This window comes from Megalobrama amblycephala, linkage group LG9 (genome assembly GCF_018812025.1).
Source record: "Megalobrama amblycephala isolate DHTTF-2021 linkage group LG9, ASM1881202v1, whole genome shotgun sequence".
In the NCBI taxonomy this organism is placed as follows: Eukaryota; Metazoa; Chordata; class Actinopteri; order Cypriniformes; family Xenocyprididae; genus Megalobrama; species Megalobrama amblycephala.
The window spans coordinates 28507508-28651686 of NC_063052.1; the positions used below are offsets into that span (position 1 = coordinate 28507508).

At 36.5% G+C, this 144179-nt stretch overlaps 5 protein-coding genes across 15 annotated transcripts; all 5 read left to right on the forward strand.

Annotated features, from left to right (window-relative positions):
- Window positions 1-9450: 9450 nt before the first annotated feature.
- LOC125275516 (nuclear GTPase SLIP-GC-like) lies at window positions 9451-28419 on the forward strand. Of its 2 annotated transcripts, XM_048202517.1 has the most exons (23): window positions 9451-9680; window positions 10897-12648; window positions 12992-13200; window positions 13698-13752; window positions 13914-14002; window positions 14192-14233; window positions 14319-14375; window positions 18869-18977; window positions 19060-19291; window positions 19379-19558; window positions 21573-21767; window positions 22107-22285; window positions 22900-22939; window positions 24621-24704; window positions 24803-24893; window positions 24980-25116; window positions 25223-25396; window positions 25491-25654; window positions 25958-26087; window positions 27495-27603; window positions 27684-27817; window positions 27939-28023; window positions 28170-28419. In XM_048202517.1, exons 2-23 carry the CDS (start codon window positions 10928-10930, stop codon window positions 28223-28225), a joined length of 4272 nt encoding a protein of 1423 aa, XP_048058474.1. In that variant the 5' UTR covers window positions 9451-9680; window positions 10897-10927; the 3' UTR covers window positions 28226-28419. The 2 variants fall into 2 exon arrangements, with proteins under 2 accessions (XP_048058474.1, XP_048058475.1); XM_048202518.1 differs by lacking the exon at window positions 10897-12648 and having other exon boundaries at window positions 9459-9680.
- Window positions 28420-44749: 16330 nt separating this feature from the next.
- LOC125275517 lies at window positions 44750-55087 on the forward strand. Its single transcript, XM_048202519.1, has 8 exons — window positions 44750-44893; window positions 51795-52003; window positions 52093-52147; window positions 52318-52436; window positions 52525-52751; window positions 53299-53458; window positions 53625-53732; window positions 54072-55087. The coding sequence occupies exons 2-8, from the start codon at window positions 51802-51804 to the stop codon at window positions 54167-54169; spliced, it is 969 nt and encodes a 322-aa protein (XP_048058476.1). The 5' UTR covers window positions 44750-44893; window positions 51795-51801; the 3' UTR covers window positions 54170-55087.
- A 10600-nt stretch (window positions 55088-65687) lies between these two features.
- On the forward strand, window positions 65688-80439 carry LOC125275518. Of its 3 annotated transcripts, none has more exons than XM_048202521.1 (8): window positions 65688-65844; window positions 75067-75275; window positions 75362-75416; window positions 75531-75649; window positions 75726-75952; window positions 76519-76678; window positions 76836-76943; window positions 78402-80439. In XM_048202521.1, exons 2-8 carry the CDS (start codon window positions 75074-75076, stop codon window positions 78491-78493), a joined length of 963 nt encoding a protein of 320 aa, XP_048058478.1. In that variant the 5' UTR covers window positions 65688-65844; window positions 75067-75073; the 3' UTR covers window positions 78494-80439. The 3 variants fall into 3 exon arrangements, with proteins under 3 accessions (XP_048058478.1, XP_048058479.1, XP_048058477.1); XM_048202520.1 differs by lacking the exon at window positions 65688-65844 and adding an exon at window positions 71468-71717; XM_048202522.1 differs by lacking the exons at window positions 65688-65844; window positions 75531-75649 and adding an exon at window positions 71465-71717 and having other exon boundaries at window positions 75703-75952.
- A 6535-nt stretch (window positions 80440-86974) lies between these two features.
- LOC125275519 lies at window positions 86975-93223 on the forward strand. Its single transcript, XM_048202523.1, has 9 exons — window positions 86975-87674; window positions 88966-90766; window positions 91021-91229; window positions 91318-91372; window positions 91469-91587; window positions 91669-91895; window positions 92268-92427; window positions 92556-92666; window positions 92836-93223. The coding sequence occupies exons 2-8, from the start codon at window positions 88989-88991 to the stop codon at window positions 92654-92656; spliced, it is 2649 nt and encodes an 882-aa protein (XP_048058480.1). The 5' UTR covers window positions 86975-87674; window positions 88966-88988; the 3' UTR covers window positions 92657-92666; window positions 92836-93223.
- A 4408-nt stretch (window positions 93224-97631) lies between these two features.
- Window positions 97632-102454, forward strand: LOC125275520. Of its 8 annotated transcripts, none has more exons than XM_048202532.1 (4): window positions 97632-98499; window positions 98562-99034; window positions 99137-99227; window positions 102395-102454. In XM_048202532.1, exons 1-3 carry the CDS (start codon window positions 98314-98316, stop codon window positions 99222-99224), a joined length of 747 nt encoding a protein of 248 aa, XP_048058489.1. In that variant the 5' UTR covers window positions 97632-98313; the 3' UTR covers window positions 99225-99227; window positions 102395-102454. The 8 variants fall into 8 exon arrangements, with proteins under 8 accessions (XP_048058489.1, XP_048058490.1, XP_048058488.1 ...); XM_048202533.1 differs by having other exon boundaries at window positions 102407-102431; XM_048202531.1 differs by having other exon boundaries at window positions 97633-98499; window positions 102387-102448.
- Window positions 102455-144179: the final 41725 nt, after the last annotated feature.

The window sequence follows — 144179 nt, forward strand, 5'->3', positions numbered from 1 at the left end:
ATGTGTGTTTAGTACCTTTATGGATCTTGAGAGAGGAAATGTCATTGCTCCCTATGCAGGCCTCACGGAGCCATCGGATTTCAAATAAAATATCTTAATTTGTGTTCCGAAGATTAACGAAGGACTTACGGGTGTGGAACGACATGAGGGTAAGTAATAAATGACAGAATTTTCATTTTTGGGTGAACTAACCCTTTAAATTCTAGATTTTACCCTACACAATGTGAGCTGTACTCTATTGCTGCCACAGGTTAGCAACTGTTTCTATAGTAGTAGGCTTGGTTATGGTCTCCTTCAGAGCATGGTGATTATTTTGTACTCCCCTTGCATTAAGAGTAAAGGTGTCGACTGAGTACATGGCCTGCTAGAATGCATAGCTTAGGTTGAGTTTGCTTTGGGAACCTCACTATTCAGTTTGGTTCTTTTTAGCTCCCTTAGAGTTTAAACACTGCCACAAGATTTGTTTTGCATTGTCAGGGGTTGAAGGTTTTCATGAGATAAGCCTCCTTCTAAGCACTGTAGGTTGTTGTGTCACAAGATCTTGTTGGTGGATGTTTTTGGTCAGAGTTTGCTCACTTAGAACATAGACACTGCCACAGGTTTATGTGGTAGGCCGGTTTTGGGCCTCCTTCAGAGCATGGTAACATATTTCTTTGTACTCCCCTACTTCAGGGTTTAGTGTGTTGTTACTGAGTACATTGCCTGTTGGAATGTGTAGATTTAAGCTCAGGTTGAGTTAAGATAGGTAACCTCACTTTATTGTTTGGTTCTCAGATTAGGCTCCCTTAGAGCTTAGACAGATGCCACTAGCTGACGCCACGTGTCTTTCTGGAGTAGCAGGCCCCGGTTTGGGTCTCCTCTAAGAACATGATGGCGCAGGTTTGTTGTGGTTGTTGTTATGATGACACTGCCACTGGCTGACACCCATGTCTCCTGGAATAGTAGGCCCAGTTTGGGCCTCTTTCGGAGCATGTTGGTGGAGTTTTTTGTACTCCTCTTGCCTTAAGAGTGTTAAATGCTTTACTGAGTATATTGTCTGTTGAAATGTGTTGATTGGAATTAAGCTCAGGCTGAGCTAATAGTTAACCTCACTGAATAGTTTGGTTCTATATGTGGCTCCCTGAGAGCTTAGTAATTGCCACTAGGATCCGGCGCCACAGGTCTTTCTAAGTTGTAGGCCCTGTTTGGGCCTCCTTCAGAGCATGATGGTGTAGTTTTGGACTCATCTTGCTTTAAGAGTAAAAGGTGTGTTTACTGATTACATGACCTGGTGGTTTGATGGCTCATGTTGAGTTAAACTAGTTAACTTCACTTGAGAAGTTTGGTTATTCTACTTGGCTCCCTTAGAGCTTAGAACACTGCCATGAGCTGATGGCATGTGTCTGGAAGTCGTAGGCCTTTTTTTTGGGCCTCCTGCAGGGCGTGTTGTCATATGCTGTACTCCTCTTGCTTTAAAGAGTAAAAAGTGTTTTTACTGAGCGCACTGCTCATCGGATTGTGTTAGGTAGACTGTTATGTGGGCACTCTCAGTCTAATCTGCTGGATTTGCTTATCAGCAAGCAAGCTGTTCAGGTGTGTGGCCTTCACAGGCTTCCCCCTCCCATATCTAGGTGTTCTCTAAGCAGATTGAGTGCATGTTGGCCTTTAGCAAGGCTGCTGAGATGTATTTCTACACATGTAGAATTTGTGTCATGTGGCAGGCCCCCTCCTGGGCCTCCATGATTTTGCGCCTGCAGTATGGTTTATCTGTTAGGTCGAGCTCTGCACTCCCTTCATTTGAGGGTTGTCCTGCATAATACTAAGTTCCCTAAGATGGTCAGTGGTTGAAGGTCTCTCTGAGGCCTCCCTATTGAGGATCAGCCCCAGGCTGTTAAATGTACTCCCCTTGTTGGATTCCTTTGGAGTGCACAGCCTCCTCGGTGCAAATAATCATGCACTGAGTAGATCCTAGGACTGAGCAGAGTGTTACTCCCCTCATTAGTAAGGGTAAAAAGTGCTAAGCTGAGTCCTGCTCTCCGGGATGCCCATCTCTACACTCTGGTCTGAGTTAGTTACCTCTCTTGCAGCCACTCTTACTGGATATCTTCTCGGAAGAAATGTGATTGGAGACTCTGTGATCAGACAGGTTGTTGGCCAAGGCTAGGTTTCCCTCGGGCCCCCTGGCCACATTCCCTTAAAGGTACCCTCTTTTCTTTAAAAAGAAGTTTGGTTCCAGAGGCCTTTGAGCGGCCTTGGTAGGCCTTCTGAGGAAGGCCTCTTTTACCCCCTTTCCACCAGCACGAACCGGGTGCTAGTTCAGAGCTAGTGCTAGTGCCAGTTCAGAGTTGGTTCAACTGACGAGCCTTCTAAGAACCGGTTTGCCTTTCCACGGGCTAGAGAGCCACCACAGAGCCAGGCCTTACGTCACTGTATGCGTCTCATATTTCACAGCAAAGCTAGCGCCGCAGCGCCAAACACAAACACACCAGGCTCGTTTGAGATGGATCGGCTTCTCGCATAACGATCGGCGCATGACATCAAAGCTCCGCGAGAATGATCCGAAAGCACAAGGAGTCGTATGCTCTACAAACGCTCCCGCGGATACAACACACCTGCCGAATCGGTCCGCGCTGCTCCGATGCATCTCGAACAAGCCTTCTATCAACAATTGCGGATGTTTCACTACTGTTGATGCTCATGGCTTTGCGACCCTACATCGGCATACAAACACGGCTCGCCGTAATTTGTATATAGACAGAGATTACAAGTGAGCTGCTATTAGCTCGATTAGCTGCTATTTCAAAAATGGCAGTCACAAGTTTCTTGTTGGTCACGGTAACCCTGCCCCTAGCCCCTGATGCAAGCGGTTCTTACTTCTAGCCCAGCAACGTTTTGGTGCTACTTACGAACCACTTTTCCTGGTTCGGAGCTGGTGCTTTGTGTGTCGAAAGACAAAGAACTGATTTGAAACTAGGCTCTGGCTCCGAACCAGCACTCAAACTGCCTTGGTGGAAAAGGGGTATTTGAGGCTTATAGCTTGGGCTGTTGACTCTAGGGAGTGCTGACACTGACAGCTATGTATGAGTGGTTCTGGCAATTAAGTTGAAGCTGCTAGTTCTGACGTTTGTCTAGCCATTTGTGGCATGCCATTAAAAAAACAAATTTTGAAGTCATTTATCCCTTTTTTTAACCGTGAACCAAAAAAACGAAAAATAAAGCCAAAATCTTGTTTTTTTTTGTTTTTTTGAAAAAAAGGCAGTTTTCTCGTTTCTGCTTATTTCATTTCAAATAGGCTAGAAAATGAAATGATCAGAAGATAGACGGACTGGGTCGGCTATATACAAACAAAAATGGATCATATTTAAATGCAAAAAATAACAAATTTTGCATTCTGGCATTTATGTGCTGTTGACTTTCGCCCTTATTCACATTCTTGCACATGGGGATTCAAAAGAGAACACATTTTCTGTTGCAATATTTTGACTATAGAAAGTTAAACATTCAGTGAACAGTGTGACCAGATTGCTCATGGTGGAATATAGGTTCTTTTCACAACATATTGCGCATAATAACTTTTTTAAAAGATCCTCGTTATGCACGCGTCTGACTTGATCTGCTGCATCTGCTCAGTGCTCTCTAAAAACCCGCCTTCACTAACTGCAAGTTTATTTGAAAACGAATTGTGATTGGATTAGGGCTGCAACTAACGATTATTTTGATAATCAATTAGTTGGCTTTTTTTTTTTTTTTTCGATTAAGCGATTAATCACATAAAAAAAAATCCTAATTTTATTTATTTTTATTTTATTGACAACAAAACACAGAATCACATCCTGCCCAATGTACTTCAAACAAATGTGCCAGTTAAATGCTATGAAAACATTCAGTGCTTAATTTATTAGACTACCTGTCATAATTAAGAGAGAATGCAAATATTTTAGGATTCTATCAAAAACTTGTTTAAAGCTAAAAAATGGTATTGCCATTTATTAGGAAAATACCAAGCGGAAACAACTAAATAGTTTCTAAATAATATTCACACATAATATTCGAGAAAAAAAACAACTTAGTCTCTTGTTCTTATTGATTGTAATTGGTCATCTGAAAAAAAAAAAAAAAAAACAACTATGAAGTTACTTTTTCCTGCCTTTCTTGTAAAACAGTAAAATCAAAAATTCATGGATAACAATAAATATATTGTAGCTTTAGAAATACTGCTGTAACTAAAGAATTTACACATACTGGTGGATTAACCATTACAGAAACAGGAAAATGAGTTTAGCTGCATTATGGTATTAATCTGATCTCATGATGAGGATTTAATACAAGGGTGTCCAAACTCAGTCCTGGGAGCCCACTGTCCTGCAGAGTTTAGCTCCAACTTGCCTCAACACCTGCCTGGTAGCATGCCTAGTTAGACCTTCATTGTTTTATTGGCCAATTCAGATTATTGGCCAGTACATCGGTGCATCCCTATCCACAACATAACCTATTCTGGAGCTGGCAAAAAATTAGCTAAAAGCTGAGACTGTGGTGCCAAAAACCAACTAAACCAGCTTGTAGGGACAGACTTTCTTTGTGTGGAGGAAATATCCTTAGACTCTCCCTGAGTGTAGCAGCTGTGGGTTGTTTGTACTTCTCCACTCCTCTCCAGGGCCAATTGCTGATGAGTATTGACAGCAGGTGGCATACATGAACCTATTGATGGATACGAGGAGTGGCAACACAGAGTGGAGCATAAGGAAACAAAGAATAGGGGCCCGTTCTTCGTACGTCGCTTATTACATCCGAGATCAAATGACACATCCAAGATGATATCATCGTGCTAATCATGATCCGGCTAATTGGGTTCTTCGAACACACTGTTGTGTATGATTAGTATCGCTGGATTGAGTTATCTGAGATAATTGCGCGTTCATGTGTTGGCTTAAAAGGGGATATGTATCGATAGTAGAAACATTGATCAGCAATGCAGCGATTGGCTGAAGAAAAGACACCTGACGAAAAACTTGACGAATTTCTAGACATTTATAAGGAAACAGCCAAGCGAATAAATGACAGAAGAACGACATAAATGTTAGATAAATGAAATGTGCACTATTTTTTTTTTTTTTACATGATTACCCAATTATTTCCCAGCAAGCAATTTTATGTCTATTAGACGTCTAATAGCCGTCAAAACATAGCCCGGCCGTCTAGGCTAAAACCAGGCAAAATTTGGGCTGTCAGTGAAAATCTAATAGACGTCTAACCATAACCCAAAAATAGACTAGTCATCAATTAGACGACTATTAGACGACTACATATATATGTCTAATAGACGGTGAATATGGATCTAGGCTAAAATAAGGCTGAATTTGGGCTGTCAGTGAAAATCTAATAGACATCTAACCATAACCCAAGAGTAGACTAGTCATCAATTAGACGACTATTAGACAGCTACATATTTATGTTTAAAAGACGGTTAATACGGGTCTAGGCTAAAATAAGGCAAAATTGGGGCTGTCAGTGAAATCTAATAGACGTCTATCTATAACCTGAAAATAGACTAGTCATCAATTACACTACTAATGAATGATTACATCTATACATGCAATAGACAACTAAATAATGGCTAAATGATTCTTTTCACTTAAATATAACAGGTTCTCATTAATGACAATCCGTCCAAACAAATTAAATATAAAAGGTTTTATTTAGAAAAAGAACTCAAGATAATGCACAATGATAAAAAAAAATTAATTTTACAAATACAATACAAATAAACATTAAAAGAAAATTACAACGTGTAACAATAAAAATATATAACATTGACAAAAAAAAAGTTAAATAAAAAATGTTAACAATATTTTTTTGGTTTATAAAACAACCTGATTAATTTTCAGTTCCATAAATTCCATGTTTTATGAAAAGCACTCTGAATTACCTTGAACATTGTTGTTGAAATGTGCTATACAAAATAAACTTGCCTTGCCAAATCAAAAACTCATATTTTTATTTCATAATGATCAAAAGATTAAAAGATATACAAGGCTTCCATAACAAATAATAGTAGGGTGCACAGGTTTCATGTTTACCCCTAGTATTTAGATAATTACAGAGTTTTAGGGCACAAGGAAACAATACAGTACATGTGCGTTTATGTTAATCTAACCACGTTTTACTCTGAGTCTGCACTGTTACCCGCTAAAATGTCACGGTTCCTACACATAATGTACATAAATAATAAACACATGTCAAAATGAAAAACACAGATACTTACAAGACCAAAAGCAGGAAAGAAGAGAATGCTTTAACATTTGCTGTTGCTTGCTCTCCGTCTCCAACAGTTGTAAAATGCGGAAATGTTTATCGCGAGATCTGGCAACAGTGATCGAGAGTCAGCGTTCAAGTCTCGCGTTGCCAGTGGTCATGTCTCAGTAGAGCCACAGTTGCCATCTAGCGGTTGAGAATTGTAAATTTTTATTTAACTTAAAATTAAATACAGTCATATATGTGTGTGGTATATAATTATAATTAATATATGGCTTGGCTATACCCTGATATATATATATATATATATATATATATATATATATATATATATATATATATATATATATATATATATGATATCGTAGAATGTAGGATTGTGTGACAGCAAAAATATGCTGTTTCAAATATATACTTGCATATAAATGTATATTATACTTGCATATAAATGTATAAATGCAAGTATATCAAGAATCCCACAAGCTTTGTGGTCGAAAATGACTTAACACTATTTTGGTTACACTCATTGCTGGTCTGAATCAGGGCTATAGCCAAGCCGTAAAAACTAGACTATAAATTGCCTCGATTTCGCCGGGTGGACTAAAAGCAGACTACACATAGCCTATCCAATTCAGAGCTAAATCGTGACTACATATAGACCATGTCATGAAATGCCACTTAAATCTTGTAGAAATCATTGACATTGCGAACATGATGAGATATCAACCATCTCAAGCACTTCCTGTCCAAAAACTACAATAAATCAGGATTGACTATAGGTGGGCTACAAATAGCCGGTCTGACTATGAGCTAAATCGTGGCTACGCACAGCCTACACAATATAACATGTCATAGATGTGAAACCAAACACCTTGTAATCACTGTTGACTTCACTTACATGATGCAATAACATACAACTCGCAAGTTATTTTGGCAAAAACGACATGTAACCAAATGAAAGATTATTTTGGCTAAAAGTGGGTTACACATAGCCGGACTATATCGGGTCTATAGTTAACCGAGACGGTGAAATGACGGCTATTGCTTGCTGGGTTAGGCTATATTCACAATTTCTATTATTTGTACATTCAATTTTTTATTTCAATGTTGTAATTAGCAACTAATTTACCTTTGAAGCATATTTGACAGCATTAATTAAAGTTTCTTAAGGGTCAAGATCAAGTTATCTGCATCTCCTGCGCTTCATCAAGCCACTCCCATAATATATGTCGCGGTTCAAATGCACAAATGCATGTATGGCGTAGACATCTGTACATCATGTGTGTAAAACTCCCAAAAAAAAAAAAAATATTACGTAATCATTCCCTCACGAATGAATCTCTCACAGAGTAAAACTGTCGGTGTCTATATTATGACACTACACGGCATTATAGTGTTATTTGCAAATTTATTTTTAAATCATTATTATTGTCCCTGGTTTACATTAGGGTACTCCTGTGGGAAAGTAGCAGAGGCTGGGACAGACTTTAAACATCACCTCCGCTTAAAAATATGCAATCTAATCCTGTTTACATGAAATAAGCCTGCTCCCGAGCAGGTTTGAGCTTACTGACCTGTTGCTATGACAGCAAGTCTAGGAGGAGCTTCGAAGAACCAAACGATCCAAGATCATGCCAAATCGTCAACAATCAAATCCAGCTAACTGAGTTAGCGACGTACGAAGAACGGCCCCAGGTTAGAACAAAGAAAAACAATCACCAACACATTCCACAACAGTCACAAATGTTAAAAAATATTAAATATATGTACTGGATGTAACCTTTTCCAAACGTTAAATGCTTTTAGAAAAAAACAAAAAAAAACAAAACAAAAACAAACTCAGCCAGTTTAAAGATCTTTTTTTTCTTTCGATTTTATATTTAATAATGAAACAGGACAAAAAAGAATAACTTTGTGTTTTATTTTAATACAGTCTATAGTTTTAAGACTACTTGTAGGCAGCCCGGAGGCATGGCAAAAAACATGCAGTCAAAGAATATACACTAACAAGAAGCGACAGTCAATAGAACGTTCCATTGAAACACCGGCGCCCAGCAGCAGTCCTGCGTTTCCACTCCATTTAGTTTAATGAATATACAATTTTCCAAATAACAAAACAAATCGATAATAGGCCTATAGCTCATATTTTTCTTTTGAAAAAGTCGTATTCATTTGAATGAAATATTTTTCCCTCATTTGAGTGGGAACATTTTTGGGGAGTTCTTGCTTGTGTCTCAGTACATTTCATCTCACTTCATTTACCTAACAGACCTGAATCCTTCATCGTCAATGAAGCCTGGTCTTTAGATTTAGATTTTCATCTGGCCTGCAGGGCAAATAGAACATTGTGTCCCTTTGTTTTCACTTCCTTTTTACTTTAATTATTCCTGAAATCTGTATTGCATTTTGGTGGACTTAAGCTGAGTCTAATCTAAATAAAGATACAATAATAATACATTTAGTACAATACTGTATGTAGTCAAATAAAACTTCAGAATCATTTTTTATTTTTATTTTTATTTTTTATCTTTTCTTTGCTTAGCACACAGTGGCTGCGTTCAGCCCTGACAAAACGTTGCAAAACGGTTTTTAAACGGAAACGGTGGTGCGTTGAACACCCTGTTCTGATGACGCAAGTGTTGACACTATGGCAGCTGAGAAGGCCATTCTATGTGTTCTTTTTGAAGAATTTTCGGAGCCTGATGAAGTCGTGTTTAATACTACAAAATACACTCGATGTTACAGTCACTGCCCTTGCCGTCCAGAATAAAAGAGAACATCCCAATCGAGTGAAAGGATTTTTGGAAACTTCTAATTATTGTGCTACAACATTTGCCTTGCATTTCAGCATGAAAAGACAAACATTTCAGGTGAAGGATAATCCACTTCTTACCTCCGAGACTGTGTTGATCTATATTATTTTTATTGTGAGTATTAGGCTTATCATTATTGCTGATCACTGTTGTTGTGCTATGATATTGTAATATTTACCATTATATAATCAGAGGAGTATAGAAAAGTTTATGAAAGTGTCACTTCACAATACAACAGCAAAATATATAAGTATAGTATTTCTATGTTACATTAATACCCATTGTGCGAGCTGTCTTTTTAATAATGGTTTATATAGCCTACATCTTGCCGCTGACTGGGCTGACATTTCTGACACACCCACCAAACAAGAGAAAACGTATCTCAAACCCGTTGCACACCGTTTCCAGGAAACATGTCGTTCAACCCGGAAAACGTAACAAAACGTTGCGCACCGGTTTAAGCTTGAACGTGCCCAGAATTATTCATTTGATATTGGAAGAAGTCCACACCCAAAAGCTGAGTTTGTACAGGCAGATCTATTGTCAGAACTCTCCGAGTCAGTGTTCAGAGCTCAACTTGATAGCTGAATCGACGGCAGTGTCTTGTTCTACAGACTTTATCCTGAGAAATACAAGGTAACACCTCTCAGATTATGATTCTTAAACTTAGCTAAAATGTAAAAACCTAACGGTTAGTTAATGTCGTATTTGTTTGTTATTTATGGTTAAATTGTGTTAGCGATGCTACGTCTGTAATAAAATAAATAAACGTAAGTTAAAAATTATTGGTAGGCCTATTTGTATAAAGAAATTTAAGGCACTCACATGGGATATGCTAATAGCCTATTAAAAGGCATTTACTTAAAAAGGGCTATACCATTACAAGCTAGGACTGATGTGTTGTATTATTTACTACTATTGTGTTATTTTACTGAATTATTATTATTATTGTTCTACCCTATTTATTATTATTATTTTTCATTTTTAGTGTGACAAGAGACAGTGAAAGACATTTTTTTTTGTATATTGCTATTTATGTTTATTGATTGAGACGCTCTGTAAGAATCAAACACCCAGTTAATCAGGAAGTGAGGGAGTTGAGGGAGAAGCAGATGAAAACCTGTCTAACCGGTCTTGTGGCAGAGTTTTTGTTAATAGAGGTCCGGTCGTGCTCTAATTATCAGTGGTTCGAATCTGCCCTCATATAGTTTTTTTTCCTCATAGAGTTCAAAGAAGTTGATTAATGTTTGTAGGCTATATCAAGAGCAGGGACAAGTTTGTGTGCATTTTGTTAGTGATTTCCCTGGAAAGAAGAATCAAGCGATAGATTGACGCGCATGTCTGAAGACTAACTTACACGAGCCACAACGTTTCTCAGCATGATTTCAAAAACAACACGTTTCAGTGCTAGTTCGCTTCTTATTTAACTCAAATCAACGTCAACTCATTTTATTTGCATTATATCCGTGCAGCAAGATGACCATTTCGACCCAAAAGCACATTCTTTTCACGAATGTTGTCGCGAGTCATGTTCTCGCTGATGCAAGGAGAGGTTGAGTTTTGATCGTGCGCATGTATCTGATCGAGAGCAGAGCCATTTGTGCTCGCGCATCACTTGGATGCGCTCTCGACGTTTACCATTAAAGTATCGCCATAGAAACGGCCTTAAATAAACTATTAAAAGGGTGAAGATCGTGTCTGAAAGATCGTGTCCAATCGATTTTTTATTGGTTAAAATCAATGGAGAATATCTCGTATTTTTCTGTGGGTGCTCGGGGGCTGGAGCAATGCATTTGTGTGCCCTGGTCGGCTCTGTATAAAATGTCTATCATGAAAGTCTTTGTTTTGACAGGAATCTTTGGTCTGTGAGAGCAGATCTGTCAATGGCTTCACAGACCATAAACTTCATCACTTGGAATGTTAATGGACTTAAGCAACACAAAGATCAGAAATTTCAAGAACTGCAAAATGCTGATGTCGTTTTCTTACAGGAAACGCACATTGGAGTAGGAAAGGAAAATATTACAGAAGGTCTAAAAAATGAGTGGCATGTTTTCTACACAAAATATACCCCCTTTAGCAAGGGCACAGCCATACTAGTGAGGAAAAGACTAGATTTTGAATGTATAAGTGATGAAAAGGATAACTGTGGAGCTTATGTTGTGTTAAAATGTAAACTGGAAGGTCAGCTGTACACTCTTGTTAGTGTTTATAATCATGAAAAAGACACAAAAACCCTTGATAATCTTTCAAGGTACCTTCAGTCAATGACCACAGGGCTGCTGGTGATTGGTGGAGATTTCAACACAGTTCTCAATAGATTTACTGACAAAAAATGGATTACCTACAAGATGATAAAGAACAGAACTCATAGTAAACTGCTCTCATTTGTGGAGAAATTAACAAAATCTCTTCAGCTGGTTGATGTCTGGAGAAGAAAGAACCCCAAAAAGCAGGATTATACATTCCACATAAAAGATTGTCCTGTGTCCAGGCTGGATTACTTCTTTGTTCCAGAAGAATGTATGTGGCGTGTCAGTAGTTGTGAAATCAGGCACTCAAAGATCACAGACCATCACCCTGTGTCTTTAGAGATCAACAACATCCCCGCAATGCCTTTTCAGAATGATCCACAGATACAATCAATCTACCAACTTTTGAATCATAAAAATGATCTTTTGACAGATGAGATGGGTTCATCACTGGGTGAAGAAAGCTCACATGCGGTCAGTGAAGTTGACATTGTGTCAGCTGTACATTCTCTTCAAGTATCAGACACACCGAGACCAGACGGCATCCCAGTTTCCTTCTATAAAAACAACATTCAGGTCATAATTCCGTACATTAAGACACTCTATGACAGAATCCATAGTGGTGCATTTAACTGCTCTGAGACATATTTTAATGAATCTCTGAAAAGTTCATATAATGATAGTCAACACTTTTTTAATGTTGACTATCTCATCATCGCAACTATTCTGGCAAGACGTCTAGAAGATTTCTTGAAGCCTGAGTCAAAGGGGATGCTAAAAGATTCGGCTACTATCATGATCACTTCTAAAACACTCAGCACTCAAACAATTCTATGCTGTCTTAAGGATGAGATGGAGCAAAAGCTGTCAAATTCAACCCTTTATCAGGACTTTCTCACTGTGCAAAATCTCCTCAGAGATGCAGAGGATTTTTCTTCCCAGAAAGACAACTTGCTGTGCCAGGGCTGCCCTTTGACCCCAATACTCATAACTTCAACACTAAAATGTTACACCTTAAAGCTATGTAAGAATTTAAGCAATTATGCAATTCATGTTTTCAAACTAAGTGTGATAGTTTGCATTCCTTCTGAGGACCTAGATAAGGTAAATGCTATGGTGAACAGGACCAATGAAGAATATGATATTGAGACATTATCTAGTGGAAAAGGACATAAACCGTTACATCTAAGTAGCGTGCATGATAAGGCTTCAGGTGAGGATTGGGATGAAGTCATGGAAGCAGCAGAACAAAATTGTCCTGAAAGTGATACAGAGAGTGAGGTGTGTGAAGAGAGTGATTATGGGTCTAATGGACATGAGGAAAAAGATAAATCAATGGAAAGTGATGGAAGGTGAGGATCACACATCATTATCAAGAAGATGACTAATAATATTTGGTGGACTTTATTATAACAGACAAGGAACACCCAATGGAATGAAGTCACATCATTTAATGTGTGTGTGTTCCTGTATTGTTCCCATATTGGACAAATTGTATTTTAGTCTCACCTATTCATTCCTTTTTGTTGGAAATTTCAGAGTGAACAAATTTTGCACTTTTTATAACAACCATAGCCATATTGAATATATTCAGATTTTTTTTTGAGTGTGTTCAGTGGCAAATGTACAACTTTTTTAAAAATGTACTATTTGTTTACTTGCTTGCTTACGTACGTATTTACTCATCTGTTGCAGGACGACCATGTATGCAGTTGTTACCTTGCAAGACTCAGATGAGGTGATGGTGGTAGCATCAAACTGGTTAAGCGAAGACAAGAACCAATGTTACTGGCCTCCATTCAAATCAACAATAAAATGCTTGGAAGCTGTTCAGAATAGAATTGAGCCTTCAACAGGAGAGAAACCATGGGAGAAATTAGCTATTCTGTTTCATGCAGAATATGGTAACAGTTACTTTAACTTCTTTTAAATGTTGCATGTAATTTGTTGCACTTTTTGCTTAAGTTGTCCAACAAGGCTGGAGACATGACATTATATTTACATTTACAACTTTTATTTTTGAACTGAAATTCGAAGAAAGCATCTAATTCATCTATCACTTAAGCATGGTTCATGTCACTAGGCAAGTAAATGTAATCGGCCATTTAAATGAAAATATAAAATAAATTAGCCTATATATATATATATATATATATATATATATATATATATATATATATATATATAGATAATATATTATCAATTTATTGCATTATCACGTTATGATCTAATATTCAAAATATTTCAATAGTTCAACGGTGTTTAATTTGAGAAATTTCAATATAAAAATAGCCTATTTGTGGAAAGTGCATCTAATTAGTGTTCTTTTTTCCACACAAAAAACAGGCATCTTTTATGACTCAAGTTCTTGATAATATAATATTTTCTTATCTTATTGTAGGCACTTATGAGCAGGCCAAGGAAAAGCAAGCAGCAGTGAGTGAACAGACAGAACAGTAAGTAAAAATGTAGTATTGTAATCAAATAGATTTGGAAAAATATGATAAAACTTCTGTGTCATAATATAATAATATCATAATAAAACAATACATAGTATGGGCTATTTGGTGCTTTCATATTATAGTCATTTATTAATAATATTATTTTATGTAAACAGACCAGTCAAACCAAAACATCAAGTAATAGAAACATCTCCATTGTCTTCTGTACCATCACAATCTGCTCTGTCAGGAATTTCTTCTGATGGTAAGTCATTTTGTAATCATTTAAAATGAGAAATTGTATTTTTTTCATTGCACTCCTAAACATAATTCCGATCATAACTTTTCATACTTGGTGAAAGGAATTCACCTTAACTAGATGACAAACATATACATGGTATATGTTAATTAAATGTAGGATAATTGAAATAATCAGATTTTTTTTTTTCTTTAGGCAGTTTGGCCCAAAACATCCAGCCTATAATAGTCAACCAAGGTATGAAATTTCTTCTTCCCAAAAAAAAAATATATATATAATTTTTGATTTAGAACAAAAGTGATGTGTTTGATTTCTCTGACAGGCATTAAAAGAAAACATGAATCATGTGATTCACATACCAGTGCAAAGCCACATTCAGGCAAGTAATTCTGAGTATGTCCATCTCTTATCTATGTTGACCGGGAGGGGACATGTTCGGTTCACTTAGTTTTGTTGTGGCCATGATGACATATAAACTCGTGGGAACGTAAAAAAATGTTGTGGCCACGCGATGTGAAGTCGTGGCCTTGAGGTTGTATGTTGAGGGAATGATATATTTTTCTTGTGGCCATGAGTTAAATATGTGTAAACAACCTTCGGGACCAGCAACCTGGAATTATCAGAAATGGATAAGACTATAATGATATTTATTTTTAATTTAGAAAAAGAACAGAATTAAGAAATTATTATATTAACATAGTGCATATTATATTGTATAATTGCGTGTGATGTTGCTCAGACAGCATTCAAATGAAGTTTATCAATAAATGTTTAAATCATTTTAATCATTTAAAATGTTTTAAGCAATTTAATCCCATCCAACAGTCTTTTAAATCCATTCACTGATCGTTTATTTTTTATTTAATTTTTATATTATTATTAGTTACATTTGTAAATTTATTTGCTTTATTTTCCCCTTCATTTCCCATATATCTTTTTATTAACATTCTGTATGTTACTTAAAGTTTGTATTCTGTAAATACTGTAAAGTACTGTTTTCACTTGTAGCCCCTCATGCCTGTGACAGCATTCGAATTAAGTTAAAAAAAATAAGTTACTATTAATAGGCTATAGCCTATGTTAAAAGAATATTTTGTTTATTATTTGTATAACCTATGAAAGCTTTATTTATGATTTTATTTTATTTTATAGGCGCATGGGAATTTTACAGGAAGTTCATTTATGGGAATTTAACACACACACACATATATATATATATATATATATATATATATATATATATATATATATATATATATATATATAGTAGACTTTTTCTAGTAGGCTACTCGCCGATACCTATGCCTATACATTTATTAATTTCTCTCTCTCTCTCTCTCTCTTTTTTTTTTGATGTTGCATATATAGGTTATATAGGTTAATATCATTCCTTAATTCCACCCTTATTTTTCATTCTTAATTAAAAATAAATATTATTATAGTCTTAACCATTTCTGATAATTCTTGCTATGGTTGCGCAGGTTGTTTACACATTTAAGAGAAAAATATATTGTTCCCTCACCATATGATCTCGAGGCCACGACATAAGGATGTCGTTACCTCGACAAAATGATCTTGTGGCCATGACTTATTATCACGTTCGTACAAATTAATATCTCATGACCATGACATATTATTACATTCCCACGAGTTTATATGTTGTGGCCAAAACTAAATGAACCGAACATGCCCCCTCCTTGTCACCGTACTTATCTCTAATTATTGATATAAAAATACCAGGGGCCCATACCATGATGGTAGTCAAACAAACTCAGGGTTACAAGATTAGTTTCAAGTTGACAAAACCAAACCAATTCAATTAGACTTTGTTGGTACCATGACACTGATCATCAACTTTCTCTGTCAACTCAGCTTTTGATCCTGAGTTCATAGAGTGCATGCACATGAAAATGTGACATCAGTAGTGAACATACTGGTATTCCAGATTTCAATATTTGTTAGATTAAATGCCTGCTTGATGTCTCTGAAAGTTTTAAAGCAGTCTTCTGTGCCGCTTTCAGACTGGTCACATCCGTAACCTAGAACAACTGTCACGTTGTTTTTTTCCTCATAAATGCGAACACGTTTATGCTCTGTGGAGAGCCAACCCTTCTTCATTCGGTGGGCTGTATATTACTTTTGGTTTGCTCAGTGTAATTTACAGAATTCCTAAAAAAATATATTCCTAAAACTTGGTGACTTTTTTTGTCATGTCCTTAACGCTGTATATTTCCCTCATCTAAAATATAAAACGATTTTATAGACTGACATTTTTCTAATGTCTGGACTCCTTTAGTAAGGGAATATGAATATATAAATAGATGGTTCAATTTGTTGTTATTAAATGCATTCTTTGAGAGTTTATATTTCAAATTTTGACTCAAAATGTCACGTCCATTGCCCTTCTGTCATCTCTGTGAACTTGAGCACGTAACAAACATGAACCGTACTTCCCTCACAGACACGAGAAATACTATAGAAAGCGTGAAAACAAAGAGCTGCCTAGGGGCCCCTGACCACCTTAATCTGCCCCTGGTGACATTAGTAATATTCAATACTATTTAGGGCGGATAGGGTGGTTAGTATCCACATCGGGATGCAGTGACTGTCTTTAATAGGTGTTTTTAGGGAATGTTTGCATTTATTCACAAGTTACATAGACAGAACGTTACTGTCGTGGATCCGTTTTTCCCATAACAACACGCTATAAACACAGCAACTAAGCCCAAAGAATTCACAACATTTTATTACAATAGTGTATACAATTTTCATTGAACATGTTCTGATGTGTTCTTATGGAAATATGATCCCCCAGAGCACCACCACCCTCAGAATATGTTGTAATGTACAATTTCCTAGAGAACGAATTTAGCCCTCTACGTTCTCGTTTTTTTTTTTTTTTTTTTTTTTTTTTCTGAGAACCTATGAAATCATAATGACACGTCCAGTAAATTATGCTCTGTCTGTACATATTTACCTAAGGGTGGTGCTGTTCTAGGGATCATATTTCCATAATAGCACATCACAACATGGTGTAATGCAAGATTTCGCTTGAATTAATTTTCTTGCCCCCTCCACTTGCTCAGTTTTGATAATATTTGGAAAAATAAATGAAATAATGTATATATTTAATCTGATACAGATTCTACTGTTCTGCAGCAGAACTCGCACTGTTTCCCTATCAGTTACAATACCATTCAACCACTAGGCTATTTCCATATCGTCGCTGTCCAATGAAAACCACGTATGTCCATTTTGCCGATTTTGAGATTTTTCGACGGATTGAATGTCCAGGTTCATTTCCGTATACAGTATGATTCACATATCTAAATGGCCAATGAAAAGTTGTGAAATCATGTCATCTGATTTTCACGTATATCCATTTGGTGTCAAAGCTGTCAATCACGCAGCGTATCTCCCGCCCTGTGGAAGCATCTCGCCGGTCTCGTGAAGTTTCATCGAAGCTCAGCACTGGATAGCCGAATAATACTGTGAGGTAAAGTATCAGCAAACGTTTTTGACAACTGTTCTCAAGTAAACGTTTCCCCCCTGACGCCAGACGTACGTCCAGAAGTGACAAAATTACGGTAGGACTGTGCAAACAAAGTATCTGTCTAGCATTACCATGTCAGTGTATTGATTCATTGTCCCTTCATAGTTTGCAAGAGACATTTAATAAATGTATAATTAATATTAAATAAACTAAGCGTATTTAATAAACTAAGACGTAGGCTATTTAATAAACTGAGCGTATTCATCTGTCAATATGAAACGCGACTTGGCCATTCTAATTAATGATCGGAAGAACGCGTATGGACCACCGTTACTATAAAATATGCACGTATGTCCATTTAAACTCAATTTTGGTCAAATGTGGATTATATCATTACACTGGCAAGAATATGGTTACATGTAAAGATGCCGTACCAAGTATGACAACGCTACATTCAACTGCTTTTGAAATACGGTGTTTTTTTCACTTCCTGAAAAGTAACCGTTTTGGACATACGTGAGTTTCATCGGGCAGCGACGATATGATATAACCATGACATCGGTCCGAGGTTTGAAGTTTAAACCAAGTCAAAACTATGACTTTAAAAATAACAATAACCGACAACTGAACAGCAACACAAGAGGAACTTAAATGCACAGTTATAATGAATATAGCAACTAATGATCAAACAGCAACAGAAAACACAGGAAACATGAAACAAAGATGAGCAACCTAAAAGTCCTTGATAAAGAAAGTAACTAATAATCATCACCAAAAACACAATACACATGTTACAGCCGTGGAGCATAAGTTATTATGGCAATAAACACAGCTGAGCCACAGGGTTGGCACAAACTAAACTGAAACATGGCTTGCCACCTAAACCGGCTTCATGGTATAGGCCCAGGGATGGTTGTAACACATGATGAGGGGTAACACTGTCAGTTTAACCATTTTAAAATTAGCTAGAGAGATGAAATCACTATCATACATGATATCCATCCTCCTCAGTTGACAGTAGAAGCTGTAAGTCTGTGTGTACAAATTTAATGGATTTACTGGACTAAACTGTAAATTTGATTAAATTAACGTGTACAAAATTGAACCGATATCAGGCAGGTTGTAAAAACAGTACTCTTTGTAATTGACATTAATTTACATGGTTTCAAAATATTTTGTAGGAGCTAAATGTTGGAAATGCATATCAAAGATATATTTGAGATAAATACTCCAAAAAACAAAACAAACAAACAAACAATAAGTGTTACAACCATCTCCAGACTGCTTAAGTGTACAATGTTTATCAGTTTGCAATGTACTCTATTTTGTGTGCAATTAAACAATCTCATTATGAATTCTCATACTTTTCCTGAACACAGATATGTTCGAATTGAAGATGGCGAAACAGATCATGACAAAAGTTAAAATTAGAATTCAAAACATTAACAACACAGACAGAGCAACAGCTATACTGACAAGCGACATTTTGTAAGTTTATGAACCATTTTGTGAAATGTGTATAATTATTAAGCTTAAATGTTCAGTTACATGTATTTGTGTCATGATATAGAGATGCCATAACAACAATGGACGAGATGGATAAAGACAACAGAAAAAAGGAAACCATAGGTGTTTTTGGAAAGACGGGAGAAGGAAAGAGCTCCCTCTTCAATGCAATCTTGGGAATAGATTATTTACTGCCATCTGGTAGTTTTGGTGCCTGTACATCTGCTGTTACTCAGGTTGAAGCCAATCTGGCTGACTCCAACTACATAGCAGAGATTGAACTCATCTCCAAAGAGGTTCCTCATTAACATCTATCTATCTATCTATCTATCTATCTACATTTTTTGAAGATGATAAAGTGTTTTGTTTGTTCTGTTTTGCAGCAATGGGAAGATGAGATTGCTTTAACTGACAAAAGTATCGGAACTGTTAAAGAAAGGATCACTGCAGTGTATGGACAGGGTGCAGATATGAAAACAGTGGAGGAACTTAAGAAAGATGACAAATATGCTGAAATTGAAACAGTTTTGTCAACAAAAACAAAAACAATTTCACACTCTAAAGTAAGGGCTAAATACATGGAGCAGACACATGGCTTAGTTGTCACACTTATAGTCCACTAAATATTTCTCAGGTTATGCTTGATTTAAAATAAGTCAGTTCCTGTCTAGGCATATAGATTAATGTCATAGCTACAAAAAACAAACAAACAAACAAAAACTATTGAACATTTACACCAGTATTGCTAAAGTAAAAAATTACAGTTATACCTAAGCCTTTTGACCAGACAATCTTGATCTTTTGCCTTTTGAACTTTTAGACCCAACAAACAAAAACCAAATTTTTTTTGTTAAAATCTGTCTTCATTATATAGTTGACTCTGAATGCATTGTGTTCACTTGTTGATACTACAATATAACCCCTCTGGTTCTACTTGCACCTCTTCGAGCGGGAATTCGAAGCAGCATTTTTAGTATGGGAGGTGGGCGCGCTCACAAGAGGGGCTTTCGCACCGGAGGAACCTTTTCATAGTTCCCAGATTTTGCAGTGTTCTCTTCTGGCCGACAGCGAACAGTGCGTGATTATGATTCAGGCAGAGTTACAGGTCATAAGTCCAATTGGGATCACAACAGTCAAAATATTTATTCTAGTTCCATCTAGTTGAAGAGAGTATTCATCACGCCGGTATGGGATTATTTGTTGGGAATCTGTGCCACTGGTTGGGAATCTTGTTGACACAATCTCTGCTAACACTTCAGGGATGCGTTGTGGTCGTGTCTAGGTGCAGGTGCTCCATCTGATCTGGATACGGCCCGGATACGGCTGATTACGCTAAACCTCGGGATAAACAGAGAGACTAATATTAGTGTAGATGCCATTCTTCTTCTGATGTAACGAGTACATCTGGTGTTCTTACTTAGTTTCTATAACTGAGATCCTAGATCTATTCGGTGCAAAAGCCCCTAAGGACACTAAAGACCACAGGCTCTAACGTCAGTTAATAGTGCACTTCATGAGGCCATGGGAGTTAGGGCTGGGCGATTATATCGCATGCAATTGTCACGCGCATTTCGTCAGTAAAGCCGGTTCCCTGATTACCGCTAAATCACCATCACCTGCTTTCAAATGGAGCGGCATTTAATAGACAGAGCCGTAGTTCACTGATAAGCCACGCAATATCGCGTTCATATCGCAGATGAATCGCCTTCGATAATGAATGCGATATTGCGTGGCTTATCAGTGAACTACGGTTCTGCCTATTAAATGCCGCGCCATTTGAAAGCAGGTGATGGCGATTTAGCGGTAATCAGGGAACCGGCTTTACTGACGAAATGCGCGTGACAATCGCATGCGATATATCGCCCAGCCCTAATGAGAGTGAGGTTTTACTCACACAGCTCGTACTAGCTGGCCTTTGTTACAACAGCTATAGTAAAAATACGATGATACTATTTGGAAAATTCACAACAATTATTCGAATGTGGGATGTGAATTAGATGTTTCACACCAACATACAAAATAGCATTTAGAGAAAACACACATTCATGTGACTGGAGCTTTAAAAACCTTATAACACTGTAATTTCAAGTAATTTCACTCGGCGGCCATCTTTGAAATGCCTCTCGGGCATTCAAGTGCAGATCCTATCTCTTTGAATGGGGAAACATCAAATTCTCCAAAGCTGTTTGCCAAGCTTTCGATTAAATTTCATGTTTGAAATCACCAATGAAATCTGACAACTGTCTCATAAATTTTGTTTCTAAATGGTCAAATCATGACAAAAAACTGTATTTTTCAGGCTGGATCAAGCTAAATGCCCTAAATGCGCGTCTCTTGTGCCTGACTGTTTTTATAGGAACCGGAGCTTCTAACGACCGCTATAGTGACGCGATGACTTTTCCGAAGAAAAGGCGGGACTTATTCCACCATATTGCGCGTTGCACTTTCGCTCATTCAAAACAATACGAGTGATGCATCTTGAGTTCATTTACAACAGATATTAATATTATGCTTATTGAATTTTTGTTAAAAAAACAAACAACAACAAACAACAAAAAAACTTATTTACTTCAACAGGTCTCTGAATTTTCCAGGGATGTTGCACGTTACATACAACATAGTGAGTCGAGTCCTGGTGGCTGGTACTGGCCACTTGTAAAGAGTGTGAAGATCAAGATTCCAAACTGTCAAGAACTCCTGGAACACATTGTTCTTGTTGATATTCCTGGAACTGGAGACTGCAACAAGATAAGAGATGACATGTGGAAATCTGTAAACACTACATTCAATTTGTTCTGTTAGATAAAAGTAGGATTTTGAAGAATTACTGCACTGACTGCTCTTTTTCATGCAGTTATAATGAATGAGGACTGAAGCTTTCAAGCTTTAAAAAGGGCACAAAAGGTGCACTGTAAAAGTATTGTAAAAGTGTTTCAAAGAACTTAGTCTTCTGAAGCCATGACAGCTTTCTGTGACAGACTACAAACTGTCATTACAAATAATCAGCTTAAGCTTGCAGCATTCATGAGAAAATAATGTCCATTTCATGATAGTAAAGGTTTCCCAGATATGTACATATTTTATTTTGTTTTTATCTTTCTAATTCCATAGACACTGAGAGAGTGCTCTTCTGTGTGGATTGTTAGTGGCATCAAGCGAGCAATCACTGAAACAGACCCCTGGGGGATTTTAAAGCACTGCATTCAAGACTTGGGACCAGGTGGAGAATGCAAAAACATCAACTTCATCTGTACCAGAACTGATAACATTAATCCAACAGAATACCTAAGGTTAGGATAAAGAGATCTTTGTCAATACTCTTTCAATATTTTTTTCAACATAATAAACATATTAAAGTCCCCCTGTGGTGAAAATCAAGTTTTTAAGGTTGTTTATATGTCTATGTGTTGTTTGTAAAAGCATGAGCAAATTCATAAGTCAACACCATTGCTGAGTATTTTCTCTTTAAAACTGCAGTGATCTAAAGACGGTTTCAGAAACACTGACCGCACAAGGGAGTCTCAAAAGAAGCCAGGTTATCCTGGTATATTTTTTCTGTTGATATGAAAAATTGGGTAGATTTAGCTCAGTAAGTTGACCGAGTGGATATCTGAGCTTGTGCGAGTGAGTGGAGGCAGGTCTAATTATCATATTCATGGTTCCATGTATACTAAATGAAGCAAGGGTGTAGAGTTACATTCAAGCTATTTTAAGGCATAAAGATTTTTTTTTTTTTTTCCCCACGGGAAAAAAACCCCCATTCAAATATGTCATTTTGGTGATAAAAGATTAGTTTTAAGAAATAAAATTATTAATTACAGGTGGACTTTAACATTTTCTAAGAATTATTTTTAATTTTTACTTCTTTTAAAATTAACTAATGTATTTTATTTATTTAATTTAGATCTCTTGGACACTCTGGAGACCAAATACCTTTAGACAAGGTAATCTCTCTCTTCTAAGAAAACTTTAGTTCTTATTACAATTTTGATAACACTTCATTTTTACAGTGTCATTGTTACATATGTAACATGTACTATGCAACTAGCCCTCAACCAAACCCTAATCCTTTACATTAAACCTATAGTAAGTAAATGCTGTTAAGTAATATTAGTACTTATATATAATTACACTGTAACAATGACACCTTAAAATAAAGTGTAACCATACTTTTTTTTTTTCTTCACTTAATTTTTCAAGTGAAGAAGGTTTTCTTTGTAAAATCAGCAAGACACTTGTTGTCTGTCATTTCTGTAAAATCCGCTGAATAAAATATGAAAACTTTAAAGGGGTCATGAACTGCATTGTTTTATTGTTTTATAATGTTTCCTGTGGTGTACTTATAATGTTAGTATTTTTCATCTAAAATAGAAATCAAAGGCATTTTTCCTACCCTGATTTTAGCCCTCTGATTTAAACGCTCTGTTTAAAGTGGCGTGTCTGCTGTGAGAATTCATTGTAAAAGCCCACTGCTGCAAATTGCTAACATCTTTGCATATGAAATAAGCATTACATGTGGAACAGTGGAGCACATTTTTACTATTAAAGCTCTCAAGGTTAACTCATCATGAATAGTGTTGATTATTACATTATATTTAGATTGTGGCATGAAAGGTTGCAGTGACAAGCATTGTAGCTGATCACAGACAAGTTGAGTACACGCAAAATGCAGTGATCTCGTCATTGCAACTCAATTTTTTGCACACTAACAAATGCTTTCATCATAACTAACAGTGCAAACACAATGGTAATAAGAGATTTGTTGATTCTAAAAGGAGTTTTGGCGAGAGTCCAGAACTCAGTCACTGATAAATTTGCACTGTTTGATTGACAGCTCCAGCGATTGCAAAGGGAGCGTTCTTTGATTGCTTTTTCTATATATCATTTAATTACAGTTTAAACAACAGATTATTTTCATCCTACTAAAAGGAACAATGTGAAGTTGATCGTTAAGTCAATCACTGGTTTGATTTACTGACACATAGACAAAGAAAATCTGACTCTACATGGATCATTTTATATATATATATATATATATATATATCAGAAATCACTGGTCACAGATCAGACATTAGAATTAACATGGTTACTTACATGTTGTTGCATTACTGTCGAGTCCATATCATAAAAGCCTGATGGCAAAATTGCGAAACTGATACTGAAATTGCGACTGATTTACCAAAGAATCCACAGTGAAATGTACTGCATACAAACAAATAATGCTTAACTGAGACATTCACATTGTCAAATATAAATGAAATAACCACATTCTGTAGTCCCATCCTGTATTGCTCCTCTCTCCTTGTCATCTAAACATGCAGGGGCAAACTTGCGATGATGAAGTAGGTATTAATCTACTTCTGTAGAGGCAGTCTTCACCATAGATAGGTACATTCCAGAATTAATCGTTTGCTGGGCTTGGTAACAATCACACAACTTAAATACAACAGTTGCTGTTTTCCTAAGAATTAACAATGGATTGCTCTGCAAAAATCCAGAAATCCCTGATCTGACTCACAGGCTAATTTTACATTTCCAACTAGTTTAGATAGTTATCTTGCTTACTATCATCCAATGAATCAGATAACAGGTACTTCATCTTATTTGTATCATCATTTTTTTCAGAACCTGAAAACAGAGTGCATACTTCATAGGAACAAGTGTGCAAAGGAAAATGTGAAAAAGAAGTTTGAAAATCTTGAAATCATGGTATATATATGAAATCCCATATTCTCATTCTTATGTTTATGCTTATGCTTATGCTTATGCTTATTCTTATTCTTATTCTTATTCTTATTCTTATTTAGAATTTAAAAGCGAGATTCATCACTGATGTTTTCACTGTCAGCTCCAAGGGCTACTTAGAGAAAAATCCACATCTGGATCCTATTAAAACAGGTAATGACGTACAATTAGAAAACAAAAGTTTGTTTACGTGTCTTATTACTCTCTGTTCATTCAAATATTTTTGCATTTATCTGTAGAAATCCCAAAGCTGCAGGATGTTCTGAAGAACACTAACAGGAGCATTAACCGACAACTGACCAGAGATTATATCAATAAAGCAAAAGGAGTTTTGTCCTTGATCCAGAGTGTCCAACTGGATACAGATGTAAATATGGTATGAGTCAGAATTACTGATATTTTACTTTCAAATGTCTTCAGAAATCAGTCAGTATGTTTAGTCAGTAATTCCTTGCAATTTTTTATTTTATTTTATTTTTTAGGCAGAGATAAAATATATAGTCCATAAAGATTTGGAGGAGAGCCTAGTAAAGGCACTGAATGATTTGGATCATCATTTTGACTCGTCTTATAAGATTTTGGATGAATGTCTCACAAAAGGAGTAGAGGAATCTGTGGAACTGTGTGTTAAAACCACAAAGTCAATGATGGCATCTGTAAGTGTGTTGTGTGTAAAAATGTTGATGTTTGAAAAAAAAAAAAAAACATTCTTATAACTGATTGTTTTTTCTTTTTTTCACTCTAAATAAGGTTGCACCTGATGATAAAAGGGGATTCCATAAAACCCTTCAAGCATTATACAAGAATAAAGGATGCTATTGGCCAAAAAACTGGGATGCACCCCTAGATCTAAACATGATCTTGGCCAAACACATGCATGACAACATCGATAAGGAGTTTAATTCTATTTTTCCGTATGTTCTGCTGTCATTACCTATACACTATACCTTCAGATGACAACAACAAAAACAATGTACAGTGTTGCATGTATTGAAATATATAAGCACATGTACATCAGCTAGTGGTATAGAAATGTATACAAATATATTCTGACTGACTCAACTCATGATATTCAAAGGCCTTTAAGACAATAATGCAGATGACCTGAAAGGGTATAGGATGACTATATTTGACTTATTAGTACCCATTTGTTCATGTCTCATTTAAATTCTACTTTTTGTGTTATTGTTTTTTGTTTATTGCTCTTATTACTACAGGAATGATGCCAATATCAAAACAGGGATATCAGTGCAAGAACAAATTGCTAAATTCAGTATCATCCAGAGTGGCACTGATTACTTACCATCTTCCATGCTATACCACATGGAAAACTTCATCAAAACAGAGGCGAGTTGTCTTTATTTTTACTTCCATTCATTTATAGTACATCATCTATTTACAGGTAACTCTATGCTTAATCAAGCATGCAACAAATTGCCTTTATAACAAATCTCTTTCAAAACAAAACAAAACAAAAAAAACAACAACAAAAACATTGTTGAGTCTCAACGTTGATCATGGCATTTATACTTACTAATACATTTATTAATAATAATAATAATAATAATAATAAATATAGCTGCAAGCAGCAATTACGGGGCCAAGCACAAAAACGGCACAAGAAGCTAGCCAACATTGCTGGGAGCATTATACTAACTGTAACAGTGAGCAATTAAAGACCTATTAAGATCATTTTAGGCAAAAGAACTGAAAAATGATCAAAAATGAGGATTTACTGGTTCATCACTTTTGACCAATAGGTGGCGCTGTGTCCAAATTGTTGTGGTATGGTCAGAGTGACGTGACAATGATATTTGCAAAGTTTGGTGTCAATATGTCAAAGCATTGCAGAGATACAGCTTCAAGAGTTGTTTTTGCATCGCAGCTCAAATTCTTTGCTCAGGTATACGAAAACTGTTTGATATATCAACTTGAAATCCATAACTTATTATGGTAAAAATATATGGTAAAATGGTAAAATTGGTAAAATTGGATATCAATCGACTCAACGTGATGCCCCGAATCTAACAAGACCAAATGTATGATTTTTGGACAAACCCATCAGAAGTTATAAGCAAAAATGACCATTTTCATATCTCTGCACCCCAGTAGGTGGCGCTGTGCCGAAACACTGCATGATGCCTCAGGTCATACTTGTGATGACATGTACGAAGTTTGGTCTGAATAAAGCGTTGCGGAGATACAGCTTTATGTCCATTTTCGCAAGCACTACGTACAATTAGTTTGAATCTTTTTCGAAAACGGTTTGAGGAATCAACTTGAATTCCATAAAATTTTGTCGGCATGGTCTGAAGATGATCTGGTTCAATATTCGTGAAAATCAAAGTAACGGCCTAGGAGGAGTTCGAAAAAATAGGTTTTTCAGAAAATTCAAAATGGCGGAAAAATTTTCATGACGTTAAATGACGTCATATGGTGCATTCGAATCATCTTGACCCGAGGAATCAGAGGAAATCAGAGAGAATTTTGTTTCTAGCCCTTATGGTTCAAAAGTTATTAGCATAAACATAAGTGCAACTTTGGACAGCTGGTGGCGCTAGAGGGATTGAGTTAGAGACTCCAAATTTGCTATGGACAAAGGTCAGACTGTCCTCTAACTGTGTGCCAAATTTCACAACTTTCCCGCAAGCGATTCTATGGGCAAAAAGAACGCCAACAGATACAATAGGTGCCTAAGCACCTTCGGTGCTTGGCCCCTAATAATAATAATTGTATCTGCTTTAACCTTTAAAGGAAACCAGAGTGAAGGCAGCGCTCAAAAGAGAAGTTGTTTATAGAAAGAAGGAAATCTACTCATCAATTCAAACAACAATTCAGAATCAAATGACTACTGGCTATGAACGTAAGGCTCTCAGAGACATTCGATGTTTGTATTGCCTATGTTAAAGAATATTAATGAACATTAAATGTTGCCTAATACAGAAGCTGCAAAGTTGAAAGGAAATAAAGCCATGGAGAAGAGGGAAAACATAATAATGGCAACAATTGAATTGGAAAAATACAACATGTATAAAAATGCACAAATGAAAGTGCTGAATGAGTTCATGCTCTTAAAGGTATTGTATTTCACAAATTCCCAGTATTATTTGAACCTATATATATATCCTTTACTGATCCTTTCTGAAGATATTTACCAACAATATAATACTATCTCATTTTTGTTGTTTCTTTCTGAAGTGCTATATATGCAAGACCTTAGAAAATGAGCTAAAGGGATCAGTGGAACGCTCATTTCCTCAAACCAGCAAAACCACCCTGATGGGTAAAAGAGTATTAAATAACATTTTTTAGAACTGATCTGATGCATAGTAAATTGCTTGAGTGATTATTCTGAATCATGGCCCTGTTTAAATAATCACAAATATACTTCAAACTCAGGCTTAAGACCCAGTAATATGTCTTTTCTAGATGTCTCCAGAGAGATTAACAAGCTGGAGAAACTGTCAAAGCAGCTATCTGACTGAAATCATCATTTAAAAATGAGGACAAGAGAAACAGCATCTCAGCATTTTCAGTTATTTCAGGATAAAAGCATTTGTGACCCTGGACCACAAAACCTGTAATAAGTTGCATGGGTATATTTGTAGCAATAGCCAACGATACATTGTATGGATCAAAATTATTGATTTTTCTTTTAAGCCAAGTAAAAATCATGTTCCATGAAGATATTTTGTAAATTCCTACTGTAAAAATATCAAAAAATTATTTTTGTGAGTGGATATGCATTAAAGGACTTCATTTGGACAATTTTAAAGGCGATTTTCTCAATATTTTGATTTTTTTGCACCCTCAGATTCCAGATTTTCAAATAGTCGGCCAAATATTGATATCCTATCCTAAGAAACCATACATAAATGGAAAGCTTATTTATTCAGCTTTCAGATGATGTATAAATCACAATTTTAAAAAACTGACCCTTATGATTGGTTTTGTTGTCCAGGGTCACATTTGTATGATAAACCATATTCTTAAAGTTTTTTAAGATTTCCAATCTTCTTCTAAATTGTTGGACCAAACTTTTGACTGTGTAAGTAATCGCATAAGAAAAAATTCTGAATATATATTCATTTTTTATTTGGTGTATGCTATTGCTGTTAAGGAATACAACTAAATATAGGCTAAAGTAGAATAGTAAAATGAATCCTATGTCATTTCATATATTGTAACTTACTTGTAGTTCACCTGTGAATGTGTTTATTCTAAATCCATTAATACACACTGAGTAGCAGTAAAGGGTGAGGATCATTTATTTTGTATACACCATTTCAAGTTGTCTAAATTCATATTAGTTAATGATTTATCTGATATGTTCATAAGGTAATGTATCATAAACAAATATGAATGAATTATAAAAAAACAACATTTAATTAACATTCATGTAAATGTTAAACATGTCAATTTTTTAGTTTATACTTAATGCATTAACTAATGTTAAGGAAACTGATTGAAATGAACTGTGCTAGTTGTGCTTGTGCATAAACAGTAAGAGTAATCTTTAAATAAAATCCTTCTGATATGCATTCAGTTTTTATTAAATGTGTGGCATGGCCTACTGATGATGTGTGATGACTAAAAGTAGTGTGTAAGTTTTTCAATGTTAAAATGCTTTCTCCCTTCCCACTTTAATATCCAAAAGTCATTTGTTTATGACTGATTTCCTTAAGGAGTGTACACTATATATTGTCCCAAAGCTTTATAAAAAATAGTCACTTACAAATCAATATCAATATGAATACTAACAACAGATTAGTGAACCAACCAAAGTCCACAAAAAAGAAAAAAAAAGCAGATAAAAGATGAGAGTGATGAACAAAGAATGATGTGGTAGATGGGAGGTGAGAGAATGAAAATGAAGAGGATGATGAGGAAGAGAAGTAGCAGAAGAAGAAGGATGGCATGGAGGAGTAGGAGGATGCAGAGAAAAGGCAGAAAGGGATTTAAAGGATTAGTTCACTTTCAAATAACGAAACGGGGAAACATGGTTTCGTCTCGTCCTACATAGTCTAGAGCAGTGTTTCCCAACCCAACCACTGTGCACCGCACACTAATGTGCTGTGACAGCTTGTCAGCTGCGCCGTGAATATGATAAAATTCCAAAAAAATAAATGCTACAAATAAGAATCATCGCGCTGTCCGGACAAAACCTTGTATCTCTATATTTCTTCATTGTTTTATAAAATGAATGCTATTGGTCATCCTTTATGTCTGTATGTGGGTCAGCAGTTGTGACTAAACCTCGTAACTCCATTGGCTCCTCAAACTGTCAATCAAATCTCATATAACTCCGCCACGCCTGCGCTTCATCATATCATGAGATTTTAATCATGAGATTTCAACAAGACTGAGCGCCCATATAGCTACAATAAACTTTATGTACTGTACGATGATGAAAACATAATGCGATGCACTTGCTACCTCAGATGCGACTGTTTCAGTGAAGAGACAAAATAATCTGGTCAAAAATATGTAACTCAATTTGAGCTTGATTTTCATAAAATGTTAATATTATATGACATGTGCAAGTCTGCTATATAATAGCTATATAAAGCCACAATACCAACTTCGATGACAGTGTTTAATTAAATACTAGGTGTAAATTTAAAGCAACTATATATGTAATTCGTTATGTTATTGTTATATGTAATTGTAACATCATACTTGACCTTATTGTGTTACCTGACTCAAGCTCAAGTTAAGCATTAAATGTGAGTACTACTTTTAATATAATATTTTTATATGCTGTTTGAAGCAATGCATGTTTGTGCAGTTTTGTTATATTTTTATAGTGGTGTTAGGAAACACTGGCCTAGAGTCACTGAGTGAGATCAGATAATAAACTGTCAAATCAGAGATGTCTTTGAGTTCGAAGAAGGTCGTCAAAAAGCTAATCTGCCTATTTACACATCTCAAGTCTATTCCCCTGAAATGTTACAATAGGCCTACATAATCTATATATTTTAACAAATGCCTGCAGAGGGCGCCAAAAGCCTGGTGATTGTTGTTGTTACACAGCATGATCAAATCCTTGTTTCTGGCCAACCAGCATAATATAATTTTAGTATAATAATACAGTAATAATAATATTCGTCCACTTCTTTGATAGAAATGCTACAGCCACTGTAATTTCTTCAACAAGAATATGTAGACATCAAAACATGCAAACTCAGAGTGAGGGTTTAAACTTTTATTGATGTATTCTCCTGTGTAAGCGTAGATTTAAGAATGATAGCATTATCAAATGCTGTAAAATGGTTTTAATAAATTGTGCATCCTTAGAAAACTGTCTAATCATGGATCCGTGCCCATGGAATGCTCCACTTCCGGTATTGGACAGGCCTACAGATATCTTTACCATAGTTCAAAACGCAATGCATAGCACATTAAAATAATTGAAATTATAATATGACGCCTATCAAGTCAGGTAAATGCGTTGCTGGTGGTCAAATTATTAACGCAGTGTTAAACGTATAAATAATCTCACTCTTAAATAGGCAAAAATTTCACATGTTTTTGAACATACATAGGCTGCCTGAAAGAAATGCACGGGATTCATTTAGGGCTTTTTTTCTTTTTCGCTTCTCATCGCCAGACAGCTGTTGTCTTTTCCCGAGCATAGTTGTCACAAGTTGTCAGCCAGCAGCAAACACAAGGTGGGGCGGGGCACGTGTGCATGCAGGAATGAATAGCGTGTCGCAGAGGGAGGGCATCTGAACTTGACAAAGCCGAAATTGATATAGTTTTTTTTTTTTTTTTTTCAGTAAATATATTTGTTTGAAAGGAAAGCTGTGGAATATATATTCATTCATTAAAAAAAAAAAAAAAACACCCCAGAAAAAAGGGCACTTTGTCTCGAGGAAGAAAATGGGCAGCCCCCTTTATGTCTATGTGTGCACGCGCCTGCAACAGGTCATGCATACTTCTTGACTATCTTGTCTCTTTGTATTTAAATATTTATTCGCATTGGCCTCTATGTGAACGCACTTGCCCGTAAAATGTGTGGGGGACAAATGTACATTTTATTTTTTTGTTTGTTTTTGTTAAGTGTATTCTACGCCCCTGATTATTTGTTTAGGTAAAACATGAATTAAAAAATTAATTTTTTCACCATGTTTCTAAGCCCTCAGGTCCAAAAGAAATGTAAAAAGAATGCACAAACTGAAAGCATAAAATCATTTTGTGATCTATTTCCATTTGTTATTTTCAAAAGAGAAATACTGACATTGATGTTTACAGAGCAGAGGTCACCTTTCTTTAATGCCTAAGGAAGAGATAGACTTTTGTTTGTCTTTATTATTATGGTTGTGCTGTATTATTTGGTTAATGTATAATTTTTGTTTCAGAAGGAGGCAATAAATAACACTTTAAAGAGTGTTCATGTGATTTTATACATTATAGTTTTAAAGAAATTAATGAATGCATAATAATTCGTGAAACCGTGATTATTCCTCAGACTATAATCGCACCAAAAAAATCTATAATTGTTGCATCCCTAGTTCCAACCCTGATCAAACACACCTGAAAAAGCTAATAATTGTCTTTAGGATTACTAATACTGCATTCACGCCATGTCATAATTACCGTAGTCTCAAGATGACGACATGTGATGTTATATTCAGAGCTGTTCACGTTCTCGGACTGGGAATTATGCGTTTCTATTGAACCACTGTCAACGCCTTGAATCTGCAGTCAGGTGGTACAGCAGTCATGTGGTATAAGTTGGAGACAATAGAGGGTATGCACTTGACATCACCGTCGGCCATTATGACTGCAGTTATGCCCACTGAGTGGCATTAGATTGAGTGGCAGCATTGGTTTTCAGCGTAAATGGCGCGAAAAACACACAAAACACATTCACATACAAGTGAGGCTCCTGCACATCCTCCCGTGCACCACCGGAGGGGGCCCTCATCCGAATATTGACTTTTGCTCATTCGGACTTCATTTCCCAGAGGCCCTCATTCCTGGGACTGATTGGATACATCTGCACCTCATTACACTCACACACTTTATAAGCAGCACGCACACACACACCCATTGCGAAGTCTTGATTTGCCCCGGTGATCATTTCTAAGCGTTATTGTGGATTGTTACTCTTGTGTTTGACTGTACTATTCCTCATGTTTGATTCTCTGCTGCCTGCCCTGACCATTGCCTGTTTCTGGACTGTGTATGTTTGCTGCCTGCCCTGACCTCTGCCTGTCTTTTCACTCTGATTGTTTGCCGCCTGCCCTGATCTCAGCCTGTCCCTGTTTATGCCTCTGCCTTATCCTTGCCCTGTTGTGTTTGCTTTTAATAAAAGCTGCAAATGGATCCTCACTCTGTCAACCCATCATTACAGAGTTCTGTGTCTGTTTCCCATTGTGTCACGTGTCCTTTTTTCAGTTTTCCCGCCACTTGTTTGTTTTCCTTAGTTACCCTGATTTGAGTTTATTAGTCCCAGCTGTCCCTTGTTAAGTAGCCTCGTTTACCCCTCTGTTTTTCCTGTATATATTCCCTGTGTTTTCCCTCAGTGTTTGTCGGTTCTTGTCTGTGTATTATGTTTACGCTTGGTGTATGTAGTGTTCTCCCGGTTCCTTGTATAAAAGCTACTTCATTGGATTCTCCCTCGTTGAGTCTTTATCTACAACCATGCACCGTGACAGAAGAACCGACCAAAACCAACACCTACCTGGCTGAGGACTGCCTATGGGGATTGAGGCAGAATGGCCATCCATTGGAGAGGAATGTAGAGGAATTTCTTGAGCTCTTTTATGAGGTGAGCTGTCCTGAGATCTTGCTCTGTGTGTATTTTTGGATGGGACTGGATAAGGAAACCCTTCTGTATAGTGAACCCATTGGTTATTTCTCCCTAGTCGAGTCCATTAATCGGATTCATTATTTAAATGGCTCAAGTTTCGAAGTTGTAGTTAAAGTCAAGAAGTCTCCTCCTTATTCAGCCCCATCGGAAACACACTTATTCAGCCCCTGAACAGAGTCCAGATTCCGCTCCAGTCCCAGAATCAGCCCCAGACTCTGCTCTGCTCTAGTCTCCGTGCCGAGCCCAGAGAGGGCTCCAGTCCCCATGCCGAGCCCAGAGGGGGCTCCAGCCTCTGCCCCAAGCCCAGAGGGGGCTCCAGTTCCCGTCCAGAGTCCAGCCCACGAGCCCGCTCCAGCCCATGAGCCCACTCCAGACTCTGCTCCAGCCCAGAGACCCATAGCTCCTCCCAATCATTTTTGGGGGGGGTGCCATATACCTGTGGCCAAAGGGGCCGAGGCCACGGAGGTTGCATCACCATGTCCCGCTGAGCTACCGGTGACACTCTGGGCCCTCGAACCGCCTGACCCACCATGGCCCCCCAAACTCCCTGACCCGCCATGGCGCCACTCTGGAGACTTCCTGTCCCCTGTGCTACATCCTTGCCAGCCTCCAGAGCGCCCACCCTCTCACACCTGTGGATGTTGTAGGGTGCGGGACACGCCTTCCAGGAGGGGGATGTTAGGGTTCTGTCTCTGTTTCCTGTTGTGTCACATGTCCTTTTGTTCAGTATTCCCGCCACTTGTTTGTTTTCCTTAGTTACCCTGATTTGAGTTTATTAGTCCATGCTGTCCCTTGTTAATTAGCCTCATTTGCCCCTGCGTTTTCCCTCGGTGTTTGTCGGTTCTCGTCTGCGTATTATGTTTACGCTTGGTGTATGTAGTGTTCTCCCGGTTCCTTGTATTAAATCTACTTCATTGGATTCTCCCTCGTTGAGTCTTTATCTACAACCATGCACCGTGACAGATTGATTGTACAAATACCTTTGACACAAAATCTAAGGTAGGCTATATTTTTACAAACTGCCGAAAGCTACAGAAAAAAAGCGAAGGGATCGCTGCAGTTCACAGAAACAACTGGACTCCAGGCAAAGAAATGTGGATTTGCATTTATATTTTGTGTCAAAATGTTGGATTTTGGGATAAAATAATACCCTATGTATTGTTATAGGCCTATATTGTGTTGACAACTCAAATATACCCTCTAATATTCTGCATAATTGGGTGTTTTTAAATAAACACTGACAAAAATTATACAAGTTTTAGGGCTGGACGATATGACTATATATATATATAACATTGATATAAGTGATCACTCCAATTCAGACCTACTGAGATTGTAGTCAGGCCTGTATAAAGCATTCACAGGCAGATTTGCTTTATGTAGCTATTTCCCCGGCATCGAAATGTGGCATACTGCTATTAAAGGCTTTACACAATTAAGCCAAATATGGCAACAACTCGACTACGCCACCCCGGAAATGGGCCGGGGACCCATAGGTACACAAAGTACCACACACTCACAGATAAGCAGTGGCTGGACAGGTATCAGACAACAATGTATATTTCACCAATTTTATTTAATAAACAATCAAGAAAATACAAGACCAGTCTCTTTAATGTATAAAAGTTAAAAAGAGCACAATCACTCATAAAACTTCTTGCACATCCATACAAACATGAGGTTACCACTTCAGAACTGGGGAATTCGTCTTGCCTATCGGATAAACACAGCAACCACTCATGCTCTCACAACACAGCACCAACAACACCCGTTGTGAACACTGCAGGCCAACAGCCGAACCACCACCACACACAAAGGACACCGGCTAATACTGGTACCCCAATTCTGAAGGGAAAAGAAAACAGGATGAGACACAAACGCACACATATACACAAACACTTTTCACATTATGATTTGGCCAAAAACACTTCTCATGCTGTCAGAGGGATCAATGTCACAAATCAATAGTGATCATCCTAGCTGATGTTCATTGATTATTAGGAGCACAAGATCGTCCCATAAAGTTAAATATACATCAAATAAACAAACAAAACACAAAACACTTGTTTCCAAACAGAAATACAATAAAACAAAACAAAACAAAATAACAGCATATACGAAAATACACAATGTAGTGACAAACACAGAGCGTTTCGCCCGTAATTACCCCCTTTAAATCCGCAGATCACTGAAGTTCAAGTCTCTCGAATCTGAATGCGCCGCCGGTGACCGGCAACGCACTATTGGTCCGGTCGTCAAGGTGATGACGTAAATTAGTGTTACCTGCAAAGCAGCAGCGATGGCATCGTCTAGTATGCAGCAGAAGAACGGTCGAAGAAATCAACACAGAGAGAAAGAAACCATTCATCCGTCCGAAAAACGTTCCAGTTCAGGCATTCATTGCAGCAAAGAGATGACATAAATCGTGTTGCTCAACAAGAAGAATTACGACGTGCAACGGCGCCCACAAAGCCTGCTGCAACACCTCCTGGCCCCCATGTCACTGCAGATAGTGACTCGCACCACCCCGCACACTCAATGGCGTGCACGCCACAAAATTCGCAGAAATAAAGTCGCTCAACACGTCTACCATACTCCTCAGCCACACTTCAGGACATAAACAGGGACTTCCGGGCAAGATGGCGGACCGGGTGCGTTGTATGTCTTGAGCTCTCTAGGCCTGTCCCAGATTCTATAAATATTTCGCCATCCAATTTTCCTAATTTGATAAATTTAAATGGACTAATAGTATGGAACTTTAAAACACTTAAATCTGCACCATGACGACAAAAAAGAATCTTGCTTTATCACGAACTAACGACGCAATCGAAGGCCATGAGTATGCTTCAAAGATGGAGGTCGATCCCACAGAGAAAACGAAAAGAAAAGGCCCTTTCTCGCCGTTAAAGAGTGCACCAACAGCTAAAAGAAAGGATACGGGAATAGAAGGGAACGAAGAAGGTATGAAAGTGATCCTGGAAGCGATAAAGCAGTTAACTGATAAGGTGGATACACTAGGCACCCAGCTGCAGCAGAATTCCGTCATGCTGACTAGCATTGCTAAGGCAGTCGAATTTAACGCGGCAGAAATTAAAGACTGCAAAACTCAGTTGCAGTCTTGTGTTCGTGAAGTGTCGGATTTGAAAAATAATAATGCCGAGCTGATGGAACGTGTCTTAGAGCTTGAACGATACAAACGTTGGTGGAATCTTCGGATTCGTGGACTAAAAGAAAAGGAAGGTGAAGATATACGTGATGTGGTCGCTAATTTACTGGTGAAAATCTCCCCTTCGTGGTCCTCGAACATCAACCACATTGTGGACTCAGTTCATCGAATAGGGAGACGTGAAGACAACAAAACAAGGCACGTCATCATTCAGTTTACTCAGAGATTACACCGAGACGCGCTGTGGAGAATGACCAAGGATCACGCGATTTGCAAAGAGTTACGTATCGGCTTTCATCGAAGACCTCTGCAAAGCTGACAGAGAAACCCGAGCCGCTCTGTGGCCAAAGATAAAAGAAGCAAGAGATGCTGGAAAGTGTGCATATTACAGAGGTGGTGCTGGATACATTAATGGACAGAGAATTACTTGAGAGCACACAAGGTACACGATTAAGGGCCTTAGTTTAAGGTTTGAAAAGGCCTTTTGACTCGAATTTTGAAGTCCAAGATATGTTTGGATGGTTTATCTGCATTTGTTGCTTATGGTAGGGACCATGCCTGTTTGGGCTTTCTTTGTTGATTATCTTCAAAACTAAGTTTGTTTTATACATTAAAGTTTGTTTTGTCAAATACATTATTTACTGGCGGTTGCTAGTTGTTTATGAATATTTTTTTTTCTTGTATTTCACTTAATGCTAGGGGCTTAAGAGAGAACACTAAGAGAAAATCAATATTTTTGTTTTGTAAGGGAGAAAAAGCAAATTTTATTTTTTTGCAAGAAACCCATTCAAAACCGGAGGATGAAAAATTTTGGATAAACCAATGGGGAGACAAAATTATATTTGATCATGGGTCCACAAGATCAGCAGGTGTAGCTATTTTGTTTTGTAATTCACCTGGAAAAGTAGTGACATCTAGATTTAGCAATAACGGTCACTGGCTAATTTGTGTTCTGAATATGGATGATTACTTCTTTATTCTGATCAATATTTATGGTTTTAATAGTGTACTTCAAAACAAACAATTGGCTTCAGAAATTTCAAATGTCATTGTAAACCTTAAACTCATTTATCCAACTGCCATCATAATAATGGGGGGTGACTTTAATATGGTTAACAATGAATGGCTTGATAGACATCCTTCCAGAGGTCATCTCAGCTCCTGTAACCCTGTTTTAACTGACTTTTGCCGCACTCATGATTTATTGGATCCCTGGCGCTTCAAATACCCTAACATTAAGCAATATTCCTGGTTTAAACCAAACGACACAGCTAAATCGAGAATAGATTTTTGGTTAATTTCAGTTTCTGTTGTAAACTTTATCACCGAATGCTGTATGTCAGCAGCCCCCCTTTCAGATCACTCTGTTATTAAACTGATTTTCAATCCCCCTAATGCTGGTTCACGGAATAAAGGGTACTGGAAATTCAATTCTAGTTTATTAAAATGCCAATCATTCAATGAAGGTATTAAAGCCATAGTCTCTAATGTGATGTCTGATGAATCGATAATATCCTACACTTCCAAATGGGAATTCCTTAAATTTAAAATCAGAGAATATTCCATTCAATTTGGGAAAACACTCAATAAAAGTAATAGATTATATGAAAGTAATATTATCAAAGAAATAAATATATATCATAATAAAACATCACCTACTGATAATGATAAAAAGAAACTACAAAATCTCCTAAACAAACTTGACGAAATATATCTTCGTAAAGCTGAAGGGGCCTTTATCAGGTCTAGGGCAAAATGGATTGAGGATGGGGAAAGAAGTACCTCATATTTCTGTCGGTTAGAAAAAAGAAGGCAAGAAAGACTTTCAATCAAAGCCCTATCAATTCAGGGCCAGGTAACAACAGATCAAGCTTCAATTACAAAGGAAGTTGTCTCCTTTTATAGTAACTTGTATTCTTCATCTGTTTCCTTAGATGATGCAGCTTCCTTTTTCAACCATATTAAACATCTTATTCCTCAAATAGATGATGATTGTGTAATGCTGTGTGATGCTGATATTACTTCTGAGGAGTTGGATAAAGCAGTAGGCAGTCTGTCTTTAGACAAATCTCCAGGGTGTGACGGTCTTACTGCTAACTTCTATAAACATTTTTGGATTCTACTAAAAGACCCCTTTTTGCTTATGGTAAAAGAAGCAACAGAGAGTATGACCTTCCCTCCCACTATGAAACAAGGTATAATAACCTTAATACCCAAACCTGATAAAGACCCAAAAATTTTAGATAACTTTAGACCAATTACATTATTAAATACTGATTATAAAATTGTTACCCTAATATATGCAAATAGATTAAAAATATTTTTACACAAAATTATAAGCGATTCCCAATCAGGTTTTATGAAAGGGAGATCTATTCACAACAATATTCGTCTAGTGATGGATCTTTTAGATTACAGGCATCTAATAGAAGATGAAGGCTTTATTCTCTTTATTGACTTTTACAAGGCATTTGATTCAATTGAACACCTCTTTATTTTCGACTGTTTAAAATTGTTTGGCTTTGGAGATAAATTTCGAAACATTATAAAATCCCTCTATAAAAATTCCAATAGTTCAGTTTCTTTATTAAGTGGTACGTCTACAAGATTTCCCATCAATCGTGGCATAAAACAGGGTTGTCCTATTTCCCCTTTTCTTTTTATTATAACCACAGAAGTGCTTTCTATCTTTATCAAAAACTCGAATATAGCCCCATTAGATGTTCTTGGCCAGCCAGTAATCATCAGTCAGTTTGCAGATGATACTACTATTTTTATGAAACGGTTATCAGAGGTGCCTAAAATACTACAACTAATTCACGCCTTTTCCAAAGCCTCTGGTTTAAAAATTAATCTGAACAAATGTGAATTAATGCCAATTCATCAATGTCATTTATCAGAGGTTTACAACATTCCTATAAAATCCCAAGTTAAATATTTAGGAATGCTTATTTCAAAAGATTCCGTTGAAAATGAATATATTAATGTTTGGAAAGTATTAGATAAGTGTCGGATTAAACTTAACTCTTGGTTATTGCGAGATATAAGCTTGCTAGGAAGAATATTTTTAACTAAGATGGAAAGCATTTCAAGATTAATTTATCCTGCATATACAATAGCCATTTCTAATAGAGCCATTAAAAAAATCAATCAGGTTAACTTTGATTACATCTGGAGAAAGAAAACCCATTATATGAAAAGAGTTGAGATGACAAAAAATTTTAAAGATGGAGGTTTGCAAGCAATTGATTTTGATTTTATAAATGGGACCCTGAAAATTAATTGGCTAAGAACCTTCCTGAACCACAACAATTTTTGGTTTCATCTCCCCAGAGAATTGTTTAAAAAATTAGGAGGAATAGAATTTCTATTAAGTTGTGATTTCACCATACAACGTCTTCCAATTAAATTGTCCCAGTTTCACCAACAGGTCTTGTTATATTGGAAGATTCTATACAACCATAATTTCACACCACACAATACACCACTATGGAATAATAGATATATTACAATAAGAAAGAAGTCTCTTTATGACAAAGACTGGATGGAGAAAGGTATTTGGTCAGTGTCCCATTTAATTGATGGTAATGATGGAGTTATATCATATGAGAATTTCTGTGTTAAGTATAATTTATTTTGCAATAAGGCCAAATTTAACTCTATTACTAAAGCTATCCCTAACTCTGTTATTTGTCTAATTAAAGAAATTTTATCATATTCTATTTCCAAGACCCCGCTTCTTCCCATAATTTTAATTGAAGGTTATGATTTTAAAGGAGGTAAACTTTCCAATAAAATGATCAGAAATAGGTTTAACAACATTTCTTATCCCATAGTAGCTTATAGAAATTCAATTTAACTTAATTTCTCCAAAGATATTATTCACAAACTTAGAACAATATATTTAAAATTTCCTTTACCTCCCAAAATGAAAGAAAATCATTTTAAAATTTTAAATGGGATATATCCATCCAGTGAATTCCTACGACTTAGATTTGGGTTTGATTCTAACAAATGTATATTCTGTGATGATATAGAAACCACAGATCATCTATTTTTTCATTGTATGTATGTGGAGGCTTTATGGTCTGATATTCATGACTGGCTTTATCCAAAGGTGCCTCACCTTGGAAACTTCACTCTAAAGGACATCACTTATGGACTTATAATGAACAATAACAAAGATGACTTCCTGATTAACAACATTATTATGCTGGGAAAATTTTATATACACAAATCCAAGTACTTGAAGGTGAAACCAATGTTTTATGCATTTCATAATGAGTTTGTTTCTTATATAAAAGCCCTCCAAGTGATGACAACGAAAAATGCAATAAAGCTTTTCTCCATTATAGAAGAATATGATTTAATAGAAAAACCCTAGCCCCCTTTATTAGATGTTATTTAATTATTATTTATTTTATATATTTTGCTTATGTTATATTGTATTCTCTCATGCACCTGTTCTGTAATTTGAAATGCAACAATGTGTTAATAATGCCATGTTGTTTGTACATTACTAATTGGTTAATTAAAAAAAAAAAAAAAAAAAAAAAAAAAAAGGACATAAACACGGCCCAAAATGACGTGCCCTAGATGTCAGACTCATCCCTTTTTATACAGGTGGAATGTACCATTTTGCTCTAATTAACGAAAAGTGGTGGATCACATCACCACAGAAATAAGGTGCATATACATGTCAGGAAACATGATTCCTGGCTACATGTTGATGAACGTGATTTCACCAAGTACAACATGTTCCTGGATCAACATCTTTGTTGAACCTGGAACAACATTCCAATCAATCAATCAATCAGATTTGAGGGACAAGTTTACCATTTATGTCAAGTTTAGGCTTACAACCTGGGTTAGGTGCTTCCACAACTGTGTTATTCAACTATCATTTCCTTCTGATTTTAGGGATAAGTTATGGGTAGGGATATGTTGATTCAGTAACGTTTTACTTGGCAAAATCACGATGACCCTGCAGGTCAGTATCCATGAATTGGGTTTCTTTGACATGTTATAAGGAACACTTTCGAACTCAACCTTTAGTTTAATTGTTTGTTTTACTCGTGTTTTTCGCAGTTTCCCCTATTAAATCCAGTCATGCAGCAGGTTTTTTTGCCAGTCAGTCCAGATGAGGGAGCATGTTCCAGCAGGAAAGTGACGTCAATACATGCCGTCTATTAACATTTTACAAGCTGTAATTAAGAGCTCTATGAGGACGTACATGCTTTTTACAATCGTGGTCATTACGACATGGCGTGAACGTCAAGGCTACAGACAGGTGATCTTTTTTATGGTTGGAGATAAACTCTGCAGGACAGCATGACTCCAGGACTGATGTTGCCTCTCCCTGCTATGAATATAGAAGTGACTTTGTCCTCATCATTTACAAATTACAAAAAACCTATGAACAGGAGACAATCATACTGCTCTAAGAGGGCCATAGCCCGTGGTTGTCAAGCTCCAGAAAAAAATAAAAATTATTTTATTAATAAACATGATCAATATGGCTGAATAGCTATATTCTTAGAATACCATTAGTGATGTATTTTTCTTTATTTTTACTTTTTAGTCTTTAAATAAATATTAATATTCAATTGTTAAATGTTATCACAGCTTGTCGTGATTGTCATGCATGCAAACTAGCCTGAGCAAACACAAAGATATAAAAGGTAACTGTCACGTGTTTTGGTTTTGTGTTCATGTTTATGATTTCATGTCTTTTATTTTGTAGTTTGATTCATGTTGCTTGTTTGTGTCATGCTTCCCTTGCTCCTCTTGTTCTCCCTTAGTCTATGGCTGCGTTCCAGTTCGGTTTTTAAATGCCCTTCCCTCGCTAACTTCACTCGGTCTCGTTGACTCGGATGTATGTCATTGCTTACGTTGATCATCTCCATTTGGCCTACAGGGCAAACAGCAAGAAAAACAAAGAGCACTGTTTGCTTTCACTTCATGTGTTTTCAAATCTGTTCCTATTATTTTCAGAAGACAAAAATATTAATTAACAATGAAGCTGAGGAAAATAGTAATTTAGTCTTATTTAGAAAATAAGTCTAAAGTGTAAAATCTTTAGAAGCTTTATTATTTAAGAATATTAAGAAATAAAATTAAACACAATCAACAGTGTGTACTGATTTTACAATTATTCTGTGCAATATAAATTCAAATAAAATGTAAAAAGGGGACAATTTGATTCCAATTGCTTAACGCACCAATAAGTCCACACCCATGGCTGTTGTATACAGAGAGAGTGCACAACAAATCTGTCATGTATTCCCTGTTTGCGGACACTTTACTTATTTCCTGTCTTATGTCATGCTTTGTAGTTTTTTGTAGTTCATGTTGATTAGGTTCCCCAGGTGTTTCCATTTACCACACCCCCTTGTTATCTTGTTAAGCTAGTCTTCCTTGTGTATATATAGTGCTTGTTTTTCACTTGTGCTCTGTTAGTTGTGTGGTGTTTCCTTCCATGTCGTCCTAGTGTTCTCCATGTGTTTTATTAAACTATTCTTGCGTCTAGATCCGCTTTCTTGCCTGCTCATTTACACCTTTGTGACAGTATCTAGCAAACAGACTCTTTAATAAATCAACAAGCGAAATGTAGGAAACCTAAAAATGTAGGAAAACTAAGCAAACACAACCTGGAACAGGAGAGGGATGAAAGCAATCAGAGACAGGCAAAACTGTCCATGGGGGAATGGAGGGAGGGAGGAGCCAGGAGCAGAAGGAGCCAGGCAGGGACCAAGGCCACAACCAACAAGGTGTTCCATGGCAGAGTCGCAGGAGGGAGGAGCCATGGAGGAGAGACCAGAGAGCCAGTCGGAACTAACAGGCTTAACAGGAACTAAACACAGAAATTAGATACTATGAGAGGGAACAGGAATAGAACCAAAACAAATTAAAAAACTTAAACCTGAGGCTGTTCCAGTTTCAGAGAAATTATAATAATATATATATTTTTAAATTAATAAGCAATCAATATGACAGATTCACTATATTCTTAGAATGACATTGATGTGTTTTGTGTTGTAATTTTTTTAAATTTATTTTTTACTTATACTGTAGGCCTAATTTAAACTAATGCAAAAAAAAAAAAAAAATCTAAATTTAAAATCTAAACATTTTCTGGGTAAACAATTCTCACTATTATTCTCACAATTATCTTTGCTTTTGCTTATATTTAGTTAATCTCAAAATACATTTGTCTTCTGAAATTTCAATTTTAAACATATTTTTTTTTAAAATATAAAATTACTGCTGCTGTTATGTTCATCATCAGGTTTGGTGAATTAAAAAAAAAAAAAAAAAAAAAAAAAAAAAACGTAAAAACTATGATCTTGTACAGATTACTAGCAATCAATCTTTATTTAAACACATTTATCATTTCTACATACTAAATGAAAAACCAAACAAAAATGGACAACTGCCAGTGACATCAAACTCTTAATCTATGTGCTAAAATATCATGGTTTCAGAATCATTTTCTTTCTCATGACATTCTCACATTCTTTACATGCAATAATGAAGATGTTTGTTTAATATGCATGCAACCATTTAACAACTTTGATCATCTCCATTTGGCCTACAGGGCAAACAGACACATGTTTTCACTTCATGTGTTTTAGCTTTAATTTCCCCTAAACCTATTGCATTCTTTTCAGAACACTAAAGTTCAGGATTTAATAATTAACAGTGAAGCTGAAGAAAATTTGTCACAGTTATTTAGACTTATTTAGGAAATAAGTCTAAAGTGTCAAAGCTTTATAAGCTTTATTATTATGGAATATTATGGAATAAAACAAGCAAATAAATACATACTATAGGCTACATAATAAATACATAAATACTACTGATTTTACAATTATTCTGTGCAATATAATTCAAATAAAATGTAAAAAGGAGAAAGCACCAATAAGTCCACACTTGTAACATGTGACTGTTGCATACAAAGAGCATGACAAAGGAGAACAGTCGAGTAAGTCAGGAGCAGGTAAAACAGTCCATGAGGGAGTGGAGGGAGGGAGGAGCCATGGTAGAGAAAACATTATGAACAAAACATAATCCTGAAAACACACAAAGGTGAATCAGATAACCTTACTCTGAAATCTTACTCTGCTTGACAGCTGAATCAACGTCCAACACATTATCCTGAGATAAAAGGTAACATTTCCTTCAAATTATTATTATGCATAAAGTTAACTAAAATTCTAAAATTTAGTTGTTTAAAAATTTATTTTGTCCTTTTTTTTTAGACTTAAAACAATCCAAAGAAATACATAATAATGTTGTTGTTTAATTTATCTGTCAAACATTTAACAAATCAACAAAGGCACTCATGTAGCGTTTTAAAAATCCATCAAGCTATAACATTAAAAAACATTATGTCGTTGGTTTTTTTTTTTTTCCATTTCTGCAACGTGACCTTGTGAGAATTCCTTTTTATTTTACGTAAAGTATTTTATGTAATTAATTTGTGGATCAACCACACATACAATTACTTTTATGTTTGGACAGTAGATTGGAATAAGATTGTCAGTGACTAACAACTTAAATTTAACCATGTACCTCATTCAAAACTATTGTATACTGCCAGAGAGCACTGTGAATGCAATCCATTTCCTTTATACTGTATACATTTAAAAATTGTTTAATGTTAGGTTTAGAGGCAGGAAAAGGATTAGATTCTCAAAAATATCTATTTAATGCTATACTGTTACAATACTGTACCATGTACATTTTACTGAACCTGTTACATTATATTTATTCATTTTATACTCAATAAAAGTGGTTATGTCAAGGCATGCGGTAGGGTTTAGGGTCTAAAATAAATCAATGAAAAACAATACCAGCTGGGTTCTGTAAGAATCTTAATGCCTGGTTAAACAGAATTGTGGGAAAAAACAGAGACAACTTATCTAATAAGTCAGATAACATTGTTGCCATACTCATGACTCAAAATTACAAAGACAGGGAATACAACAATAGGAAACAAATTTTTGTTTAAAACACAGTTTTAGTAATTCTCTCAGAATGCAGTAAGTTCCTACCCTCCATCACTCTTTGTTTTGACAGGGACCTTTGGTCTGTGAGAGATCTGTCAATGGCCACACAGACAATAAATTTTATCACCTGGAATGTTAATGGACTTAAAGTCCCCCTGAAATCAAAATGTACGTTTTTTTAAGCTTTTAGTATAAATATATGTTCGCCTTAAGGTTATGAATAAACTTGTGTGTTCCAAAACAATTACAAAATTTGCATTTAGGAGATGTAAGCATTCAAAACTTAGTAAAACTTAGTAAAAAAATAAGTCCACAAGACTGAAAGTGCATAGAAGTGTGCCATTTGGGATTCAGCCATAGTCAATTGCTTCGGAAAATGATATGGAAGCGTTCGAAACACGACACGCTGGTGACGCCTGCTGGTAAATGCAACAAAAAATCATGCCAAACATGCATAAAAACAGCTTTTACAAACACATTGCAAATGTTTTATTGAAAGTATAATCTATCAGATGCAATTAACTAATCATCTAATACCATTAAATATTAAGTGTCTGTATAATAAGTATTCTTTTATCAATTTTCAGAGTTTGTTTTGTTTATTCTATGGATGGGTCAGCTAAACATATATTAACTACTATTATTTAATTACAAAAATAACTCATTAAAACATCTACAAATGTGTAAAACTCATCAATGATCAGGTAATAGACACCTAGGCCTCGTTTATAATGCAGGTTTTGATGCCCAATTCTGATTTGTTGCCTATATCCGTTTACACATTCTTTCAATTGTGACCCATATCCGATTCGTGTGTTTACACTTGCCATACCTGAAACATCGCCAGTGGTGTAATTGTTTTAAATAGTGGGTGGGACAGGAATGTGTATGGTGGGGTGGTGTATTGTAATTGTATTATCACAATAATAAATGCACATAATGTATTGACATAGACTTCATGTTTAATATGATAGTTTCATCCTTACATCTACTATAATACAATATATTGTTAGTCTCAAGAATATTTACATTAGTCAATAAATACATGGATCTGCATGTAAAGTCAGATTGTCTTGATGAACTAGTGGTAGAATCTTTGTTCAGCATGCCAGAGGTTTTGTGTTCTAATCCGTCCTCGTATAATGTATTTTACTTTTTTCATATTAAAACCAAAAATGTTCATCACTGATTGTATATCAAGAACAGGGACATGTTTTATGTGTTTTTTTTATTTTGTGATTTCACCGGAAAGAATATAGTCTCCGCAACAATGTTAAGCGATAGATTGAAGTGCTCATTAATGTGAAGAAACAGCAGCAACAATCACTCAGCATGATTTCAAAAACAACACATCCTAGTACCACATCGCCTATTATTTAACACAAACGAATGAATTGCTAATCAACTAGAGATATTTCTATTGTATTAGATACATCTGTGCTGCGAGATGTTTCAAAAAGTGGTGGGGACAATATCGACCCTGGCAAAATGTGGTGGGGACATGTGCCACCAGCGAATTACGCCTATGAACATCACGCACGGGGTTGAGCTTTGCACAAACCTTTAATTTTATCTTGAACTGACTATTCTAACCACAGGGTGAGAAGGCAGGTAACTTCATCCGTCGACCACTGCCCTGCATTTTCCTCCTCCATGTTTCCTGCATTCTTGTCATTTACCACCTCCACATGTGCTTCCTCCTGAGAAAAATATCATGTCATTAAACTGAGGAGAAGTACCAAATTGTCACAGTTTTAATGACGTAAACAGGCAGATCAGATTTTCTGAGGCATTATTGCGTTCTGTACATGACAGTTACATTGGCACATATTTATATCTGATTTATTACCACATATGAATGAAATCTGAAACCGATCATGTGTTTCTTTCCTGTTTACACTGTCATAGAACACATCGGATCTTTGTCACATATGAGCAAAAAAATTGGAATTGGGTCATATTTCACTGAGGCCTTAGACACTTAATACTCAGGTAATAGAAAGACACTTGTTCAGTGAATCTGCATGATTCATGGGTTCACAGAGATTATCCATCGGTGAACCATTGAAATTTTTAAACATTTCAAAACAGTTATGACATAAGCCTCATTTAGCCTCGTTTATTGAAATCACGTGACTTTGGCAGTTTGAAACACACTCCTAACCACTGCTTCGAAACAAAAGATTCGTAAAGGTTTCGATGCTTCATGAAGCAGTGTTTCAAAAGCACCCATCAAAGTTTCTATATGGTGAATGGCACATAGTGCACTATATAGAAGATAGGGAACAATTCAGACAGTGTAAATATCCTTCCATTGACTGAGATTAGGAGGAGAAACGGTTAGACATTAGAAGGAAACCAAAGCTTTACCAAGCTCAGCAGCTCTGGCCGAGCTGTGATATAAACAAAACCCTATTGGCTATTTTAAAAAAGGAGTGGGGCTGTTTGATATGTCCCACCCTGTCTTCCTGTTTCATTTGAAATCATGTCAACACATTGAATAATGCTGCATGTTCCAAGACACTTCATTGGGCCTTTAAATGAAACAGAGATGAGAAATTTCAAAAACTACAAAATGCAGACATAGTTTTCTTTCCAGAGACCCAATTCAAGTAAGAGATGAACATATCATAGAAGGTAAACAAAAAAAAAAATGGGTCATGGAGGGGAGTGGTTTGCATAACTTAGCACACTGGATGAGAAGCGCCACATTTTAAATAAGAAAACTTTTTATAATCCTCCATTATAATGCATTTTAATTGCCCCAAATCATTGTTAATGTAGGCTAGATAAAGACTTCATCTTAGTCTGTAAAATTGTTGAATATTGTTGATATTTGATATCAACTCAAACAAACCTACCCCTCTCTGCATTGCTCCGCCTCCAAAACTCACACTCCAATCCTAACCACCCTGCTCTGATTCGGTCTCGAACCCTTGCCCATCTGCTGCTGGCATGCAAGGCGAGTACATTATCATTGATGCTAAACACCTCATTCTCTAGCAACTGTCAGTTGCTCAATCTCTCTCATCGACCATTATACGCCACCTATTGCTGATTAGTTAGACGTTTGTTGTTGGTGATGGCCCGAATAACTTCCAAACTGTGTTTTTGAAAATTCTACTGAGTCCACCTTTAATGTTATAAATGAGTCGATTTATAAATGTCTAAATGTTACAAATAGGTCTATTAAAAATATCAATTTAAATGTATTAATTATGTAAAAAAAAAATTGTTTGAAATGAATGAATGAAGATTTGTTTCATTTAGAGTTTTTGAACATACTACACAACTGTGAGGGGTCAGACACCCACAGTGCAGCGGCGTGGGTTTTCTCGTTCCCATACGCAAAGCACAGCATTCAGTGTAGCTTTTGAAAGGGAACTGTCTGAAGAACAGTCCTGGGACATCCTCAGTGCGGCAATGAAGCGCAGCATCTCATTCCTGCTTTATCAGGGAACAGGGTTACAGTCAAGTAACCCGAGACGTTTTTTACATAATCTCAAATTTTAATGAACTATTTTATTGACAGCATATATTGTGTGGATGTGTGAAACACCACGTTATTACAGTGGTGTAAAACTCATTACACCTCTACACCTCTACCTCTACAACTAGTGGCCAATTTCTTTCAAAACTCTTACAGAGTTCTAGGGCCATGAGTCAAACATGCTCACCGAGTTTCGTTCCGATTGGCCTCCGATTACCTTAGCTGCTTTTCCACCATTGAGCCGAATGGTTCCATAGAAACGGTAACCATTCCATTCCGTGCCAATCCGGGCCAACTGGTATGGTAATGTCCTCTTAGACAGTCGTGGACCCTTGGACGAAAACACTGCATGCCAATTTTCAAGTAGATCGAACTAATGATGAAAAAGTTATAGCCGTTTTCAAGTTTTTTTTCCTGTTATAGCGCCAAGTGCTAACAACGGCTTGCTATCAGATAGGTGGCCTTAGCAGGGCTCTCTGTAGGCGAGCCCCAGAAGCGTGGATACTTGGCAGCTAGCAAGCACTTGTTCTCAGTTTGTTGGCCTTAGCAGGCCTCTCTGGGAATTAGCAGGCCTCCCTGTGGGCGAGCCCCCAGCGTTGCAGGCTTTGAACAGTCATCTAGACTTGCTATCAGGTAGCTGACCTTAGCGGATCTCCCTGAGTACCAGTCCCCAATAATTGGGTGTGTGGCAGCTAGCAATTACTTGCTATTAGATTGTTGGCCATAGCAGGCCTCTCTGCGATGTTTGGGTACTTTCTGCCAGTAAACTTTTGCCATCGAGGTGATTGGCCTTAGTGAGCTGCTCTGAAGGCGAATTCCCCACAGAATGGGTAATTTCTCTGCCAGCCAAGACTCAATGACACATAGTTGGCCACTGTAGGCCTCCCTGATGCAAGTCCCCTGCAGTTGGGTATTTGTCAGCCAGAAAGTTCTTGCTGTCAGGTAGCTGGCCTTATCAGGCCCCCTGAGACCGCATGTTACTTTGTGTCGCTGGCATGGCTAACATAGATCACCTTTGGAATTCTAGCCTATAGCCTGATTGACCTAATACGTCGAGATTACGACTCCCCTCATTCTGAGGGTGGGTTTGAGTACGTAGCTCCCTAAGTCTGGTCAGAAGTTTGAAGGCTTCTCATGAGGCCTCCCAGTTAGATCAGGGAGCACTCCCTTCACAAGGGTCCCTATTAGAGTGCACAGCTTCCTCTGAGCCTTGAAACGTAGGTGCTTTGTAGATCCTAGGATTAAGGATTAACTCCCCTCGCTTGCAAGGGTTCATAGCGCTATACTGAGTCCTGCTCTCCAGGTTGCCCATCTCTAAGATCTGGTCTGAGTTGTTTTTCTGCCTCCTTGCAGTCCCTCTTTCTGGATGTCTCTTTGAGAAACAAGTCTAAAGACTCTGTTTCTTGAGAAACAGACAGGTTGCGGGCCAGACTAGGCTACTATGTTCCCCTGAGAAGTGGCTGGCTGGGGTTCCTTCAGGCTCCGTAGTCACACTCCCTTAAAGAGATCCTTTCTGTTTAAGTTGTTGATCCCAGGCCTTGGCAGACATTCATGTGTAAAATATGGAGGCCTCTTTGAGGCTCATAGCTTGGGCTTTGACCATAGGGAATGCTGTTGCTGACAGTCCATTGGTGACCTGTAGGGAGAGTGGTTCTGGCATTTCAGTTAAAACTGATTGATTCTGACAGTTGTCACTGCCCTTCTTTGGCATGCACTCCCCTCAGCATGGCGACATGGGTATATTGTTCACCTAGCATTTTCCTTTCGAAAGGGAATATCTCAGGTTACGCATGTAACCGTGGTTCCCTGAGAACAGGGAACAAGATGCTGCTTCTCCCAGCCATGCCTAGGGGCCCACCTGCCAAACAGTCCCTTCAGACAAAAAGTGGATGACATGTTCTCTAGGTGCCCCTTATATAATTTTTGGTCACATCATTGTGATGTCATGGGCTGTCGCCAGTCAATATGATTTGGCTCATGTGGAGGCGTTCCCCTAGCGTTTTGACGCAACGTCTCGTTCCCTGTTCTCAGGGAACCATGGTTACATGCATAACGATTTTTGCTCATAAACCATTTTAAAAAAATGGGAAAAGAGAGTCAAAATTATAAACAATTAAATGAAAGATGAAATTTTTTCACCATTATGTTCAATTTGTTTGTGTTCATGGACATTTAGTTTGTAATTCTTTAGTACCTGGATTTCCTTTGTTTGTATTTCCCGCCACTCTTTGCATATAGTGTGTTTTGCTTCTGTCTTTTTGCCTGTTCTGTGGATTTTTATCATTAAATCTGTGTTGGAACTTTATTCCTGTCTTCATCTGTCTTCCTGCAAACACCTCGTGACAAAAGGCCTGTTTCAACTTCGATTTTCACCAAAAGGTGACAAGTAATATCGGTAATTTAGGAAAGCTGACCAATCAGATGATCTCAATTTCATGACAAATTTCTGACAAAATAGAAATTAATTCTTTGATGACCTTAGATGATTTGATTAATCAATGTTCAAATTTACTATAATTTACCTGAGTATAATTTCTATGCTGTTGTTTTTCTTTTCTTTTTTTACTAGGTGGACCATGTATGCAGTTGTCACCCTGCAAGACACAGATGAGGTGATGGTGGTAGCATCAAACTGGTTGACCACAGACAAGAAACAAAGTTACTGGCCCCCATTCAAAGCACCAGAGAAGTTCATGGATGCTGTTCAGAACAGACTTAAACCTGAAACAGGAGGGAAAACATGGGAGAAATTAAATATTAGCTTTCACACTGAATATGGTGATGATTACAATTTTAAAATAACTGTTTGAATTCTTACTGTATGTTAAGTTCTCAAATAATGTAATAAAATCTTTATCTTACTGCAGTCTCATTTGACAAGGCAAAAGAAGAGCAAAAAGTAATGAAAGAACAAAAAGAATGGTAATTTACATTTTGTATATATATATATATATATATATATATATATATATATATATATATATATATATATATATATATATATTGTTTTCAATAACTTTTTTGACCTTTGAAAAGTTGAAAAAAAATTATTTGTTCTGTTTTGTTAAAGTATTGCTTATTTTTAAATAAAGGTCAAATAAAGGCTTTGGAATACTCAAAAGACAAAGACTTGAAAATGCTGTAGGAGTGTTAAAAAATCAATTTCAACAGTTTCCTCCAGTACCACCTGCATCTACATCCAGAATGGATGGTGACTCTACTATTTTTAGCAAAATCAGTTTGAGAAGCGTTTTTCCCTCCTTTTTTGTAATTACAGCACAACTTATTTTACATAACAGACAAGAAGGAGCTCCTCCAAATGCTGGGAGACATCAAAAGTACGGTTCAGGAAAACTCTGCCATGTTAAAGAAACTACTGAAAGACAACACAGTTTCTGAAGCCCCCAGCAGTACCAGTGTGCTCTCTAAAGATATTAAAACAAACCTCAATCTGCCTCTTAAAACTTTTGACGATTTGGACAGGATTGAAAGACAGCTCAACACTGCAGCATCACGCAAAAAATATGTGAGTCAACACAGCATTTATTAAACATATAAGCTAGTCCCAGCCTAAAATGCATGTTTGAACTGTTTTAACTGAAAGTTACTTGTACTGACAGATCTTAAAATATGTCCGTGCCATTGTTTTTTCTCAAGATGCACACCAGTCATGTTTTTTTCTAGTGTATGTTTATAAAAGCTACTTAAAAATCCTAATTGAACTAAGGCCTAATCCTGGCTTAGGCTAAGCCCTGTCTGTGAAACCGGGCCTTAAAGGGATACTGTACACTTATCTGGTCACAATTACGTAATAATCCTTACTGGAATGTTTCTCTTGTTCCATGACCATTTACAAAACAGACAAACAAATACATACAGTATGATATACTGTATCAAAAGGATTCTTTTTTTTTATCTTGTAGAACATTTTTTAGCTGCCTTCTACTTGAAAAAAGTCCAGGAAGACCATTATACTGTAACAGTACAGTTTAGTGGTCAATATACAAAATATTTGATCATTCAATGCATGATTGACCAGTTAGAATCAAATATCAAATGTATTTCCCTCACAGGTAAAATATCTGTCAATGCTTGGAGGCTTTGGGCCAAGGGACATTATTAAGAATATTATGCAGAAAGTCCTAGCAGATGATCTGGCAAAGGAGTTCAATTGGCAGGGGAGAGGAGATAAAAGACCCTTCTCTCAGCTTATTTTAACAGATGTAATCAGAGGTAAAGTAAATGCAGCAAACACATATATTTCACATATATTTTGTCTGCAGTCTTCTTCACATTAAAATGAAAACATCAAAGGCATACGATTAAAACATATGTTAAAGACTCTAAGACCAATTTGACCCTGTAGAGATTACAAACTATCTGAAGTTTCCTTTTTCAGATGCTGCATTTAGACGAAATGTAATCAGGGTTGACTGTGAAAATGAAATAAAAAAATATCTGAGTTACAGAGCTGATCGACTCAGAAAGAAACCAAGAGAACAAGGAGGTGAGTAATAGATATTATGTGAATGCACTCATGGGACTATTTCTCATTTGAACTCCTGACATGCAGAGATTTCCTCAGTTAAGCTCACTTCCATTTAAAACAAATCATACAGTGTTGAATGCTTAAACAATACAAAGTGCTCAGTGTTACAGTATGTAATGCATGAGCATACAGCACATTATAAACATTTTTTTTTTCCAAAAGAAGGTTGAAAACAATAAAATCGCGTGAAAATGTGAACATCTTTTAACACCATGTTAAAAAAAAAAAAAAAAACTTAAATCTAAGTTAAGAAACCATCACTACATATTTCTTTGTATAATTGTCATCCCTCTGCAGGTATTGGGCCTGTTGTCCCAAATGTGATTGCAGGAACAACAGTGGACGATGATGAAGAGATGGATGATGAAGAAATTTGGAAACTCCTTGCTGACTAAGTCACATAAACCTAATTACACATGAAACATCCATTTTGTCAAGGAATACATGTTATTTTGGTCACACAATTCTCACCATTAACCCTTAAATCCATACCTCGGGTCTTTAGGGACCTGGGACATCATTCACTACCCTCCTCCTCATTCATTTTTTTTAAAAGTTAGACATCAACCTTATTGATATTTCTGTTCATTTCACATTAATTTCCCATTCATGTTTTGTAAAAATTGTATAGTCGCTAACGAGCCGAGGTTTGTAGCAGTGTAAGTATATTTGTTTTCTGCACAACAATAATTGAATCTTTGATGACCGAATAAGTGCAACAGAGCTCCGGAGGCTGACATTACGCAATGTAAACTCCGCCATTTTGGCAGGCCATAAGGAAAGCGCTAGAGCGGCTGTAGCATTGTTATCGATAGTGGTCGAACAATAATTTAAAACCAGACATGTTTAGACCTTACAAACTTAACTATTTCAGCATGGCGGACAGCTGCTGTGCACCAGGATGCCAGAACAGGCGGGGGAAAGCAAAGGGGAAATCATCTTATCATATTCCTAAGGATCCCGATAGCTGGCTGAAGTGGTTCACTGCAATAAAATGTGCTAACCAACACAACAAAACAACAGATGGTTGTATTTATGTTTAATAGTATCACTAAAATGATATGAAAGAGTTTAAAATTTGTTAAATAACTGGGCTGATAGGCTATATTTTCAGTATAACATAATGTTACACATTATTCCACTGGTCACAATTTTGTCTGAACATAAAACACAATTTTTCACACATTTTTCGGGAAAAATTTTAGATTAAACTGGTTAAGATTTCATGAAATTTATGATGTCTACTGTCCTCATGGTGATATGCTGGCTACACAGCAAAATCTCCAGAGTTAAATCAACTCTGTTCAGAGTACATATGGTCCCTCTCTAAATAGTGTTAAAATAACACTGAAGCAGAGTTAAAGTTAATGAGATAATTAAGCAATTAATTAAGTGATGATTGTGCATTAGTGATGAACACCTGCTGTTAACAATCAGAAACACTAAAGAAAAGAGAAACACAAGAACAGCCTTATTAATTGCTTAATTATCTCATTAACTTTAACTCTGTTTCAGTGTTACTTTAACACTATTTAGAGAGGGACCAAATGTACTCTGAGCAGAGTTGATTTAACTCTGGGGATTTTGCTGTGTACCTACAAATAAGGACAGCTAGGGCCGATTACAGTACGTTACCTAACAACACAGTTAATGACGACGAATCAGGTTTTAGCCAGCAGACTCCAAAGTTGAATATTCGTCACAAAATTAGATTGTGTCCATTTGTACCCCTCCAGGTTTTTGTAGGCTTTTAAAAAGAGTAGGACGAGAGAAAGTTGATGAGGTAGTTGTACATATCAGGATACTGCAGGTCAGAAAAGCTATCCGTTCCTTTATCGATACACGTTAAAAGCACCCCGGGGGCATTATAGGGATATATTATGTTTAATCTATTATGTTTTGGGTAACACTTTACAATAACAGTACATGAATAACCATGAACTAATACCTGAGTTAATAGTTACTTCAACATGAACTCAAGATTAGTTAAGATATGAACTAATGAAGAGTGATCCTTAACTACGACAGGAGTCATAGGGATTCATGCATGAAAACAGAAGCCTTAACTATGTGTTAATACATGTTTGATAATTAATGCATTAATTAACATTTAGGGTAAACTAAATCAAACAGTCTCTATAAGAAGGAATAATACATATTTGGACTTTGAAATAAATTTAAACAATTTATTATTGTCAGAATTTAAACTACTGACATCAGCAGCTTCATTAAAAACATTACTGAAAGGCACAGGATTAGTTTGTAATTATTTTCACTGACCCTCCTTATCAAACATATAAAATACTAAATACACTATTTAAATACACTATCTTAAAAGGTTTTGTGATATTCTTTCCTATCAAACTAAACTACTGTGACTTACATCAGTTCCTGAGGAATCGGTTCCCAAAAAATAACCAAACAGGAAATATGAACTAAGGTCAGGGAGCGTTTGCTGGGATCAGATTCAGAAGTTCTCTCTGCATCCAGACGCAGGCCGTGATCATACTGTACCTCCATTCTCTGACTTTTTGAAAAGTCACACAACATCACTTAACTGGGCTGAGTACTTATATAGTTGTGTTAGTACATGTGTATTTGATAGTAAGTTAATGATAATCATGAGCTGAATTTGGTAAGTAGTTAACAGTGAATTAATTATGATTGTGCCCCCTCAAGTAAAGTCATGACATAAGTATACATTAACAAACCATTAGTTGATGTTAGTATATGCTTAGTTAATAATGAGTTAATTATGATTGTGCCCCCTCAAGTAAAGTCATGACATGATGCACATATCACACATCATTAACTAATATATGAATAAACACTAGAGTGCCATCCTTATTCCTTTACACCCCGGTACAAAAAAACTAAAATAAAAAGTATTTGTATTTTATTTTTATTTATATAATTAAACATATATGGACTTGAAGCAAGCCATAAACATACCTGTAAGGACACACATAAGGCACATTTACATGTAAAATAGCGCACGTCCACAAGCTAATGCTAATCAAAGCATATACATTTAAACGACAAAAATACAAATACAGTTAATAACTGCACATAACCTCCTGAAAACCCCAATAAAACATACATGTAAATATGTCTTTAATTAGTAATTCGGCTTACCAAAGCAGTCAACATTTATTAGTTTAAAATGCCAGCAACACAAGAAAAGCACCAAGAGAACACCTAGCGTGCGCCACTAATGAGTGTCCCGCCAGAAACAAACCTTACATACTTTAGTTCCGGGAATAAACTAGGCCTATGACTATTTAGCTATGACTAAATGTAAATGAACTATAAAAATCAGAAAACAGTTTAGATCAAATTAAATTTATTAGTGGTAGTTAGTCTATTTTCCACATTTGATTAGACAGATGTAATTAATGGCTATGTAATTAATGGCTAAATAATCATGTGCCATTGCAATTATTTGTCACAAAGCTGCAGATGGCAGATTATGATATTACAGTGTAAATTATGACAGTATTAAATCACGTTTAATTCAAATTCAGAGTACTTCTTGTTTACTCTTATGGAGGCTGATTTATTTAGTTTACCCCTAAATGTTAATTAATGCATTAATTATCAAACATGTATTAACGCGTAGTTAAGGCTGCTGTTTTCATGCATGAATCCTTATGACTCCTGTCGTAGTTAAGGATCACTCTTCATTAGTTCATATCTTAACTAATCATGAGCTCATGTTGAAGTAACTATTAATTTAGGTATTAGTTCATGGTTATTCATGTACTGTTATTGTAAAGTGTTACCATGTTTTGCTATGTACATGTTTGTTTTTTTAATTAAAGCGCTCAGTGAATTCTGTTGCCTTGAAACTGATGCTGGTGCCATTCATTTCAAATTTGATCCCGGCTGTACCTGCCTGCCAGCATGGTGGTGTAAACAGAATGGGTCATGTGACTACCGGAACTCTATAAGTGTCGCATCATTGCTGAGAGCATGGCATGGGGCTGAGTCGGCATGGGGGAAAACAATCCTTTCCCCCTGACTGGAAAAGCATGGTGTTAACCCATTGAGACCTACGTAGAATCACTTCTGTTGCCCGACAGAGAAAGATGCATAGAAAAACTGAGCCGTATTGGATCGGATTGTTCGTACAGTATTTGTGACTGGACAAAGAACCCAACGGAATGGCCAGAGATGTCATTTTCTCATCAAAATGCATGCTACTTGGCCAAATATTACATAGCATATAGCCTACTTCATGATTCACCCAGTGTTTTGATGAAGTTTATTCAGTGTTCATGAAATTAATGGATTTAGAGTATGTATTACATACATTTAACATTTTAGAATTATCATAAAACAGAGTCTTGTGCTATGGAATAGATATTTTTCTGAATATGTTGTGTGCAGTGCAAAGGGCATTCATGTTTAAGTTTGTTTGGGCTAGAATAGAAACATAAAATGTGCAGAGTCTAGTCAAATGTTAATTTACCACAGTACCATGTTTAACATTTGTCAAAAGCCTAAATGCCAGTTAAAGATGAGCTGTTTGGCATCAATGACACGAGTTTAGATCAGTCAGTTTTCTGTTGTCTTGCATGCATGTAGCTTTATTTGTTTACTTATTCGTTGTTCTTGTTGTTAGTACAGCCATGCACAAATGAATTCCTAGTTCCTAGGGTTTCAGCATTTACATTTTACAAAGCAAATTTGGAGTTGACATGTCAGTGTCACAATATTATTCAAATTGCCTTCAAAGGCAAAGTTTTTTTTATTAGTTTTTTATAGCAATCATCTTCATCGAAAGGCTCGGTGATTATTATGAAGTAGGCTATGTCATGTAATATTTGGGGGAGCAGCAAGCATTTTGATGAGAAAATGTCATTCGTACAAGTGTGTGACTATATATCAGCTTGTGATATTGAAGCACAAGTTAACATGAGCCCAGCCCTTCCCACAATGAAATAAAAAAGACTACATCAATAACCATTCTGTCATTTTGTGATAGCATCATGATAAGATGCTTTAAGGATGTTGACTGCTTTTTTTATGCAGTTTGACTCCCGTGACAAGTATGACTTTATTGTCGTTTTTGTTAAATTTATGCCATTACAAGTGATGGAATCCCTTATTTTTTTAATGTATTAGAGGTGCAAAACACCACACAGCAGTTTTATGGCACCGCACCAAGCAAAATTGTAATTGTATTCAATTGTAATCATTACAAAAAGTAAAGCTCAAGCACCTAACAACGTCTATGCATGTTAATTCAAATAGCTTGTTTTCTACCACGGCATAAAGTGTTGGCCACAAGGGACATGTTAAAACAGGTAGTTTGTCAGGTAGTTTCAGGGTGTTCACAATGGACATAACTGTGCCTGCAGAGTGTCTCTGGTTAACAGGAAGTTTGTATATGACCTCTTTGGTCGTGTTAAGGCAGTTCATGTACAACCTCTAGGGTCGCATCGAGACAGAGAGGAAGTTCACGTACGACCTATGCGGTCACATTGAAGCAAACAGGAAGTTGATGTATGACCTCTGCGGTCACGTAGAGACAGCAGAAAGTTCTGGGACGACCTCCTCGGTCGTATCACAGAAGACAGGAAATTCAGGGGTGACCTCCTTGGTCACAGTCGTGCAGCCAAAAAACTCATGGACTTGAGCGGATTCCGGACCAAACTCATGGGTTGGAGGAGCCTCTAGAGAGGACTCTTGGTTTTGAGTGGCCTCTGGAGAGGACTCTTGGGCTGGAGTAGCGGGCATCTTGTCCAAGGACCCTGACGTGGCGGTCATGACGGGATGAGACTCCGGAATGGCAGTCATGTTGAGCACAAGCTCTGGTGCGGCGGCCATGTTGTAAATAGGCACCACTGGACCAGGAGTTACAACTTGACTTCGGCATTGTAGATAATTAATGAACCCCCAAAAATCCAGAATCTTAAGTCCTACAACATTCATTAAAAATTTCAATAAGCTTTGAGTCATTATATTCCAACCCCACAGAGAAAGTCCAAAATAACTGACCAAGACCATCCTTTGCTGGCATAGGGCAGTTAAGTTCTTATGTCGTGCCCTCCACTCCTTCTTAATGGATGGAGGAAGGATTTGAATTCCCATGCCGCTGGATCTGAAGTGATCGAGTTTTTCTGTCACGGAATGCTCTAAGACTTAAGTAAGATCCAATTGGCGTTTTATTGGGAAATCCAAAATCAGTGTCATATGCCAGGCAAAGGGTCAAAATACTTGCAAAATCCACCAAAAACAGGAAACAAGAAACCAGAGAGAGTGCTCAGATATGCAGAGTGACAACTACAAAAACAAATGACAAACATGGCATGGTTTAAACAGACAGAAGCTAACAATGAAATGAGTTACAGCTGAATGCAATCAGTGGCAGGGAAGTCACTAAATCTGTTGACAGAATCCTAAATTGGCAACACTTAATGCAATAATGATGAGTCCAGACAAAGGATTATGGAAGTTGAAGTTCATGGCTGAGGGAAGGAGGGACAGGGAAGGAGTGCCCTCAAGTGGCCAAGCAGATAAGTATATCTTTTCAGAAGTTGAATAAAAGTTGAATAGAGGGCCAAACACAATGCTGACAAATCCCTGACTTTGTATGCTTTATATGCTGAATTAGTTAAATGAATATGCCCATTTGTCTTTCGATCATGTGTCTTTAGCTAAATTTTGTGCATATTTAAGGTTGTCTATTTGGAAGTAAAATATGCTGTTTAAAAAAAAGTAATCCAAAGTGAGAAAAATCTGGAAGCAAGTGTTAATATTATGTATTATAATAGTATTATAATAATTAGTTTAAATTTTACTCTTAAGATCAGTTTCATAAATTGTTATACTGTTGTGTAAATGTAGGAGCAAAAGGAGCAAAATTAAAACAAAATGTTACATTTCTAAAGCAAAAGAAAATTTTAGTGACTCAAAGAGCATTTGAAAAAATGGCCAAATAGCATTGCATTAGGAAAAAAATAATAAACCAAGTGGCATCTGCAAGCAAATAATCAGAGCTAGAGTCACAAATGTAAAAATCACATCCATCACCACTAAATCCACCCACACTCATCTCTGAGACCTGCTCAGATTTTACTATGCTTAAATAATTAAATAATTACACACTATATTAATGCCAAATGCAGGGGCGGATCTACCGGGGTGGCACTAAGAAAAAGTTTTGCCACCCCCATCTGCCACCCCAAAATTATCACAGAATAAAATATAAATGTAGCCTAAGCAGTGTTTTAAGTAATGCTTTTCAGCGGCGCTTCAATGTGATGACCTAAAGAAGTCAGCGTAACGCAAAGCATTGGCAAGAAAACACGTCTTTCAATAAACTGCATGATGGTTGCACGCGCACGCAGCGCGCCCAGTGTAGTCAGCTTCATTAACAAATGACTCTTATGAACCGGTTCTTTGAGAGTCAAAAACACAGCGCAGCCACGTTCACTTACGATTTTTTTCCCCTATTTGTACGTGAATCGGAAAATTACTGCTTCTCGGCTAGCTCAGAAGTCCTATGAGAAATGTAATCCCATCCGAATATGTCTGAGATTCATTTTCGCAATTTTTTGGCGAGCTGATTCACCGCCCGCTCCACTTTCATCATGGATAAAGGTTTTGTGGCATCCGACGAAACAATAACATGAAATCAATAAGAAGATCCTGATCACAGAAAATAATAGCAGAGTAGGTAAGAATCTAAACGTATTTTAGCTTTTCTCGATTGCTAACACAAGTGATTAAGTTGGCCTAGTTCGATGTCTAATTGTACGAGACCTGACACCTGACGTCGTTCTTCCTGAGACTTGTATGACTGAGGTGTGAGAAAGTCCTAATATGGACACCGTACATATGCCAGCCCATGATCCCAACATTATGAAAGGGATTAGACAAGGGCAGAACTTCTGGATCTGCACAGGTGAATCAACAGACTAGGTAAGCAAGCAAGAACAATAGCGAAAAATGGCAGATGGAGCAATAATAACTGACATGATCCATGATAACATGATATTTTTAGTGATATTTGTAAATTGTCTTTCTAAATGTTTCGTTAGCATGTTGCTAATGTACTGTTAAATGTGGTTAAAGTTACCATCGTTTCTTACTGTATTCACGGAGACAAGAACCCTCACTATTTTAATTTTTAAACACTTGCAGTCTGTATAATTCATAAACACAACTTTATTCTTTATAAATCTCTCCAACAGTGTAGCATTAGCCGTTAGCCACGGAGCACTCCTCAAATCCATTCGAATCAAATGTAAACGATATAACAGTATACAAAACTCACATAATCCGACGCATGCATGCCACATGCATGAGGAACACTTTGTAAAGATCCATTTGAGGGTTATATTAGCTGTGTAAACTTTATGCACTGTTTAAGGCAAGCGCGAGCTCCATGGGCGTGGAGCAGGAGAATTAAAGGGGCAGTAGCCACTTCGGTAAAGTTGGTTTTATATTCGCACATTCGGACTTCTGATAAATTCAGACTTTCCAATAAATGTGCAATAAATTAATGTTTGCGAATTTTAAGCAGCGACATGATATTGACAACCAACGATTGTCAACTTACAACATTTTTCACAGTCGATCAAAATAGGCAAGTACTGTTTTAATGGTATATTTACTTGTGAATGTCCACTGAATGTCCAATGTAGTGTGATTAACAAGGCTATTGAATACGGATGTCCAAATGTGCGAATATAAAACTAACTTTACCCAAGTGCAGTAGCCCTGAATCGGCTCATTTATAATGATGCCCCAAAATAGGCAGTTAAAAAAATGAATTAAAAAAAATCTATGGGGAATTTTGAGCTGAAACTTCACAGACACATTCAGGGGACACCTTAGACTTATATTACATCTTTTTAAAAAAAGTTCTAGGGCACCTTTAAGCGCGTGCACCACAACTATGAAAAGTCATGATCCATGATCCAAATTACGATTCACCATGGCAACAGCACCCAACAAAATGACGTCCACATATTTCCGAGTCAATATAGTTTAGTTCTCATCACTTATAATATCAGACGTGACAACTGGCAGAACCGTAAGTTATTGAACTAATATTAATTTTCATGGTATCCCACATGCAAAAAAAAAAAAAAAAAATTAAGTCCATTTTTTTTTTATTTTGCAAATTTTCTGCCAATGGAGTTAGAAAAATAAGGAAGTGGCTATTTAAGTTGAAATTGCATATTTTCTTAGCTACAGATGTGTCATGACAATACAGGAAGCAATAGCAAGTTAACACGTTTATTGATAATATGAATGAGGAAAGTCACTGAACAGAGAATCACGGATGGCGCAGGGACTGAGATGGTCAGCGTGGAAACAGAGCGAGATGGTGAGACGAAGTGCGCTGGTGATGATGACGACGACTGAATCCAGACATAGAACGAAATCCACGAAGACACCGAACAGGAAGCACAAGACTGGAACGCCGAACAGGACCAGGATGGGACACACAGCACAGAGACATCAAACAACGATCTGACAAAGGAGATGAATTATAAATACCTTTATCATTATTAAACACTCGTTAGTCACTTTACTTTCACTTTTAGAACATTTTCTTCTTTTTTATTGAAAATAAATGCCTCTCTGATGTGATATGCAATTAGAAAAGTGAGAAAACCGAGCTCGAAACCCGGGTCAATCACTTCACTAGCCAGTGTTACATGCCTTACACACTACTGCGTACACCACTGAAACCGTTGAACTATATGTGTCATTTTTATCCTTGTGTGACACTGGTGGGTAGTGTAAATTTGCACTTAGTAATAGACACTCTGAATAATCTTTCAGTTTTTCCGTTTACATTAAGATTATTTATATTACCACATGAAGCCAGATCTTTCCCTATCCAATCTTTTTTTTCCCTCGTCTCATGAAACTGCGTACACACAAAACCACTGAAAACGGCTCAAAACTAAGTATACATGCAAGACCAGTATGTGGCGCTGTAATACTGCCACAGAGATACGCTTAAAACAGAGAATAAGACTTGGAGCATGCGCATAAACCTTGCGCGTTGTATTCGAACTTTAGTAAAGCTAAGAAAAAACGCTTTATTTTGGTTCAGTAGCTTCTGCAGCACGAACGCAAGCATCTAGAGTCTGCTATTGTTGTTGTTGTTGCTGTTTTGTGCTGTTAGTTGTGTCTGACTTGTGTCGACACATGGGGTGATGACATCATCGTTTCACAAAATATATGGATTGGCTGTACACACAAAAACGCAAGGGTGTCGTTTTCAGATTTATCCACTCTGGGACCCAGTTTCAAAAAATATCAGATTCACCTTCTGAAAATGCTGGATTTGTCTGGACGAAACGCCTATCCGATACAAAATTTTTGCATATACACCTAAACGCATCTCCGTGTGGATGGGGCCTAATTTGATCAGGGCGGGTTTTTATTTCTCATTCCATATAAATATATCTAGTAGTAGAGCTAATGCAAGGACTAGAAATCAATTTTTCTTTTGCTGAAACTTCCTAGTCATCATGGAAAGCGCAGCTCATGGTTGCATAGCAATGACAGACGCCACGGTAGCAAAAGCGCTTTGGAAAGAAGGAGAAAATGGTGCGGCTGCTTATGTGACGCGATATGTGAATGGCCCCTTAGAACTGCAACCTTTTCTTTGCATATCAGACAGGTAGCAACTAGAGAATAATAATAATAATAATAATAATAATAATTTAGCGGGCCGGATTATGTTTTATTTTTTAGATCAGTTGCGGGCCGGGTGGAGGGGGCAGTTTGAGACCACTGGTTTACAGGAACAAAAACAAACTTTTTCATTAAAAGGTGTTATTTTCAATTTAAATAGAATAATAAGCCACTATAGTTGTTACATGTGCCCTGGGTCCGTGCTCTATTTTCATTATATGGACTCCATTTCCCACAAATCCTCACTAGGAATCAATCATGCACTCACACCTATTTCCCATCAGGTTCCCTTTGTAAACTGCACTTACACACACCCTCATGGCTGAGTATTGTTTAGCCTTTGTTCTACCTTGTCTCTGTGTTCCTTGCCATGTCTAGCCTAGCCAGTGTTTTTGACCCTGGACTGTTTCCTTGTTTATGATCGTTTGCTGCCTGCCTAGACCTTTGCCTGTGTTTGGATTACTGTGTTTTGCCTTGGCTTCTTGTTACTGTTAGCTTGTGTTTGAACTACTGCCTGTACGACTATGCTCTTATTAATAAAGCCTGCACGTGGATCTCCAACTCTGTTGTCCCACTCCCTACATTACAATAGTGCTGTTACCAGTAAAATAAAATCAGTATCAACAAAAGTCATCATTGCACTGCAGATGTGGGATGTACAGAAGCTGACTTTGAAATGGCATTAGGCTATATTTACAAAGACTATTTAATGCAGAGGGGGCATTCATGAATTTACACTGTGATTACATTTTTTTTTTTTTTTTCATTAGATCAGATAACATTTTAAGCTGTCATGTTACAACATGCCCTTCATACTGTATGTTAAAATGTGCCCCATATTGGGCATGTTTTCACATTTTACTTCCATTCTTTCGGGGTAAAGAAAAAAGTAAACACTGTAATAATGAAACAAAGCCACATAATTGTACTATATGTGTGAAATTAACATGGAACCAAATTAATACTCTAAACCCCATGTGGATTTACTGAGAAAGTCAAAAAGTGTTAGGTTGTGCTCCGCTCTTCCCTACATCATGTTATATTTATTTTGTTTGCTGTGGGACAATGACCAAAAAATACACTTAAAACATAGCATACAATGAACATAAATATTGATCATTTTGTTTGTGTGCTGTAATCCAAATCTTCAGAATTCATGCTCAAATGTTCATTGCTTCTGGAAACATGTAGAAAATGTAAACTGACAACAATGTGACAAGAAACTGAAACCTTTTTTTCTTAGCACGCTTATGTAGAAATGAAAGTAAAAGTGTGGCAGGTTCAGGAAATGTTGATAAGGAAACAATTATCAAACAGTGGATAAGTGCCTCGAATCTGCTCAACTTGACAGCTGAATCGACGACAGCCTCCTGTCCCACATACTTTATCTTGGAGATATAAGGTAACTTTTCCTTCAAATTATTAGGATGCTTAAAGCTGACTAAAATTTTTAGTAGTAGTAGTAAGTAAAATGCTGGCAGTTTTTCCAGTTAACAGCTGTTTACTGTAATTCAACAGTACCAATACTGTTGTTCATTTTACAGCTTTACTGTAATTTCACAGTAAAGTACTTGCAGCAATGGTTACAGCTATAATTCTACAATACAAAAGAAATACATTACATAATACATAATTAAAATCTTTAGTATAGTGTATAATGTTTACAGACATGTCAAACTATATTTTAACTAGAAGAAGAGTAAATAAATAAAGAATAAATAGATTATGGTTCATCATTTGCTATTTATTAAAACACAGGCAGAATGGGCATTGATAAATTGGTTGAAACTGACCCAAACTGAATCTCAGCATAAACACAAACAGTAAGTTAAGAAAAAAGAAAATAGCACTTGCTTTAACCAATACAAATAAGAATAAATTTAAGAATTTGTTCAAAAACTAAATTCTCAATATTCATTTACCCTGATGATATCCCAGAGCAGAACACAAATGTTTTTAAAAAGAAATTCGAGATCTGTAGATGCATACCATGAAAATGAATAATAAGAATACATAATGAATGCTTATTTTTGAAACTATACTGCTCTATATTTAAACAGTAACAGTTTTAGGAGGAAAAAACAATGTCAAAGAGAAAAATGTATATTGCACAGTCCAATACAATGAGAGGAACTAGTGTGTGAATAAACCATAAGAAGAAACAAAAACAAACAAACAAACAAAACATCACACCAACATTGGAAGGATCTAGCAAGTCTGATTAAACTGGTCAACACACCCAGGTCTGAGAAGAAAACATTAAGAAAATGTTAGTGACAACACTTTTATATTAAACAGAAAATTAAATGTTTAGTAGATGAATGTAATTAGAAACTAACTAAAGTAAATAAATGAGGGTGTATGTTTGTTACAGTAGAGAAAACAAGTCAAAATATCATCTTAACAGAAGCAGGGGCCAAAACATGCCCAGACAGTATAGCTGTGTGTAAAAGGAAGTGATTGTATGTTTTCAGCCAGAGATGAGTGAATAATTAAGTGAGTGTCTGTAAGCTATAGGGGTGTATTCTGTATGCAACTGGAAACATGTATGTGAATTTGCCTTTGTCTCACAAAATGCAAAGATGGTACTGCATGTGTATGTACAAAGTTTGCAAGAATACATGACTCTGATCTTACTAAATCGGAAATACATGTAAATCAATTTAAGGGTTTCTATAAAATAATAATAATAATAATAATAATAATTTTCGCAATATTACTCTTTATATTACAGCAGTTCCAGGCAGGTCCAAGTAGTTCCAGGCATCTTGAGGATTTGTTTGACCGCATTACAGTTCCATATCATTTTGCCAAATGATTTCAGTTATATCAAATGTCCTTAGAACCTACAACAGCAAAAGAGACAACATCCACAAAGAAATTGATCAAGCAAAAAACATAGCAAACAACATTATAAAAATTACAGACTTTTTCATGTTTTATTATCTATGGAATGCATAATCTCATTCTCCCGCTTATCCCATACAAATGCACACACATATAGTGCAGACACACACTTGCACATGGACATGAACAAACATTGAAACTTTATCAATAAAATAGTTTTGCCATTCCTCAGTTGCGATGTAGTCTCTGTTCTTGAAGCACTTCTCCATTACTAGCTCTAAAATTACATTTTGAATTAGCAATGGAGGTTTCGTATCAGATGTGTAAGAAATAATTACACACAAGATTGTTTAAGGACAAAAACCTGACAAATGTCTTGAAATACAACATATGAACAATGTCTTGAGGTGTGGTGAGCGAGGAGGAATAACTGACGATGGGCCGTTGAATTAACCCTTCGCCGGGAGTTTGACTGACAAGCGACCAATCTAACCAATCAGAACGCGACCATGGTCATGACACATTAAAGAGCCACAAAACGTTTTTTATTGTTTGAATTTATTTAATAACTACACGGTTTGAAAGCTGGGACTTTGTTTAATATCATAAGTAACCTGCTTTGTCTTGTCTGTCGATGTGTTGCCAGTATCCTCTTTGCTCCGCAATGTATTTTTCACTGCGTGTGGCGTGACAGCGCCACGGCTTGTCGGACAAAGCAACAGTAACTAAGGGGGGCGGGTCTTTGCGAAGGGTCAATTGCGCTTGGAGTCGTGGCTGCATTACAACCTCAGATGTTCATTATTTTTCAAATAATGAATCGGCCCGTCGTCAGTTATTCTCAAACCTAGAGAACCTAGCCTTATAATCGGAGTTTGGAGAACACTGACTAGTGAAATGCCTCACCCCCCATTGAGAACTGTCTGTCTGGCCGCAACACGCAATTTGCACCAAGTAGTACAGTCAAAAATATCTCACGAAAAAGGTGGTTTTTACAAGTTGATTGCAACATAGTAAAATGACAACAAAGAAATAAACTTACCTTGAGCAGTTTTCTTCTTTAGCAGACGCAGACGGTAAGAGATTTGAAGAAACTCCGTTGACTGTTTGCTTCTGCACTCTGGAGACAATGAGAACTTGTTGAAGATGCCCCGCCCCTTTGTGCTGCTTTTTACAGCGCAAAACCGTTTTTCTCGGTTTACTGTTAAAGGGGACCTCTATGCCACCTTTTAAAAGATGTAGCGAAAATTAACTCAAAGGGGAAATATTAATAATTATTCATAACTCATTATGATTATTAATTATGATTAATTATGAATATGCAAATCCGTTAATCAGATTAACTGGACGTAGCTACATTAAAATTAACATTACAATCAAATAACCTGTTCGTCCAGTGAACGCTCAGTGTTGATTGTTTATTAATTCTAAGAAATGTCAATTTCCAAGTTATGGAAAAATAATATTTCTTATTGTACTGTACTACTCAGAGCACGTAGTCCGGATCTATCACTTAAGAGGCAATTCATTAGCAGACGGAGTCAGAACCAAACGTGTATTGTGCACAATCTTTATTAACTAACTCACAAACACATAACTAAACTAACAAACACATAACATAACATACATAAAGGGTCACACACACACACACACACACGCAAGTCAGAATGAGTAATGATAGAGTTGAACCGGAAGAGATGCTGTTACTAGAGCTACATGAAATGTCAAAGGCAATCTGGAAAGGAATCATCAGTTTCTTCAGCAATAGCAACGTAAGTCTTACAAATTAATACTAACTCGCTGTTTAGTGTTAAAATGTACGATACTTGCAAGATGCCCTTAGGCTGAGGAGCATCGGCTCTGCCATCTGAGGAGAGATCTTGGGTGATTCAGTCCGAAGTTATTGCCAGTTTTTCCATGTTGGATGAGGAGCACATGGCTCGTTTGTAGGCCGAGGCCTACAGGCCTTGCAGGCCTGGCCTAGGCCGGCCGCAAGGAGATCGATTCGGTCGTTCAGAAGCAAGGAGAAAAAGAGGGGGAGTGGCACTGTTCGCTGGTTTTTAACCTCTGGTCAAAGTCACACCTCTCAGTTGTTGACTGGACCAATGAAGATGTTGTAATTCTGGGTGGCAACACCCCTCCTGTCAGGGCTTTTACAACCCAGAAAGATTAACAAGCTGAGTTCTTGAATCAGAACTATTAAAGATTCTTTTAATACTGATGTGTTGCACAGGTATGGATGTACCGCATACACAAGCATTTAAATCTTCCCGCTACGAACGTATAGACACTAAACATGGCATGATTGAAGTTACCGTGCAGGTCATAACATTTAACAATCATCAAACATGTAAATACAATGAGTACAATACAACATCAGTAATAATGGATACCATTTCCTGAGAAGGATTCATTTATAGCACAGTCTGTCTATACATTAATGCCATAGAGTCTGTGTTCTGTGTGGAAAATGCAGGGAAGATGCAGATTTTCTGTGTCTCTACTCTGTTCTCCATGCGGCAACCGCATTCCTCGGCGCAATAAACTTGTAACTGAAAACTTCCCGGGGGATGGGGACAGACTCCAGAGTGAGCTTAAAACTATTGGTTAACTAACCAATAATTGTGTCTGATTTGCCTCAGTCATTACAAGATGTATGTGAAGTTATCCGCTTGTTAAGTCGTGACATAAGGAACGCCATTTCTGGGTCCAGGCCTCGACGTTTATGAGCGCTATTTATTCATATTAAACATTTAACATTTTAAAGTTAAACATTTAAAATACTTACCGTCTACATAACAGTCTCCGTGTTCACAGCGTCACGGACATTAATATTTAAACGATTTATAAAAGATGAATCACTGTCTGGCCATCTGGGATTTTGGTATGGAGATAAAGGTTATGATTATAATTTTTTGGAAGTATTACACCACATCATGTGTGTAAATTAGCCCCATTTGTTGTTTTCTTGTGGTATGAGATAGAGCGTTTGGAACAGGAAACACTCCAGCGTGACGTCAGACTTAATAACCGAATGGCTCAAAAATCCCATACAGTTAATTTTTTATAGTTTTTTGAAATTGACATGTTTAGGGTATGAGCCAAAACAAGCTGTTTTTGTGTTTGTCCCTTTAAATTCAAATGAGCTGGTGCTTCCGTCCACCTTTTCAGATGAGGGCTCCGGCATGACAGCAATAACAAAACAGGTCAGCAGTTTTGCATCTGTCTGGCAAGCAATATCCCTTGTTTGGCTGCTCTGTTCTGATGTGCTGGCCTTTTCAAATTAATATTCCATTATTAGTACAAGCCTCATATCTTTACAGAAAACATATTCAATTTAAAAGTCAGTCATCTGATTGTACTGTGCATAATAAATGAGCATTTATGAATTACGTAGATGGGAGCACGGCGCGAAAAAATCATGATGCCATCGCGTGCTGTCACAAACTTTATAAGTCCTACATGTGATTATGAGCTTGACAAATTCAAGCGATTTACTTCACATTGCTTTCCTATGCAATTTTTAACTGCAACATTCCTATTAATGATCATTCTGGTATAGCATGTGAAGGCAGTATCAGTGAAAACAGACAGACAATGGTGGTGTTAGCAACAGAAAAGCTCTTTCGTAAAGGCAATTTGGAAAACAAAAGCATGATACTTCTTCTGGAGGTGTAGCTGGATCACGAACAGTTGGCAATTTTGCATAATAGGTCCCCTTTAAATGCAGTAAACACTGTACAGCAAGTGCTTAATTTAATGACCATTAGCTGTAAATTTACATGATTTAACTGTTTATTGAAATAAAAGTATTTTACTGTTGGAAATTGGCTGTAATTTTACAGCAATTTTTACAGTGTATTGACAACATAAAATTTAACTTATAGATTATTTAAACAAAAACACACTTTAATGTCTAAAAATGAATAACATTTCTCTAATTGTTTGCTGTGAGACAATGACCATAAAAAACACAAAAACACAACATAAAATGATCATAAATATTGATCTTTTTTATCTGCGTGCTGTAATCTGAGGATGTGGTCTTGTGAGGATGTGGTCTTGTATAGCTGGCTTCTGCTTGCTGCTGCTTGATTTTATGCTCTCTCCAAAAGATCTTCCACCCCTGAGAGCTCTAAACGCCCATTTTATAATCACTATTGACACACATTATCTCTTCACTTACACACTTGTTGCTTGTCGCTTAACATACTTGAATCAATTGCTCTTTTTACTTGCATCAATACATTTCTTTGCATTTGCAGTCAATGGCATTAGCAATACACGTTCTTTACTGTACATTTGATCAGATTTCTTCTTTCTAGACATTTCATTCCTAACTGTCTTCATATATGGTAGTTACACACAACAATGCTCTTCTCCATGTTCACCCACACACATAATGCATCATCTTTACAGGATGTGGTACACGTAAGTGCACAGTGTGTGTTTTTGTCACCGTAAGTAAACTTCATGGCCCATCGAGAATCTCCAAGATCTTTGATTTTCTGCTTTTTGATATTTCTTTTCCTATAATTTAGATATTTTTCTATTTGTTTGGATGAAAAGACTCCATTTCTCTTGACAATATTATCAATCTAATGGTATATTGTAACTAAATTGGTCATTGTACATTTTTGTGCTATTGCATTTTATTTATTTATTTTATTCTCTATAAAAGTGGTTATGTCTATGCATAAAGGTAGGGTTAACAGTCTAAAATAAATCATTGGAAAAAAAAAAAACTATCAATATAAGTTATATTATGATGGATTTTTATATATCTCACATTAAATACGTTTAGCTGTGATTGTTTACATGTTTGATGTTGTCAATACATTTATATAGTACATACAAAAATATGTTCTGTCCCTGTAAATATTGCCTACTAATACCTAAATATAAATAATGAGACCTGGCTGGGTTCAGTAAGAATCTTAACACCTGATTAAACAAAGACAAACAAAACTGATCTAGAAACAGAACAAAAACAACTCAAAACAACAAACAGAAAATGAAATGTAACAGATTTTAGATTTTATGAAATTGTTGTATTTAATGGACCACTTACACAACAGTTGTCACTGATTATCAATTAAAGATATATTAAAGATATATATACGTTTTAACAAAAACAGTTTATAAAATGATAAACCTCGGATTTGAACCATTATAAAAAATAGTAAAAGAGAGTCAAAATTATAAATTATTAGTTTTTTTTTCCAACTGCTTACACATAAAATCACACAATTTCTGAAACCTGACACTCAAACACCAGAACCACACACCAAATCTGCAAAACCATACACTATTCTCAGCCTTCGACTTCATAAAACACTTTTTGCAAAACACAACACAACATTCTCTATGTAACACACAAAAATCTAACAGACAGGAATCTTGATTTCCTTTTTCAAACACAACCATTGTTTCTGTCCAACTACACATGGTTGATGTATTTCTTTTCTTTTGTATTGTGTAATACTGTATTCACAACCACAAATGCTTACAGTTTCAAACTTGCATTTGTGTTTACAGTGAATTTTTCAACATCTCTCTGCCAATTACTTTTTTAATCTTGTACAGAAATGTACATAGAAGCTCATGAAAGAAGAACTTTAGGTTTTGAATAACTGTATGTATATTCTATTTTTGGATATATCATATACATACAGTTATTAAATGTGTTTGCAAAGTAAGACAAATGTTTACTTTTGAGATGTGTTTGTGATATTTTGAATGCAGTGATGTGATTCATTTTGCACTTTGTGTGTGCAATTCTTGGATTTGTGTGTAAAGTTTTGGGAAAAAAAAAAGAGGCAAAGTTTTGAAAATATGTGTATAAGCAGTTGAAAAAACTGTAAATGAAAGATGTCACCATTTCACCATTATGTTCAATTAGTTTGTGCTCATGGACATTTAGGGCCCTATTTTAACGTTAAGTGCATGGTCTAAAGGGAACTTAGGGTGTGTCCGAATCAGTGCATGGTCTAAAAGACCAGTGCATGGTCTAAAAGGGTTGTGTAATGAAGCGGGACTCAGGCAGGGATCCAATTGCAAGCTTTTATTAAAAGTGAGTGTGGTCGTACAGGCAGGGTTTAACAGGGGCAGACAGGAACAGCAAGGGACTGGCAGAATCGTGGTCAGGATACAGGCAGTAGATCGAGGCAGGCAGATATCACTCACAAGGTAAGGTAACAATAAACAGTCCAAAGGTATGCAGCAGAGAATTGTAAACGGGTAAAAGACAGGCAGACAGGATAATAACGCTCGGAATTGTACACAGGGTGAAACAAGACTTCGCAATGAGGTGGTGTGCGTGTGAGTCTTAAATAGTCCAAATAATGAGCTTCAGCTGTATGTGGCAATTGGTGATTGGTGTGGAGTGTGTGCATGTGACTGGAGGATTATGGGAATTGGAGTCCAGGAACTGACAGTAATTGTGACAGGTTGTCCCTATTCTCTTAATGAGTAATGGGTGTGTTTTGGGCATAACATGCAATAAACCAATCAGAATCTCATCTCTCATTCGCTTCAAAAGCCAGTTGCGTTTGCGCCATGGCGGATTCATTATGTACAAGGCTGAATTTGCAAGCAGAAAAACTGAACGCTTCTCTAGTGAGGAAACGGATTTAACCTCGTGCACGAGCAGACATCTATGGGAAAAGCTGGATTCCACCAAAGCATTTTTATCTTTATGTACACAATAATAATCTTTTTCATTGTAATCCTTTTATTTTTAATATTTGACATGTTTGTGTGCTGCTGCGCGTCCCTGTGTGTGTAATAAGCAGAGTATACGCGCGTTGTGCACCCACCTATAGGCGCATATTACTAACGCGCTCTTTGAATAACAAAATATATCGCGCCATTAACTTTAGACAAGGTTTCAGTTGGTCAATGGCGCAGTCTATTTCAGTTGCCTCAAAATAGCAACACGCCAACAATGCACCTGAACACACCTCGTTTTCAGACCAGCACGCCCATGGGTGCACAAATGGGCGCAAATGCATTTGCTATTTAAACAACGTGGGGCAGGATGTGAAAATGATAACTGTGTCGGGCTGAAACTAGCAAAACACACTTGCCAGGTGTATGAAAGGGCCCTAAGTTTGTAACTTTTTAGTACCTTGTTTTCTTTTGTTTGTATTTCCCACCACTCTTTAGTTTGTATGGTTACTGTCATTAGTTTGGTTCATTAGTTTGTGTTATCCTCATCTTTTGTATATAAGTCATGTGTGTTTCCCTTTTAGTTTGTCTGGTCAAGTTTGCATATGGTGTGTTTTGCTTCTGTCTCTTTGCCTGTTCTGTGAATTTTTATAATTAAATCTGTGTTGGAACTTTATTCCTGTCTTCATCTGTCTTCCTGCAAACACCCTGTGACAAAAGGCCTGTTTCAACCTCGATTTTCACCAAAAGGTGACAAGTAATATCGGTAATTTAGGAAAGCTGACCAATCAGATGATCTCAATTTCATGACAAATTTCTGACAAAATAGAAATGAATTCTTTTATGACTTTAGATGATTTGATTAATCAACTTTCAAATTTACCAGACTGTCCTCCAGAAAACCCCCAACCCTATAGGCCGTTTTTTCAAGCACCTTATTACGACCTATAGTTGTTTTTTTATTAACAACTACACCTACCCCAACCCTAAATGGGCGTATTGGTTGGAGGACATGTTGCAATTTACTATAATTTACCTGAGTATAATTGTTATTTTATCACAGCTAAATATGCATGCTTGTTTTTCTTTTTTTTTTTTTCTTTTTTACTAGACTGACCATGTACGCAGTTGTCACCCTGCAAGACTCAGATGAGGTGATGGTGGTAGCATCAAAATGGTTGACCACAGACAAGAAACAAAGTTACTGGCCCCCATTCAGATCACCAGAGAAGTGCATGGAAGCTGTCCAGAAAGGACTTAAACCTGAAACAGGAGGGAAACCATGGGAGAAATTAAATATTAGCTTTCACACTGAATATGGTGATTACAATTTTAAAACAACTGTTTGAATTCTTACTGTTTGTTAAGTTCTCAAATAATGTAATAAAATCTTTATCTTACTGCAGTCTCATTTGACAAGGCAAAAGAGGGGCAAAAAGTAATTAAAGAACAAAAAGAACGGTAATATACACTTTGTTTCCAATAACTTTTTTTTTTCAAAATGTTTGACCTTTGAAAAGGTGAAAGAACTTATTTGTTCTGTTTTGTTAAAGTATTGTTTATTTTAAAATAAAGGTCAAATAAAGGCTTTGGAATACTAAAAAGACAAAGACTTGAAAATGCTGTAGGAGTGTTAAAAAATCAGTTACAACAGTTTCCTCCAGTACCACCTGCATCTACTTCCAGAATGGATGGTGAGTCTACTATTTTTTTCTAAGTTTTTTTCCCCCCTTTTTTGTAATTACAGCAAAACTTATTTTACACAAACAGACAAGGATGAGCTCCTCCAAATGCTGAGAGACATCAAAAGCACAGCTCAGGAAAACTCTGCCATGTTAAAGAAACTACTGAAAGACAACACAGTTTCTGAAGCCCCCAGCAGTACCAGTGTGCTCTCTAAAGATATTAAAACAAACCTCAATCTGCCTCTAAAAACCTTTGACGATGTGGACAGGATTGAAAGAGAGCTCAACACTGCAGCATCACGCAAAAAATATGTGAGTCAACACAGCATTTATTAAACATTTAAAGGGATACTGTACACTTATCTGGTCACAAATGCAAAATAATCCTTACTGGAATGTTCCTCTTGTTCCATGACCATTTACAAAACAAATACATAAAGTATGATATACTGAGTCAAAGGGATTATTTTTGTTTATCTTGTAGAAAAGTTTAAAGCTTCTACAAGGGAAAAGTCCAGGAAGACCAATATACTGTAACAGTACAGTTTAATGGTCATTATATAACATAATTGATATTTCAATGTGTGATTGACAGTTAGAATGAAAGGTAACCCTTTATTTTAGGGTATTTTAACTGGTTGCTTATTAGCATGCATATTACTACAATATTGGCTATTTATTAAGCACATATTAATACCTTATTCTGCATGACCTTATTCTACCTTCTTAATCCTACCCAATACCTAAACTTAACTTAACTTAACTATTAATAAGCAGTAAATTAGGAGTTTATTGAGGGAAAAGTTGTAGTTAATAGTTTATATGTGTTCCCTACTAAAATGTTACCGAATCAAATATCAAAAGTATTTTCCTCACAGGTAAAATATCTGTCAGGGCTTGGAGGCATTGGGCCCAGGGACATTACTAAGAATATTATGCAGAAAGTCTTTACAGATGATCTGGCTAAGGAGTTCAACTGGCAGGGGAGAGGAGATAAAAGACCCTTCTCTAAGCTAATTTTAGCAGATGTAATCAGAGGTAAAGTAAATGCTGCATGAACATCTCCCACATAACAACTTTTGTATTTCACATATATTTTGTCTGACGTCTTCTTCACATTAAAACGAAAACATCAATGGCATATGAGATTACAAACTATCCTGAAGTTTTTTTGTTTTTTTTCTTTTTTTTTCAGATGCTGCATATAGGCAAAATGTAATCAGGGTTAACTGTGAAAATGAAATTAAAAAATATCTGAGTTACAGAGCTGATCGACTCAGAAAGAAACCAAGAGAACAAGGAGGTGAGTAATAGATATTATGTGAATGCACTAGGGGTGTAACGATACGCTCAGGTCACGATACGGTACGTTTCTCGATACGGAGTTCACGATACGATACGTATCACGATATTTTGAACAAAATGAAACTGAAATTCAAATAAGATTTATTAAAAAAACATGAACAAATTTCAATAATTTTCCTTGTTGTACATACAAGATCACATTTCAATAAAATAAATAAATATAAAATTTTAATAAAAACCTTCTGTATTCAAATTAACAGTTGAATAGGGCTGTCTGTCACTGAAAAAAAATGTTACATTTAACATGAACTTAGAATTATGAATAGGGGCCGTTCACATATCGCGTCTAAAAACGCGTGGAAGGCGCGGCCGCACCGCTTCTCCTTCTTTCCAAAGCGCTTGCGCTCCTGTGGCGTCGGTCGTTGCTATGCAACCATGAACTGAGCTCTCCAAGAGGATCAGGATGTTTCTGCAAAGGATAAATGATTTCTAGCCCTTGCATTAGTTTTACTACGAGATATATTGATGGAGATAAGATATAAAAACCACCATGTATAGCTATGATCAGCTGTTCGGCTGAGCTTTTGATGTTTTGTTACGGAAAGGCCATAGCTGATCGGTTGATTCTTGTCACACGACCTGCTGTGCGCTTGCGGCATTCTGAGAAGTTGAGAATTGCATGCGCGTCGCGACCACGTTGATCCCATTATGAGCGCGCCTGCCGCGCGGCTACATTTGAAAATAATAACTGACTTGCACGCGGAAAAGACGCAATATGTGAACGGCCCCACAGAACTTCTTAAAGCAAAGCATCGCAAGCGTCTTTTGCTTTTCTGTGAGCACAGCTGTTCCTGTGCACTGCGGTGAAAGAAAGCCACGACTTTTCTCACGCGACCATGCAAGAGACTTACATGAGAAACGTTTAAACCTGCTTGCAAGATTCAATGTGTGCCCGAAACACTTACTGAACTAGAGAGCTGATTGAGACACACCATACGATAAATCGTTACACCCCTAATACTTATAGTAATTTAAAAATGTGGTAGCATTGGATCTGGACAGGAAGGATAACTCTGGGAGTTGGAAGGGGTGTGTCGCGATTCTGCCTTCTCACATCGCGATACAGGTTCGTGGACCTGCGTATCGCGATTTAGGTTTCATATCGCATATCGTTACAGCCCTAGAATGCACTCATGGGACTATTTCTCAAATACATTTGAACTGCTGACACATTTAAAACAAATGCAGTGTTGAATGCTTAAGCTTAATACATAGTGCTCAGTGTTACAGTATGTAATGCATGAATATAAAGCACATTATATAATCTCCCCCCCCCCCCCCAAAAAAAAAAAAAAAAACCACCAATAAAATGGCTTGAAAATGGGAGTATCTTCTAATGCCATGTTAAAAAACCATGACTATATATTTTTGTGTATAATTCCCATACCCTCTACAGGTATTGGCCTTGAGATCCCAAATGTGATTGCTCCTACACCAGTGGACAATGATATAGAGATGGAAGAATTTTGGAAACTCCTTGCTGACTAAGTTTTCAATCATCAATCATGGGTCATATAGACCTATTACACATGAAACGTCCATTTTCGTCAAGGAATACATGTTATTTTGGTCACACTTTAGGGTCCAATTCTCCCCATTAAGTAGGCTAACTATTGACTTTTATCTCAGTAAATTCTTAATACTACTAGTGCTGGGCGATATAACTATATCGTTACCACAAAATAAAATGTCTATCATTAGAGACTTTGCTATATTGTATATATCGCTATATATGCCTGATCACAGATACATAAACATGAGAATCAGGTTAACTGTTGTAATGAATGATCCATAATACAAACTGGAAATACAGAAGAGACTGTTTAATGCTATTGATATAGGTGAAATATCAGTGTTCTTGGAACTATAGTGACCAGTTGGTAACACTTTACAATAGGGTCCCATCTGGTAATGTTCATTAATGTAGGCTATTAACTAACATTAGCAATGAGCAATACATTTTTACAGTAGTTATTAGGGGTGTAACGGTTCACGTATTCAGGGCTTTCGGTTCGGTGCAAGTGTGTACCGAATGCGTTATATTGCAACATTAAGGTCTCCTATTAATCCTATTAAGCTCTGCATTTTGTTACTTTTGATAAGAAACAAAGTGTCATCCTTCAAATTCTGTCCACGAAAACATGAAATTCAAACAGAAAGTGCCGTTTTGACACGCTTTCCCAGCAAGCAATAGCTGTCATTTCACCGTCTCGGTTAACTATAGACCCGATATAGTCCGGCTATGTGTAACCCACTTTTAGCCAAAATAATCTTTCATTTGGTTACATGTCGTTTTTGCCAAAATATTGCATCATGTAAGCAAAGTCAACAGTGATTACAAGGTGTTTGGTTTCATATCTTTGACATGTTATATTGCGTAGGCTGTGTGTAGCCATGATTTAGCTCGTAGTCAGACCGGCTATTTGTAGCCCACCTATAGTCAATCCTGATTTATTGTAGTTTTTGGACAGGAAGAGCTTGAGATGGTTGATATCTCATCATGTTCGCAATGTCAATGATTTCTACAAGATGTAAGTGGCATTTCATGACATGGTCTATATGTAGTCACGATTTAGCTCTGAATTGGATAGGCTATGTGCAGTCTGTTTTTAGTCCACCTGGCGAAATCGAGGCAATCTATAGTCTAGTTTTTATGGCTTGGCTATACCCAGCTAACACACGAGGTAACAGTTACGTAATGTATTCGTACTTTTTGTTAATGTCATGACTTACTTACTGACAACGTAACTACGACGTCGCATGCCAGTAATTTCATTACCTTCAGATTACCATCTCACAACGTCGTCAGTATGATCTCCTAACGTTATAAGATTACCAAGAACGTTCCAGATACGTCCTCTGTTCGTAATATATTGGTAATTCCATGACTTACTAGTAACGTAACTACAACGTTGTATGGATGACTGCTTTTTATATATAGTGACGTGACATACAGCGCGCGCCTCCACAGTATGTTGACAAGAGAGTAAAGTTCATTTTTCTGAGAGAAGAATTTATTTTTCCGAGGTGACAACGAATAAATGGCTTTTATAAAAATGTATAAAGTTAACTTTGGAAAGGCGTAAAACCTTTTTTTTATTGTTTTGTTTACGTTAGTGCAGGTGGCCATTAGAGTTGCCATGGCAACCGGGAAAACATTCAAGCCGCTGGAGAGGACAGCGTCGACATTTCTCCGTGTTTCTCGTCAGTTTTATAGCAATAAATTTCAACAACTGCGTCAGATTGGTTAAGTAACATTACCCACAGTCTACTTTAAGTACTTTTGTAAATATTTTTACCTCTGTGATTATATGGTATCTTTCCTTGATCGTCTGAAATATATGTTAGCAAAATGTTACCCTAGCATAGCATATGTTTTTAATGATACTGAGTATAAATGAATTGAATAAAATAAATAAAATAAATGAATTGAATTCATTTTGAGTCTGCATTCATTGTTCACAGCTGTTGGAATAGCCTTTAAATTAGTTTGGGCAAATGAGGACATAAATTAGGTTAAACTACTGCATGTCCCGTAGAAAAATAAAATAAATATAAAAATTACCAACTGATTACCAACACACAACTTATAATACACAACGTTGCCACTTATAGGCACCTTTCGCTTTTCCGGTTGCTACGACGTAAATAGTTAGTCGCCACGACGAAAGTTTGGTCACCAAATTACGTTGCAGTTACGTAACAGTCACGTATTTTGGTTAGCTGGGTAGCCCTGATTCAGACCAGCAATGAGTGTAACCAAAATAGTGTTAAGTAATTTCCGACCACAAAGCTTGTGGGATTCATGATATACTTGCATAATTATATACACCACACACACATATGACTGTAATTAATTTTAAGTTAAATAAAAATTTACAATTCTCAACTACTAGATGGCAACTGTGGCTCTACTGAGACATGACCACTGGCAACGCGAGACTTGAATGTTAGCTCTGTTGCCAGATCTCGTGATAAACTTTTCCGCATTTTACAACTGTTGGAGAGCTGGAGAGCAACAGCAAATGTTAAAGCTAATTTCCTTCTTTTGGTCTTGTAAGTATCTGTGTTTTTCATTTTGACATGCGTTCATTATTTATGTAGATATTTTTTTTTGATTTGGCAAGGCAAGTTTATTTTGTATAGCACATTTCAACAACAATTTTTAAGGTAATTCAAAATGCTTTACATAGAACATGGAATTTATGGAACCGAAAATTAATCAGGTTGTTTTATGAACCAAAAAACATTGTTAACCTTTTTTATTTAGGCCTAACTTTTTTTTTTTTTTTGTCAATGTTTTATATTTTATGTTGAGTTGTAATTTTTTTTTAATGTTTATTTGTATTGTATTTTTAAAAACTTTGTTTTTTTTATCATTGTGTACTATCTTGAGTTCTCTAAATAAAACCTTTTATATTTAATGGATATATTTGGACGGATTGTCATTTATGAGAACCTGCTATATTTAAGTGAAAAGAATCCTTTAGCTATTATTTTGTTGTCTATTGCATGTATAGATGTAGTCATTCATTAGCTGTATATTTGATAACTAGTCTATTTTTGGGTTATGGTTAGACGTCTGTTAGATTTTCATTGACAGCCCAAATTCAGCCATGTTTTAGCCTAGATCCATTCAGTGTCTATTAGACATAAATATGTAGTCGTCTAATAGATGTCTAGTCTGCTCTTGGGTTATGGTTAGACGTCTATTAGATTTTCACTGACAGCCCAAATTCAACCTTATTTTAGCCTAGATCGATATTCACCGTCTATTAGACATTAATATGTAGTTGTCTAATAGTCGTCTAATTGATGACTAGTCTATTCTTGGGTTATGGTTAGACATCTATTAGATTTTCACTGACAGCCCAAATTTTGCCTTGTTTTAGCCTAGACGGCTGGGCTATGTTCTGACGGCTATTAGACGTCTATTAGACATAAAATTGCTTGCTGGGTTGATGTGGAGTGACAGATCACTGTACAGGAGCCTCAGTTCAACCAGCAGCGCGAGCGCGAGTGAACGCGATCATCTCTTCCTCTTTAATAGCCTACTAGTTACAGAATAATCATGAATGAACATCTAAAGGAATCTTGAAAGATACAGTACAACTTACTGAAACATATAATATCTTGTGTTATCGCTTATTTAGTGTTTCAACGGCGGAAAGTCAATAAAACAGCTTGTAAACAATATGTCACGTAGCATATACCTCAGAAAAGCCATTCAGTGTCCACAGCTTGTTAGTTCACCAGAGAAATGAACTATTTTGCTTAACCCTTTGACGCGTACGATCACACCGCGGTGTGATCAGTCTTGGCTGGTCCCTGGAGCGTACGATCACACCGGTGTGATTAGAACGTTCAGCGCATCACGTGATCAACTGCCAAATTCAAATGTGCGTGCGTGCTTTGGCTGGCGCTAAACCAGAGACGGACGCATGCAGCGCTTTTCAAATATTACATATATGCAGTGTTTTCAACCAAATAATGTTTTTTTAGGTTTCAGACATTTAAATACACATGAGTACTAACAAAACAATATATTTAGAGTTTGTAAAATACACAATGTCTATAGAAGCGGAAATGACAACCCTTCCCATTATAATTAGACAACACGTTTTATTCATATCAGATACACATTGTGTAAGTAACTTTAAAGCTTACTCTATTCTTACTCTATTCTTCACTTACTTTCATGTATTTCGGGAGAAGTGGATGAATTAAAATGTGTTGTAAATCCAACAGATCCGATTCTCTGTGCGGCGCAAACAAACATGGCGGCGCCCACCGTCGAGCATATAGCTCATCTAGCATGATTGTTATAAAGGTGTTTAAACAACAAAACACATCCACTTGCACATTTTTGGCAATCGGAATATCAGATATTTCATGCTATAGTTAACAAATTTGTGAATATTTTGAATAAAAAAGGAAAAATGAAATAAAAGCAGATCATCAGTCATACAGCGCTGCGGTGTTTCACGTAACAAGCAATGACGCGTCACCATGGAAACCATAAAGTGATACGTTCTAAATAGAGTGCCTCAGGAATTACGCATTTTTGTAGGCAAAACCCGGAAGCGAGTTAGCATTTTAGGACTTCCGGTTCCAATGCCGTAAAGTCTATGGGTTTTTTTGAATGGGTTTTTGCTAAATCGCCTGAAATAAGGTCTGTGGTTAACAAAGCCTCTAAATACTTTCACGTTTTGATCTTTGACATAAAACACACCAGTTATAACCCACTTGTGATTTTTTTAACTTTTACTGTGTCTTAAAATCGGTGGTTGCTAACAAGTTGCTAAAAGGGACTACTTCCTTTGGCGGGGACTTTAGATGTCATCATTAAAAACGGGACATTTGGACAGCATTTCTCATGAAAAAGTGGAAAAGTATTCATAACAGCACAGATCATAATCAGCGAGCATGTTTTTAAATAAAGTTGTTTTTTAAATACAGCTTGAAGAAGCTTGGTGGTGACGACGTTGATCCGCGACCATGGTGTGCTGTAGTCCGTTTATAGCCTACTGTTAGCCTTTTATATCTGACCACTTTATTTAGGCTTCAAAATGTATAAATGTTGTGTTAACTTGTAAAGATTATCTTGATAGACAAAACGTGTAAGTGTCATAACCCTTTGTTAAACACAGAGCTTATTTTCTGCGATTTTCCAAAAGTCTATGGGAAAAATGCTTTCAACCTAGGGAACCCGTGCGCCGCTAACTTCCGGGTTGGCCTACAAAAACGCGTCATCCCTGGGGCACTCTATAACGGTAGCCTTAAAAAACTCACGCTGGGGGGTCAGCCAGAATATTTTAAACTTACGTGCGATAGTATATGCACTGTATTAGCCCATATTATGGCTGTGTAAAAAATATTGATTTCTCGATTTTAATCGATTCTCAATTAAATTCCAAGAATACCCTTAAATCCCAAGAATCAATTAGTCTAGTCTGTTTTCAGTTGATGAATGTGCAGAACATGTAGCTCCTCCCATCCAATACATCGCAATAATATGTGCGCTTTGTTACTTTTGATATGAAGAAAAGTTTCAGATTTCAAATGACGTCCATCTTATTATGAGTTTCAAAACATAAATACCGTTTTGGTGCTGTTTAATGTGTCATGACAGATCTCTGTAGTGGCTCAGTTAAAGAGTAGCGGCAGCACGGGCATGTGAACATCCTCTCCTCCGCTTTAATACCAGTTACAGCGTGAAATAAACATGATTAAACATCTGAAGGTATGTTAAAAGATACAGTACAACTTAGTGAAATCCGTATCATGTCTTGTGTAATAGCTCAATCAGTGTTTCAACTGCGGAAAGACGTAAATAAAACAGCTTTTAAACAATGTCACATAATGTCACATTTACCTCAGAAAAACATATTCAGTGACCATAAACTCATTAGTCAGCTAGAAAAGTGTACTCTAGAATGCAAATTTCAAATAAATATGATTATGTAATTCTAATCTTTATGTATAATTAAAACATTGAGTGGAATTTAAGTGTTTGTATATAAATAAGTTAATTTAACCTTCAATATTATTATAGTAGTACCAACTGACTTTTTTACAGTTTACAGCATTGAGAGATTTTTTTTCCTCTAGAAAATTTGCCATGTACTGTAACTAATATAATACATCCAAAATAATCGCTATCAAATCGATTTGAAATCGTAATCGAATCGAATTGAATCATGAAAATTGTGTCAATACCCAGCCCTAGCCCATAATTTAATGTTTAACTAAACTGTCATAAAAATGACAGCCACTGTATATAAATGATTATATTTCAAAAACTTAATTTTATAATTAGATTTTCAGACCACAATTAGTTAGAATTTGTTAAGGCAAAAACTGCCTTATGTGCAGCTTACATGTTTGCTACAATTTGTTGTTTGAGTGTTTTTTTTTTTTTTTTTTTTTTTATCATTATGAAACTTTTATTTATAATTTAATTTAATATATTTAAAGACAAAAACACAATTTGTTCAGTAAACCACTGTTTAATAATAAAAATAAATTGTATGTTTAGTTTTCTGCCCACCTGCTGTACTGAATCCGTACTGAACCATGACTTCAAAACCGAGGTATGTAGGAACCGTGAGTTATGTGTACCATTACAATCCAAAGTGCGTTCACGTGGCCTCATAATTCCTGTAGTTATGAGATTCTAGCTTGTAAAAAGCGTTCACGTCCTTGTAGAGCTCGTAGTTACAGCTTGTAAGCTGGGAGTTTTCCAAAAGCTCCCACATGTACGACGTGCCCGCTGTACCACCTGACCGCTGTAATTCATTTAGGCGTTGATAGTGGTACCATGGAAACGCATAATTCCCAGTCCAAGGGCCAAAGGATGTGAACAGCTCCGAATATAACGTCAGGTGTTGTCATTTCAAGATTGCGGTAAATATGAGGTTGAGTGAACGCAGCATTATTATTCTTTGTTAATCCTTTGACGCGCACAATCACACCGGTGTGATTAGGACGTTCAGTGCACCAGGTGATCAACTTCCAAATTCAAATGTGCTTGCACGCATTGAGACGGACGTGCACAGCACTTTTCATATATCACAAATATGCAGTGTTTTTAACCACATCATTTTTATTTTAGGTTTCAGACATTTAAATACACATAAATACTAACAAAACAATACATTTAGAGTTAGTAAAATACACACTGATGTCTATAGAAGCGGAAATAACACTCCTTTACATAATTAAACAACACGGTTTATTCATATGCATTGTTTAAGTAACTTTAAAGTTTACTCTATCTTCTCCTATCTTTGCGCGTTGTAAATCCAACAGATCCGATTCTCTGTGCTGTGTTGTAAACTAACATGGCAGCGCCCATTGCGCGTAATGCTATCGTTAGGCTATATAAAGGTGTTTAAACAGCAAAACACATTCACTTGCACATATAACAATCAGAATATCAGATATTTCATGCTATAGTTAACAAATTTGTGAATATTTTAATAAAAAAATAAAAATAAAATAAAAGCAGATCATCGTCATAAAGTGCTATAGACCTTACGTAGCCCCGTCCCTTTTCAGCGCTGCGCTCGTTGTCTTTTGACTTCCGGTTTGTATGTCCACAGTGATCTTATGTATTAATGAATGAAATGCTCATTTTAAAACCTTCCCGGTCTTTTGACATTTGTTAAACCATCTGCTTTAGACATTGCAATGCTCATGATAACTTTCATTAACTCTACAACAGGTAAATCCACTTCACCAGCTAATTATTCTTCAACAGCGATGCCATAGAAATATACAGGGCTACCGCAAAAATGGAAGTTCAAAGACAATTTTATAAAGATGGCAGCACACTTGTTTCTCTGGTACATAAGGTCTATTGACCTTATTCCTGACTAGCCTACTGCGTTTCGAATTATGGGTTCCACTTCCGGTTTGGGTAACTTCCATTTAAAAAGACTGAAACTAATTGTTTCAAATCATATGGTTGCCCTACAAATAAAGCTTATCTGTCAACTTGACTGAATGAGCTGTCAATTTTTTTTTCATGTTTTATTTTCAGACATCATGAGAATTACGTAACGCTTGGTATGTTAACGTAACATGTTACAACAAGAATATCTATGGCAAGAGCTCTTTTCAGCTGCTCCTTTCTATCCTCCCGATTATTTTATTTTGTCCCTTTGCATACCTCTGTAATAGTATGAAAAAGGATTTATTTGGATATTCTACAATATGATGGCTAAAGCAGCAGTGAGCGTCCAGCGTGTGACACGGTAAACAGATCAACATTGTAAATGAAATTCTACAAAACTTCAGTAAAAAAAAAAAAAAAATATATATATATATATATATATATATATATATATATATATATATATATATATATATATATATATACATGACTCATGACTTATGACTCATACCGAATGGGGAAAACTAAAGGTCATAAAAACACCAGACACAGAGCATACATGTAACAGTATATTTTTTTTCATTAGATTATATAACATTTTAAGCTGTCATATGGTCATGTTTTAACATGCCCCTCATATTTTAAAATGTGCCCCACCTGTGGGGCATGTTGCCCCAATCTTTCAGAGCAAATAAAGAAAAAGGTAAACACTGTAATAATGAAACAAAACCACATAATTGTACTATACGTGTGAAATTAATGTGGAACAAAATAAATACTCTTAACCCCATGTGGATTTGCACAAACTGAGGAAGTCAAAAAGTGTTAGGTTGTGCTCCACTCTGCCCTACATCATGTAATGCTTATTTTCTTTGCTGTGAGACAATGACCTTAAAATACACTAAAAGCACAGCATACAGTGATCATAATATATTTATCATTTTATTTGTGAGCTATAATCCAAATCTTTAGAATTCATGCTCAAATGTTCATTGCTTCATCACCAATTGTAGATCAACATCGCAAGGAGCTCTGGAAACAGGTAGAAAATGTAAACTGACAACAAGATGACATTTCCTTTCTGCTGTTTTTTCAGAGATAGAAACTTTTTTTCCAGAACACTTATGTAGAAATGAAACTAAAAGTGTGGCAGGTTCAGGAAATGTCGATATATAAGGAAACAACAGTGCATAAATGCATCTAATCTGCTCAACTTGACAGCTGAATCGACGACAGCCTCCTGTCCCACAGACATTATCTTGGAGATATAAGGTAACTTTTCCTTCAAATTATTAGGATGCTTAAAGTTGACTAAAAAAAAAAACAGTTTAACAATCCAAAGAAAAACATAATTTTATTGTTGTTTAATTTATCCAACAAACATTTGACAAAGCAAGAAAGGCACTCATTAACAAGCCATTATTAAAAGGTTGATACCATTAAAAAACAACTGAAGTGTTGCATATAATTTTTTTATTTTTTATTATTTAGAATCCCTATGTATTGTACATAAAGTGTGGTTCTACCGCACATGCAGTTACCTTTATATTTGGGCAGACTCTTATTTAGTGACGTTTCAACAGACACTAAATGTATGATAATGACGAATTGACAACATGTAAAATAATTTATGGATTACATAATGTTAAACAAAAACACACTGTTATTCAAGAAATGAATAACATTTCTTCAACTGTTTAACCAATACATCATGTAATATTTATTTTGTTTGCTGATAAAATACACTAAAAATACAGCATAAAATGATCATAAATATGTGCTGTAATCTGAGGATGTGGTCTTGTATAGCTGGCTTCCGTTTGCTGCTCGATTTTATGCTCTCTCCAAAAGATCTTCCACCCCTGAGAGCTCTAAAGGCCCGTTTTATAATCACTATTGACGCACATTATCTCTACATTTACACACTTGTTGCTTCTACTTGCATTAACATATTTCCTGCTTGCGTTAATTGTTACATTACTTGAGTCAATTGCTCTATTAACTTGCATCAATACAATTCTTTGCGTTTATGTCAAAAGCATTAGCAATACACGGTTTTATTGAACATTTTAATCAGATTTCTCGTTTCTAGACATTTCATTCCTAACTGTCTTCATATATGGTAGTTACACACACAATGCAACATCTTTACAGGATGTGGTATACATGTAAGTGCAAAATGTGTGTCTATGTCACCCTAAACCTCAAACCCCATCTTTGATTTTCTGCTTTTTGTTATTTCTACACTCTAATGGTATATTGTAACTAAACTGGTCATTGGACATTTTTGTGCTGTTGCGTTTTTTTATTTATTTTATTCTCTACAAAAGTGGTTATGTCTAGGCATAATGGTACGGTCAATGGTATAAAATAAATCACAAGGTAACTTGTGTTGTCAGAAAACACTGTTGCCAAACCCAAGACTAAATTAACTTAAGGCAAAGCAAATAACAATAGGTAAGCAATATATTTGGACCCCAGAATGTTTAAAACTCAGTCTCAGTAATTCTATTAAAAAAATAAAAAAAAAAATCCTACCTTCCACCACTCTTTGTTTTGACAGAGACATTTGGAGCAGATCTGTCGATGGCTACACAGACAATACATTTTGTCACCTGGAATGTTAATGGACTTAAACGAAAAAAAGATGAGAAATTTCAAAAACTACAAAATGCGGATGTTGTTTTCTTTCAAGAGACACACATTGGAGTAGGAGATGAAAATATTATAGAAGGTCTAAAAAATGAGTGGCATGTTTTCTACACAACGTTTACCTCCCAAAAGGGAACAGCCATACTAGTCAGGAAAAGACTAGATTTTGAATGTATAAGTGATGAAAAAGATAACTGTGGAGCTTATGTTGTGTTGAGATGTAAACTGGAAGGTCAGCTGTACACTCTTGTTAGTGTTTATAACCATGAAAAAGACACAAAAACCCTTGAACAACTTTCAAGGTACCTTCAGTCAATGACCACAGGGCTGCTGGTGATTGGTGGAGATTTCAACATGGTTCTCAATCCATTTATCGACAAAGACAATTCAAAAGTGGTGAAAGACAGGCCAATTCACAGAAAGCTGCGCTGTTGTGTGAATAAGTTAATGAAATCTTTTCAGTTAGTTGATGTCTGGAGAAGAAAGAACCCTGTAAATCAGTACTATACATTCCACAGTCAAATGATTGCATCCAGGCTGGATTACTTTTTTGTTCCAGAAGAATGTATGTGGCGTGTCAGAAGTTGTGAAATCAGAGACTCAAAGATGCGCGACCATTGTCCTGTGTACTTGGAGATCAACAATGTTTCCACAACACTTTTTCAGAAAGATCCCCAGATACAATCAGTCTTCCAATGGCTGAATCTAAAAAAGTATCTTTTGACAGATGAGACGGGTTCATCACTGGGTGAAGAAAGCTCACATGCAGTCAGTGGGGTGGACATTGTGTCAGCTGTACATTCTCTTCAACTGTCAGACACACCGAGACCAGATGGCATCCCGGTTTCCTTCTATAAAGACAACATCCAGGATCTAATTCCACACATAAAGACACTCTATGACAGAATCCACAGCAGTGCATTTAACTGCTCTGAGACACACTTTAATGAAACTGTGAAAAGTCCACATGATGATAGTCAACACTTTTTTAACGTTGACTACCTCATCATTGCAACTATTCTGACAAAACATCTAGATGATTTATTGGAGTCTCAGTCAAAGTGTCTTGTACCAAAAAAATCAGCTACTGTCATGATCACTCCCAAAACCTTCTGCACTGAGATGAGGTTGTCTTGTATTAAAGATAAAATAGAAGAGCAAAAAAGGTCAAACCCAAATCTGTATCAAGATTTCCTCGTTGTGAAAAACCTTCTCAGAGATGCACCAGAAGTAGGCACTGAACCTGTAGATGTTTCAATTGAGAGAGACAAACTGCTGGATCAGGGCTGCCCTTTGACCCCAGTTCTCATTACACTGGCTCTGAAATGCTTTGCTTCCGCTTTAGCTGGCCATTTAAAACAGAATGATATTCTGGTTTTCAAAGAAAGTGTAATACTTTGCATCCAACCTGAGGACCTTGAGGAAGTCATAGCTGCTGTGAGGAACACAGATAATGAAGTGTACTACATTAAGGAATTATCCAAAGGAAAAATGAATGGCAAACAATTAAAGTGCTTGGAAAGTGAGTCTAAGGATGAGGATTGGGATAAAAGGAAGGAGGAAACACTTGTACATAACACAGAGGACGAATCAGAAGCCAGTTGGTCTAAAATGGACAAAGGCAATACTAAGAGGAGAGTGTGTGAAGAGCGTGATTTTTTTCAGTCAATTATAAATGAAGAAAAAGATATTTTGATGGAGGGTGATGGAAGGTGAGGATCATGAAGATGATCAAGATCTCCTTTGCTGATTTGTCTTGCATTCAGTGTAGAAATTTTGCCTGTGCCATAATTTGTGCAACTGAGGTAGTCCAACCGAAGGAAAAAAAAAATCCTGTGAATTGATTGTATCTGTGTATTTTCATACATCCCATGATTTGTTTGGTTAACTTTTCAATTTACTATAAAATTAAGCTTATATTTATTTTTCAATCCGAGCTAAACATAATTCTTTCCCCCTTCTCTAGACTGACCATGTACGCAGTTGTCACCCTGCAAGACTCAGATGAGGTGATGGTGGTAGCATCAAACTGGTTGAGCCTAGACAAGAAACAAAGTTACTGGCCCCCATTCAGATCACCAGAGAAGTGCATGGATGCTGTTCAGAACAGAGTTAAACCTGAAACAGGAGGGAAACCATGGGAGAAAATAAATATTAGCTTTCACAAAGAATATGGTAATGGTCACTATTTTAAAATAATTGTTTAAATTTAGGATTTTTTATTAAGTTCAAATAATATAATAAAATTATTATCTTATTGCAGCCTTTTTTGATATGGCAAAAGAGGGGCAAAAAGAAATTACAGAACAAAAGGAACGGTAAGTAACAGATACTTGCACTTTGTTTTCAAAAACAAGATTTGTTTAAAAGATTTTACGCTGTTTTGTTAAAGTATGGTTTATTTTTAAATAAAGATATTTTCTAGTATCCACTGGAATCCATGGTGTAAAAAGACAAAGATTTGAAAGCACTCAAGAAATGTCAAAAAACTCACTTCTTCCTACACCATCTACATCCAGAATGCCAGCTGACGGTGAGTTAGCTTCTTTTGTCTTAATCAGTTTTTTATTTTCTCTATTTTTGTAATTACAACACAACTCATCTTATACAACAGACAAGGATGAGCTCCTTCAAATGCTGAGAGACATCAAGAGCACAGTTCAGGAAAACTCTGCCATGTTAAAGAAACTACTGAAAGACAATACGGTTTCTGAATCCCCCAGCAGTACCAGCTTGCCCACTGAAGATATAGAAACAGACCTCAATCTGCCTCTTAGAACCATTGAAGATGTGGTCAGGACTGAAATGGAGCTCAGTAATGCAACAACACGTGAAAAATATGTGAGTCAACACAGCATTTCTAGAAAAGGGTCATGTACACTTAACTATAATGTACACTCTAACCTGTAACTATTATTTTGCAATAATGACGCACATTCTTTTGCTTATTCCACGGCTACTATTAAATAAATAAAATAAATGGACAGTAAATACAGTGTTTTCTGTAAATTTCATGTATTCTCTCACCCAGCTCTGGTTCCTTGTTCAACTAGTTGGTGCAAGATGGTGCAAATTAGCAATATTCTACATATAGGCCTATAGATTCGTAGTCATTATATACATCAAAATATTTGACCACTCAATGCCATGTTTGACAAATAAGAATATTTCAATACATGACATATTAATAAACAACACTTTTTTTCTTTACAGGTAAAATATTTGTCAAGGATTAGAGGTTTTGGGGCCAAGAATGTCATTCAGAATATTATGCAGCACGTCCTAACAGATGATCTGGCTAAGGAGTTCAACTGGCAAGGGAGAGGAGAGAAAAAGGCCTTCTCTAAGCTTATTTTAACAGACGTAATACGAGGTAAACTCACTGCTGCATGAACACTACCCACATACTAAGAAAGTTTGTTTTTACTTATATTTTGTCTGTATTTGTAAATTCAATCACTTGGTGAAATCTGTGTTCATTCTTCGAGTTTCCTCTTTCAGATGCTGCATCAAAACACAGTGTAACGAGGACAGACTGTGAATCTGAAATAAAAAATTATTTATGGTACACAATTGATCGACTTGGTCGGAAGAGACCATGAGTTTGTGGAGGTGAGTGATAATGATATTATGAACAAGTGAAATTATGTAATTTCATACATTCTGTAGGTTGATTTTCTCCACGATGGTTAAGTCAAGGTGTACCTCTATGTTAAGAAACTCACCTTCAGTTGTTTAATGATCATTGTATACTTTGTATAAATACCTCCTTCCCCTGCAGGGGTGACTTGAGAAGTGACTTCTCCCTGAATGATGGACAGCACCTTCCAGTCAGAGATTGGAATGTCTTTTATTGATGACTGAGTTTTGGAACATTTACTCATAGGTCATGTAAGCTTTACTGCTTAGATTAAACATTCATTTTGTATAGGACTATGCTATGAATATGCTATGTGTTCTTGCGAAAATACTTACATAGTTTCTATTTTTTAAAGCTAAATATAATTTCTCTTTGGGAAATAATGAAATACTGGAGAATGTGTTTGACTATTATCACTGTATGCATGGACAGGTTTTCAGGTGTAGGACAGTAGTGGTTTTAGCATGTATGTTCATCAATAACAAATAACTCAAATGCATGTAATTTGCTATAAATAGTTTTTAATCCACATACGCTATTTCTGTCTTTTTCAATGTTCCATCAATAAGATATGATTTTATTCAGAATAAATCATAATAGCAAATGACATTTACCTTGATTTTGCCTTTTTTTTTTAGACAGATGAAGTCTTACAATAGTGAAATTAGATTTCAAACATGTGACTGTTGGGTGACATAACTGTCCTCGGGGGAATCTATAATTGATGAAATACATATTTGAAATACAAAATACTATTTTGTATTTTGTTTTTAAATACTTTTGAAAAAAATCAAATGTATTTTGTAATTAAATACATTTAAGCTTAGTATTTTTGTATTTTCAAAATACATAAAATATTTTTGCCAGTCAACCTCTTTATTAGGCAGCTGATTTCAACTAGTTCAGCCTTTTTCATACATGTGAGCTGCAGCAGAATGAATGTATCTACAACTGGGTGAACAAATTATCTGGATTCCTGTAAGGAAATAAGGAATAATGCTGCCTTCGCATTCAAGTGTAATGCTGTCAGAAAGAATAGGAATCATGGAGGACACCGGATTTCTTTGGGAAATCTTAAAATCTTAAAGCCAAAATGTATTGAAGATTTAAATTTTGAATGAAATATACATATTCATTTGTATATATATATATATATATATATATATATATATATATATATACAAATATACACATATATACATATATATACATATATATCAGTCAATTTCTTTAAAAAAATGAAAATGTATATGCTTTATAGACACAAATGATCGCATCACAAGTGCTTCCTTTAGACCGTGATTCGGTATTCTTCAAAAAGCTAATGCTGAATGTCCTACACCATATACATTTTCATTTTTTTTTAAGAAAATGGCCAATCGTTTCTCTAGATAAGACCCTTATTCCTCATCTGGTATCATTTAAATATTAAATATCGTTTTTTATTAAATATTAAACATTATAAAATAACTAGGTTTAAAAATAAATTTTGTCAATGTGAAGTATGAAGTACTCAAAAAATCTTATTCAATTAATCTAACTAAAGTGCACAATAAATATTTAATTTTTTAAGCTTTTTTTCACATAAAAGTGTGAAAACTGATGGCTGAATTGAATTTAGCCAAGGAGGAACACTGAAGTACCTATTTACTTATTTATTTTTTATGCCGTACTACGTTTGAATAACTAAATGAATGCTATGCCTGACTATTTAAGTGACTATATTCTGATTATAAACTAAGTATTACACTACTGATGCTCAGCACATCAGCAAATGACATCTCGCCGGAAGTTTTCGAGCTGGCTTCTATTAATGCATTGACAGGTGACTCTTCACACGTCCAAAAATTGGACGTGTGAAGAGTCGTTAAAATTGCAGTTTTCTCATGATTTACAAATAGTTGGAAACATTTGGGATATTGTAAGTACTCAAGTGAACAAAATATATAACACTGGCCTGGTGGTTTTTGGATATTTTACTGCAAAAATATTACATATTGCACCTTTAAATGTTTTTAAGTTTTTCCTTCCTGTCATGGCTGGGGCAGCCCGGACAGAAGCTACAAGAGTCTACTTTGAATTAAATCGCAGATACATTTTATTGTGTAACCAAAATACCATTAACAACTAGGGAGATAGGAGATAGGAGTTTCCTACCACGGAATGGGATTGGCTACGGTCAACTGTCTGGTTACCAACATTCTTCAAAATATCTTCTTTTGTCAACAGAAGAAAGAAACTCAGAAGGTGGGTAAATGATGACAAAATTTTCATTTTTGGGTGAACTATCCCTTTAACTCACAGCGTCATGCACGTCCTGCTACACCACGGATATGGTAGACCAGAATATTCTAAAATAACACTAATGGCCTGTCACAGGAAGTCACTCAACTATTGCCAGCTACTGAGTTTTCCACTGATAGGCCAGCTGTGGATCTGTACTCACTTTCCTCACGCAGTTGACACACCACCGGAGACTCACATTCCACAAATAGCGGTAATTACTGTTGTTTCAGAACAGAGGTCTCCAAACTCGGTCCTGGAGGACCACTGTCCTGCAGAGTTTAGCTCCGGCCAACTCCTACACACCTGCTTGAAAGTTTTTGTATGCCTAGAGACCTTGATTAGCTGGTTCAGGTGTGTTTAATTGGGGTTGGAGCTAAACTGGCAGGACAGTGGCCCTCCAGGACCGAGTTTGGAAACCTCTGTTTTAGAATCTTTTGGCCAGCCATTTGTTTCTTCCATTAGAGGGCAGCCTAACCTCACAAAGTAAGCAGTTGTTGTGAGCAGTGCTTGATTTGATGACTTTTCACTGATAACACAGTTTACCACTAGAGGGAGTCGTGCACTGTATTGTATAATGTATGGAACATAAAATTAGTCTTTATTGAGTCTTTTATTAACTATTTAATAATTATATCAAACATAAATAGATGTACATTTAATTATATATTTTTTTCTTTATAAACTATGTTATAAAAGCAAAACAATATAACTTGATTTCTTTTATTAAACAAATATATGAGTGAGGCAGAAAGAACTGTTTATTGATCCTGAGGCCTGTGACCTGTTGATGTCTAAATTAATCTTAATGGAGGAGCTCTGATACTTAATTTGCCTCTTGATGTGTCAAAATACCTACAACTCAATGACTTTACAGACTTTATTACCAAATAGATTATATCACACAACATTGTATTGCACCTTGATGATGCAGACATATTTTTCAAGATATAGTTTAAAAGTTGCCCTATTAAGTTAATATTTATTATAAAGCTTAAGCTAAAATGTAAATGTTGAGCAAATGGATGTATTTTACTCTGATCTTTCCCTTTTAGCTTTAAAAGGCATTGGCTGAAAAGGTTCACAGAGAAGACTTATGGGCTAAGCCAAGTGTCAGAGTAATGGATACGACGAAGTAAACGTCTCTCTCTCGACAGCAAATACATCTATTGACTACCACTTCGCGTTTAGCTTCAGATTTCCTTTCAAAGTGCTCGTCATTAAGCCCTCCTTACAACACAATATTTCACTCCAATGGATCGAAGCGGTTGACCATTCTTTATGTCGAACAAGGTGCTCCTCTTGCTAGAAGTCATTTCATTTCCACAAATGGCTGCATCACACTGTGACGGTGGGTTAAAAAAGGTGTTTAAATGGAGTTGAGTCTGTATTGATCCAGAGGACCACACAGCTTTCACCGGCCTCGATATGACACCAGGAAGGACTTGGAGACCAGTCTATTGATCAGCCTTGAGTCGGTGTGGTGGTTATATTGAATCGTCTTCTTCAGACTGTCACCCCACAGGTGCCACACTGAGCGTAATTAACCAAAGTGTGCTAATGAACTGCCGGAGATGAGACTATACACAGCATGACTGTACCATGTTGCTAAACTGAGCTCTTTATGTTTAATCTATTGAAAACTATATCAAGGAAGCAAGTTTATCTATAAACACAGAAACCTTGCTGGGCATCTGAAAATGAATCCTAATGGGGCAAATAGGTATATGTGGGGTCTGTAAAATGTTTTAATGTTTTTAAAAGAAGTCTCTTTTGCTTACCAAGGCTGCCTTTATTTAATCAACAGTATAGTAAAAACAGTAATATTGTAAAATATTATTACAATTTAAAATAAGTGTTTTCTAATTTAATATATTTGAAAATGTAATTTATTCCTGTGATAGAAAGCTGAATTTTACATGGAAGCTTTTATTGTACTGCCTTGCTTTAATTGAGAAGTAATTGAGTTTATGTTGTGTTCGGGTAATTTCGACCTGGATTTTCTTTTCCCCGAAAGTGTTAGTTAATGTTATCGCATTGGGCTACAACTTACTTACTGGGATTTTCCCCCCACCTTGTTAAGCTTGTGATGTTCTGGGTCAAATAATGACCTGCCTACAAAAAAATAGTTTATAAATCTCTTGTTATGCTATATACCATCACCAAATATTGGATTCAGTCTTTTTTTGTCAGCTTGTTTTCTTTAACTTAGATCAATGAGGCCTACAATCAATCAAAAATAAATGCATAACCTGTCCTAAGGTAATATAGGTAAAAAAAAAAAAAATGAACATCCTTTGAAAATGAATGGGGGAGAACAAAAATGAGAACAAAAATAAGAGAAACATTTAGTGTTTTGGAGCATGTTCATCATGTTCACATATTTACATGTGTGCTTGCAAAGATGCATGCGTGGATACATGCACACTCACGCTACTGCGCTCACACACATACACACACACACACACACATGCTCATGAACACAAACAAACCATTTTAAGTATTACAGGCTTTCTTTCTCACAGAGATTAACTTTATCCTCAGATCTACAATCAATCAGTTTCAAAAATAAATACAAAACCTTTCCTAATTCAAAGAAATCAAGTATTTATACCAATATTTATAGTGCTAACATGATTGATTGGTTGGTTGATTTATTGGTTGGTTGGTTGGTTGGTTCATTCATTCATTCATTCATTCATTCATTCATTCTCAGCCAGTCGTTTTTGACCAGGCACACCTAAAGTGTGACTTTGTACAAAATAAAACCATTTAAATGCAAACTTCCCTAGTTAAACATTAAAGCACACTAGTGTGATAATGTCATGTACTGTTCGGTTGAGGTAGTGATGGGTGCTTCGAAACACTGCTTCATGAAGCTTCAAATCATTGTTTTGGAGCTTGTTTCAAATTGTCAAAGTCATATGATTTCAGTAATTGAGGCTTTGTTACATCATAACTGTTTCGAAATGTTTCGAAATTTCAATGGTTCACCGCTGGGGGCGATCTCTGTGAACCTATGAATCATGCGGATTGAATGAGATTGCCCACCCAGCGGAAAATTCTGATATAAATTCTGATATCGCCTAATTGTTTGTTTTTGCCTCGTAAAATCTAACTTATAATCTATCACTCTTTCTTTTTCGGTGGGGGAACACATCCCCAACAGTATTTTATATAAAAAACATTTGGATTACCTTGATATCGCTAGTTTTATCCGACTTCCCGAACTTTCGCTACTAGCTTTAGCCCGTTAGCATTAGCGGCGTGCCACGCCCACGCTACGCTAGCGTTTGTACTCTTCTCTCTCAAAATATTATTGTTTCATCTACTCTAATGGCGAGTGTATTGGATGTTTCTCTACCTTTATGTGCAGGTGAGGACACGTTTGAGCTGCATGCGGTGCAGTTGGAACTGGAGGCCGTGGAGCGGCAGATCCGGATCCTTCTCGAGAAGCAGGCCGAGCTACGCGAGCGGCAGACAGCGCTGGAAACTTCTCGCGCTGACGCTCACCAACCCTCGGTAAGTTTGCAGCGCGATATTAACACTCCTGCTTCCTCTACGCCGTGTGTTTCTCTGCACAGGGCCCGAGCACCAAGAACGCGTTCATCCCAGCCCTCGTTCACTCCGGCGCCGTCACACCAGGGACCTTGGGTGCTTCAGCAGCGGAAGGCGCGAGCCAGGCCTCGGACCAGGACCTCTCCTCCACCGCCCCCGGTCTTCGACGTCTCGACACGGAACCGCTTCTCCCCTCTTCGCGAGGCAGAACGCGACGCCGTGGTCATCGGAGACTCCATCGTCCGCTACGTCCACGCTACCACTGTTTTCCTGGTGCTCGTGTTCTCGATGTCTCTGTGCAGATTCCCGCGATCCTCAACGGTGCCGAGACCATCGGAGCTGTAGTGCTGCACGCGGGGGTGAACGACACCAGGCTGCGGCAGACGGAGGTGCTGAAGCAGGACTTCAGAAGCCTGATCGAGACGGTACGAGCCACATCGCCCGCGACGAAGATCATCGTGTCCGGACCGCTTCCGACGTACCGACGAGGACATGAAAGGTTCAGTAGATTATTTGCTTTAAATGAATGGTTGATGTCTTGGTGTAATGAACAGAAGCTGCTCTTTGTAAATAATTGGAATCTTTTCTGGGAGCGTCCTAGGCTCTTCCGTGCTGATGGCCTGCACCCCAGCAGCATCGGAGCTGATCTTCTGTCAGAGAACATCTCCAAGACGCTTCGCACCATATGACTAGTAAGTCAAACCTCAAATCACAGCCTGTGTTCTGCCCACTTAATTGATAGAAATGTGAGTGTAGTACAGTCTATAGAAACTGTGTCTATTCCCCGAATAGTGAGGTTTAACAATAAAAATAAAGGATCTAGAAAAAACCTAATCGTGATCAAACCAGATTTTTGTAAAATTACTGAACAAAAACAATCTCTAAAACTAGGGCTACTAAACATTAGATCGCTGACACCTAAGGCAGTTATCATAAATGAAATTATCACGGATAATAGTCTTGATGTAATTTGCCTTACTGAAACATGGCTTAAAGCAAATGATTATTTTGGTCTTAATGAGTCTTGTCCACCTGGCTACCGTTATAAAAATAAATGCCGCCTGATTGGCCGTGGCGGTGGTGTAGCAACAATCTATAGAGAGATACTTAATGTTACTCAGAGAACAAACTACAGGTTTAATTCATTTGAAATTCTTATGCTAAATGTTACACTCTCAGATATAAGTAAAAAGTCGCTACTATCTCTTGCTTTGGCTACCGTTTATAGACCACCAGGGCCTTATGCTGATTTCCTAAAACAGTTTGCAGACTTTCTCTCAGACCTATTGGTCAACGTTGATAAAGCGCTGATTGTTGGAGATTTTAACATTCATGTAGACAATACAAATGATACGTTAGGGGCTGCGTTTACAGATTTACTAAACTCATTTGGGGTCGAACAAAACGTCACTGGACCCACTCACCGTCTTAATCATACTCTAGATTTAATTATATCACATGGAATAAATCCTACTGATATAGAAATTCTACCGCAAAGTGATGACGTCTCTGATCACTACCTTGTAACATGCGTACTGCATATTGATGATATTTGTCAAATTGCGCCACGATATCGACTAGGCAGAACAATTCTCCCGACAACTATAGATAAATTCACAAATAATCTGCCTGATCTGTCTCAGCTGCTCATCGTACCCAAACACGCAAATGATCTTGAGGACATGACTAGCAGTATGTACACCATTTTTACTAGTACATTAGATACTGTTGCACCGATGAGATTAAAAAAGGTTAGAGAGAAAAATACTGTTCCATGGTACAACAGTATTACTCGCGCTATGAAAAGAGAAACTCGTAATCTAGAACGCAAATGGAGACAAACTCGTTTAGAGGTCTTCAGAATAGCATGGAAAGACAGTTCGTCCCGCTATAGAAAGACTCTAAAAGCAGCCAGGGCTGAGCATCTTCGCAAACTTATAGAGAATAACCAAAACAATCCACGGTTCTTATTTAGTACAGTAGCTAGATTAACAAATAAACAGACATCACCAGAACAAAATGTTTCATTACAGTTTAGTAGTGATGACTTTATGAATTTCTTTAATGAAAAAATCGAAAGTATCAGAAATAAAATTGTAAATGTACAACCTTTGACAGAGTTTTATGATTCAGCTTTAATTATCGCCCCTCAAGAACAGTTGCAGTGCTTTACAACTATAGGACAGGAAGAGCTACATAAACTTATCACTGCGTCTAAACCAACAACATGTTTATTAGATCCAATACCCACTAAACTACTGAAAGAGCTGTTACCTGTAGCAGAAGAACCTCTTCTCAATATTATCAACTCGTCTTTATCTCTAGGTCACGTCCCACGACCGTTCAAGCTAGCAGTTATTAAGCCTCTCATTAAGAAACCACAATTAGATCCAAACGTATTAGCAAATTACAGACCCATTTCAAATCTTCCATTTATGTCTAAAATACTAGAAAAAGTGGTGTCGGTCCAATTGTGCTCCTTCTTGCAAAAAAACTCTATCTATGAAAAATTCCAGTCAGGATTCAGGTCTCATCATAGCACAGAAACTGCGCTCGTTAAAATTACAAACGACTTGCTTCTAGCTTCTGACCAAGGCTGTGTCTCAATACTAGTGTTACTTGATCTCAGTGCTGCGTTTGACACTATAGATCATATAATACTCTTAGATCGACTACAATATTACACTGGTATTCAGGGACAGGCATTACGGTGGTTTAAGTCGTACCTATCAGACCGTCACAATTTTGTTTATATAAACGGGGAAAAATCTAAGATCACGATAGTAAACTATGGAGTGCCGCAAGGATCGGTGTTAGGCCCTCTGCTATTTTCAATATACATGCTGCCACTCGGCAATATTATAAGAAAACATGGAATTAGTTTTCACTGCTATGCCGATGATACTCAGTTATATATCTCATCACGACCAGATGAAATCTCTAAATTATCCAAACTGACAGAGTGTGTTAAAGAAGTAAAACATTGGATGACTAGTAATTTTCTTCTATTAAATTCAGATAAGACTGAAGTATTACTTATTGGACCAAAAACCTGTACACAGAATCTCTCAGACTACAATCTGCATTTAGAAGGATGTACTGTTACTCCATCCTCGACAGTTAAAGACCTGGGTGTTATATTAGACAGCAACTTGTCCTTTGAAAATCATATTTCATATGTTACAAAAACAGCCTTCTTCCACCTCAGAAACATTGCTAAAATACGGAATATGTTATCTATTTCTGATGCAGAAAAGTTAGTTCATGCTTTCATGACATCTCGACTAGATTACTGTAATGCATTATTAGCTGGTTGTCCTGCTTCATCAATAAACAAGCTACAATTAGTACAAAATGCAGCTGCTAGAGTTCTTACCAGGTCAAGAAAATATGATCATATAACACCAATCTTATCATCTCTACACTGGTTACCTATTAAGTTCCGTATCGATTATAAAGTATTGCTAATGACCTATAAGGCTCTAAATGGTTTAGCTCCTGTGTACTTAACCGATCTTCTATCGCCCTACAATCCTTCACGCTCTCTAAGGTCACAAAACTCTGGACTTCTGGTTGTACCTAGGATAGCTAAGTCCACTAAAGGAGGGAGAGCGTTTTCACATTTGGCTCCGAAACTCTGGAATAGCCTTCCTGATAATGTTAGGAGCTCAGACTCGCTCACCCAGTTTAAATCTAGATTAAAGACGCATCTCTTTAGCCAAGCATTCACATAATGCATCTCATACCAGATCAACTGCACATGACTATCTTTGCTTAAAGTCATGAACAGCAGCTACGCTAATTATTCTCTCTTTTGCTTTTCTGTTTTACCTCGGGACACCCGCCCTGAGGTGACTAGAGAGGACTTCAGCTTCAGTTTGGATCCAGCCTCTTAAGAAGACCTCAGACAACCATCACCTGTGAAGAGACGGCGCCAGCTCCTGCGAGGACTTCAGAAGACGCAATCATCTGGATCAACATTCACATTGCACAATCTCTATATCCTAATTTATTGTTAATGTAATTCATTTTCCAGGAGCTCTTTGCTTCTACCTTCAGTTAAACTGCTAACAGTGATTGTAATTAATTACCTAAAGTATATTATTTGCTAACTACATTCTTTAAATTGTAATGTTGACATCCATTTTCTGTAAAGCTGCTTTGAAATGATATGTATCGTGAAAAGCGCTATACAAATAAATTTGAATTGAAATTTGAATTGAATATACATTTGTAGACGTTTTAATGACGTATTTGTATAATTAAACGGAATAATAGTAGTTAATAGTTAATAGAAAAAAAAATAAAAAAATCAAGCCCTGAAAATTGATAAAAGAATACATATTATACAGACACTTAATATTTAATGGTATTAGTTGATCAGTTAATTGCATCTGATAGATTATATTTTCACAAAAAAAAAAAAAAAAAAAAAAAAATTGCAGTGGGTTTGTAAAAGCTGTTTTTATGCACGTTTAGCATGAGTTTTTGTTGCATTTACACTGTTTTGCCCAGCAGGGGTCACCAGTGTGTGGTGTTTCGAACGCTTCGAAACAGTGAATCATTTTGCGAAGCAACTGGTTCAATTGATTCGAAGCTGTGAAAAGCTTCGTTTCTCCCATCACTAGGTTGAGAATTCAAATGCATTATTTATTAGAAGGGTAATCCACATCAGACAAGAGGTCAAAACAATCCAAACATAAAACATGGTCAAAGGGGTACAGGCAAAATAAAGAGACAGAGAAATCCAAGAATAACAGACAAAAGATTACACACACACACATATATATATATATATATATATATATATATATATATATATATATATAAACAAATATATCTTAAACATATTATATAATACAGGTGCTGGTCATATAATTAGAATGTCATCAAAAAGTTGATTTATTTCACTAATTCCATTCAAAAAGTGAAACTTGTATATTATATTCATTCATTACACACAGACTGATATATTTCAAATATTTATTTCTTTTAATTTTGATGATTATAACTGACAACTGAGGAAAATCCCAAATTCAGTATCTCAGAAAATTAGAATATTACTTAAGACCAATACAAAGAAAGGATTTTTAGAAATCTTGGCCAACTGAAAAGTATGAACATGAAAAGTATGAGCATGTACATCACTCCTTTTGCCTGAATTACTGCAGCAATGCGGCGTGGCATGGAGTCGATCAGTCTGTGGCACTGCTCAGGTGTTATGAGAGCCCAGGTTGCTCTGATAGTGGCCTTCAGCTCTTCTGCATTGTTGGGTCTGGCATATCTCTTCTTCCTCTTCACAATACCCCATAGATTTTCTATGGGTTAAGGTCAGGCGAGTTTGCTGGCCAATTAAGAACAGAGATACCATGGTCCTTAAACCAGGTACTGGTAGCTTTGGCACTGTGTGCAGGTGCCAAGTCCTGTTGGAAAATGAAATCTGCATCTCCATAAAGTTGGTCAGCAGCAGGAAGCATGAAGTGCTCTAAAACTTCCTGGTATATGGCTGCATTGACCTTGGATCTCAGAAAACACAGTGGACCAACACCAGCAGATGGCATGGCACCCCAAACCATCAATGACTGTGGAAACTTTACACTTGACCTCAAGCAACGTGGATTGTGTGCCTCTCCTCTCTTCCTCCAGACTCTGGGACCCTGATTTCCAAAGGAAATGTAAAATTTACTTTCATCAGAGAACATAACTTTGGACCACTCAGCAGCAGTCCAGTCCTTTTTGTCTTTAGACGCTTCTGACACTGTCTGTTGTTCAAGAGTGGCTTGACACAAGGAATGCGACAGCTGAAACCCATGTCTTGCATACGTCTGTGCGTAGTGGTTCTTGAAGCACTGACTCCAGCTGCAGTCCACTCTTTGTGAATCTCCCCCACATTTTTGAATGGGTTTTGTTTCACAATCCTCTCCAGGGTGCGGTTATCCCTATTGCTTGTACACTTTTTTCTACCACATCTTTTCCTTCCCTTCGCCTCTCTATTAATGTGCTTGGACACAGAGCTCTGTGAACAGCCAGCCTCTTTTGCAATGACCTTTTGTGTCTTGCCCTCCTTGTGCAAGGTGTCAATGGTCGTCCTTTGGACAACTGTCTAGTCAGCAGTCTTCCCCATGATTGTGTAGCCTACAGAACTAGACTGAGAGACCATTTAAAGGCCTTTGCAGGTGTTTTGAGTTAATTAGCTGATTAGAGTGTGGCACCAGGTGTCTTCAATATTGAACCTTTTCACAATATTCTAATTTTCTGAGATACTGAATTTGGGATTTTCCTTAGTTGTCAGTTATGATCATCTAAATTAAAAGAAGTAAACATTTGAAATATATCATTATGTGTGTAATGAATGAATATAATATACAAGTTTCACTTTTTGAATGGAATTAGTGAAATAAATCAACTTTTTGATGACATTGTATTTATATGACCAGCACCTGTATATTAAATATAAAAATATATATATATCTTATTGTAAAACAAGATACATGAAATGAGGAGAATGCTCAGAAATGCAAGTATGACATAAACCAGACTTATATAGGGTGAGCTAAACAGGCTAATGTGACACAACTGAAAACAATGAGTGCTGATGAATTCTGGGTAATGTAGTCCTTGATGGAATGACAACAGTCTGCGGTGGAATGCCCTCTGGTGGCTATCAAGGCCACTCCAGCTGGTGATTGTGACAGATAAACAGTGAATTTTTTCCCATATTTTATTGAATTTTGACAAAGTTATCCATAAATAATGCTTTTTTTCACTCAAAAACAGAGGTACATAAGCTCGGATCAACGAGGCCTTCACTCAATCAGTTCCAAAAAGAAATACAAAACCTGTCCAAATTGAAAGAAAACAAGTTGACAAAATAGACTGAATCCAAGATTTGGTGACAATATAGCATAACAAGTGATATACAAGCATTTTTTAAAAAGGCCAGCCATTTTTAATCAAGAACAACAAAGGTGTTCTAGGGATTTCAACACAGCACAAGGGTTAAAAAAAAAATTGCTAAACAGTATTTTACTGTAATACAATACAAAAATGTCTGCATTACAGTAGTATCACTACAGTAATATGAAATGAAGGGTAAAATGTGCCATTATTGTCCTGGAAAGTCACAATGTAAAAAATCTTTGTGTCCTAGAAGATTACAAACATCACAATATAAAATAATAATGAAGTTAAAAAACAGAAGAAGCATAATAATATTGTGACCACTATACTACTACTATTATTAGTATGAGCCTAGTATTATTTTGTGATGTGTAGATCTCATTCTCTCACTTCTCTAAGTTTGTTTCTTGTTCACATCCTGTGTTCTGTAGTCCAAGAACAGACACAAACGAAGACACAAACGAAGAACATACCAGATCCCTAAACATCAAAGATGCATCTCTCAGCAAACCAGCCATCAGCCCAATGATGAAAGAGCACAGAGGGGCTGACGGGGTGATGGGAGGATTTATGTGGCAAAGAGAAAATAGACAGCGAGTAGGAGGGTGACAAAAAAGGTGGATATATTTATGTTTGAAAAAAAGAGAGAGACCATATTGTTGTTGCCAGGGTTGTGTGATACTGGGAGCACAGCTGACCATTAAAAGCTACATACAGCAGGCAGAAAGACAAAAAAAAAAAAAAAAGAGAGAGAGAGAGAGGATCAATTAGAGAGAAAATGTCTATAATGAGCAGGCAGGCAGTGAAAGGCAGGAAGAGAAGATGAGGGAGAGGAAGAGCAAAGAGAACATAACAAAAACAACAGAACTATTTAGTGTCTCATTGCTGTCAGATGCAGGGACATGAGCCAAGAGGAGCGGGGGTCTTTGTTTGTCTGAATGTGCACTTAATGGCTTCCTTTCAATTCACTGTCGGCATCTACACTTTTGATCACACGTGTCTGTCAAATATCACAACAGTACAGTTTTTGCCTCTAATTGTAGGTCTGTTCAAAATTTTGTGAGCTGCCTACTTTATATTCCAAAAGTAAATTATGCTGCCTTTTAAAATATGTTCTGGCCAAACTCAAAGGCAGAATTTATAGAGAAAAGCAATCCCAAAATGCGCTACATCAAACTCAGCAAAGAAAAAATAAGATAACAGTTTACTGTTTACATACATTTCATTCAATACCAAAAAGTGTCAATTAAAATAATTCTGAAAAAAAAAAAAAAAAATTATGTGGTTAAGATCAATTATTTTTAATTTATTAATGAAATAATTAAAATTATTTTACACAATATTTGTGATTTAAATAATTATTTAAAAATATATGTTATTTTAAAAAGTTCTATTATTTTTTATTATTTACAAAATGAATACTTCACCATTTCCAAATTTATTTTACCCAATATTTATATTATTTTACCCAGTATTTGTAATTAAAAGAGTTTATTTCAAAAACACAATTATTACATTTTAAATTAATAATTAAATAATTTAAATGCATTATTTAACAAATAATATCATAATAAGACAATAATAATATTTAAAATGTAATATATTTTTGAAAATAAATTATTATTAATATAATAATACAATATTCAAATAAAATGTATAATTTACGTTTGAATTTGTGATTAAAACAGATTATTTCAATTATTATTGTTTAAAATTTACTATTTGAATAATTTAAATTAGTTAACCAAATAATAATGCATTAATAATATAACATAATAATGCTTAAAATGTAATATTTCTTTTGAAAAGAGAAACAATTAAATAGCATGTATAATTTTACCCTATATTTGTGATTAAACCAGATTATTTTAAAAATGTCATTTTTATTGATTTTTATTTATCAATAAAAATGACATTTTTAAAATAATCTGGTAATAATCTGACATTATTTTATTTAATTGTTGAAATGTATTTTTATGCTTAATAAAATGATAAAAATAGATCTTACAGCATCGCACAAGTCAAGTTATAAACAGTTTTTAAAAAACATCTTGAAAAAAACTTTTGTTCCATTCCATTGCACTCATTCCAGCTTTTTTAAACACATGAATGTGTGCTGTATGAACAGCCCCTTTAAAAGCAGCTGTCATATGTAGACTGTAAAGCAGCTAGTAGCACTGGATTTTGCAGAGCATGTGTGTGCGTTCTCATCATTGGTAGCCTCTATTTAGTATCTCTCCTGACAGATTTGTCAGGTTTAGGGGTCTGGCAGTCTACCTCCTTTTTGTGTTCATTAAAAAGTCCCATCTTAGCTCCACTACATTTAGTTATCAGGCATGACGGTGGCGAGCGAGTCTTCCAGTTCTCTCTCTGCTGCTCAGATGACTGCATTAGGCAGCACCTTTAAAGATAATTGCTTAATTGGGGCCTTTTCATTTGCTGTCAGCGTATGAGGGGCCGTGAATGGCTAAGATAAGACCGTAATTATGTGGCCAGCTTCGATATCCACTTTCGCTAGAGAAGGATGCTGACAAGCGGCTCTTGTGGTCCAGCGTCGCTTGCAGAGGCCTGTCAGAGAGCCTGAGACACAAAAGAAGATGAGTGGGAGAGAGAAGAAAGGCTTCAGAGAACATTAGAGAGAAAATAAGGTGGAAAAAGAGAGAAATGTAGTTTCACAGACATATAAAAACACACGTGATTAGTGAGGGGACAGACGTGTTATTAGCCGAGACCTTAAAAGGCAGAGAGATTGTATGGGCAGACAAGCTATCAAAAGAGATCAGATAGTGTGAAAACACACTGATTGATCAAAACAGCAGGAAAATATGGCATTTAAAATATATATTTTAAATGCCACATTTTATTATCTTATTTTTATGTGTGTATTTTTATGTCTGTTAAAGGATTAGTTCACTTTCAAATGAAAATTACCCCAAGCTTTACTTACTCTCAAATTATCCTAGGTTTATATGACTTTCTCCTTTTTGATGAACACAATAGGAGTTATATTAATAAATATCTTGACTCATTCGAGCTTTATAATGGCAGTGAGTGATATCAACGAGCATGAAGCTGGCATGCAAGAAAATCGGCATGCAAGTTCACTGCAGTTATCTATTTCCTGTGACACAACACGGCGTACACTGCAGAGGAATGGCATGCATGGGTGCCGTCCACGAAAGAAGCCTTTCCTAAAGCCCAGGCACAAAAAAGCCAGCCTAGAGTTTGCCAGGGCCCATACTGACAAAGATGAAGACTACTGGGACTCTATACTCTGGAGTGATGAGACCAAGATAAATGTTTTTGGAACTGATGGCTTCAAAACTGTATGGTGTTGCAAAGGTGAGGAATACAAAGAAAAATGCATGGTGCCTACAGTGAAACAGTGTCCTTATGTGGGGCTGCATGAGTGCTGCTGGTGTCGGGGAGCTGCATTTCATTGATGGCATCATGAATTCACAGATGTACTGCTCTATACTTAAAGAGAAGATGCTACCATCACTCCGTGCCCTTGGTCGTCGTGCACTTTTCCAATGATCCTAAACACACATCTAAGGCCACTGTTGGATTTCTGAAGAAGAACAGCGTGAAAGTGATTCAGTGGCTCCTGATCTGAACCCAATCGAACACCTATGGGGAATTCTGAAGAGTCAAGTTGAGCATCACTCTCCATCCAGCATCCAGTCTCTAAAAGAGGTGGAAAAAGAATGGAAAAAGATAGATGTTGCAAAATGTCGCCAACTTGTTCATTCCATGCCTAGAAGACTTGGTGCTGTCATTAAAAATCATGGAGACCATACAAAGTACTAGATGTAGTAGTTTTTGTTGTGGGGTGTACTTATTTTTGCAACACCCTAATTTGAGTAAAACTGAAAAATGTGTAATCTAAGTTATATTATTAACCTTACTTTCATGTTATAAGTTAAACAGATGTTATATGTTAAACTTAGTCTTGTCAACATTTTGGAAATTGTTTTGTGTTCATTGAGATATTAAGACGTTACTTTTCAAAGGGGGTGTACTCATTTATGCTGAACACTGTATATATTATTTCCACAGTAAATTTCTGTCAGTGTGAATATAGTCATGCATTTATCAGCAAGACCACCAAAAGCACCCAAACGTAAAACAGTTTTAAGCACTGTTACAATTGACCAAAAGTCCATTAATTGTAAACAATCACCAATTTTAGGCTGGCAAACTGAAAAGTGTGAATCACAGGGGTTTGACCATTAATAGACTGGCACCACTTCATCACCAGTTAGATGGAAACAGACTCTGAGGAAGAGAGGTGCTTAGAAAAGTCACAAACGTGGAGGTGAGTTTACTTTGATGTTTAACCAAAGATGACAAATGCATGACAGATACTTAAGCTGTTTAGGTCAACTATGTCACATGTGGAAGGATTAATATACATCTATGAGTATGAAAGCTAATGCTTTAATATGTAAACCTACACTGAGAACTTTTGAAGCTTATAAATGTATAAAAAGGGTGTCGTTCATGGCCTAATCAACAGAGTTTTCTGGAAAAGTAGGCCCCAAAGATCATTTCAATGTATCTTAAAAGAGTATCTTCAGTGTATCTTAAAAGAACCACATTTTAAAATTCTAAAGAACCTTTTTCTACTATAAAGAACCTTTTGTGGAATGAAAAGGTTGCATGGATGTTGTGGAATCGTAGATGTCAATAAAGAACCTTTATTTTTAAGAGTGAATCACGGGGTCTGGAACATCATTCCTACTGTGAGAGCAGAAGAGAAGAAAAGGGAAGCTGAGAGATAAGGGTGAAGAGAGAGAGTGATGTGCAACACAGGAAGTGGATGGGGGCAAGATTAGTTTTGCTCCGGTAGTGACAGATCTGAAAAACAGGAGAGACGAGAAGAGAGATGAAACCAGAAGAAGAGCAGGATTAGTGCCACTAGAGGGATGGTATGTGTGTGCGCATGTGGGCTTTACCGGGTGCAGGGGGATCCTGGAATATAAGGAATTCTGTGAGTTCAGTGGAGATTAGTCTTGCTTGAGGAGTGAGAGCTCGAGAGGAGGATGTGAGAACATTTCTTGATCTCGGTTTGCATCATACGCGGAAGAGCTGTGAATTCTTACATTTCCAGGGTGATGGTACAACTGAAAATACTGTTTCTAAACAAAGTCTATCTTCTGAGCCAGACCAAAAAGGTTAAAGTTTTCTAAACTTCAAGTAACTTACAAAGCGTCTTCTATCAATAATCGTTTATTTGATGTACCAGAAAAGTAGTACATCCATCAGCTGAAGGTTTGGTTCTGTTCAGGCAGTTGTAAGCAGCCATGTACCTCTGAGATCTCTCTTCTTTCTGGTACTACAACATGTTTTTCTTCATCTAACTAGCAATGTGATATTGTTCACATCCTTACCAAGTATCACCAGCAGTGTTAATTTTGACAGCAAATTTTGATTTAGTTTTAGTCATAGTCTTTTGACTAAAATGCCATTTAGTTTTAGTCATATTTTAGTCATCGGAAATTGTTTTAGTTTTAGTCTAGTTTTAGTCGACTAAATATCATAAGATTTTAGTCGACTAAATCTACAGTAGATTTAGTCGACTAAAATCTAATTTAGTTCAATTGTAATGCATAAAGCATTTCTCTAACAATACACAGATCCTATACACTGATATAGGTACATCTGATATTCCCCAAACTGTTTATGTTCACCCAACTGTACTTTGCTCGCCAAAGCAGACGGTTTTTGACCGTTCAAGTGCAAAAAGACACGAAAGAGCAAAATTCAGCATATTTCAGGGATTGACACACTTATCATTGAGGTACTATAGTTTTTGTTTAAAATTGTATTAGATTTGATTTTTAGTTTTAGATTTTTAATTTTTTTGTGTTTATGTCTTTTAGTTTTTTATTTCTGTTATTTTAATACCTCAGGTTAAGGTAAAGCTTAGAAACTAAATGAAATAAAATAAGTTTACATTTATTTATATATATATATATATATATATATATATATATATATATATATATATATATATATATATATATATAAATATTTTTTTTTAGTTAGTTTATTTAAAATAATGAAGATTTCTTTGGTTTTAGGTTTAGTTAACTATAATAACCCTTATACTTGTAAAATATATTGAATAATATGTCAAATAATGTTCTTAGTCTTTCCTTCCTGTGACAGAAGATACAGTAGTTTACTATAAATTAAATAGAAATTAAATTAAATACAGTTTATTGTGTAAACAAAATAACAATAATGACCAGGAAAAAAATAATAATCATAAACCATCCCGAAACCATCCCACACCGTGACTCTTATTCTGAAATGTCTGCAGCCTGCGTTGTAGCCTATTGTAGTAGCAGGCTACTAATGAGGGAAATAAATATGCATTCTTACAACCTACAACACATTACCATATAAACATAGTGTAGTAAACATTGTCGTAATTCATCATTATTAGTTTATAAGCAATCTCTTGGCATAAATGTGCGCTATTCATTAATTACTAAGCAGTCTGAAGTGCTGCTGCGCGAGCCTGTAGAGCGCGCAACAGCGCCGCGTTTCCCACGGTTAGATCAGCGCATTACACTTCAAATGTGCGCATCTTCCACACAGGACAGCATTCCTGACTGAATATCTTCCCAAATCGTCCCCCTCTTTCATTTTCGTCTCGTTTTTATTCGTTGACGAATATTAGAGTAGATTTTAGTAGATTTTTTTATTGGAACACGAGTCCGACATAATGAATCCAAAAAACATGACACAGTGAATGCCGGTGGTAAACACTCGTGTTCCAATACTCGTGCACAAGTTTTGGGAGGCGTTCCTTTGAAATGAGCTGTGAAGGAGGGGGGTTGTTCTTACTCATGCGCTCATTTCAAAAACTCAGTAACAGTCTTTGGATTCTCAGTCGACGAAAAAATCCTCTCTATCACCTTTAATACACTATCGTTCAAATGGTTGAGGTCTGTATTTTTTAAATGTTTTTGAAAGAAGTCTCTTCCAAGACTGCTCACCAAGGCTGTATTTATTTGGTCAAAAATACAGTAAAAACACAATACTGTGATTCTATTGTCACAGGCTGATCATTCATGTATACGTAAAGAAGTGAATCAACACAACTGTAAATCTATTGCGATATGCGACTAATTAATTTCAGCTCATTGCAAAACAATAAAGTGAGTTATATTGGGATTAATTATTTGCACCGAAGTGTCATGTAAAAAAATCACTATTTAAACAGTCTATTTTCATGCTTTTTATTATGCTATTTATGGCTCCTTGAATCACCCCATCTTGATTTTCAAATTACAACCTCGCTAGATGGAAAGCTGTATCTGTTGTGTGTTTCCATGGCAACTTCTTGTCTGTCTTTTAACTGGGAGCACTGGAGAGGAAGGAGACAGGTTGACATGATAGAAAACATCCTACAAAACAACTGATTAGCATGTCTTGTTTATTGTAATACATTCCAAAAATATGACATTGATGGAGAGAGTGATGCAGAGAGGTAAAACTGAAACAGACAGAGAGATGTTAAAAGAGATGGGGGAGGGAGAGGAGGGGGGGTAGGGGGGTTTGCAGAAATAAAGAAATGACCCGTGCTTACTGTGTGACCCTTGAGAGCCAGAGAGGAAGCCTGGATCGACTTTAATTGGCCTTGCACATAAAGGGGGTGGGAGAGAGACAGGTATGAGCAAATGAGGGGAAGGTTTGATGGAGGATTGTACAGCAAGAGGAGCCGAGAGGGAACATTGGTGTTTGTCATAATTTTGAAATGACAGAAGAGAATAGAGATGGGAAAGAAATAGAGAGAGAGAAAAAAAACAAAACAATGTTATCTCATTTGTATTCACAGACATTCCTATTTCAAGAGTTCCTTTAGCTCTTATACATTTTGTGCATGCGGATAACACCTAAAACATTCAATATATTAGCATCTAAAACAAACACTTTCGAATTTACAAGTTGATTTTAACTTTTAATAAATGATATTAAATTTGACCTTTTGTACAAATAGCCTATTACTTCAGTAAACGTCATCAGTAAATGTTTTCATGCAAGTGAGATGCATAAATGCATGTTCACATTTAGTCTAGAACTACAATAACCATCATGTTCACACAGTGCACACAACACCTCTGCACTTTATTTCTCTCCACATGGGGACAGGAGAACTGTCAGTCAATAAATATGAAAAAAGTAACTTAGATATTTTGTTGTAAATTGAAAAAGTAATGCGTTACTTTACTAGTTACTTGAAAAAGTAATCTGATTACGTAACTTAAGTTACTTGTAATGCATTACCCCAACACTGTTTAGTTGGTTTTAATTTACAGTAAATGAGATTAAATATGTTTAACATTATCATATTTAACACAGTTAATGTGTATCATATTTAACACAGTCAGGTTTAAAAAAGACATGTGAAAAGAGAAGAATTAGGAGGTACTGGCAGGATAAAGCTGTGGCACATGGGGAGAGAAAGATGGATGATGGTGGACAGAATGGAAAGAGTGAGACAGAGATGGATGGACTAGGACTAGTCTACACACAAACACACACACACACACACACACACACACACACATACACAAAGAGAAAGAGAGAGAGAGAATGAATGAGTGACCAAAGGGAGAGAATTTCACAGATGGACTCAATAAAGCTGCTGGAGTCCTGAAAAATTAAATGAAAAACCAAGAAGAGCTTAGAGGATAAAAATTAATGGGCTTATATCATGAGGAATCAAACATTTCATGAGAGTTTCACATACAAATATCAGATGAAAACATACTTTCAAATTTTCCTCCCCATTTACTTTACTTTTAAATTCTTAGGTGTTTAATTATTTATTTTGATATATTTTTTAAGTTGCTCATGTCACATTTCTTAAAGGGTTTGTTCAACCCAAAATGAAAATTATCCCATGATTTACTCACCCTCAAGCCATCCTAGGTGTATATGACTCTTCCTCTTTCAGACAAACACAATTGGAGATATATTTTAAAAAATATCCTGGCTTTTCCAAGCTTTATAATGGTATCGAATTGGGGGGGGGGGATTTTGAAGCCCAAAAAAATGCATCCTTCCATCATCAAAGTAATCCATATGGCTCCAGTGGGTTAATAAAGGCCTTCTGAAGTGAAGTGATGGGTTTTTGTAAGAAAAATATCAATATTTAAAAGCTTCTGCTTTGATGCCTCTCGCGGTTCAAATAAATTAACAACAAACAACAAACTCAAGCTCCTCTTCTCTTCTATCAAAATCCTCCGACATTCCGCTTAAAAATTTCTCGTTTTAGACTTCTAATTCGTGACCGGTGTTTTGTTTTGCTCTCTCCTCTGCGCTTCCATGTTCATCATTAAGTCATGCATCGGGTCAGAGGTTATTCTTCCGCCACAAATTGATGCATACGGCCGTCTGCCAGAAGCTAGTTATTATAGTTAATAAAGTGTTAAATGTGGACATTTTTCTTACAAAATCCCATCGCTTCACTTCAGGCCTTAATCCCCCTTTGAGTGAACTAACCCTTTAATGGCACAGCAGCATAAATATATATATATATATATATATATATATATATATATATATATATATATATATATATAAATGTCATTGTTGTTATAAATAAAAAAATGAAATTAATTTTCAATTCTAAAAGCAAGACTATATTAATATTAATTATAATATCAATAATTTAAAATAACTGTAATACATAAATTATAATTACATCATTAATATGATAAAATATTAATATTTAGCAATAGAGAGCTAGCTTTCATATCATAAGATCCCACCCTTCCTTCAGAGCGCTCTCCAAAGCCATGCCTGCTCCAAATCACATGAAGTCACACACACACAGCTGCTCTCGGCAAAGCCGAGATTCATTTCGTGTTGATACTGGTGACATGTAAACGCATAATTCCAAGTCTAAATATATGAACAGCTCCGGTTTGAACATCATGGGTTGCCATCTGATAATTATGGTGGTTATGGCGTGAACGCAGCATAAGCTTGTTGTTTTAGAGGAACTGTAAAAGGTGGCTGCTGTTTGTTTGCGGTGCTCCGCGACTGACGTTTGTCTGTACTTTTTTTTTTTTTTTTTTACATCTGTCTGTACTCTGCATTTCATGAAACGCGTTGATGGCATATGTCTGAGTGAACAGGGTGTGTGAGGGTATGCAAAAACATACATTGACAGGCAGGTAGGACATCGCATTATTTCATTCGGGCCGAATATAATGATTGGATGAACATTTTATGGTCCTACACCATATATATAGAGTCTCCTCATATCCTTCTAGCGATCACTATGTTAAATGGTCTTTTATATATATATATATAAGACCGTTTAACATAGTGATCGCTAGCAGGATATGAGGAGACTTTCAACTAGTATAACGAAAATGTTTCTGTAAAGAATAACCTATTGCACCTTTAAGTGTGAAAGGACTATAGGCGTAACAGGGGTTGGACAGAAAGAATAAAGACCAGAGCTCTGCAGAATTCCTCCTCTCGCCAGGGCTGACAGCTATTATTCCATCCAGAATGAGTCTCAATCAATACAGGTGACTGGCTATCGGTGATCAATTACAGTGCAGGGACAACATTGATCATGCTCAGTCAAATGTGACATAAACAAGACGCCGGCGATCAATAGCGCTTCGCAGCGTTCAGCTCTGGACAATCGTCGTGCGTCTCAATTAAGCGAATCTTGAGCCGCCGTGTGCGCTTTGATAAAGAGACTCATTTAGCCGCATCACTGTAAGACAATAGAGCTCGCCGCCATCGTCCACTGAGCGTGTGATACCGCCGCTGTGCCAGCAGCCATCAGGGAGCCTGCCAGATCAATCATCTTTTGTTGCTTATTGCAGCAAAGGGAAAGACAGAGATAGACAGACAGGCAGAAAGATGGCGAGACAGCCTGATGAATGTTGTGGCAAACAAATGAGTTGGTGTTCTGGCTCTAGTACTGTATTTGAGCTCAATAGGTTCATTATTATGATTATTTCTCTGTCACTCAGTTTATGACTCATTCGCAGTGTTAGGGAAAGGTACTTTTAAAAGTAATGCATTGCGTTACTCCCTAATACAGTAACTAATTGCGTGTTACTTAGTTACTTTTTATGAAAAGTAATGCATAACATTACTTTGTTACTTTTTCTCACCTGGGCTGGGCTTTTTAATAACAACAATGTACTATTTTTGGCAAAAGTTAAGGCCCTTTTACACCAAAAGTGAAATGAATAAGCCTCAAGGCCTGTACACACCGGGACGAATATCGCACGCGTTTATCGCCAGCGTTTTTCGAGACGTTTTTTGTGTTCACACCCAAGCGATTTTCACTGGCGATGCGCAGAGTGAACGTGCAAATTCACTCCCTGACAGTATGTGGTGCTTGTGCTAGTGCAAATTAACATATTGATGATATTAATAAAGATAATGAAGATAAAAATGCAAATATTAAATGGCATATATATGAGAGATGGTAGTCAGAAACGGTAGTGCAAATAAACATATGATATTAGTAAAGTTAAAGAAGATAAAAATGCAGATCTTAAATAGCATATATGAGAGATGATAGTCAGAAACAGTAGTGCAAATAAACATTTATGAAATAGACATTCTCAACTATATTTCTTGAATGTAAAAGAAAAAAAACCCCAGCAAAAATACAGAAATAATACACATCTATTGGTATGGACAAGAACTGGCAGAGCACCCATAGCGTGCGTCTCAATCAGCTCCGTGTTCACTAGTCAGGGCACTGATCAGAGAGTCGGCCACATTCATTTAAATGGTATACTGATACTCGACCAAGGAAGCTAGGGAGCTGTTTGAGAGGGATAACAGGGATAGTTTGTCGGGGTCTTCCTCGTCTACTTACTTTCTCTTCCCCTGTGTCTCAATCAGCTCCCTAGTTCAGTAGTCGGGGCACTGACCAGGGAGTCGGCCATTTTAAGGGCTGTCTCAATCGCAGAATCCTTCCAGGGCACTGAAACGTTCGCTCCCTGAAAAGTCCCACAATGCACCGTGAAAACCAGGGAGCATCGATGCTCACTATGCTCCCTTAACGGAAGTTCTGAAGCGCTAAACTTGAATCACGTGAGCCAACTCACTACACATAACGATACGCGATAGATGTTTTTAAAAATACAAACCGTTATTTTATTATATTTCAGCATAAACATACATCGCTAGACAGGTAATGAACATAATCTAGCTAACATTTATAATTTATTCCCGGCTGAAATGTTGCATGTATATGTAACAAGCAAATAATGAATCATAATGTACTTTAAATAACATTACAAGTAATGTCAGAAAATATCAGCTCTGTTGTTGTTCATAAATACCAGTAGTGATGTTGTACAATGAGGACATTGTCACGTCGCCGGAAATAGAGTCATAAGTGTCCCAATGTGTAGTGAACCAGCATCTTTTACTGTCCTTACCAGTGCCCGAATTCGTGTACACGATATACTGATTCACGAGCTCGGGAGCTAGGGAACTGATTGAGACACACCCTTCGTCGTCTTGTGTGCTCGGCAAGACTGTTTTGTGCTTGAGCGCCACCAAGTCGTGTTTTACTGTAACTTCAGCAGCTCCAGGCACGTGAACAAAAGCACAAATCTCATTGGTCGGCCAGTTTTTAACGCGGCACGTCAAACCAAAAAAAACGAACCCGAGGCGTTTTTTTAAAAAATGACGCTTTTACGGCTCACGTTTTTCGCGTCGGTGTGCACACTCACATTGACGCCCGTTGTTTAGTCACGAGGCGTTAAACGTCGGCGAAAATCGCGCGCGATATTCGTCCCGGTGTGAACAGGCCTTCAGGCTGAAGGAAATGCAAATTTACACCTGTACAGTAGAGGGCGCAGCTCAAACAAACCTTTCAGCAGTGCTGTCATTCTGGATCAAAGAAGAACATGCAGGATACAGGAGAAGGGAGTACAAAACTCTTATTTCTGAATCTAATCTAAATTAATTTTTGCTTAGTATGGTTGAATAATTAATTAATTTTGGTTGAATAAGATCGTTGAAGGTCAGCAGCAAATACATTGGTTATTAAAGTGAGATTAAATACATAAAGTATATTTGTGTAATTTAATATAGTTCATTATTATGTTTGCATAAAATTCTGAGATTGCATTTCACTGTTTTATTCTTTTTGAGAAATACTGAATGGTTTCGTGCAAATGAGAAAAGTAAATGCATGTTCACATTTAGCCTAGAACTACAATAACCATCATGTTCACACAGCGCACACAACACCTCTGCACTTTATTTCTCTCAAAATAGGAACAGAAGAGCTGTCAGTCAATAAATGTGAAAAAATAACTTGCATTACTTATTTGAAAAAGTATATTAGATATTTTGTTGTAAATTGAAAAAGTAATGCATTGCTTTAGTAGTCACTTGAAAAGGTAATCTGATTACGTAACTCAGGTCACTTGTAATGCGTGACCCCCAACACTGGTCATACGCATCATATGTTAGGATATGTCTACACCACTTTATGAAATATCCCATGGCAGGGAATGATCTAATACAAAATAAAAGAAAAAGAAATCAAATTAAAAATGTACATTAGGGCCAATTACAATCCTAAACCCCTCGAATTCAAAGTGAAAATCCAATCCAAAAGCATCAAATTTGACAATCCATCACTGATGCATTTATCCACCGACATTAAAATCCCAAGACTAACATTAGCAGAATGAAGTTATCAAATTAAGTATGTCACAAGTTCATTTGAGCACTTGAATTACTTGACAAGCATGATTGATCCCTCAATCACTGTAATGAGAACATAATTTATGTCAAAAATAGCAACTCAGTGCGTTATTGAAAATGCTGTTTAAATGATTTTTTGAACATGTTTCCATTAATATTTATTTTATGTAGATTTGTATTATTATATATACAAATTATCAATTATCATTATCATACAAATATACATAATATGATATGTATATTATAATTTGGGGTTGGTAGGATTTTTTTAAAGTCTCCTATCCTGACCTAGGCTGCATGTATTTCATCTAAAATACAGTAAGAATGATAGTATTGTAAAATGTTATTACAATTTAAAATGACTGTTTTCTATTTTAATATATTTTACAGTTTTATTTATTCCTGTGGTGGCTGAATTTTCAGCATCATTACTCTAGTCTTCAGTGTATCATGATCCTTCAGAAATCATTCTAATATGCTGATTTGGTGCTCAATAAACATTTATTTTATTATCAATGTTAAAAACATTTGTGCTGCTTAATATTTTTGAAACCATTATTTATTCATTTTCAGGATTTTGATGAATCAGAAGCTAAAAAGAACAGCATGTCTTTGCTGTCATATAATTTTTTTTCTACACTCATAATGCCATTGTTTACATTTCATTTCGCATTAGCTATTTATCAACTGGTTATGTTAAATTGTTTATGAAAAACTGAATATTCATAGGCCTTCAACATGATGTGACCTCACAACTGTCTCCACCGCTTTTTAAAACAAAGTGACATTCATGATTGGAGCGCTGGAGTCAATGTGGTCTCATCCTCACTTTCTAGCCTTTGAAATCCCTTTATTAATTCTCATAGGTTATGAACGGCACTCACTAATGAGGTCCTCTCATGTTGACCTGAGAGCTGGAGGAACAATGACTCAAACACTGCTGCATGTGTGTGTGTGTGTGTGTGTGTGATTGATAGATAGCGCTGCATTGGTGATATAAGTCAACCTCACAATATTAATTTCCATATGGCATTTTCAACCCTGCTTTTATTCATGGCTCATGAGACTAAAATTGGACTTCTTTTTGGCCCTTATGCCATGTCTGTTATCTGTGATATCATTTGCTTATGCTATATGCTAATCCTAAAACTTGACAAAATTACTTTTTCAGCAGACTATGCATTTAAAATTCAGTCTCCTCTGAGCACAGCTTGTGATAATGTTTGAGATCACTTCAGAAACCCTTGAAAACATGAGATTACTAGTTTTTTTTCTCAGGAGAAAAATCTGACAAGCAGTAGACGTGAGGAAAAAGTCTCAATTTGCTCTCTGCTTAATCTCATTGCTGTCAAAGAAAAACAATTGAGGTATTAAAGAAACAATCTTACCAATGGGAACAGTTAAAAGAGTCAATCTTCACCCACCCTTCCTCTTCATTTGTCTCTATCCTACTTACACAAACAAACACACACACTTAAAAACAGCACACATATTCTAAAGGTCTAATGCACTGATGTCTGTCTAATGGTGCACTCTGATCTGATGGTGTTCAATAACATATAGTATCTCAGCTCACCTTTCTCACTCTGAGCTCCTTCAGCCAGACCACAGCAACCCATAAACAGCTCCATGGCTTCATCAAAGCTAAGCCAGGGAAAGAGAATGGCACTAGCAGGGGATGCAGTTTTATCACAGCCAATGGCATTATGTCCCTCAAATAAGTCCTTGCATTAACTGTGCTCTGGAATTGAAGCTTTGTGTTGATCTAATAGTTTGGGAGGTGACAGTGTGCTTTCATCAATAAACTCTACTTTGGTGATCACCATGGTACGGACACATAAGGAGAAAGGATTAAATTGGTTTTTAAAGTGATCGTTCAGCCAAAAATGAACATTTTGTCATTGTTTACTCACAAACCTGTATGATTTTTTTCTGTTATTTGAAAATATTTTGGCCACTCTCATTCCACTATGATTGGTCAAATATGGACAAACCCAACCGTTGGGTTTAAAAAATTAATTACAAAAAAAATAACCCAATAGTTGGGTTTGTCCATTTTTGACCCAAGTTTAGGTTGAAACAACCCAGCATTTTTTAGGGGTTAAGTATACTTTGTTTTCCAATGTGTCGATAGACACCTCTCCTGTCCCCGTGTTAAGAGAATTCGGGAGTAAGTGCAGAGGTGTTGTGTGTGCTGGGTAAACATGATGGTTATTGTAGTTCTAGACTAAATGTGAGCGGGCATTTATTAATTTCACTGGCACAAAGACATATTCAGTATTCCCCAGGATGAATAACAGTGAAATGCAAACTCAGAATATTATGCAAACCTGCAATAATATGATAAATAGCACATATACTTCATGTATTTAATCTCATTTTATTAACCACACACACGTGAATTTGCACTACCTCCAGCCTGAGTCTTATTATTTTCATTTTCAGTGTGAAAGGGCCTTTACATTTGCCAAAAATAGAACTTTTGTTTATTTTCTTTATTAAAAAAAACAAACAAGCAAGCCCAGCCCATGTGAGAAAAAGTAAAGCAAAAGTAACATAATACATTATTTTTTTCATAGTAACTTAGCAACACAATAAGTTACTTTTTTTTAGGGAGTAACGCAATATTGTTAATATAATTGACCAAGTTAAGCCAAGTCTTTGTTATGTCTTGTTTATGTTTTGGTTTAAATAAACTGCACATGGGTTCTAAGCAACTAGCCTCAAGTGGATCTCCCTTACAGAATACTTGAACTCCAACAATGAAACCAGCAGTTTCTCTACTTCGCCTTCGACAAGGTAATTGGGCCTTTGATGACTAGGTAGAGGAATTCTGTGGACTCCACCTAGTTCATTTGAATGATTTAATGGCATTAAATTAAATTTTTCGTTTTCGGTTAAATTAACCCATCTGTTCACAGCTTCCTGGGGGTAAGATACACTGGTCCCTGGTGGAATATATTGATCATGACCTGTTATTGAGTGGTTCTTCATTTACTGTGGGAATTGTGGATGAGGGGCTCCACAATCCTGCAGCGCTTATCACAGCCACCAGAGTGTTTTCATGCCAAGCCTTGAGTTTCTTCGCATCATGCCTGCTCAGCCAGAGACTGCTCATGTCATGCCTGCCCAGCCAGAGACTATTCACGTCACGCCTGCCCAGAGAGAGACTGTTCACGTCATGCCTGCCCAGCCAGAGTCTCTTCACATCATGCCTGCCCAGCCTGAGTCTCTTCAAGTCATGCCTGCCACACCTGAATCTCTTCACAAAATGGCTGCCACGTCTGAGCCCTCAGCAAAGATGGCTGCCATGCCTGAGTCCTGTTGGGTGTTTGGAGCCGACAGGTCTTATTTTTGAAGTTTAGTCACATTTCATGTTCCTGTTTGCCACATGCTCCCTTTTGCCATGTGTTTCCCTTGTTTGTGTCATGTGATCCTGCCATGTGCTCCTTTGTCATGTGCCCTATGTTGTCATAAGGCTTGTTCGGCTTCATGCAGCGCTGCACAGAACGATCGGTGGCTGACTTGAAGCAGTGCGTGTCTGTAAGTAATTTTGTCCGACTTGAGATAGCGGCAGCGCCATGTGACTGTGACGTATGGCTTCAAAGTACCACGAGAGCGATTCGAGAGCAGCCGAATGAGTCAGCCAGTGCAGTTTCACAAGAGCAGCTGCACAAGCTCTGTGGACGACACAGCTGTTCCACGATTGGCCGGATTCACCGCATGACAACGATCACGTGTGTTTTGTGCTTATTCTCACACCTTCAATTCCACTAATGCTCAAAAATCTGTATTTTTTTAACAGTTAAAGCTCTTTTCATGTAGTTGCAATGCTATATTGTGTCTTGTTTATCAAAATAAAACTGATAAAAAATGTAGACCCCATCACATTGGTATTTAAATAATATATGCTTATGTTGAACTTGAACTGTTGAAAAACAGACGCTGTAAGCAGTACATAAAGTATTGAATGAAAATGACTCTGAAACATCAGTGTATTAGTCAAATATTGCATTTATTTCACTTCAGCTGTGATGAAGTATGCAAAAGTCACTACAGAAAGCAGAAAGTGTCTGACTTCACATCTCCGTTTTCAGCTCCACCCCGACTGCACGCGGCTACTCTCGCCGATCGGTTGCATCCAGCCGCATCCCTACACACTTATTGGTTTATTGGTTTGATTGTGCACAGGTATGTCTTTTCTAGTCATTAGTCCCTGTGTATATATTGACCTCATGTTTCCTTAGTCTAGGTCAAGTATTGTTCCTATAACCACTGTGGGTGAGGTTTGTGTTTTATGCCATGCCATGCCAAGTTAAGCCAAGTCTTTGTTATGTTTGGGTTCTAAGCAACTTGCCTCCAGTGGATCTCCCTAACAGACACCTTAAATTGACCAAAAGTGACAGAAAAGACATTTATAATGTTACAAAAGATTACTATTTCATATAAATGCTGTTTCTTTGAACTTTCTATTAATTAAATAATCCTGAAAAAATGGTTTACAAAAAAATATATATTAAAAAGCACCACATTTTGTGCACTCAAAACTCTATTTTTAACTTGAATAATAATAAGAAATGTTACTTTAGCAGAAAATCAGCTTATTAGAATATTTTTTGAAGTAATTACGCTGAAGATTCAGCTTTACCATCACAGAAATAAATTACATTTTAATTTATTTCAATTCATAATAATATTTCTGTTTACTGTATTTTCCATCAAATATATGCAGCTTTGATGAGCACAAGAGGCATTGAACATTAAAAAAAAGAGGCAAAAAAAAAAAAAAAAACGCATTACCAACCCACAATCTTTGGAGCAATGTACATATAGGCTACATGTTTATAAAACTTTTATGCTTTTTGAATCTTGAAAGCTGTAAAGCCATTTTTATAACTATATTTCATGCTCCTCGGAAGAAAGAAAATAATACAAGTTTGGACTGATGAAAGAATTTTCATTTTTGTGTGAACTTTGGGGTCACAAAAAAGGCCTAATGCAAAGATCTAATGCAAATTTGAAATATCCACCTTAGTTGAAAACTGTGCCAATAAACCTCATGTTGTAAAGTTATCTGGTGCCAGTGGATGGCAGTAGAATTGAAGAAATACAAACCCAGGCCTCAGCTGAAACTAACAGCTGGAGTGCAAGTAGCTTAAAAAATAACAAAATATATTTAACTTTTATGAAGTTCTCTAAAAGTTCTGTATTTTTGAGTCATTTATTATAGCATAAATCAAGCAAAGACAATGCAAGCTACAGCAACCTCATGCCCTTAACATCAACCATCTAATTTATTAATTATCTTGTAAGTATACCCTGATTGCTCTCTATTAAATTCAATTTGCTACATATAGACTCACTAGATGTAGAACCCAAACCCATCACATTGATTGACTTCTGGGGTTTGTGCAATACAGACAACATTAATCTCATTTAAGCTTTGCCTCAATGTTCTCAATGTGAATGCTATTAAAAGCCTGGTTTTATTAAAGTGAAGTGCTCTCCCTCATTGAGAACAAGCAGCAGTAAATGGCACTTAGGAACAAAGAAGAAGAAAGTGCCGGAAACAGTTAGCAACCTTGACTTCAATCACGGAAAGAGCTATTTCACTAACCGTGGGACTTTTGTTTGTCTCATAAAAGGTGAGACAATTGCTGATTTCTCCTCTGAAAGAACTGGAACAGGAAGATATCACTAAGAGTATGGCTCAGTGCAGCACAGTCACAGAGATGTGCTTTTATGAAGTATTTTTCAGTGTGACTGATCTTGGAGAAGTAAATTGCCACTCAAATAGTGCTTGTTTCGATGTATGCTAACTGCTAATTGCAAAGATTCAAGAACAAAGCAAAAATAAGTCAAAACTAATTTTGTAATCTTGTTGTCCAGTCAAAATACCAAGAGTAACTTATACATTAGTCATATATATATATATATATATATATATATATATATATATATATATATATATATAGTATAGTATATACTGTATATATATCTTGATGTAAGGAATGTGGAAGCCCATTTCTGCCACATAAGAAAAAAAAAAAACAACTCATGCATAAAAATTCAAAATTGCATACTAATTCATAATTATGAGATGAAAAGCTGAAATTATAACTTCAAAAATAATAATTACGAGATAAAGTCGTAATTACATTTTTAAAAGACTTAAGTCATAATTACAAGATAAAAGTCAAAATTATAACATAAAAAGTATGTTTTGTATGTCATGATTTCATCTATGTAAGTCATATTTTGAAAATGTAGGTCATATTTTGACTTAGCCTGTCATAATTTAGACTTTTTAAGGCATAATTTCAACTTAGTATGTCAATTTCGACCCTTTATCTCATAATTCTGACTTCTGAAGTCAATTCTGCTTTTCGTCTCATAATTACGACTTTTTATAGTAAGTCATAATTTTGACTTTTTAAGGCATAATTTCAACTTAGTGTGTAAATTCCAACTTTTTATGTCATAATTATTACTTTGGTATGTCATAATTTTGACTTTTAATGCATGATTTTTTTCTTCAGATTTATATTTTAACAAAAACAAATTGCCAGTGTGGTGAGAAAAATAAACTTAATTCTCATTATATAATTTCATTCTTACTCAAATATTTTATACTGAGAAAAATTTCAAAAAAATGATTAAGAAAATGCGTTTTTTCCTCCTTCAGAGCAGGCTCAAATACAAAGTGATGCACATTTTGTCCTTGAAACTGTTCTGTAATTAGCTTCATTGTTTCTCTGCGCCAACTGCCCTGACCTGGGAATGATAAAAACACAAATTATAGCGCTTCAGTCCCCTGATGCAAGAACTGCAAATGGACACACATGGAAAGGCTGTTACAGATGAGAGCAACATATGTTTTCATTTCAGTAAGTGCTAGCCGGTTGTCTAGTGCTTTAGCTCTGATTAAAGTAAAGTTATTAGTCCCCTGTATGGTCAATGTTGAGAAGCCACTGCTCTTATAAAGCTGAGAATGATTTATCCTTGACCTAGAGGACTGTGGTGAGGACATGTGCCCAATAAAGCTCCATTACGGTATTAATTCTTAACCCTGGACAATAGCAGAAGCTAATAACAGTTAAACTCACAGGGGAAGGATAGAGGAAGCTAAGTCTCCTTGCTAACAGCTGCTTTTTAAAGCTGAAATCTCAGGCAGGTACTGTTGAAAGGCTAAGAGGTGATAATGAGACAGATAGAAAGAGCTGGCAACACTAAACAGCTGTCACATCCTGTGGACTTTATCAATATTTATTCTCATTATACTTTTTCACATTATCACATTATCTATCATATTTTAAGGATACTAAAATGTGTTCATTGACCCATTGACATTTTTAAGTGTTTCATTGTCCATTGGGTTGATCAAGTGTTTATACATCTGCCACAGTTATTTCTGAAACTAACAAAAGTGAGAGAATACTATCAACTTTTAGTTACCATGAGCTCTGCAACAGTGTTTGGATGTGACCCAATTTTGTCGGCAGAGAGCTATCTAACTCTTGCAGTTGGCCTGAACACCATCGTAACGTTTGAGTGACAGCTCTAAATACTGTGTTATCTAAAGCGCCATTTGTCCATGTAGTGGCACATTTAGCTCAAGTCGATGCAAGCATGAGATTCTGCAAATGAGGAGAAAAATCAAGGTGCTAAATAAATTAAATTAGACTGATAGTACTTTTGTTTAGAGCCGAGGCTGTTGAAAGTGTAGCCGAGGGCAGGAATCATGTGGTAATCATGTTTACCGAAATGATGATGAAGGTGCCAGGCTCATGGGATTTAATTGCTGGAACACAACACATTATGGAGATGTGGGTTTAATTATAATTATAGTAACTTAGCAAAAGTACTTGTTACGAAAAATAGATTCAAATCTATAGTTAGGTAATATAATCAAGATATTCACATTTTCTGTGTCTATACAGAACTTGCCACAGCAACACTAGTGTGTTGTGATTGGTTGCCAGGGTGTTGCTAAGCAATTGCTTACGTGTTGCTATGCAGTTTCTAGAGTGTTCTGGATGGTTTCTGAAGTTGCGTACCAAATGACGCACTATACACTATGCATAGTGTATGAACTTTATAAGGTTATTTTGTCATTCAACATAGGAGTCTGATAGCCCTTCCCCCTCCGCTACGTAATTAAAGTTAAGTGCATTATCGGGGTATTTGAAGTGTACTTTTTTTATTTGGAATTTTTATTGTGAACTACTTGCACTACTCATACTACTAAACATCATAGAATAGTGCATAAGTACGCGAATTGGGATGCACCTTAAAGCGATAGTTCATCCAAAATTGAAAATTTGCTGTTAAAGGTAAAATAAATTTAAAAAACCCCCATGTCATAAATTTACTCACCCCCATGTCATCCAAGATGTTCATGTCTTTCTTTCGTCAGTCGAAAAGAAATGAAGGTTTTTAAGGAAAACATTCCAGGATTTTTCTCCTTATAGTGGATTTCAATGGCTACCAACAGATTGAAGGTCAAAATTACAGTTTCAGTGCAGCTTCAAGGGCTTTAAACAATACCAGATGAGTAATAAGGGTCTTATCTAGCAAATCGTCATTTTTGAAAAAAATACAACCGTTTATAAACAAAATATCGCCTTGAACGTACTTTCCGCTTCCACATTCTTCATAACGCTTACGCTGAATGTCCTACGCCTTCCCTATTCAAGTTACGGAAAAAAACGAAACTGGCGCCGCGTTCGTTCCGTAAGTAGAATAGGGAAGGCGTAGAACATTCAGCGTAAGCGTTATGAAGAATGCGGAAGCGGAAAGTACGTTCAAGGCGATATTTTGAAGCTGCACTGAAACTGTAATTTTGACCTTCAACCTGTTGGTAGCCATTGAAATCCACTGTAAGGAGAAAAATCCTGGAATGTTTTCCTCAAAAACCTTAATTTCTTTTCGACTGACGAAATAAAGACATGAACATCTTGGATGACATGGGGGTGAGTAAATTTATCAGGAAAAGTGTATTTAAAAGTGGACTAATCCTTTAATTTTCTCACCCTCCGGCCATCCAAAATCTAGGTGACTTTTTTCTTCAGTGGAACAGTAAAGAAGATTTTTAGCTGAAACCGTGATCCTCTGTGATTCATATAATGGAAGTCAATGGGTGGCGTAAATCGGAGATTCAAAAAAAACATATGCAGACAATATAAAATTAATAGACGTGGCTCTTGACGATACATTGAGGTCTTAAATGATTAGTTTACTTTCAAATTAAAATTTCATGATAATTTACTCACCCCCATGTCATCCAAGATGTTCAAGTCTTTCTTTCTTCAGTCAAAAAGATTAAGGTTTTTGAGGAAAACATTTCTAGAATTTTTCTCCATATAGTGGACTTCAACAGTTACCAGCGGGTTGAAGGTCCAAATTGCAGTTTCAGTGCAGCTTCAAAGGGCTCTACATGATCCCAGATGAGGAATAAAGGTCTTATCTAGCTAAACGATCAGTCATTTTCTAAAAAAAATTAAAAATGATTTACTTTTTAACCACAGATGCTCGTCTTGCACTAGCTCTCTTCTTCTTGTGGAATTCCGGCATTGTAGATGCTGCTAAGTGTATTACTGCCCTCCAAAGGTCAAAGTTTGAACTAATTCTTATATACTTGCACTAGCATATTGTATGTATGGAGCCCCTCATATGACATGCAGGGGGAAAAAAAGTAAATCGTGTGCAAGCTTTACTAATTCGTTCCCTTGATTTGATAAATCGTGCGAAAGATTTACTATATCGTTCCCTTGATTTGCTAAATTGGCTAAAAATGTGCTAAAACGAATTAGTAAATCGTGCGCATGATTTATAAATCGAGGGAACGTCTTAGTAAAGCATGCGCACGATTTAGCCTACTATTTTTTTTTTCCTGCATGTCATGTGAGGGGCTCCGTATATATATGAAAATTTAGTTCAAACTTTGACCTGTGGAGGGCAGTAATACACTTAACAGCATCTACACTGCCGGAATTCTACAAGAAGAAGAAGAAGAAGAAGAAGAAGAAGAGAGCTAGAGCAAGATGAGCATTTGTGGTTAAAATGTATGTTTGGTTTTTTTTGTTTTTTTGTTTTTTTTTAGAAAATGACCAATTTAGCTAGATAAGACCTTTATTCCTCGTCTGATATCGTGTAGAGCCCTTTGAAGCTGCGCTGAAACTGTAATTTGGACCTTCAACCCGCTGGTAACTGTTGAATTCCACTATATGGAGAAAAATCCTGGAATGTTTCTTTTTGAGTGAAGAAAGAAAGACATAAATATCTTGGATGACATGGGGGTGAGTAAATTATCAGGAAATTTTAATTTGAAAGTGAACAAATCCTTTAAGGTGTGAAACAATTGGTCTATGCTAGAAACTAAACATTATTTACAACATTTTTACCTCTAATCAACAGCCTTGGTAAATGGTCCTGAGCGCGTTCACGACAGTCTGGAATCTCAAAGTGACGGCGGCCATTGATTTCCATTTTATGAATCACAGAGGACCACGGTTTTAGCTAAAAATCTTCTTTACTGTTCTACTGAAGAAAGAAAAGTCACCTACATCTTAGATGGCCTGAGGGTGAGTAAATTAACAGCAAATTTTCATTTTTGGGTGAACTATCTCTTTAAGTGTGTGGTAAAAGAATTAGAGGTTTGTTGAAATTGCTATGAGCAAAAATGACACTTGGATCATCATCAAAATCAAGTGATTCATCTCTTGTTTTAATAATACAATCACTTAAGAATGATTCATTTTTGTGTGTTTGTAGCTCTTTCCACAGCACTCACGTTGAATGGCGCTAATTGAAAACAAAAAGATTATGATGAATATATGCTTCTTCATATAATAGCATACATGCAGTTTGCAACAATCATTTAGAATAAGTTTTTTTTTTTTTTTATTCTAGTGTGTAATATATTACAAAAATGTTTGACTAAAGTGAGGGGCAGCGTGTTCTAAATATTTGAGCAGTCATACATAATTTGTAGCCGCAGTAGCTGAACAGTGATATTACACTCATGTTGCATTCAGGTGCAGAATCCACCATTAGATTCATCCCACCCTTGTAGAGGAGAACTGATGAGAGATGCATTATAAATCAATAGCCCAGTGTTTTAATACATGCAAGGGTGGACATAACGATTTTAAGATTGGATCGAAAAAATTAAAAAGTCATGCCTGCATAAAAGATATTGGTCTGAACCAACAGCCTTAGTGGGTCGCACACAGTAGCAGGTCTGTTTTATCTTACTACAGAAGACTGGACCATTTTATAGTTTTATGAGTTGTCCCTGTGAAGGACATAGAGGAAAGATGCCAGCAGAGAGAGGAAGACCTTACTTTGTCTCTGTTAAAAAATTGTTTTAATTCCATAATCATTTTAATAATTTCCCCCTAATGGAAAGGCATTGCATCACAGGGGTTGTTTGGAACCTAGGTGTTGTGTTTAATGATGTTTGATTTCTCCAACCGTATTGCATGTTTGCTCTTTACAATACCAGGAAAACCACACTCTTTTTGTCAGAGTATGTGACACAACTTCTTGTCCAAGTTCTTGTCATTTCAAGACTGGACTACTGCAATGCTCAACTGGCAAGCCTTCCAACCAGTGCATCTAAGTCTCTGCAGATGATCAGGAATGCAGCAGCACGTCTGGTCTTCAACCAGCCTAAAAGCCACGTCACACCTCCCCTGATCATGAATCTCCTGGTCTCCAGAATCAAATTTAAGGATTTAACAGCACCTCCCTCAATTCACTCTTACAGGTTTACACTCCCTCTTGTTAGCTAAGGACACTGAATGAGCAATGCCTTGTTGTTCCTTCACAATGAGGCAAAAAGTCACTCTACAAAACTCTCTGCTCCTCTCTGGTGGAATGAGATTTTAACTGCTGAGAACATCACATCTTTCAAGAAGCAGCTGAAGACACACCACTTTCACAAGCACTTAACCACCTCCCAACTTTAAACCAACACACACACACAACATATTTTTTCTGCTTATTCTCTTTTCTAGCTTGCTTTCTAATCTAGTTGTCAAATAAAACACTGTATATTACAAATATTGTTGGCTCCTTGAGGAATTTCTTTGTTTTTCTCTTTGGATAAAAATGTCTGCTAAATGCATAAATGTAAATGATGAGATACGTCAAAATATATTTTTAAAATATACTAGCATAGTGATAAAAAACAACAACAAAAAAAAACAACAACTATATATATATATATATATATATATATATATATATATATATATATATATATATATATATATATATATATATATATATAGAAATGTACCCAATAAATTTTATATGAAGTATGATTGCATTACATATAGGTCTGGAGCATGATTCATTAATTTCATTAATGATTTTCATTAATGATTAATTTGTTTATTTGCTCAAATATATATTTTTCATTCATTAAGTTTTTAATAATTACTTGCACTAACTTTGTGTCAAACTGACAACTGTAATTTTATGCTTATAAGTATTGTAATTTCACTTTAGAACATATGTAAGTCACTGTACACAACTGCCTATGTAGATTGCTACAAATCCAATCAAATTAGGATTCTGGGCCTATTATACACCCGGCGTAATGCGGCGCCAGGCATGACGCAAATGTTTTTTGCTAGTTACAGCCCGACGCAGTTATCATTTTCACGTCCAGCATCACGTTGTTTAAATAGCAAATGCATTTGCATCCATTTTGTGCACCCATGGGCGTGCTGCTCTGAAAACGAGGTGTGTTCAGACACATTGTTGGCGTGTTGCTATTTTGAGGCAACTGAAATAGACTGCGCCATTGACCAACTGAAACCTGGGGCCTGTACCATGACGCTGGATTAGCTGGCTAGCCAGGTAAGTTTCAGATTAGTTTGCGCCAATCCTGGGTTTTAGGTACCATGAAAGTAACTTGGCTTTTAGCGGTGTTCATCACCATAGTAACTTATGCTCCATGGCTAACCTGCTCCGGGGCAGGTTGTGTTCTGGGTTAGAGATTTCAAACTGAAATTGGACCAATCAGATGTAAGATAAGTGACACTGACACACGCAACACAATAAAGTCACTCCCCCAGTTTCTCTTCCTCCAAATTAAAGGTCATTATATAGTAAAAAAAAATATTTACTGATGAAATTGTCTGGTTTTAATGATAATATAATTTATATGATTTGTATAATTATATGATCTATATTTTTATTAATCCATTACACACACGCAAGTTTAGTGTAACAGTAGTTATTAAGCACTTTGTTTCAATGATATTAATATATATAGATCATAGATCATATGTAATATAGGCCTAAATAAGGATTAAATATACTCTTTAAAAATTACTACATGTGACCTTGTATGTTTAAGTCTCTATCACTATATATTATCAACTATATAAACTAACTTCACAACTTTCACTTGCACTGATAGAGAAAGATCATTTCTTTTATTTGTCCTCTTTCACAGACAAGTATTTTCCATTAGTGTAAATGCATTTAAATTCTTCATTTTCAGCGAAAGAGTTTTGAATCACGCTGGCTCTCTCGCAAGAAGTGAATCACAGTTTATTTCATTTCTGTTGCAAGGCATGTGATTGGCTGTATGCCACTGATGTCACGCATTCATGTGCACGAGATCCACAAACTCAGGATCAAAGCCTGAGTTGACAGAAAAAGTTGATGATCAGCATCATGGTACCAACAAAGCTGGATTGGAGTGGTTTGGTTTTGCCAACTCGAAACTGTTCATCTACCATCATGGTACAGGCCCCTGGTCTAAAGTCAATGGCTCAATATTTGTTTTGTTATTTAAAGAGCGCATTAGTAATATGTGCCTATATGCGGGTGCAAAACGCGCATACACTCTGCTTATTGCTCACACAGAGATGCACAGCAGCACACAAACGTGCCAAATATTAAAAATAAAAAGATTACAATGTAAAAGATTATTATTGTGTTATTATTGCATTATTAAAAATGCTTTAGTGGAATCCAGCTTGTCCCATAGATGGTCTGCTTGTGCGCTTTAACTTCACGCATGAGCAGATCCATTTCCTCACTAGAGAAGCGTTCAGTTTTTCTGCTTGCAAATTCCGCATGTAAATAGTGAATACACCATGGTGCACACGCAACTGGCTTTTAACGGGAATGGGAGATGAGACTCTGATTGGTTTATTGCACGTTACACCCAAAACTCATTAAGCTCCCATCACACCCATTACTCATTAAGAGAATAGGAACAACCCTTTTAGACCATGCACCTGGCACGCCGACCATTTTTCTTGTCATTAAACTAGCAAAAGTGGATTCAGACACGCCCTAAGCGCACCTGCGCCATGCGCTTCAGGCCATACGCTTAAATCGTTAAAATAGGGCCCTAAGATCAAATGTCTACTGACATTTGTTAAGACATCTGCTTTAGACATTACAATGCTCATGATAGCTTTCCAGCGATGCCATAGAAATATACAGAGCTACCGCAAAAACGGAAGTTCAGACATTATTATCAAAAATGTAAGACAATATTATAAAGATGGTGGCGCGCTTGTTTCTCTGGCACATAAGGTCTACAGGCGAATATTACTAACGTGCTCTTTAAACGACAATATATATATATGATATTGCGTTTATACAACAGTTCGACGGCACGAGTGTGTAAATAAATAAGAACAACAACGGAGTGTCTTTAAAACCCTCTTTTGTGCAGCACTACTTCCTTCCGCCACGGATTCAAATCTCAGGTTGTCAGTTGGACCAAGCCTCCGTTACTAATTCTAAAACGTCACTTCAGAACTAGTAACGAAGGAACGTTTCAAAACTCAAGTTGTCAGTTGAACCAAGCCTCCGTTACTAACTCTAAAACGTCACTTTAGAACTAGTAACGAAGGAACGTTGAGTCGCTTCATTGAAACACATTGAATTTTGTACAGTATTAGAGAGAGCGAGAGAGAGAGTAGGCTATTACCTGTGTCTGGTATATTGCATTACATTCATTCTTCAAGTCAATGTCCATAATATTATATCCTTTATACAAGTCCGTTTGAATGTCCGCTGAGGAAAGCGATCTTTGTATTTGTCCTTTTTTACAGCTTTGGGAATCCATTACACCACAGCGCTAAAACAACTTCCTTTTGCAAAAGTTCCTTTCAATTTAAAAGTCTCTTGTGCTTCACTGACTCATTCTCCTGTAAAGTGTTGCCGCCATCTAATGGCGTATTAATGTAATGTTCACTCAATCCATATTACTTAATGGACATATTTATATAAAATAATATTTATTGAACAACAAATAAGCACAATTGTACAGTTCAGTCAAACATAAAGCACTAGTTATTAAAAAAATAAAATAAATAGGTCACCATTTAAGCTGGTATGTGGGTTTTACAAATATTTAACGAATGAAAAGGAATTTAAAGAGCGTGTGACAAAACCTCCTAACTCCATTGGATCCTCAAACTGTCAATCAAACCTCATTAATCCGCCTCACCTCGTGAATGAAGTGCGCACGCAGTTTGGACATCTCCTCTGTGCAATGCAAAGGTAAATAATGTTGTCATATGTTTGAAAAAAATTGTAAAGCGTTTTCTTTACTCAAAAAAACATATGTTTATAAAGTTTAATGTTTTACGTATTTGAAGAGTGGAGAAGAGTCTGATATGTCCCGTCTAGTTGTAGCCAATATGCTATATAAGGATGTAATGTAACGTTTATTATTATCAAATTTAATATAGCACAATTCGACTTGCTCTGGAACAAATAATAGATTAATAAGACCAAAGATTGCCCGTTCTATGTACTCAAATTGAATTATGTCTCATGTTTAACCACTATAAGAGCCAGCGGCAAATCCCCGAGGCACTGGCCAAGATTAAGCTGTTCTCGGCGGTTACAGAAGCACTGAACGGCCGCTGACGCCCTCGAGCTTGCATCTCCGAAAACGTCAAAACAAATTGTAAAATAGGCGCTGTTATTAAATATGAGTCACATATTTCAGGTCTAAACAACAACATTCTCGCCTAAAAAACTATTAAAACTACAGTTCATGGTACAAGAAGTAGTATTTGTAAAAATTACTGTTGATTTGATCGGCCGCCATGACGGTCACTTCAAGCGGAGTGATACAAACAGTGAAAAGGCAGTAGGAGTGCTGTTATCACTGAAATATCGCATGGCTATCAGCCAATCAGATTCGAGAACCAGACAGAACTGTTGTATAAATAAATATATTGCGCTATTGACTTTAGACCAGGTTTCAGTTGGTCAATGGCGCAGTCTATTTCAGTTGCCTCAAAATAGCAATGCGCCTGAACACACCTTGTTTTCAGACCAGCACACCTGTGGGCGCACAAATGGGCACAAATGCATGCCATGCATGCAAAATGTGAAAACTGTGTCAGGCTGAAACTAGCAAAAAACACATGTGTCGTTCCTGGCGCCGCATTGCGCCGAGTGAATGATAGGGCCCATTATTTTCCTGTTTATCTCTGTAAAGCTGTTTTGGAACAATCTGTATTGTATAAAACGCTATATAAATAAAGGTGACTTAGAAAGTAGCTGCCTATGTAGACAGCAAGCAGCTCGGTAGGTTTTACAGCAGGGCTAATGTGTGTCTCACCTTCAAGAGGCCATATCGCGTCACCGCTCCCCCTTCCACGGGCTTTCTCTCCATCACCATGTGAAGGAATGGAATAGACAGCATTGCCTAAAGCCAGCCGAGCAGTGGAGCGAAAGAGAAACACAGAGAGGGATAAAAGACAGTGGCAGAACGAGGCAACAAGAAAAAAGTAGCAGGCCGGCAGAGGGAAATAGAATAACTGCAAAAGAGAACAAGCGCGGGGGTGATTACACGTGACCGTGGCCCAGGGCCGGAGGGGTCACTCTCCTCCGTGTTCTCGCTCGCTGCATCCGTGTCAGAGTATGTGAGTGGAACAAAGCGGCAGCAATTTCCCCTTCAATCTCAAACTGCTCTGTAATCACTCTGCCCGGATTCCACTCCGGATTTTCCTGCTCCAAGTTCACTCTGTAACAACATTTTCAACGGGTTGTAGTGAAGACCTTTGAGTTTCTGTGCGAGTCTGATGATAGTTTTATCAAATTAAATATAATATAATATAATATAATATAATATAATATAATATAATATAATATAATATAATATATACATGTATATGCTTGTTCCAGAATTCCACATTTCTTTCATTCCGACTGCTAATAATTTATTAACACTGTGCTTAAAACACGGTGGGCTGTTAAAGGATTAGTCCACTTTCAAATAAAAATTTCCTGATAATTTACTCACCCCCATGTCATCCAAGATATCCATGTCCTTCTTTCTTCAGTCGAAAAGAAATTAAGGTTTTTGATGAAAACATTCCAGGATTATTCTCCTTATAGTGGACTTCAATGGACTCCAAACAGTTGAAGGTCAAAATTAGTATCAGTGCAGCTTCAAAGGGCTTTAAACGATACGAGACAAGGAATAAGGGTCTTATCTAGTGAAACGATCTGTAATTTTCTTTTAAAAAAAATACAAATGTATATGCTTTATAAACACAAATAATCACCTTGCTTCGCCATTCCGCCTTCCATATTCTTCAAAAAGCTTACGCTGTATGTCCTACGCCTTCCCTATTCTACTTACGGAAAAAACGGAACTGGCGCCACGTTCGTTCTGTAAGAAAATGACCGATCGTTTTGCTAGATAAGACCCTTACTCCTCGTCTGGTATCGTTTAAAGCCCTTTGAAGCAGCACTAAAACTAATTTTGACCTTCAACCGTTTGGAGTCCATTAAAGTCCACTATAAGGAGAATAATCCTGTAATGTTTTCATCAAAAACCTTAAACCTTTCGACTGAAGAAAGAAGGACATGGACATCTTGGATGACATGGGGGTGAGTAAATTATCAGGAAAATTTTATTTGAAAGTGGACTAATCCTTTAATATGTTCATGACGAAGCGGTATTGTGGAGTGAGAGAAAACACAGACGCTCTAACTTTCAAACAAACCGCTCCTCGCTCCAAGCAAAATCCCATTCCCCCAGATTCATACGTACTCCGATCCGTGTTCCTCGCTCCATAGATGACGCTCTCGCCAGCCCTCCCCTTCTCCCCCATGACCTCTTTGTCGTTCTCTGTCAGTCTTTTTCTCTCCGCTCTGATGCATTTACATAGAAGACCTGCCTGGCCACAAACACAACACGGACCGTGTGTGACAGCTGTGGCTTCGACCCTTGACCTATGAGATGTACATGATCCGCAACATCGCCACACATTCTGATGTGCGCAGCCAGACACCAGCTGGTGCTTATAAGTTAATTATCATAAACACTTTTCTCTGTATCGCTATGTGTGTTTGTGTGCGCAGCGGCGGGTGAACAGCTTCTCATCATCTCTTTGTCTGCCTGTATCTGTCTCTCAGCCTAAACTGACATTTCACTGCACATTTCTTTTCATTTCGTTATGCGATGAATCCAATTTCATGAGCACAATTCAGTGACCACAAAAATGACACAAACTTTGTAGTGTACTGTTTAAAAAGGAACATCACATTGGAAACAAAAAAAGCTAATGAACATTTCCATTATTTTTACCCATGAAGTAAGATACAGTTCATTAAAAACACTATTAAAGACTTTTCAGCACAATTTAATAAACACAAATTTATTCATGAAACAATAGTGATTTTAGTGTTCCCTTATTTACCCAACAGCTATTGCAAACATACATGATGATAATGTTACTTTATTATTTCACAAAAAATATTCTAATTTAAAACTTAAGAGACTTGAAACCAATGTATCTCACTGCTATTTAAAACATAGACACGTTCACGAGATGGTCGAGTTCCGGCAGAAGGGTCACCTCTGACCCAATTGTATGATGTAGGCGTAGGATAGAGCAAAACAAAATGCCAGTCATGAATTAGAAGTCTAAAAAATTTGAAGTTTTAAAGAAAAATGTCAGAGGATTTCAATATAAGTGAAGAGGAGCTACGTCCTGCATCGGGTCAGAGGCCACCCTTCCTCTGGAACTTGACTCTCTCGTGAACGCGCGTATGGCAGTTGCAGGAAGCCAGTGATTATTGTTTATAAAGTTTTAAATATGGATATTTTACTTACAAAACCCATCTCTTCACTTCAGAAGGCATTTATTAACCCACTGGAGTCGTATGGATTACTCTTATGATGGATGGATGTGCTTTTTGGAGCTACAAAGCTGGGAAGAGCCAGGATTTAAAGGGTTTATTTAAAAAGTTAGTTCACCCAAAAATGAAATTTCTATCATAAACAATTACTCACCCTCATGTCATTCCAAACCCGTAAGACCTTCGTTCATCTTCGGAACATCTTTGGATCTTCATAACATTAAAGTTGAAGCACTGCAGTCATGCCGACTATTTTAACAATGTTTTTACTACTTTTCTGGACCTTGAATGTAATTACGGTGCTTTCTATGGGGGATAAAAAAGAAACCTCTCAGATTTCATCAAAAATATCTTAATTTGTGTTATGAAGATGAACAAAGGTGTTACGGGTTTGGAACGACATGAGGGTGAGTAATTAATGATAGAAATTTCATTTTTCGATGAACTAACTTTTTAATATAAATGGAAGAAGAAAGTCATCTACATGAGGGTGAGTAAACTATGGGATCATTTTCATTTATGGATGAACTATTCCTTTAAAATCATACAATTACTCAGATATAGCCTGAATGACAAATTCCTGTGACACCTAACCCTGGTTAGATTAATACTTTTATTCAGGGATGCATTAAATTGATCCAAATCAACAGAAAAAACATTTATAATATTACAAAAAATGGTGTGGTTTTTTTTAACTTTCTATTAAAGGTGCCATCGAATTGAAAATTGAATTTACCTCGGCATAGTTAAATAACAAGAGTTCAGTACATGGAAATGACATACAGTGAGTCTCAAACACCATTGTTTCCTCCTTCTTATATAAATCTCATTTGTTTAAAAGACCTCCGAAGAACAGGCGAATCTCAACATAACACCGACTGTTACGTAACAGTCGGGATCATTAATATGTATGACCCCAATATTTGCATATGCCAGCCCATGTTCAAGGCATTAGACAAGGGCAGCCAGTATTAGCGTCTGGATGTGCACAGCTGAATCATCAGACTAGGTAAGCAAGCAAGGACAATAGCGAAAAATGGCAGATGGAGCAATAATAACTGACGTGATCCATGATATCATGATATTTTTAGTGATATTTGTAAATTGTCTTTCTAAATGTTTCGTTAGCATGTTGCTAATGTACTGTTAAATGTGGTTAAAGTTACCATCGTTTCTTACTGTATTCACGGAGACAAGAGAGCAGTCGCTATTTTCATTTTTAAACACTTGCAGTCAGTATAATTCATAAACACAACTTCATTCTTTATAAATCTCTCCAACAGTGTAGCATTAGCCGTTAGCCACGGAGCACTATCAAACTCATTCAGAATCAAATGTAAACATCCAAATAAATACTGTACTTACGCGATTAGACATGTTGCATGACGAACACTTTGTAAAGATCCATTTTGAGGGTTATATTAGCTGTGTGAACTTTGTTTATGCAGTGATAGAGTCGAGAGCTCGGGAGGGGGCGGAGAGCGCACGATTTAAAGGGGCCGCAGCCTGAATCGGCGCATTTCTAATTATGCCTCAAAATAGGCAGTTAAAAAAATTTATTTAAAAAAAATCTATTGGGTATTTTGAGCTGCAACTTCACAGACACATTCAGGGGACACCTTAGACTTATATTACATCTTGTAAAAAAACGTTCGATGGCACCTTTAATCAAAGAATCCAGAAACACGGTTTCCACAAAAATATTAAGCAGCACAAATGTTAAGCATTGACAATAACAAGAAATGTTTCTTAAGCACCAAATCAGCATTTTATAAGATTTCTGAAGGATCATGTGACACTGAAGAGTGAAGACTTGAGTAATGATGCTGAAAAGTCAGCTTTACCATCACAGGAATAAATTACATTTTAAAATACATTACAATAGTAAACAGTTTTAATAATATTTCACAGTAGTACTGTTTTACTGTATTTTTTTTATCAAATAAATGCAGCCTTCAAAAACTTTAAAAAAATATTAAAAGACACTGTAGTGTATTGAACAGTATGTTTAACCTTGTATTTTAATCATGAAATATTTACATTTTAAAGCCAAACACCTCAAGATGCTGTGTGTTAAAACACATTTTACTACAGTTAAGAGGTGTTGTATGAAAACCCCCATGGACCCACTAAAGTGTGGTGAAAAACTGTAACGCAGAGCTTCTCGTGGCTCATTGCTTTGTAAAAAGACAGTCTCAGCATTATGATTAAAGATACCAATGCACAAGAAATATAACATAAAAAAGGACCATAATATTACGTTTTTGGACATCTTGGACATTTTTTTTTTTTTTTTTTTTTTTTACTGTAGTGCGTTTACTTTCGCCATTAATAATTCAACAGAAATGTGGGCCCAGTTGCATACAATATACTGTATATTGGCTATTTTAGCACTTAAAGTGGTTTATCCAGTCAGACTTTAGAGTCATAACTATCTGTTTTACAAAGCTATTTTGCAGCCATAGTAGCAATGTCATTCCCGAGAGTGCTAAATAGTTAATTGCAGTCAAGCGAATTGGTGGTGTCAACATTTTCAAAATGGCTGTTCCATTAACGCCACACATTTGGCTTCACTTGATCTAATTTCCTCTCTCCTCATTTGTCCGGCCGTCGCTGTTATTCATTACGGCCGATATCTGATGATTAGTCTTAGTGTTTCAGTGGTGTTTGTATTTTCTTTCTCTTCTCTCTCTCTCTGTACAGTCTATTGCTCTGTCTTTTCCAACCCTCTGGCTCAATTTGCTGGTTCATCTCTTTATCTCGCCTGCACCCTCTCCTCCTCCTCTTCCTCCTCCTGCTCCTCTCCTCTCTTGCAGTGTTTATTTAAGCACTTTCACGGTCACTGCACTGTGCTCCCTCTCACAGGACAGAGCCGTCCTTTCTCTTCCTCCCCCTCTCGTTCTGTCTCACAAACACGCTCTTCTCTTGCATTTGCACACCATCCCTTTGTTCATCTTATTTACATCCCCTCAACTATCTCAAAACCCTCTCTGAGTAAATGTACATCCACTCCCGTTGTCTTTAATGCAGTTTTTCCATTCTTTTATCCACCCAACACCTTTAATGTGGGGTGCGCTCTCTCTCTCCCCTTTTTCTTTTTCTCGCTCTCATCTCCTCAGAAAAAAACAGCTCTGAAATTCTGTCATGCTTCACAGACGTTGCTGGCTCTCCTCTCCTCACTTTTCAGATCTAAGGCTGAATGTGAGCCAAATATAACGAGAAAAAAATCTACCACTTACACTTTTGCTGCCTCACGGTTGTTTAAATGAAAAGAGGATTTTTCTAGACAGCAGACAATTCAATTCCGTTTTTACCTGCCATAATTACAAAATGAAAAGACCATCATTAAGTAAAACAGTAAGATGGCACTGATAAGTCTGATTCACAATAGCAAATCACTTTGAACATTTTCAATGAACAAATCAACATTTCAAGTGGTTCATTCCAGTGGCAGTGTATATTTGTATGGCACATTGTTCAAGTAATGTTGGAATTTGGACATGTTTCAAAAATGCATGTGTCTTGTAAACCAACACATTGATAAAAAAATGGCTCAGGCCAATATTTCACTTTCTAGAAATTTGAAAATAACTGCACGTAACTGGAAACGTCTCGGTTACGTATGTAACCCTCGTTCCCTGAAGGAGGGAACGGAGACGTACGTCAGTAGTGACCGACGAATTGGGATCCCAATTCGTCGGTCACTACTGACGTACGTCGAACGTGACTGACTGAAAGGGAACTCCTTATTTGGAATATTCACATATACACATATACACATATACAAACAACAAAGAAATGACAAAGAAACTCATTTTTTCTATAAAGCATGCAAACATCATTTTTTGAATAATACTGAAGCAGAATGTGGACATGAAAAATGAAAATGAAAAAGAGAGCAAGAAAAAAAAAAACATTTTGCAGTGGAATACATTTGGTTCAACATTTTGTCAACATCCATCGTTTTCCATTACAGCTGATTTACAGTTGTTACAAATCAAATGAAGAATTTGTTTGCCATCACTACACAAAATACATTAAAATGTTAGCATAGGCCTATATAATAACACTGCAAACCCTAATGTTCAAAACAATTAATTGGTTTGAGTAGGACCAACTTAAATTAAATTAAACTAATTAATTCAGTCAAATTTACTTTTATAAGTATTTAGCACTTTCTTTTTCTTTTGAGTTCACAGCACTGACACTGAAATGCTTCATTGTTTTGAGTTTTATGAACTAATTTCTTTTAATTTAGACAAACGTACGTTTAACTGAAACTGGGCTGAGATTTCTATTTCCCAGCATGCTTTGCCCATGAAAGGGAGAGTAAATGCTAAAATTGTGTGTTATATAATTTTTAATATTAATTTTGTGCCAGATTAATGTTAAGTGGGAATACTCATTCAGCAAGGGCTATATCATGTTATTGTTAACATGTCAGCAAATTAGCATTTTCTGAATTAGCTTGTTATAGCTATCTAAGTTTCCACTAATAAAAATGTTTACTTTGAGATTACATGAAAATTTTAAGTTAAATGTATGAATTAGTTTACTCAAATATTTCAATTTAAGAACAATTAAAATATGAGTGCAAAATAAAAATCTGCCCAATTTTGCTTACTTAAACTTTGAATTTCTTAACTTAAAAATATTCATTGTAACCGATTGCCTCAGGTTTTTTTTTATTTTTTGCCAAGTTATTCAGGTTTACAGTGAAATAATATATAGTGCTCAGCATAAATGAGTACACCCCCTTTGAAAAGTAACATTTTAAACAATATCTCAATGAACACAAAGACAATTTCCAAAATGTTGACAAGTTTAATATCCCATCTGTTTAACTTATAACATGAAAGTTAATAATATAACTAATAATATAACTTAGATTACACATTTTTCAGTTTTACTAATATCAGGGTGATGCAAAAATGAGTACACCCCACAACAAAAACTACTACATCTAGTACTTTGTATGGCCTCCATGATTTTTAATGACAGCACCAAGTCTTCTAGGCATGGAATGAACAAGTTGGCGACATTTTGCAACATCTATCTTTTTCCATTCTTCAAGAATGACCTCTTTTAGAGACTGGATGCTGGATGGAGAGTGATGCTCAACTTGTCTCTTCAGAATTCCCCATAGGTGTTCAATTGGGTTCAAATCAGGAGCCAATGAATTACTTTCACCCTGTTCTTCTTCAGAAATCCAACTGTGGGCTTAGATATGTGTTTAGGATCATTGTCATATTGGAAAAGCGCATGATAACCAAGGGCAAGGAGTGATTGTAGCATCTTCTCTTTCAGTATAGAGCAGTACATCTGTGAATTCATGATGCCTTCAATGAAATGCAGCTCCCCGACACCAGCAGCACTCATGCAGCCCCACATGAGGACACTGCACCACCATGTTTCACTGTAGGCACCATGCATTTTTCTTTGTATTCCTCACCTTTGCGACGCCATACAGTTTTGAAGCCATCAGTTCCAAAAACATTTATCTTGGTCTCATCACTCCAGAGTATAGAGTCCCAGTAGTCTTCGTTTTTGTCAGTATGGGCCCTGGCAAACTCTAGGCGGGCTTTTTTGTGCATGAGCTTTAGGAAAGGCTTCTTTCGTGGACGGCACCCATGCATGCCATTCCTCTGCAGTGTACGCCGCATTGTGTCATGGGAAATAGTCACCCCAGTTTGGCTTTCTACTTCTTTAGATAACTGCAGTGAACTTGCATGCCGATTTTTTTCAACCCTTCTCATCAGAAGACACTCCTGTCATGGTGTTAACTTCCGTGGACGACCTGGACGTCTCTGTGAGATGGCTGCAGTTCTATCTTTTTTTAATTTTTGTACCACTTTTGCTACAGT

What these genes read in the sequence shown, in the direction of transcription:
- LOC125275516 (XM_048202517.1), top strand. Translation starts at nt 10,928, where the DNA reads ATGGCTTCACAGACCATAAACTTCATCACTTGGAATGTTAATGGACTT. An exon ending in CAAAGTCAATGATGGCATCT is followed by an intron (nt 25,397 to 25,490) that starts GTAAGTGTGTTG and finishes ACTCTAAATAAG; the next exon opens with GTTGCACCTGATGATAAAAG. An exon ending in AAAACTTCATCAAAACAGAG is followed by an intron (nt 26,088 to 27,494) that starts GCGAGTTGTCTT and finishes TAACCTTTAAAG; the next exon opens with GAAACCAGAGTGAAGGCAGC.
- LOC125275517 (XM_048202519.1), top strand. Translation starts at nt 51,802, where the DNA reads ATGTATGCAGTTGTCACCCTGCAAGACACAGATGAGGTGATGGTGGTA. An exon ending in ATGAAAGAACAAAAAGAATG is followed by an intron (nt 52,148 to 52,317) that starts GTAATTTACATT and finishes TTTTAAATAAAG; the next exon opens with GTCAAATAAAGGCTTTGGAA. An exon ending in CAGCATCACGCAAAAAATAT is followed by an intron (nt 52,752 to 53,298) that starts GTGAGTCAACAC and finishes TTTCCCTCACAG; the next exon opens with GTAAAATATCTGTCAATGCT.
- LOC125275518 (XM_048202520.1), top strand. Translation starts at nt 71,689, where the DNA reads ATGCATCATCTTTACAGGATGTGGTACAC. An exon ending in ATTAAAGAACAAAAAGAACG is followed by an intron (nt 75,417 to 75,530) that starts GTAATATACACT and finishes TTTAAAATAAAG; the next exon opens with GTCAAATAAAGGCTTTGGAA. An exon ending in TTTAGCAGATGTAATCAGAG is followed by an intron (nt 76,679 to 76,835) that starts GTAAAGTAAATG and finishes TTTTTTTTTCAG; the next exon opens with ATGCTGCATATAGGCAAAAT.
- LOC125275519 (XM_048202523.1), top strand. Translation starts at nt 88,989, where the DNA reads ATGGCTACACAGACAATACATTTTGTCACCTGGAATGTTAATGGACTT. An exon ending in TAGCTTTCACAAAGAATATG is followed by an intron (nt 91,230 to 91,317) that starts GTAATGGTCACT and finishes ATCTTATTGCAG; the next exon opens with CCTTTTTTGATATGGCAAAA. An exon ending in TTTAACAGACGTAATACGAG is followed by an intron (nt 92,428 to 92,555) that starts GTAAACTCACTG and finishes TTCCTCTTTCAG; the next exon opens with ATGCTGCATCAAAACACAGT.
- LOC125275520 (XM_048202527.1), top strand. Translation starts at nt 98,314, where the DNA reads ATGGCGAGTGTATTGGATGTTTCTCTACCTTTATGTGCAGGTGAGGAC. An exon ending in CTGACGCTCACCAACCCTCG is followed by an intron (nt 98,500 to 98,561) that starts GTAAGTTTGCAG and finishes TTCTCTGCACAG; the next exon opens with GGCCCGAGCACCAAGAACGC.